Source organism: Euphorbia lathyris, chromosome 3 (assembly GCF_963576675.1).
Source record: "Euphorbia lathyris chromosome 3, ddEupLath1.1, whole genome shotgun sequence".
NCBI lineage: Eukaryota > Viridiplantae > Streptophyta > Magnoliopsida > Malpighiales > Euphorbiaceae > Euphorbia > Euphorbia lathyris.
This window is the reverse complement of record NC_088912.1, coordinates 98,525,215-98,669,393: the sequence shown is the minus strand read 5'-3', so window position 1 is coordinate 98,669,393 and position 144,179 is coordinate 98,525,215. Positions and strand designations below refer to the sequence as shown.

At 37.2% G+C, this 144,179-nt stretch overlaps 4 protein-coding genes, 3 long non-coding RNA genes and 1 pseudogene across 17 annotated transcripts; 3 read left to right on the top strand and 5 right to left on the bottom strand.

Moving 5' to 3' along the window:
* Positions 1 to 55,521: 55,521 nt before the first annotated feature.
* LOC136223856 (uncharacterized) lies at positions 55,522 to 59,078 on the top strand. 3 transcript variants are annotated; one of them, XR_010686168.1, is made up of 8 exons: positions 55,522 to 55,731; positions 55,860 to 55,940; positions 56,087 to 56,151; positions 56,282 to 56,318; positions 56,874 to 57,010; positions 57,443 to 57,501; positions 58,062 to 58,440; positions 58,771 to 59,078. It is a non-coding gene; the product is annotated as an uncharacterized lncRNA (long non-coding RNA). The 3 variants fall into 3 exon arrangements; XR_010686167.1 differs by having other exon boundaries at positions 56,874 to 57,046; XR_010686166.1 differs by lacking the exon at positions 56,874 to 57,010.
* Positions 59,079 to 62,401: 3,323 nt separating this feature from the next.
* LOC136223855 (pentatricopeptide repeat-containing protein At5g06540-like) lies at positions 62,402 to 66,842 on the bottom strand. 7 transcript variants are annotated; one of them, XM_066012029.1, is made up of 5 exons: positions 64,700 to 66,842; positions 64,357 to 64,437; positions 64,012 to 64,154; positions 63,302 to 63,411; positions 62,402 to 62,864 (listed from the first exon to the last, which is right to left on the bottom strand). In XM_066012029.1, the coding sequence occupies exons 1-2, from the start codon at positions 66,275 to 66,277 to the stop codon at positions 64,417 to 64,419; spliced, it is 1,599 nt and encodes a 532-aa protein (XP_065868101.1). In that variant the 5' UTR covers positions 66,278 to 66,842; the 3' UTR covers positions 62,402 to 62,864; positions 63,302 to 63,411; positions 64,012 to 64,154; positions 64,357 to 64,416. The 7 variants fall into 7 exon arrangements, with proteins under 7 accessions (XP_065868101.1, XP_065868100.1, XP_065868095.1 ...); XM_066012028.1 differs by having other exon boundaries at positions 64,357 to 66,029; positions 66,507 to 66,842; XM_066012023.1 differs by having other exon boundaries at positions 62,402 to 62,931; positions 64,357 to 66,842.
* A 3,851-nt stretch (positions 66,843 to 70,693) lies between these two features.
* Positions 70,694 to 73,083, bottom strand: LOC136224903 (serpin-Z3-like). Its single transcript, XM_066013332.1, has 2 exons — positions 72,669 to 73,083; positions 70,694 to 71,878 (listed from the first exon to the last, which is right to left on the bottom strand). The coding sequence occupies exons 1-2, from the start codon at positions 73,062 to 73,064 to the stop codon at positions 70,967 to 70,969; spliced, it is 1,308 nt and encodes a 435-aa protein (XP_065869404.1). The 5' UTR covers positions 73,065 to 73,083; the 3' UTR covers positions 70,694 to 70,966.
* Positions 73,084 to 85,659: 12,576 nt separating this feature from the next.
* LOC136223770 (uncharacterized) lies at positions 85,660 to 94,075 on the top strand. The gene is made up of 4 exons (XR_010686130.1): positions 85,660 to 85,914; positions 86,076 to 86,187; positions 86,365 to 86,455; positions 93,965 to 94,075. It is a non-coding gene; the product is annotated as an uncharacterized lncRNA (long non-coding RNA).
* Positions 94,076 to 94,097: 22 nt separating this feature from the next.
* Positions 94,098 to 96,029, bottom strand: LOC136223769 (serpin-ZXA-like). The gene is made up of 2 exons (XM_066011930.1): positions 95,576 to 96,029; positions 94,098 to 95,080 (listed from the first exon to the last, which is right to left on the bottom strand). Exons 1-2 carry the CDS (start codon positions 95,969 to 95,971, stop codon positions 94,208 to 94,210), a joined length of 1,269 nt encoding a protein of 422 aa, XP_065868002.1. The 5' UTR covers positions 95,972 to 96,029; the 3' UTR covers positions 94,098 to 94,207.
* A 3,750-nt stretch (positions 96,030 to 99,779) lies between these two features.
* LOC136223888 (uncharacterized) lies at positions 99,780 to 105,674 on the bottom strand. Of its 3 annotated transcripts, none has more exons than XR_010686182.1 (6): positions 105,312 to 105,674; positions 102,722 to 104,592; positions 102,486 to 102,623; positions 102,017 to 102,310; positions 101,797 to 101,910; positions 99,780 to 99,839 (listed from the first exon to the last, which is right to left on the bottom strand). It is a non-coding gene; the product is annotated as an uncharacterized lncRNA (long non-coding RNA). The 3 variants fall into 3 exon arrangements; XR_010686184.1 differs by having other exon boundaries at positions 102,722 to 103,656; XR_010686183.1 differs by lacking the exon at positions 99,780 to 99,839 and adding an exon at positions 101,499 to 101,616.
* A 571-nt stretch (positions 105,675 to 106,245) lies between these two features.
* Positions 106,246 to 108,362, bottom strand: LOC136221936 (serpin-ZXA-like). Its single transcript, XM_066009414.1, has 2 exons — positions 107,908 to 108,362; positions 106,246 to 107,338 (listed from the first exon to the last, which is right to left on the bottom strand). The coding sequence occupies exons 1-2, from the start codon at positions 108,268 to 108,270 to the stop codon at positions 106,493 to 106,495; spliced, it is 1,209 nt and encodes a 402-aa protein (XP_065865486.1). The 5' UTR covers positions 108,271 to 108,362; the 3' UTR covers positions 106,246 to 106,492.
* A 22,337-nt stretch (positions 108,363 to 130,699) lies between these two features.
* LOC136223837 (pentatricopeptide repeat-containing protein At5g06540-like) lies at positions 130,700 to 134,947 on the top strand (annotated as a pseudogene).
* The last annotated feature ends 9,232 nt before the right edge of the window (positions 134,948 to 144,179 follow it).

Below are 144,179 nucleotides of genomic sequence, written 5' to 3'. Positions count from 1 at the left end.
GTCTCCTGTGCCATAGCCAGGAATTTTCTTCCTTTGACACTAAGCATACATTTTTTGAAATTTTCTTTTCCAAATTCAGCATAAAGACATTATCAATACGAGGGGCAGTTAAAATCAATTCATTTGTTTTTCCCTCGAGTATTTTACATCCAGTGTCATCAAATATAACTTTTCTCCCGTTATCACATAGCTGAGCTACGCTGAGTAAGTTATATTTAAGTCCACTGACTATGGAGACTGACTCAATAGTAGGATTACCACTAACGGTTCCTGACCCTACTATCTTACCCTTTTTGTTGTCTCCGAAACTTACGCTTCCACCTCGTTTACGCACAAGTGTGATGAACTGAGTTTCATCACCAGTCATATGCCTCGAGCATGCGCTGTCAATGTACCATATCTTTGACTTCTCAGCACACCTCAGGCTTACCTGCAATATAGCTAGTTATCTTTAGGTACCCAAGTCTTTTTGGGTCCTTGTTTGTTAGGCTCAGCAGGTAAAGCATCATATTTAAGCTTATGACGACACACTTGGACAGTGTGTCCATTTTTCCCACAGAAGTCACAGCTGACCTTCCGTTTGGGATATCTCACTGACTGGTCAGCACCCTAGTGCTGAGCATGCCAGCACACCCTTGTGGTGTGTCCTTTCTTCCCACAAAAGTCACACTGGACATTCCGCTGAGGATTCCATCTCTGCTGACTAGTACTTCGGTACTGAGTGTTCAGAGGAATATTTCTTTTATTCGAAACTTTGAATTGGTTCTGAATAGATGTGATGTCCTTTCTCAGTTTCTTAGAATCTGATTGGACCTCAGAGACAAACCTGTGCATAGTTTCTATGTTACTATGCAAGGTTGAGTTGTCCTGGAGGAGATATCGAAGGTCACTGAGTTTGAGCTCTTCAATCTCGTCACATCGCCTACTGAGTGCTCTAACCTTCTTGTTACACTTTTTGATAAGTGTGTAGAGGTCACTCAGGGCATTTATCATTTCATTTCTGAGCAGGGGTAGTGATATTACCTCAGTTGAGTGTGCCTCATCGTCAGATGCAATGGAAGGGTCAGCATGCTCAGAAACAAAAGGCTCAGCAAGCTCATCTGCCATGAAGCAGATCTTTGCTGACTCAGTGGCATCAGCTCCTGATGATGATGACTCATCACTATCACTCCAGGTTACCACCATTGCCTTCTTGCTGTTCTTCTTTTCCTTCCTTAAGGTAGGATAGCTTGATTTGATATGGCCAGTTTGATGACATTCAAAGCATGTGATGGGCTTTGAGCTGTCCTTCTTGTACTTGTTGTCGCTAGACTCAGCTTTGTACTTGTCAAACTTCTTGTAAGGCTTCTTGGAATATTTATCATTCTTTATGAACAGCCTTTTCATTTTTCTAGTGAACATGGCCATTTCTTCATCGTCTGTTGAGCTCCCATCAGTGGAGTCAGCTTTCATGACAAGAGACTTTTGCTTCTTGTCCTCAGACTTCTCCTTCACCTCAAAATTCTTCATTGAGATCTCATGGGTCAGCAGAGATCCAATGAGTTCATCATACTTGTAGGTGGTCAAGTCTTGAGCTTCCTCAACAGCAGTTTTCTTAGCTTGCCAGCTTTTGGGAAGGCTCCTCAGTATCTTCTTGACTTGCTCTTCCTCAGTAAAGATCTTGCCAAGTCTTTTGAGCTCGTTGATTATGTTTGTGAATCTTGAGTTTATTTCAGAGATTCTTTCATCATCATTCATTTCAAACAGCTCGTACAACCTCATGTGCTGGTTCACCTTGGACTCCTTAACTTTGTTGGTTCCTTCATAGGTGACCTCCAGTTTTTTCCAAATTTCCTGCGCTGACTCACAACCTGAAATTTTGTTGTACTCTGTAGCATCTAACGCACAATGAAGCATGTTTATAGCCGAAGCATGATTTTGTAGCTTCTTGAGGTCATCTTTTGTCCACTTAACCTCAGCTTTGACAACCGTTTGGCCGTCAACAGTTTCAACAGGAATAAATAGGCCTTGGACTATATAAAGCCATGCACTCATATTTGTTGCCTGAATGAAATTTTTCATTCTGTTCTTCCAAAAGGTGTAGTTAGACCCGAAGAACAGAGGATGCCGAGTAATGGACAGTCCCTCAGGAAGAATCTGAGTTGTCTGATTTCCTGGGAGGAAACGAGTGCTGTTCTCAGCCATTGTGGGGATCAGCTCAAGATAGTTATATCTTGCTCAGTGAGCTTTTAAGCTCTGATACCACTTGTTGGTCCCGTATAACATGACAAGGTTAGTTCCAAGGGGGGGATATGAACTATTTAAAATTTTATCCGTTAAGGCTGACTTCTTTTCTTTGAGAAAAGGTTTACACAACGGCGCTAAGTAGTTTTAAGACACAAGCTTAGTCAACTGGTGACTAAGTCTGTTTCTTTCCTTGAGTCAGGAGATATCACTTAAGTCTATTCCTGAACTCAGCTTCTTAGTGCACTCAACTCAGCGTGAGTTCGTTACTTAGTCAGTTTTATAGCAAGCAATATATAAACGAGTTTAAAGGTTAGAAATATGTTACTCAGCAGACATATCCTGGTTCGGTCTCTCCGCCTACGTCCAGTCCCCGGAACTCGTTCCGAGCTTTTTGAATCCTCTACTGAGCTCTTTAAAGGTAGAGCACAAAACCTTTTACAACAGAAGCTAAGTATACAAGAGTACCTTCCTCTATTCCTCTACTCACTCCTATAACTACCGCTGAGTACTATAACCAAGTACTCAGCTTCTCCTTTCTATTCTTCTAGAAATGATAAGTGTTTGTCCTAAACAACAATTGCTAAGACACTTTAGATGAATAAAATCACTCTAGACTTTTACACAATGATTGGAATTGGTGTAAGATTTGCTTTGCTTTTCTCACAGAACTTCAAGTATAAATTTGGTCAGCGTTTCGACTTGATTGAAGATCTGCATCAAATGAAGCATTTGAAAGGCCTATTTATAATGACACTTCAAGCACAGGTGATTTCAGTTGAAACACCTTTCCACATGATTTTGATTTGACAAAATTATTTAAGTGATGATAAAAATATTCTAACACATTAAATTTAAATGCTTTGATTTATTACACTAATGTGTTTGTTCAATGTTGAGTTTAATTGTTTATAAGACATTGAGATTAAAAAGCCCAAAGGCCCATAAAGTGGAAGTCAAGCCCAAATCAACACTTCAAGACCATTCGGTTCAAGAGTTCAAAAGCCGTATCAAGTAAAACGATGACTCAGCAAGAGAAGGATCGAGAAGCCTTCAAGGCAAAAGCTTCAAGTGGAAGCTGCTGAGTTGGACGACAATGCAGTTTGGACAGCGGCAGACAATGTTCAACTTCTAGACAAAGTATTTCTACTTTGGGAAAAGTTCAGAAGGAGCAGGAAGCTGTCACGTGGACTTTTGCTTAAATGTCGAAACATTCTACCGAAGACTGATGAAGACAGAAGATGCAAGAATCCTATTGGCCAACGACGCTGAGCACGCCCAGAGTGATAACGACAGGAAGCCGTTTCCCTCCAATGGTTATTTCGAAATTCGAAATGACCAGGTGCCTCAAGTGTCACTATATAAAGGCCATCCATTTGCTTCAATCGATGCAGATCTTCAACTAGTCGAAACGCTGACCAAATTCATACTTGAAGTTTCTGTGAGAAAAGCAAAGCAAATATCTTACACCAATTTCCATATTATTGTGTAAAAGTCTAGAGTGATTTTCAATCATCTAAAGTGTCTTAGCAATTGTTGTTTAGGGCAAACACTTTATCATTTCTAGAAGAATAGAAAGGAGAGGCTGAGTACTCAGTTATAGTACTCAGCGTAGATATAGGAGTGAGTAGAGGTATAGAGGAAGGTACTCTTGTTATACTCAGCTTCTATCTGTAAAAGGTTTCGTGCTCTACCTTTAAAGAGCTCAGTAGAGAATTCAAAAAGCTCGGAACGAGTTCCGAGGACTGGACGTAGGCGGAGAGGCTGAACCAAGATAAGTCTGCTGAGTAATATCTTTCTAACCCTTAAACTCCTTTAATATATATTGCTTGCTGTAAAACTGACTAAGTAAAGAACTCACGATGAGTTAAGTTTACTCAGAAGCTGAGTTCAGGAATGACTCTAAGTGCTATTTCCTGACTCAAGTAAAGAAGCAGACTTAGTCACAAGTTGACTAAGCTTGTGTCTTGAATCTACTTAGTGACGCTGTGTAAACCTTTTCATAAGAAAAGAAGTCAGCCTCAACGGACAAATTTTTTAAAATAGTTCCTATCCCCCCCTTGGAACTAACTTGTCACGTTATAAGGGACCAACAATTTTGAATTTCGAAATAACCGTTGGAGGCTAACGGCTTCCTGTCGCTTTCACTCAGGACGTGCTCAGTGTCGTTGGCCAATGAGATTCTTGCATCTTCTGTCTACGGCAGTGCTCAGAAGCTTTTCGTCAGATGAACATAATGTTTCGACATTTATAGTAAAGACTTCCAAACAGCTTACTGCGTCTTCTGAGCTTTACCCAAAGTAGAAATACTTTGTCTCTAAGTTGGTTCTGTTCTGCCGCTGACCTGACTACCTTGTCGCTTAACTCAGCAGCTTCGTCTTGAAGCTATTTGGTCGAAGGCTTCTCGATCCTTCTTCATGCTGGGCTGGCGTTTTACTTGATACGACTGCGTTTTGTCTTCCTGGGCCGTGAGGTCTTGATCTGTTGACTTGGGCTTGACTTCCTCTTATGGGCCTTTAGGCTTTTTATCTTAATGTCTTATAAATCAATTAACTCATCATTGAACAAACACATTAGTGTGAATAAATCAAAGCATTTAAATTTAATGTGTTAGAATATTTTTATCATTCACATAAATAATTTTGTCAAATCAAAATCATGTGGAAAGGTGTTTCAACATCAAGGTCATGGTCAGCAGACAGTCCAAGGTTTTCCTTGAACTTTCTTCCTGAAATTGAAGGAGAAAAATCCGATCACAATATTCCTCTAGCTTCGAGTAATGGATTGTTATTATGCAGCAAAACATACAATCCTTGTCGGTGCTTTTACTATGTCTGCAATCCGTTAAAGAAGCAATGGTTTACCCTCCCTTCCCCACCCACCCACGACCAATTTGATATTTGGGGAATGGTTTGCTACCCAAACTGTGAATCTTCAAATGGTTCCACTCAAACTCAGTTTAAGGTGGTGAGAATTGTTAGCTGCGAGTCCATAATAGAATCAAACGTTTTGAACATGGAGATATTCGAGTCTACAACTATTGAATGGAGGGTATTAACGATAACACTTGATGCTACAATTATGTTTGATGAAACTACGCCTCATGCTGTTGAACATGGAGGAATTTTGTATTGGATAAGTGGATTAAGCCATTCCCTTATTGCATTTGATTCAAATAGTGATTTGTGCCTTAGGATTCCATTACCTAGTATCAAGGGTTTTCATAATGTGTATGGAGCAAGCAGAGATCGCCTCTACTATGTGACTATAGATTCTCTCTCTACTATTATTTGGAGACTTGACGAGTTTGAAGGAGACAGAAGTTGGAGTGTTCATCGCATATTAGATTTAGATTGGATAGATCAATATGGTTTTAAACCTATATCGTTGCAACATGGTATCAATTGTAGTGTATTAGCTATAGATCCCATAGATTGTGATGTTTTATATCTTTCAGATCATGTTTACTATTGCATTTACTCATTCAATGTCAGAAGAAAAGAGATGAGAGAGATTTGTTCCTTTCCGCTACAATTGGCTATTTCTATTCAGAGTCTTATGTTTGTGGAACCGATCTGGCCGATATCAGTTCTTATAGGCTGCACAACTCCACCTCCTTACTATATACAAGGCACAGATGGTGAATAAAGAAATATAATATTTTCATTTAATATAGAAGAATGATGGAATATGGTTCAATTCGTTACAAAAATGTAACAAAATATTTATATATTATTTATGCTCTGGAATACAAAGATAAAGATTAATTTAGCATTTACCCTCTCGTTGAAGTTCTCTCTTATAGTTTTGTACAACTCAATTTTTTATTCTATGGTTAAAATCCTATTCCAATTTTATCATTTTTCAAGATTTTTATTTTATTTTGTAAATATTTAAAAAAAATGTAAAATTAAAATAGATTTTCTATTATGAAAACAAAATTAAGCTAAATACTGTATAAGAGTAAAAATGAACTATTTTGTTCAATCTCGTCCCAATTTCTATCAAAAAAAAAAAGTATTTTGTTCAATAAAAGTAAAATTGTTGTCTCTCATTATCACGTGGCAAATTTAGTTTTTCTAATTAGTAATTATTGCATTGCCATTTTAGTTAAGTAATCCAACTAATCCAATATTAATTTTATAGATTACAAAGAAATCATGGGTATAAATTTATTTTTTCTAATACTATTTTATTTATACTAAAATATTCACGTAACATAAACAATCTAAATAAAAATCGCCCGCCCGCACATTCACCACGCCTTTCTTCTCTTCTATTGACTAAAATATTATCGACTATTGAATTAAACAAGGTTAATATGCAAAAATAAAATTACAAACTAATTTAAGTGTTTTAGTTAATTATTGCATCAAGAATGTTAATGATAATTGATAAAATGTGAAAGTGCACATGCCGTTTTTGGACATGAGCGGGAGAGGTCTCTGTTCATGGCCTATGTAAGGAGGAGTCCAAAAATAATATTTTTTTAAAATAATAATACAAAAATTGAATTTTAAAAGATATAAACATGTAAATGGGTCGGGATCTGACCGGGCTTAACGGACTTAGACTTACGCCTTGTTTGATAAAGCACTTAATTAGTTAAATTAAAATGTTAAGCACTTAGTTTAAATGCGTTTGATACTCCACCACTTAAATTAGTTAATTAAGTTAAAAATCACTTATTTTGATAAGTCAAAATATTTAACTTAACATTTTAAGTTAAACTTTGTCAATTAATATTTTTTATAAAAGTTAAATCATTAAATACTTTCAGTACTTATAATATTCAGCACTTAAAATTCAGTACTTATTTTTTCAGTACTTAATTTTCAGTTTTATCAAACAATACCTTGGACTTATAAATACTCAACCTTTGCTTAGCCCAGTCCGATATGAATTTATGCATGTTCGGGCTCATGCTCGAGTTTGGAAATGACATCCCATGACTAATCTACATAAGCCTACGTATAAAAATAAAATTATATTATTTAATAAAAAAAATATAAATAAATATCAAAAAACTATTCTATTGAACTGCTTATAAATTATAGGGAAAAATACAAAAAAAAAAAAAAAAAAAACTTATAGCTTAACCAATTTGCAAACAGAGGTTGAGGTTTAAAAGTTTGCGATTATTGTCTATTTCTTCATCTGTAATGGTATCGTTTCAATTTTCTATATTTTCCACCATTTTCCTCCATTTTTCTCCATTATTGTCGCATTTCGTCACAAATGCGACAACAGTTGTCGCATTTCGTCGCAAATGCGACAACCCTTGTCGCAGATGCGACAACTCTTGTCGCATTTGTGACGAATTCGTCACAAGTGCGACAAGAGTTGTCGCATTTGCGACGAAATGCGATAACTGTTGTCGCATTTGTGACGAAATGCGACAAATTTCGTCACAAATGCGACAACAATGGAGAAAATGGTGGAAAATTGAAACGATACCATTATAGATGAAGAAAGAGGCAAGACCAGCGAGAAAAGCAGACGTATAAGCTAAAAACATACAATTTTTACGGAAAATTGAACATAATACTTCAAAAATCTCAAAAATCGCTAACGATTGATATCAGAAATCAATCCATCGATTAATAGGACTAAGGGCAATTTTGTCCAAAGTGGATGAAATGGTCTAATTTGGTAAAATGAAAGCAAAGTTGGTTAGATATGTAAACGACCCCTCTTAGTTAGGCTAGATTTGTAATTAGTCCTTTGTTTTATTTACAAAACAAAATAATAAAATTATACAATTAAATTCTGATTACAACTACAAGTTTTTTTATCTTATAAAAGTCATTCTTACATTTCAAGAAAACACAACCCCTAAAGAACAACTCCTTAAATCGAAACAATAAATCATATGGTGGATATTTTATGTTTTTTTTACTAATTTGACAGTTTATGAACTAATTGACATTTAAGTTTATTTTACATGGTTGCGATTTGATTTCGGGATCTATGTTTTGTTAATATATAAAATTTAATTTCAAAAAAAAAAAAAAAAAAATACTCTTAATTGTTATCAGCACATAACAGTATAATTTCAAATACTTTGTTTTGTTGTGATTATTGGAACACATAATGGATTATATATCGTACTCTCCACAAACAGACAAGAAATGAAGGTAGACAATCCTACTCTCCACAAACAGACTCAGAACAGACAGCTTTAGCAAGAGCATGAGCTACCATGTTCGTTGAGCGTTTTATAAAAAAAAAATAGGGCAAGCTACTAAATCTTTTAAAAGTAATCTATATCCCGCAATTAACTCTGACCGATACAAGAAATCAGGCTCCGAAGATAAAATAGCCTGAACAGCCACCAAGCAATCCGTTTGAATGTATACCGTATGTAAATTTCTCTGTTTGAGCCAACTTAATGCCTCGCGAATTGCCATAATCTCAGATGCGAGAGCATCAAATAAACATTCTATGCCTCCTCACAAAACTTGAAAATAGTATCAACCTCCTTCTCAGGTATTTTGTAAATTTAGGGACATAAATATGAAATTTGGACTATAAAAATAAAAAAAACAGGAACATGAAGGAAACATGTAACATATAAAAAACAGTAATCTTTATATGTAATGGTACTAAACATATTAATCAAAAGTAAGTTTCATCAAATTAACTAATGATGCAAAAAAAAAAAAAAAGGCTAATTTCTTTCATCTTTCAATTATTCGGATTAAGAGCAGCTCCGACAAATAGGATAATTTCGGAAACCTCTTCTTTGATCATAAACAGGAATGGATGATCTGCTACGAAACTTGGTCGTGGATCATAAGCCGTCTCTGTCGATTGAACAAGACCAGGTATGGTTAAATTCATAGCAGTTGCAATTGTACTTCAATATAAGCTTTCTGAATTGCTCTCGATAAATAAACTTTCTTACTATTCGGTAGAGTTTCAACCCTTTCAGTAATCTCAGCTCTCTTTTCATCAAATGGCAAATCCAATCCCACTTCTTTCATGATATTATCAGCATTCAATACATATTCATACTTCAGTTTCGGCAACCACAATTCTTTAAGCTCGACTTTTGAGACCTCGCGATTATCCAGTAAAAATCTTGGATCAGAATGGAACTTTTGTACCAGTTTTTCATTCTCATGGGGAAGAAATATATACATAGCGTATCTTTTACTGTCGAATTCGCCTTTTTTTATATTCCATCTTGAGTAGCTTGAAACTCTCAAACGATCCATAAAATTGTCTACTACGATAGTTCTTCATGAACGGAACTCTTACTATTTGTCCATCGAGGAGATAGAAATATTCATCCTTAGTATATGAGGCACGAAATTTTTGAGCCCATGTTCCTTTGAAGTAGATTGCACTTGCGAGTAGAGCTATTATATCGTCTTTGATATAATCTTTAGTAAAGAAACCCGGGGGAAGAAGCGGATCAATGTGCCCTTTTGAGGTTTTTCTCGCCCAAGAATTAACTTCATTCCTAACCCGCTCCCCCTACGCAAAACAATTGATATGGATTGAATCCATTGTTCGTTATAATAAGTTTGATATGTGAAAAAGAGATTTAACCTATGTTGCACAGACACGGAAAAAGATACGAATATGGATACATAAACATGTTATTTTTAAAACATAACCAAAACTGACGCGGATACAGAACAAGAAAACCAACTCTTAGAAACACTACTAAAGAGAAGTGTATGTCCACAACATAGGATTTAGCCACGGGCAATTAGTACAGTAATAATAAGGGATAAGATATTAAAATAGACTTAATATTTAAAAAAGTATCAATTTGGACCTTGGTAACGGATTGGACACGTTATTCTTACTCCATTGAGTTCTAATCTCTCCCTCCACGGAATAATATTAATAACGTATCAAGACCTAAATTGTCATGGTTTACCTAAACGCTAAACCCTAAACCTGAGAAATCTAACCTGGTTCACAAAATCAAGAGATTCGGCTTTCGCCTTATAAACATGTTCCGCCAACTGTTTGAAAGAATGCTTCACTGGGAAACGATAATGCATCCAGATGCCATTAGCTAACGATATGATCGGTCCACTTCCGCCGCCACTGGTTGCGAGTTCCATAAAAAGGGAAGACTGAGCATTGAGATCAGCAATGCTTTCGGATTCGAAAAAGTGTAGAAACTGCTGTAAAGTGCGACCTGTTGAAGTAGAAGCCACCAAATTGAAAGAAATATGAAACAATAATGGAGATAATACCAAATTGTTTTGGTAGCCATTGTTGATTTCTCTGAGAATGCAATGCCTAGCAATTCGCATTCCGAATTCGGTCTTGTTCTTGTTTTCGGGTTCGTCAATTTCCATGTAATCCATGGTATTCAGGCACGAATTTGACAGTAATCTCACGGAAGAAAACAATGAGAAGAATAGGAATAAATCTGGACTAACTAAGAAAAATTAAGTACAGTAAAATACTAGGAAGGTTGCGTAATTTATAATCTTTAAAATAAATCTCAATCTAATCCAAATTAAAATAGGAAGATTGCGTAATTTATAATCTTTAGAATAAATCTCAATCTAATCCAAATTAAATAATTCAACATTATAAATCAAAATAGGGATAAAATACACAAACACTTTTATTGTTGGCATCAAGAAGTAATTTAACCTCTAAAGTGGTAAATATTGTAATTTTAATATCTAATGGTTATAAGCTAGGCTATAATTTCAAGTAAGGCTAAGTACGGTTCGGTATAATTCAAGAATTTGAAAATCTCTAGAATTGTATCTAATAAAATAAATGGTACAATTTCGTTCAGTCTTAATAAAAGTCAATGGTTCAATCTTGTTCTGATTTGTTTTTAGATATTTGGTCCGGTTATAAAATCTCTAACATATTTACTCAGTAATATTATGAAGTTGAAAATCTCCAAATTGTACCTAATAAGGTCAACAATACAATTCACTTTTATTTGTCCATGTCAACAGGCCGAATCGCCTTAACAATGCATGCCGCCTAAACTCGACAAAAAAGTTAAATAAAAGCCAAATCCATAACACAATCAATGATTAAGGGTTCAATGTGATCAGGGACTTGATCCTTAAAACAGGTAAAGTTCATGGACTTTGAAGTGATTTCATATAATTAAGCCCCTCGAACTTTGGCCGTTTTAAGGATCAAGCCTCTGATCAATTATTTTTCCGCATTGAGACCTTGATCATTGATTTTGTTATGAATCCGGTCCTTATTTAACTTTTATATCGAGTTTGGAAAAGGAAAAGATTGATTTAACAATTCTAATGCTGAAAATCGCAAAAAGGGAGAAAAGAAGATCGAGTTTGGAAGAGCCTACTCAAATTGATTTATATAATTTCTTTTTACTTTTTACTCTTTATCTATTCTAGTCAATAAACTCTTATTTTTTATTTGTCTATGTCAATATGTCAAATCGTCCTAACAATGCATGCAGCCCAAACTCGACAAAAAAGTTAAATAAGCGCTGAATCCATCACAGAAACAATGATCAAGAATTCAATGTGGAAAAATAATTGATTAGTGACTTGATCCTTAAAACAGGTAAAGATCAAAGGCTTAATTATCTATTTTTTTCCCAAAAAGAAATGGTAAAAGACGGTTGCTTTAAAAATCTAACAAACACTGTGGCTCTGTTTGACAAATAGTTGTTAGCTGATTTGACTAACTGACTGTGTAAACTTGTTTGGTAAAACTTAATTGATTGTTAATAGCTGTTTGTGTAAAATGACAAATAAGGACATGTTAAATCGTTATTTGGGGTTAGAGTGTAGTAAATATTGGTAAAAACGTTTTTCAAAAGATATGGAACAATAAGATAATTGAAAAAACTCCTAAAATTAGATTTTTCAAAATTAGCTTTTAGGACCCAATAAGCTCTTTCAAACCTCTCCCCACTAAACACCACTAAAAAGGCTCAAATCTCTAATTTTGCCAAAAAAAAAAAAAAAAAAAAAAACACTCTTAATGTTAAATGCACTCTTAATGTTAAATGCACTCTTAATTTTACCAAACAGAGCCTATATTTCATCCCGTTTAAAGTGAAATGCTAAATGCACTCTTAATGTTAAAGCACAAGCACATAAAGTAGTTTTTTTTTTTTTCTTTGTTCTGTTCTCATAATTCTGATAAATATTTCTCAGAATAATTGTGCTCTAATTTCGATTTGCTTAGAATTTAATCAGCCAAATTCAAAACGTAATTTATTAAGTGACTTGATTCTTAAAACATGCAAAGTTCAGAAGCTTAATTATCTTTTTTTTTTTTCCGAAAAGAAATGCTAAAGACAGTTGCTTTACAAATCTAACACAACGTTATATCTCATCCCATTTAAAGTGAAACGCTAAATGCCGAAACAAATAGGCTCTTAATGTTCAATAATAAGCACATAAAGTAGCTTTCTTTGTTCTGTTCTCACAATTCTTATACATATTTCTCAGAGCTCTAATTTGATTTGCTTATTAGAATATAATCAGCCAAATACAAAACGTACTTCAATCAAAACCAAGAATTTTAATTAATTATGAGAAAGACATGTAATATAATGGTAAACATCAAAATCAAAAGATGAATTCAAGAAATTAATTAACAACAATTATAAAAAAAAAGGTTAATTATTTGTTTCGGTGTTTAAGTTTTTTCTTCCCATCTGCTTTCCTTTTTCTCTTCTTCCCAGCTCCTTTTTCTGAACTCGGATTAAGAGCAGCTCCAACAAATAAGATAATGTCTGAAACATCTTCTTTGATCATAAACAGAAACGGATGATCTGCTATAAAACTTGGTCGCGGTGGAGGAGGGGTCATCGACATTCTACACCCGCGATTAAGTCCTAATGCACTGATAGCAGTTGCACTTGTACCTTGCTCGTCTATCTCAATATAAGATTTCTGAATTGCTTTTGATAAACAAACTACCTCTGGACTTTCAACCATCTCAGTAATCTCAGCTTTTATTTTATCAAAAGGCAAATCCAATCCTAGTTCTTTCATGGTCTCGTCAGCATTCAATTCATATCCATATTTCAGTTTCGGCAACCACACGTCATCAAGTTTGATATATCGAACCTCGCGATTCTCCAGTAAAGATCTCGGGTCGGAGTGGAACGTTTCTACTAGTTCTTGTAGTCCATCTTTCTCATGGGGGAGAAAGATATACATAGAGTATTTTATAGCGAGTGTTCTCCCATTTCTATAGTCCATCTTGAGTAGCTTGAAACGGTCAAACGATCCATAATAGTTTGTCGTACTAGACATCTTCATGAACGGAACTTTTACAATTTTTCCATTGAGGAGATGGAAATCTTCATCCTTTGTATTTTTAGCGTCAAATCTTAGAACCCACTTTGCATTGAAGTAGATCGCACTTGCAAGTATAGCTATTGCATCTTCTTTAAAGAAATTGACGGGTAGAAACCGATTGATGTGCCCTTTAGAGGCTGATCTTGCCCAAGAATTGATTTCGTCTCTAACTTGCTCCCCCTAAACAACACAATAGTTAGGAATTGAATCGGTTCTTGATTATAATAAAGTTGATATGTGAAACAAGCAACTAGATATGCAACGACGCTAACATAATTCATTAGCATTCGATAACTTACGCATCTTATTAGACCAATTACAACTAAAAACGCAAGCTCTAAAACTCTCACCGCAAAAGTAAACAACTATAGGACTCACTTAAAAGAGAGATAAGAATCAAATTCACCCTAACGTTTTTTAAGAAGTGAAGATTTAGTCTTGTACAAATTTAACTCTAACGTTTTCAAAGTCATAAGTATCAATCAGACATTCCAAATAATTTTAATTTATAAACTAAAACACGCTCGTATACTTTTTGTTGCTTATTTGTAACCATATTAGAAACATAGTAGACATATTAAATACTTTAACAAGATGCTTCTCTCTCTCAGATCTGTTGTCATGGTGAAATTTTTTTATGAAGATTGAGAGTTTTGAGATCTATCTCTTCTCTTTTATATCTTTCCCTCTCTTTTAGATCTATCTTCTCTTTTTCAGATCTGTCTTCTCTCTCTCAGATCTGTTGTCATGGTGAAGAATTTTTATGAAGATTGAGAGTTTTGAGGTCTATCTCTTCTCTTTTAGATCTTTCCCTCTCTTTTAGATCTATCTTCTCTTTTTCAGATCTGGCTTCTCTCTCTCAGATCTGTTGTCATGGTGAAGAATTTTTATGAAGATGGAGAATTTTGAGATCTATCTTCTCTCTCTCAGATCTATTTCTCTCTTTTAGATCTATCTCCTCTCTTTCAGATTTCTCTTCTCTCTCTAAAACACAGGATCAATTTTATAACTCAATTTTCTCTATCTCTCTCTCTCAATTAGTTATAACTAAATTAACTATAACTAATAGTAGAATTTAAGAAAAGTAAATCTCTCTCTCTCTCGGCGATGAGCAAGGCGATCGTGAAGGTTAAGGGGGATGGGTCGGTGAAGGCAGGCGGCTGGCCTGTGTCGGATCTGGTGGTAGCGGGGCGCGGGCGGGGCAATGACTCCGGGATCGATGAGGCGTGGACGGCGGTGGATGATGGGAGATCCGAGGGATCTCCTCGGGGGAGGAGGCGGAGCAGCGGGATTCGGAGGGATCGGTCGAGGGATAGGAGTAGATCGGAGTGGGTGGATGGTGGGGAGGCGGATCCGGCAGTTTCGATGGGGGGTGCTAGGGGTGCGTCGGTGCCGTTGGGGGCTTCTAGGTATGCGGCGGCCGATCGGGGGCTGGAAGGTGTTGGTGCCGCGGCCGCGGCCCTGGACTCGTTTTTCGCGGAGGGACGCGCGCATGATTCCGGAGTTAGAGGGCCACTTCCGGTGCTTGGGCCACAGGGAGTACCGGCCGTCTCTCCCCAGCAGGATGAGCATGCCGTACGACTTTCGTTGGTCGCGCAGGCCGCGCTGGCCGCGCAGGCCGTGCTAGCCGCGCAAGCCGCACAGACTGCGCAAGCCGCTCAAGCGGGAGTTTCCGTGGATTTGGGAGGCCCCTCCTGGAGGGATAAGTTGCTAGGGGTGTCAGAGGAGGATCCCATGATGGAGGTGGATGCTTTTGAGAATGATTCCGGGGATTTTCTCTCTGATTCCGATTCTGAGGATGGAGAGCCTGATAACCCGTTGTGTCCTAGGATCCGGCTGTCCTCAGATGACAAGTGGGTCATGAGATCGAAGTGGAAATTGGCGTTAATCGTCACTGTGTTGGGGAAAAGGATCAGTTTCAATTATTTTGCCCAGAGGATCCAGGCTCAATGGGCAAAGAAAGGAAAGGTTACTATCACAGACCTTGAAAATGACTATTATGTCATTAAATTCACAAGGGCTGAGGATTTCAATGCTGTTGTGAATGGTGGTCCGTATATTATCTCCAATCATGTGTTGGCTCTGAGACCTTGGGTCCCAAATTTTGATCCCCATGATTGCTCTGTTAACAGGATCCTTACTTGGGTTAGGTTCCCGGGCCTACCTCTTGAATACTACAGTGATAGGTTCCTGAACAAGATAGGTAGCCTTGTTGGGAAAGTCCACCATGTTGATAAGACTACCATTGGGGCAGTGAGAGGCAAGTTTGCCAGGGTCTGTATCGATATTGATCTCGCTAAGCCTCTTCTTTCTCAGTTCTTTACTCAAAACAAGGTCTATCATATTGAATATGAAGGTATACACAACATCTGCTATGAATGTGGTATGTTTGGCCATACCCTTGAGGTTTGTCCTAAGAGGAGGAAAGACGTGGAGGAGTTGGTGCAACCTATCATAGGCGAAGCTGAGAAGAGTCAAGGGGAAGTAAGGAGCTTTGGCCCATGGATGCTTGCCAAGAGGCCAGTGAGAAGGAAGCCACGGGCTAATGTTAATGCTAATCATTCACCAGATATTAGTACGAAGATGACTACTCTCCAGATTGCTCCTGAGATCAAGGTCAGACCCCCGGATATTAAGAAGGGGATTGAGACTGGAGTGGACTCAGCTTCGGGTTCCGGGTCAAGGTTCGGTGTTTTGTCTATGAAGGAAGACCAGGACTCGGATCCTTCTGATAAGCAGATTGATTTAAGCATGCCTGGTCTGGAGTCGGTAGAGCATGCCTCTAGTCTGGGTAATTCTATTAATCCTCTCTTTGTCTCTAATGCTTCTGCTAAAGGCAAAGAGATTCCCCAGTCCATCCTGTCAGCTGGGAAGGGTTTGAGTAGGGAGGCGAGTACTCTACATCCTCCTGTTGATGCTCCTATTGGTAAGACTATATGAGTGAGTAAGTTAAACATGAAGAATCCCAAAGGGAAACCTAAAAAGAACCTTCATGGTTTGAATTCTTTGGATAAAAGGGGTCCTTCTAGGACCGCCTCTAGGCTCTCCGGAGCCCCGAACAAATACCTGATCTAGGGTTTGGGCCTGCGTCTGTAGTCTCCCCCTCTGATGGACTTCTTCGTTTGGAATGTTAGAGGTGCGGCGAGCAAGGCTACACGCATTCATGTCAATGATCTCATTAAACAGTTTAACCCTTCCTGCTTTGTCCTTCTTGAGACCAAGGTTAGTGGAGCCAAAGCAGATGAGGTGGTTAGAAAGTTTAAGAATTGGAATTGCGTCAGGTCGGAGGCTACTGGCCGGGCAGGGGGGATTTGGCTCTTTTGGAAGCCAGGTCAAGTCAATATTGATATTGTTACTATGGACAGTCAATTCATCCATAGTAAGGTGTGTTACCCGGGTAATAAACCCTTCTTTATTACCTTCGTCTATGCTGATCCTGTTTCGACTAACCGAAGAAGGTTGTGGGAGATCCTTCATTCTTTTAGCTCTAACATGGTGGAGGCGTGGTTGGTTGCCGGGGATTTTAATGACATTGCCCTCTTGAGTGATCAGAGAGGAGGGGGTAATCATTATGTGAACCGGTGTCTTAATCATAAGCAAAGTATGGATATGTGCGGGCTTTCGGACCTGGGTGCTGCTGGCCACAAATTTACTTGGAAAAGGAATAGTGTGTTTGTTAGGTTGGATAAGGTGTACGCTAATGTTGCAGCGATTTATAGGTTTCCTGAGGTCAAGGTACTTAATCTCCCTTTCCGTCACTCAGACCATTGCCCTATCCTCATTAATTTGGTCAAAGGAAATCGGCTGAAAGGTAATAGACCTTTTAGGTATCTGGTGGCTTGGGAGTCTCACCCCGAGTTTAAGGATTTCGTTAAAAGCAATTGGCATCCCCACTCTGATGTTCTCCTCGCTACTGAGGAATTCAGGAGGAATGTGGCTGTTTGGAATAAAAATACTTTTGGTCATATTATCAGGAGGAAGAACAAACTCTTGAGGAGAATGGAAGGTGTTCAGCGTTGCTTGGAGGTTCGTTTTGATCATAGCCTGAATGGTCACCTAAGAGCTCTTCAGAACGAGTTGGAAGCTGTGCTTAGACAGGAAGAGCTTCTGTGGTTCCAAAAATCTAGGAAGGCTTGGATTCAAGACGGGGACCGGAATACCAGGTTTTTCCACCTCTCAACGATCATTAGGAGACAGTGAAATAGGATCGAGGCTATTAAAGACGCCAGTGGTGAGTGGATTTTTGAGGAGGAGGACATTCGGCGCCTTGCCCTTGATTTCTACAAGGACCTGTTCAGAGAGGAAGCTGTGGACCTAGAGAGTGCCCACTCTGGCATTTCCTTTCCTCGTTTGGGGGAGGATGCTATTAATAATGCTTTCCATCCCATTGAGCTTAAAGAGATTGATCTGGCCTTCTCCAGCATCGGTTCCACTAAGGCTCCTGGTATTGATGGTATCCCCGCTAGTTTCTATCATAAACACTGGGACACTGTTAAAGAGGGTATATACAGCTTTGTGTTAGGTGTCTTTGGTGGTTCGAACGATATCAGTTTGGTTAATAAAACCCTCCTTGTCTTGATTCCTAAGGTTGCCAAGCCTTCTTCCTTTCTCCAGATGAGACCCATCAGTCTTTGTAATGTCTTGTATAAAGCTATTACTAAGATTGTGGCTAATAGAATCCGGAAGATCCTTCCGGATATTATCAGCCAAAATCAAGGGAGCTTTGTTCCTGGAAGACAATTGATGGATAACGTTGTTATTGCCCAGGAGGTTGTCCATTCTATGAAGATTAAGAAAGGCAAGAAAGGGATCGTGGCTCTCAAGCTGGATCTGGAGAAAGCCTATGATAGGTTGAACAAGAGCTTTCTTCTGGATAGTTTAGCCAAAGCTGGTATCCCGGAGAACTGGAGGAATTTGATTGGAAAGTGTATCTCCTCTCCTGTTTTCCAGGTTATGATCAATGGGGATATGTCGGATGAGTTCTCTCCATCCAGGGGTATTCGTCAAGGGGATCCTATGAGCCCCTTCCTTTTTGTTATTGCCATGGAAAGATTGTCTCACCTGATCCAAGAGGCGGTGAGCAAAGGGACTCTCCACCCTGTTTCCATCAACAGACATTGCCCCCCTGTTACCCATTTACTCTTTGCTGATGATGTCATGCTTTTTGTGGAGGGTAATGAGGAACAAATTAAGGCTGTGATGGATATCCTCGACTGCTTTTGTGAGGCTTCTGGCCAGAAGATTAACATCCATAAATCTTGTATGCTTTGTTCCAAGAATATGGATAATAGCTTGTGTAGAAGACTGAGTGAGATGTCTGGCATTCCCCTGACTCAATCGTTTGGGAAATACCTTGGGGTCCCTCTTCATAGTGACAGGGTGTCCAAAGCCTCTTTTAAAGACATTTTGGACAAATCTAACGGTTTGTGTGCTAGCTGGAAAGCTAATTCTCTTTCCCTTGCAGGTCGCCTTACTTTAATCCAGTCTATCAACTGCGCTGCTGTAGACACCGAGTCGGAGGACCTGTGACAAAAACCTGAAACAAGACGGACGAAGCGATTGATTCCGGAAGTTTTGAAAAATATATAAAGAATAATAAGCGGAGGAAAATTAACGGCACGGCGCGGGCACGCAACGGCATCCCGCACGCGGACGACGATGGTCGAACGCCCGCTTGACGGCTCGAGACGTGCGCGCGGCGTCCGTCGGACGCACCGCGAGTGGCACGCTCTCGACGTCCGAGCAATGCCTGGGACCGCTGGCGGTGCACGCCCTCGTGGGCCGTTGAGCACACGTGCCGGGCAGCGCGAGGCGCGCGTTCGGCGGCCGCGACGTGCGAGCGTCTGGCTGCGCGGAACGCGCGCTCGGCGGCCACGGAGTGAACGCGTGCGACGGTGCGGGGCACGTCCCGAGGGTCGCCGGGTGGGCACCCAACCACGTCGGGCGGACACCCGACGAGGGTTGGGCGCTCGCCCAACGAAAGTTGGGTGATCGCCCAACTCATGTTGGGCGGCCGCCCAACAAGGTTGGGCGGTAGCCCAACGCCCAAATTTTTTTGGGCGTCGCCCATTGTTCCGGGATCCGTTTCCCTATATAAGGGCACGGATCCCAAGGTAAAAGGGGGGATTTTTGAGAGAGCTTTCTCACACTAGATATTTTTCTAGAGAGAGGAAGTGAATTTTTTGAGAAAAAACATTTTTTTTTCCTAAAAATTGAAAATCTCTAAATTTCCTAAGTTCAATTTTTACTAAATTTTCATTAAAAAACGGAAGCTCGCGGTTCGTGGAATCAATCGGCTTCGACTGTCAGATACCGAATTTAAAGGTATTATCCGAGGACTAGACTCTTTATTTTATTTAATTTATTTCTCTCCTTCTATTTATTTTTTATGCTATAGTTTTTATTCCTTTAGTCATTTATTTATTTTGTCACGTTTTATTTAGTTAGCGTATTTATTTAATTTTCGTTTCGTGTTAAATAAAATTCGGTTTTGTTTTAAAATAAAAACCTCGTTTTGATATCCCAATACGAACCGTGATCCGATAAAAAGGTAGTTCGGGTATCGAAAACGTTGTAATTATAAGTTTTTAATTTGAAAGATGTTTCCAAATAACGTTTTAAAATAAAAACATCGTTTTAGGAACTTCCGTTTTCGACTATGATCCATCTTTGGTAGTTCGGAGGTCCAAAACGATTGAATTAGATTTAATTTAAAGCTTTTGAACAAATCTGAAAAATATTGGGGTGCTGCTGTAATTTGCCAATTCTGTCACTAAAGGCTGTTTACCTACGGATTTTCCGTCTGTAAATCTGCCCAAATGTAAAAAATGCCATTTCCGTCCCTTTTTCTTAACTTTTAGACTTTTAATCCCTAGTATATATATATATAATTATGTAATACATGTTTTTCAAATTATTAAAGAATTTTAGTATATATATTTATTTTAGAATATTGGTATATCATTTTTATTTTATTTTACAATATATGTATAAATATATATATAAGTATTTCCTTTTTATTAAACTTAGGTTATGTTTAAATATTAGTTATTTGATATTTTGAGAAACAATGGATGGATATTAGTATATGTCATTTTTGGTATTTAAACTATATTAATTATGTATATATATGTATAGTTTTGGGAACATTTGGGTTATTTTGTTGATTATTATATGAAGTTATTTTGGATAAAGGTTATTTTCTTATTTAGGAGATTTATTTACTATTTTCACATCTTTAAAATATAAATGTATTTTATCTAGCATTTTCATATATGTATTATATAGTTTCCTTTTATTAACTCTTATTTTCTTATCTTCTCCTTTTCGATTTAAATGTATATATATATACATGCCTAAACTATTTTCTTTATTCTTTTGGCCCATTCACGGGTCCATGTTCCAAGAAGGCTTTATTTGAATGTGAATATTAGTTTAAATAAGTTTATTGTTGTAAGTATAACAATTAGAGAGTCCATTAAATAAGTGGGGAAAATAAATCACAAAAAAGAGAGTTTTCAATTGAACTGTTTAAACTAATGAGTTTTTTTAGATTTCTAATGTAAATAAATAGAATCATTCTTGTTAATATTTCAAATCATCTTCAAAACACCACGTTTTAAAACCTTAATCCGTTCCAAAGGCGGATTAAAGGATCATTGTAATTAAAACCGCTTTCGTTGTGAACAATAGAATTTTCGAATCACTTTCTTAAAGAATTTGTACAAAGTAAAATTGACTTGTATGTTTAACAATGTTTTCTCATTAAAAGGTTTTCATCTCAAATGTTTTCAAATACTCGAGTCGTTCCAACGGCGATTCGAGTAAACTTCATCAAACGGGGTTTTAAAACGCACATAAATCGTTCCAACGACGATTAAGGTGCGAACCATGTAAATAAATCCGTTTTGGGGAAGTAAGTTAGTGTAGAATAGACACACAACATAACCTTTAAATACGGTTGTAAATAAATCACTTCTTTCTCCCCCCTCTCTGTGTATGTATAAACATAAATGGGTGATTCTTTACTGATATGGCTTTTCAATATCATATGCTCAAAACGGTTTCCAAAAAGAGAAAGAAAAGGGTTTCAAATGAATTTTAAACTTAAAGAAGTATACGATTAGTCCGTTATCGCCTAACATGCTGAGTAGGAGGCCGGTGGTTCATAACCGGGCGATGTCGGGGTGCCTAGTAGCCTTTCTCCGGAAAGGAGCTAGCCTTCTCGGCTCGTACCTAAGTTTCCCGAACCCACACCGGTCTCCCGCAAGGGATCGGTGTTCATTTTCCCATTCGTGGGTGGCGACTCTTCCATATCTCCGAGCTCCGGTCCTACCGAGCAGCTTGATTCCACGATTGGTTGCTTTCGACGCCAATCACCGCTTACGTCGCCATGAGGTTGTCCACCCCCCGGTCCGCCCGGGAGATTAGGTCGTGGCACCTCGTCTAACAAGTGGCGACTCCGCTGGGGAAGCGAGAAATTTGATTCCGGAAGGCATACACTAAGCCCTTAACGGGGACGGATCGTTTTACTTCTTTTCGTATGCATTCACGAGCATTATTGCAAACCCTTTGGGTAATTTCCGCGAAACCTCTAGCGAGAGTCCATTCGTCGCTCGAAAGAGGCTAGCGTAAGTTCCCCCTTACAGTAAGGCGCCAGAGGGTCCCCATCCATTCGTTAGGGGCGAATCTGTGCGGTCCTGTGAGGTCCCGCGGTCAGCCGTGTCAGCATATAGTAGCCTTAGAAGTTTCCATAGGATTACCCGTTACTATTTTTGATGTGATAAATGAATCAGTTCGTGTTTTCAAACCGCCATGATACGTGTCTAATCGTAAATTATGTAAAGAAAATGAGACGATGCGTTAATATATACTCATGAATCGACATACTAATTACCCTAAAACATCGAAACGATTTGAACTAAAGACGACTTAGTCATCTCATATGAATGAACATGTGCGACCCGCCTTGTCCCTTTCGGTGTCCCGACGAAGGCACGTGTTCAGGAAATACGTTATGATGTAAGCACGTATTAGTATGAATCGGTTCGGTGTTAAGGATAGTTACATTTCGATACAAAAGACTATATTAACGGTAGCCGTTATTCACATTCTTTAAATAAGTTAGGATAAAACGAGATCATGACGAAACGAAAACGAAGAACATTTCTGTTTCGAACGACCCTGTCGTAACGTGAAAAGTTTCGCACAAGTAGCCCGTCCCTTCCAAATGAAAGACGAGCTTTTACGTTATGCCTCGTGTCGTTCTTAAGAGAAATGGATGTGTCCGTACAGATGACTAAGAAAATAAAGAAGAAAAAAATGAACTAAACGACCAAAATCATTCTGAATCTACGATATATGTTAATCCCGCGAGTAGTTGAAGAAAATAAACCAATATCGTTGAATACGTGCCTCGGACGAGAGTATACCCCGTTTAAAATCTCGAAGCCGAATTAAGCCAAACCATATAATTGCGTCATATGGACGAGACTGCGGGTTTTGACTAACGACCCGATCATTTCGACCGTTACCAAAACTGCAAGAAATATGGCCCGATATACGTGTTTGCTTAAATTCGCGCCTAAAGGAAGGAAAACGATGATATCCTCGCTTCGAATAAACATGCGATTCAACGAAACGTTGATTTTCTATAACCACACTGAGATGATATATCCTGTGGATTGGGAGGAACAAAGAGTTGTAATTAGCCGAAAGATTATCGTGCGCTCAAATAAGACTCGCCGTCTTTTCATGTAGCAAAATGAGCAAACGGAATCTCAACGCTAAAAACAAACACGTTACGCAATGAATCCGTTCCCTAAAATAAAATCCAAAAGTGATTCCCTCACTAAATAAACACGTGGTTACGTCTCTCGATAGATCCAAAAGATCCCGTTGTAATCCAAAAATCGAGACACGAACCCACGTGAACAAAAGGGAACGAGTCATTGACAATAACGAACGATTGGACTAGAAGAATAACTCGAACCACGTCTAAAAACTGAGATGCGCTCAAAGGGAGTCAAAACCCGAATTAATGCGTCTCGCAAAAGGACGAAAGACGAGTTATTCTGAAAGGACAATCCAACTTGGTCGATTTCTTAGTCACTGAACGTTGATACGTCAAAACGAACTGTGTTGTCTGATGAATGATTTAATTTCCTGCAATAATCGACGGCATCACGCGTCCCCTGGACCGCAATGTGAGCCCCAAACCAAAATCCTAGGAAAGAGACCTGGACCAACGAGTGTGTGGAGGAATAAGGGTGGAAGAGAGATGTTGTGATACATGTAAATAGAACTAACGTTTGTTCTTCTTATCTTATAATCGTAAATAAATAAACGCACACACCACGAATCATGCATATGAAATCATGCATACATACTAATGGATACCGTTCGCGCAGACGTCATCATTAAGCGGTTGTGGTTTCGCGAGAGTAATCGGCTTGTCAGACAGTTTGATCAGTTGCGAGTAGACAGTCCCGAATCAGTAGTTGTGGCTTCTGAATCATCTTCATTCGAGTATACTCAGTCTTCCGTCAGTATGTCTGCAACCGACGAGAAGGTGGCTGAATTGGAGAATTCTGTGAATAATATCAACGACCAGCTAGCCGCAATCTTGGCCCAGCTAGCTGAGTTAGCACTGAAGGACAATAAGAGTGGTAGTAAGCGTGCTGAGAATGAGGTGAACGATGGCCCTCGCTTTGGGAATGAGGAGGATTATCAGGATTATGTCCGAAAACAGTTAGAGAAGGAGAAAGCTAAGGAAGAGGAGTGGAGGCAACACATCACACAGGAAGTGCAGGACTTGCGCGGAGGAAGCTCCGGAAGTCAGGATTTCTATAACTTGAAGAATTGCTTGATAGCAACAGCTTTGCCTCTGAAATTCCGGCTCCTTGACATGAAAAAGTTCGATGGAACTGGAGATCCCACCGCTCATATGAATCAGTACGTTGCGGTAATGAAGCACACGATCCTGACCGAGGATCAAGTCTTGGGGCTGTTTAACACTTACCTGGAGGGGGCTGCCCTCACATGGTTCCATGTGTTACCAATGGTGACAAAGAAGGATTGGAAGGAGTTGGCGAAGTCATTCATCGCTCAGTATAGCTTTAACACCATACTGGAAGTCACTTTGAAAGAGTTAGAGAGCACTAAGCAGCAGGCTGGGGAATCCCTTTCAGATTTCGTGAAAAGATGGAGGGCTAAGGCCGCAGTGATGAAACAAAAGCCGCTTGAGCAAGATCAGATCCGAATGGTGATTGGCAATACGTTGCCGTATATTAAGAATGAGTTGAGATATATGCCGTTCACAGATTTCAATCAGATGTATAGTTGTGCCTTGACTGTCGAAGGCGATGGGGAGCCGAAGAAAGCTTATACCAAGTGGAGAAGTCTGGATATAGTGCCGGAGGGCCTAGCGCGAGTACGGAATCTGCGACAGTGAAAGTGGTTGATCTTAATGCTATCGAAAAGAGGCGGTTCGCCAAGTTTGATCAGACTTATGCAAAGGTTTTTGAACGTTTGCAGAAAAAGGGATTGTTGAAAGCCCTTACCCCTTATAATAAAGCTCCACCTACTCCGCAGATACAGGCTAGAGGATATTGTGAGTTCCACAGCAGTTATGGACATACGATTGAGAATTGCGAGAGGCTGAAACACGAAATCCAAGATTTGATTGAGGAGAAGAAGATAGCTGATCCTTCGTCAGCAAACCCTTCCGTTAGGCGCAATCCATTGCCTAATCATAGGGTGAGCATGATCGGAGCTGGTTTGACGGAAACTGTGGTGATGGAATCTTTTGAGGAAGATGTAGAGGAGTTGTTGGACTCCGTCGAAAGAAGCAATGTAGGAAATGGTCTGTATGTGTCCTTCTTGGGTGAGGAACAAGAGGATGAACCAATGGAGGAAGGATCAGATGGTGGAGCACCATATGACGAGGATAGTGCCGAAGAGACCGGTGAAGGGTCGTCTCGGACTATCGTGCCAAATTTGGGTTTGTTCAGTAGAGGAAGGGATCCCGAAGTGCACTTGCGTGAGTATATGCACGACATGTTCATTGAATCCTTCGGAGTAGATGAGACTGCTTAGTGGTTCCACCGTTCGCTGGTAGGTGAGCCTTTGGAATGGTTCCATTCATTACCCGACTCTTGCAAGCACGATTGGGATCAGTTGTCGGATTTGTTTCAAGAAAAGTATCAGAGAGCTGAAGATAAAACTGCGGAGCGCTTTGCGATGCAGATTGGACCCATCAAGCGTCCATTGCCAAGGGTGAGCAAGTATAACGGCAATAAGGACCCTATGGAGCACCTTCACTTCTATTTGTCGGCTATGACAACCTTGAGTTTCAAAGAGGAAGAGATCACTAGCTTGTTTTGTAATTCATTGATGGGTGAACCGCTGATGTGGTATATGTCGCTGCCAATGTATGTTAAGACCGATTGGGCAGCTATGACAAAGAGATTTATCAAGGAGTATACAGTATGGATGCTAGCAGAGCAAACCCCTGATTCCCCATCTTACCAAACACCCGATGCAGTGTTAGCGATGCCTAGGTATGGTGGATATCGGGATCCTGTGGAGCATGCAAGGATATTCCGCGATCATATGTATAACGCTGGATTTCCACAGTGCGAGTTGCATGAACATTTTCCGGAAACCTTGATGGGTGAAGCCTTATTGTGGCATCAGGGTCTGTCAGAGGAAGAGATGTGTCATTGGATACCGCTTCGAAATGCCTTTGTGGCGAGATATGAAATGTACATTCCATGGACGGGATCTCTGGATGATCTGGACAGGATTAGGCAATTCCCCGAGGAACACTTTGTGGATTATGCTAGAAGGTGGAGGCACCGTTATGAGCAGTGTAATGAGATAATGAGCGATAAGGTGCAGCTCATGTGCATACAACGAGGTGCTATTCCGTTGGCCGCGAGAAGGATGAGTAGAGTGTCCCTCCGTGACTATGATGAGTTGATAGGTTGGGCCTTGTATGGATCGGCGGATCCCTTTTTCCTGAATCCGAGTGTTCCTCACGTCATGGATTTGATGGTCGTGGACATTTGGGCAAGTTCCTCGGACGAGGAGGATGCCAATCGGAAGATCCCTATCAACATTTGGGACGAGTCGGATGATGAGCCGGAAATTGCGGTAATGACGAGATCAGGTCGTGTGGCCGAAGGAAAGGCACCGATGGTAGAAACTGAGATTGGAGAAGGGTCGGCTCCTAAGCCCGATGACCAAGTTCTTGAACAGTTGAAGAAAACGCAAGCTAAGTCTACGGTCTGGGAAGTTTTATGCCATTCTAGGTACCATCGGGAAAATCTGATGAAAGAATTGCAGAATTTGGTTATTTCCACCGATACCGAGCCGACAGCGCTAGTAGGGGCAATTATGGCTCGAAAGAGGACTGAGATCACATTTACCGACGAGGATCTCCCAGAAGAGGGGAAGGCTCACAACAAGCCATTGTATATCCGAGCGGAAATTAACGGGAAGAAGACTAGCTGTGTGATGGTCGATGATGGATCAGCCATTAATGTTTGTCCTTTGAAGCTCTTGTCCAAGTTGGGAGTGGAGAGAGGAGATTTGACAGCTTCTGAAACAGTGATTAGAGCATATGACGACAGCCGTAGGCACATTGAAGGAGTTTTCAAGGCCGAATTGAAAGTAGGGCCGCATGAGGAAGAGACTGAGTTCACAGTGTTGGACATCCCGGTAACTTTTGCTGTGTTGTTGGGATGCCCTTGGTTCCACAAGCTGGGAGGTGTGCCCTCCACGCTCCACCAAATGATCAAGTTCCCTTTCGGGGAGGAGATAGTTACAATTAGAGCTGAGAAATTAAGCTCGGTGGCAGCATTGGGAATTGAGCCTCAACTTTTCTCCGGATTCCAAGTCTCCGGGATTTACGAATCGATCATGACCACCGATGTGGTGAAGATGATGAAAGGAGGTTTCATCCCGGGAATGGGATTAGGAGCACACCATCAAGGGTTGTCGGAGTTTCCGGATTTTAAAAGTTAGAAAACCCGGAGGGGTTTGGGATATGAGCAGGGGAGTCCATCCAACATGAGTGCAGAAGGAAAAATAGGCTTGAGGAAGCATTTTGTAAGCGAGGGGCATGGAAAGCCATATTCGGGAACCTCCGAGTCGTGGACTAGCACGGAAGGAAAGATTCTGCCAGGGTTTGAAATCTTCAATGATGTCGCCGACTGGGGCAAAGGAAAGGCGAGCTGCTTTGTCGAGGAGATCATGATGCTGGATTCAAATGCCGAGGAGCAGGTCATTACCATTGAAGCGACTACAGGAGCTGAAATTGAGCCTAGTACCTCGAGAGTATATGAGAAGTCCGAAGATATTGAGGATGAAAATTGTATTACTGCTTTGTTTGAGTCTGATGATGTAATCACCCACGCTATCAATGAAATGAATTCTGATTTTGCTTACTTGCTTGATGTTGATCATGATCATTCCATGCATTCTCATTCATATAACATGCCTACATTTGAAATCAATACAATAGAAATGTCAACTTTCAATCTTGGTACGGATGAAAATCCTAAACTTATACAAATTGCTCAAGAGTTAACTATTGAAGAGAGAAAAGAATTTGAGAGAATAATTAAAAAATACGAAATTGTATTCGCTTGGACATACGAAGACATGCCTGGAATCGATCAATCAATCGTAACTCACCGTATTCCAACATATCCCGAGGCGAGGCCCGTAAAGCAGAAGCTCCGACGTATGAGACCCGAATGGGCAGATAAGATCAGAGAGGAGGTGAAGAAGCAGTTAGAAGCAGGATTCATCGAAGTGATCGACTATCCCCCTTGGGTCGCAAATGTAGTGCCCATCGCGAAAAAGGATGGCAAAGTGAGGATGTGCGTGGATTACAGAGATCTTAACAAGGCATGCCCCAAGGATGAGTTCGCATTGCCTCATATCGACGTATTGATCGACAGTGCAGCATCAAGCATCTTACACACAAATGTGGATGGTTTCATGGGCTACATGCAAGTTCAGATGGCCGAAAAGCACAAAGCGAAAACCTCGTTCACAACTGAGTGGGGAACATACTGCTACAGGGTAATGCCGTTTGGTTTGAAGAATGCCGGGGCAACTTACCAGCGAATGGCTACAGCACTATTCCATGATATGATACACAAGGAGGTAGAAGTCTACGTGGACGATATGATGGTCAAATCAGAGACAAGAGAAGGGCATTTTACCGCGCTCGAGAAGTTTTTGGCCCGAATTGCAGAATTCAAGCTGAGGTTAAACCCGAAGAAGTGCTTTTTCGGCGTTTCGTCGGGAAAAATCTTAGGCTATGTAATCGGAAATAAGGGAATCAAGGTAGATCCTGATAAAGTAAAGGCTATACAAGAGATGCCGGCGCCGAGAAATGAGAAGGAAGTGAGAGGGTTTCTGGGACAGGTTCAGTATATCAGTCGGTTCATATCAAGACTCACCACAATCTGCGAGCCAATCTTTAAGTTGTTAAGGAAAGACCAACCCGTCGTTTGGAATGATAAGTGTCAACAAGCGTTGGAGAGTGTCCGAAGTTACTTGTCTAATCCGCCAGTGTTGAGACCGCCTAAACTGGGAAAGCCACTTCTCCTCTATGTAGCAATTGAGGAGCGATCTATTGGAGCAATGTTGGCTCAAGAGGGAGACACCGGTGTGGAGCACGCGGTGTATTATTTGAGTAAGAAGTTCCTAGAGTATGAGCTCAAATACAACATGATCGAAAAGACATGTGTGGCAGTGGTGTGGTTGACGAAGAAACTGCGGCACTATTTCCAATCGTATAAAGTGATCATTATTTCTCGGATGGACCCCGTGAAGTATCTATACCGAACTCCATCCTTGACGGGAAAGTTAGCCAGATGGTTGTTGCTTCTATCCGAATTTGACATTGAATATGTGACGAAGAAGGTTATCAAAGGGAGAGCCGTGGCAGAATTTTTGGCTAATCAACCCCTGAATACAGAAGAAGAAGAGATAAGCTATGATTTCCCCGATGAACATTTGAATGCAATCGAAGTTATACCATGGAAAATGTTCTTCGACGGAGCGGTTAATTCGAGTGGAGCCGGAGTAGGAGTACTGCTTATCTCACCAGAAGGAGAAAGAATCCCGATGGCGAAGAAGTTATCCTTCCCTCTTACCAATAATATGGCCGAATACGAAGCGTGCATTTATGGTTTGGAGTCATTAGCAGCATTGGGAGCGTCATATGTCGAAATTTGGGGTGACTCCAAGTTGATCATCGAACAGGCACAAGGAAACTGGGAGGTAAGGGAGGAAAGGCTACGTCCGTATCTAGATCAGCTAGAAGGGTTGGCATTGAGATTCAAAGAATGTCGCTTCTATCACATTCCTCGAGCTCAGAATCAGGCCGCGGATGCCTTGGCCACTTTGGTGTCAGTTTGGGACAACCCCCAGAACCTTGCTTCAAAACCATTGGTATTGAGAAGATCTCACAAACCGTGCTACGAAGACGTAATGCTGTTAGGGGCCGATGAAAAACCGTGGTATTTCGATATCGTGAACTTCATGAAAGATGGAACATATCCGGCAGAGTCAGAACCTAGGGATCAAGCTGTGATTAGAAGGCTAGCCCGTCAGTTCGTCATCCACAACGACTTGCTTTATAAAAGGCACGTTGATGGATGACAACTCAGATGCTTGGATGCGGGGGAAGCCCACGAGGTGATGGAATCTGTACATTCGGGAATTTGTGGAGCCCATATGAGAGGAGCAGTACTAGCTAAGAAAATTATTAGGCAAGGCTTCTATTGGCTCACCATGGAAAGAGATTGTAACGAGTATGCGAAGAAATGTCACGATTGTCAAATCCACGACGATTGCAGTCATCTTCCGGCCATGGAACTACATGTGCTAGCACCTATTTGGCCATTCGCTGCCTGGGGCATTGACATCATCGGCAAAGTAAGGCCTAATGCTTTAAATGGACATAAGTTTATTGCAGTCGCCATCGATTATTTCACCAAATGGGTAGAAGCAGAGTCGTTTAGCAAACTGGGATCCAAGCAGATGAGAAAGTTCATTGAAAAACACTTGATCACCAGGTTCGGAGTGCCTCATCACATGATCACGGATAACGGAGTCCAATTTCAGGGGGAAGTAAGGAATCTTTTCCGAGAATATGGCATTGAACACCACAGGTCTTCTCCGTACCGTCCACAGGCTAATGGGGCAGTAGAAGCAGCTAATAAGAACCTTAAAAGGATCCTCGTAAAGACGGTGGAATCACATCGGAACTGGCATGAGCACCTCCCACTCGCGTTGTGGGCTTATCGCACGACAATCAGAACCTCGACTGGGGCAACGCCATTCTCCTTGGTATACGGAACGGAAGCAGTCCTGCCGATTGAGATCGAAAAGCGATCGTTGAGAATCGCAGTAGAGGCAGAAATTCCCGAGGCGGAATGGGCGAAAAAGCGATGTGAGCAGTTGGCTCTATTTGACGAAAAAAGGATGGAAGCGCTTTACCATGTACAGTTATATCAAAGAAGGATGGCTCGGGCTTTCAATAAAAAAGTCAAGACCAGTCCTATCAAAGAAGGAGATTTGGTGCTGAAACAGATTCGTGTGACGCACACCGACCCTAGGGGCAAGTTCAGGCCTAACTGGGAAGGACCATTCGTCGTAAAGAAGATACTAAGCAAAGGAGCGGTGAAGTTAACCACAATGGACGGCATGGAATTCTCCGAACCTACCAACCTGGATAGGCTTAAGAAATACTTTTCGTAAAAAAAAAAGGAAAATAAAGAAAAATTCCCGATAGGTTGAAAACCCACAAAGGGCGACCTATGCAACAATAAGGGAAATCCCAATGGGTGAAAACCCGAAAGGGCACTCATTTAAAAATTCCGGGATAGTAAAAGGAGAGGAGAAAAATCGCCGGGATCCGAAAACCGAAAGGCGGGTCCTGGTAACAATAGTTATGACTTGAGCAATTACAAAAACAATGTATAAGAGACTAAGTATTTCTGTTGGTTGTAAATAAATAAAGGCATGAATATATTTGACGAGAATGATTGGAATCATCATAATCTACTGAATGCATGGTAATATGAATCACGAGTTATACATTTCCTATCCTACTTTTCACAAAAAGCCTATCTACTATCCACCCCACTCCCTATACATCGGCTATACATTGGAGAAACCCTAATAAAAGCTACAAAGCAAAAATGAAAGCTACAAAGCAACAATGAAAGCTACGAGCCTAATACGGAGGGAAGTCCCAATAGTTCTCAAAATCTCTCAGGTGGGATGCCCGCTCCGCAGATAGTGCCTCCTCGGCAGCACGCGCTCTCTCATCAGAAACTCGCGCTCTCTCATCAGAAACCCGTGCTCTCTCATCAGCAGCTCGTGCTCTCTCCTCTGCAGCAAGGCGTCTGATCGACTCATCACGCGCCCTCTCCTCGACGGCAAGGCGACCCTCAGTCTCCCGTCGCATCATCCCCGACCAGTGGTCGTTCCTCTCTTGATACACATGACCAACTCGGGCATCAGCTTCCCGCACTAGCTCGCTCTGTCTCCGCTCATGGGCATGCAGATCACTCTACAGAAAAAGAAAAAGAAAAAAACAGATAAAAGGCAGCATAGGCAAAAACATAAATCATACATACATGCATACATTCCACTACACTAAAGTAAAGCAATGATGCATACCAGGTGATCGGTGCAGCGCAAGATGAGGCGATCTCGTAGGTAACCAGACAGCGACCAACATCGTCAAAACATCAATTCCAGACAACAGCTAATTTTTACAGAACAGTGACACCAGTCAAAATACAGACGACAGTAGATAGAAAAACAATCAGTAGTCTATTTCATTTCGGACTAAGACGTGTGCCCATCGAATCGTCGAGATGATAGCTCCAGTGAGAAAATACAGACAACAGTGTGGTAAGAAAATCCAGAAACAGCCCCCGCTTTTTAGCCATTTGACTCACGGTCGCAGACCGGAGATGCTTTTGAGCCATTTGACTCTCGGTCGCAGACCGAAGTTGCTTTTTAGCCATTTGACTCACGGTCGCAGACCGGAGTTGCTTTTGAGCCATTTGACTCTCGGTCGCAGACCGAAGTTGCTTTTTAGCCATTTGACTCACGGTCGCAGATCGGAGTTGCTTTTTAGCCATTTGACTCTCGGTCGCAGACCGGAGTTGCTTTTTAGCCATTTGACTCTTGGTCGCAGACCGGAGTTGCTTTTTAGCCATCTGGCTCGTGGTCGCTGACCGGAGTTGCTTTTTAGCCATCTTCACCACAGTCGCAAATCAGGGTAGCTATTTAGCCATTATCCCCGTGATCTTGAAATAGGGTAGCTGTTTAGCCATTATCCCCGCGATCTTGAAATAGGGTAGCTGTTTAGCCATTATCCCCGCGATCTTGAAATAGGGTAGCTATTTAGCCATTATCCCCGTGATCTTGAAATAGGGTAGCTGTTTAGCCATTATCCCCGCGATCTTGAAATAGGGTAACTGTTTAGCCATTATCCCCGCGATCTTGAAATAGGGTAGCTGTTTAGCCATTATCCCCACAATCTTGAAATAGGGTAGCTGTTTAGCCATTATCCCCACAATCTTGAAATAGGGTAGCTGTTTAGCCATTATCCCCACAGTCGTAAATCAGGGTAGCTGTTTAGCCATTATCCCCGCAATCTTGAAATAGGGTAGCTGTTTAGCCATTATCCCCACAGTCGTAAATCAGGGTAGCTGTTTAGCCATTATCCCCGCAATCTTGAAATAGGGTAGCTGTTTAGCCATTATCCCCGCAATCTTAAAATAGGGTAGCTGTTTAGCCATTATCCCCGCAATCTTGAAATGGGGTAGCTGTTTAGCCATTATCCCCGCAGTCGTAAACCAGGGTAGCTGTTTAGCCATCATCCCCGCAGTCGTAAACCAGGGTAGCTGCTTAGCCATCATCCCGGCAGTCGTAAACCAGGGTAGCTATTTAGCCATCATCGCCGCAATCTTAAAATAGGGTAGCTATTTAGCCATTATCCCCGCAGTCGTAAATCAGGGTAGCTATTTAGCCATTATCCCCGCAATCTTGAAATAGGGTAGCTGTTTAGCCATTATCCCCGCGGTCGTAAACTAGGATAGCTATTTAGCCATTATCCCCGCGGTCGTGAACTAGGGTGCAGCCCGAAGCAGAGTCTGATGCAGTCAGAGAGCAACGCCTGAGCGTGCAGCGCAAAGGTCAGGTATGTTTCCTCCTACTCGTTACGTGTCTTTTACTTTTATATGTTTTACATTGCATGTGTTACGTTAGCAAAAAACGTTTTCGAACCACACACATCACTGTCAAAATAGAAAAGTAGGGGCAACTGTAGACACCGAGTCGGAGGACCTGTGACGAAAACCTGAAACAAGACGGTCGAAGCGATTGATTCCGGAAGTTTTGAAAAATATATAAAGAATAATAAGCGGAGGAAAATTAACGACACGGTGCGGGCACGCAACGGCATCCCGCACGCGGACGACGATGGTCGAACGCCCGCTTGACGGCTCGAGAAGTGCGCGCAGCGTCCGTCGGACGCACCGCGAGTGGCACGCTCTCGACGTCCGAGCAATGCCTGGGACCACTAACGGTGCGCGCCCTCGTGGGCCGTTGAGCACACGTGCCTGGCAGCGCGAGGCGCGCGTTCGGCGGCCGCGACGTGCGAGCATCTGGCTGCGCGGAACGCGCGCTCGGCGGCCACGGAGTGGACGCGTCCGACGGCGCGGGGCACGCCCCGAGGGTCGCCGGGCGGGTACCCAACCACGTCGGGCGAATGCCCAACGCGTCGGGCGGACGCCCGACGAGGGTTGGGCGCGGGCGCCCAACCTCGCGTTGGGCGGTCGCCCAACGAAAGTTGGGCGATCGCCCAACTCATGTTGGGCGGCTGCCCAACAAGGTTGGGCGGTAGCCCAACACTAGGTTGGGCGGCCGCCCAACCACAATGGGCGACGTCCAAATTTTTTTGGGCGTCGCCCATTGTTCCGGGATCCGTTTCCCTATATAAGGGCACAGATCCCAAGGTAAAATGGGGGATTTTTGAGAGAGCTTTCTCACACTAGATATTTTTCTAGAGAGAGGAAGTGGATTTTTTGGGAAAAAACATTTTTTTTCCTAAAAATTGAATATCTCGAAATTTCCTAAGTTCAATTTTTACTAAATTTTCATTAAAAAACGGAAGCTCGCGGTTCGTGGAATCAATCGGCTTCGACTGTCAGATACCGAATTTAAAGGTATTATCCGAGGACTAGACTATTTATTTTATTTAATTTATTTCTCTCCTTCTATTTATTTTTTATGCTATAGTTTTTATTCGTTTAGTCATTTATTTATTTTGTCACGTTTTATTTAGTTAGCGTATTTATTTAATTTTCGTTTCGTGTTAGATAAAATTCGGTTTTGTTTTAAAATAAAAACCTCGTTTTGATATCCCAATACGAACCGTGATCCGATAAAAAGGTAGTTCGGGTATCGAAAACATTGTAATTATAAGTTTTTAATTTGAAAGATGTTTCCAAATAACGTTTTAAAATAAAAACATCGTTTTAGGAACTTCCGTTTTCGACTATGATCCATCTTTGGTAGTTCGGAGGTCCAAAACGATTGAATTAGATTTAATTTAAAGCTTTTGAACAAATCTGAAAAATATTGGGGTGCTGCTGTAATTTGCCAATTCTGTCACTAAAGGCTGTTTACCTACGGATTTTCCGTCTGTAAATCTGCCAAAATGTAAAAAATGCCATTTCCGTCCCTTTTTCTTAACTTTTAGACTTTTAATCCCTAGTATATATATATATATATAATTATGTAATACATGTTTTTCAAATTATTAAAGAATTTTAGTATATATATTTATTTTAGAATATTGGTATATCATTTTTATTTTATTTTACAATATAAGTATAAATATACAACAACAACAACAACAACAAAGCCTTAGTCCCGAAATGATTCGGGGTCGGCTAACATGAACCATCATATAAAACCGTGAAAATCAAGTCGTGTCAGCGACACAGATTCGCTCCCTCCACTCCGTCCTATCCACTACCATATTTTCCTCAATTCCCAATAAACTCATATCACTCTCGATCACCCTCCTCCAAGTTTGCTTAGGTCTTCCCCTACCCCTCACCACTACATCCCTTTGCCACTCTTCGGTTCTCCTAACCGGCGCATCAAGCGCTCTACGTCTCACATGGCCAAACCACCTTAGTCGGTTTTCTCTCATTTTATTCTCAATAGATGTGACCCCTACTTTTGTCCTAATTATTTCATTACGCACCCAGTCCTTTCTCGTGTGACCACACATCCATCTCAACATACGCATCTCCGCCACCGATATCTTATGGATGTGGCAGTGTTTCACTGCCCAACACTCCGTACCATATAACAATGCTGGTCTAATTGCCGTCCGGTAGAATTTTCCCTTCAATCTATTAGGCATGCCGGGATCACAAAGGAAACCCGTAGCACTCTTCCACTTCGACCAACCAGCTTTAATCCTATGAGCAACATCTCCATCTACTTCTCCATCCGTTTGGATAATAGATCCTAAATACCGGAAGCAATCCGAGGCCTGAACAACTCTCCCATCTAGGATGATTGTCCCTGCCTCCCTACTCCTACGGCCGCTAAACTTACACTCCAAATATTCTGTCTTACTTCGACTCAACTTAAAGCCTCTAGATTCTAGAGTTTTCCTCCATAGTTCCAACTTCATCTCCACTCCTTCTTTCATCTCCTCAACCAACACAATATCATCTGCAAACAGCATGCACCATGGTATACCATCTTGAAGTTAACTTGTTAGTTCATCCATAACGATGGCAAAAAGAAATGGGCTTAGTGCGGAACCTTGATGCACTCCAATCATAATAGGAAACTCTTCAGTCTTCCCAACACTAGTACGTACACTCGTGCATACTCCCTCATACATGTCCTTTATGATGTCAATATATTTCCGCGAAATGCCTTTCCTTATCAAGGCCCACCAAAGTACTTCCCTTGGTACCTTATCATATGCTTTCTCCAAGTCAATGAAAACCATATGCAAGTCTTTCTTCTTATTTTGATAGTGCTCCATTAATTGTCTCATTAGATGGATGGCTTCCATAGTTGATCTTTCCGGCATAAAGCCAAACTGGTTTTCCGAGATCTTCACCGTCCTCCTTAGCCTTTGTTCAATCACTCGCTCCCAAAGTTTCATAGTGTGACTCATTAATTTGATTCCCCGATAGTTGGCACAATCTTGGACATCGCCTTTGTTCTTATACAAAGGGATTAAGGTACTTTTCCTCCATTCTGATGGCATCTTATTGTTTCTCCAAATTTTGTTGAAGAACGTCGTCAACCATTCGATTCCTCTTTCTCCCAAACATCTCCAAATCTCAATAGGGATGCCATCAGGTCCTACTGCTTTCTTCAACTTCATCTTACTTAATGCCATTTTGACTTCACCCTTTTGAATTCTCCGCAGGCATTCATGATTTATCATATCGTGATGGATACTTATATCTCCAACATCTTGTTGGCGATCTCCATTAAATAAGTCATCAAAATAGGACCTCCATCGTTCCTTGATATCCTTATCTCCAACTAGGACTTTCTGGTCCACATCCTTCACACATTTAACTTTTCCGAGATCTCGCGTCTTCCTATCTCTCATCCGAGCAATTCTATATATGTCTCTTTCCCCTTCTTTCGTATCCAATCTTGTATACAGATCCCGATTCACCTTTGCTCTAGCATCTCGTATGACCTTCTTTACTTCCCTTTTAGCCTCTTTGTATTTTTCGTAGTTCTCATCACTCCTACATTTCCCCAATAGTTTATAGGATTCTCTCTTACTCTTTACTGCTTGTCGTACTTCTTCTGTCCACCAAGATGTGTCCTTACCCGGTGGCATGCTACCTTTAGATTCCCCTAGAACTTCCTTCGCTACTTCCCTTATACTATGCTCCATCTTATTCCATATCGAATCTATATCTGAATCCATATTGCAAGTCCAAATATCTTTTTTGGTCATCTCATCCACAAATTTTTGTTGATTCTCCCCTTGCAATTTCCACCACTTAATCTTAGTCTCTACTTGAGGTGTTTGTTTTCTTATACATTTCCTACTTCGAAAATCTAGCACCACTACTCTATGTTGGGTTGTCGTACTCTCACCAGGGATCACCTTACAATCAATATAACTCTTTCTCCAAGCACTCCTTACTAAGAAGAAGTCAATTTGGCTCGCATTACCGCCACTCCGATAAGTCACTAAGTGGGATGTTCTCTTCATAAACCATGTGTTCATGATACTCAAGTCATAGGCTGATGCGAATTCCAAAATATCATTTCCTGCTTCATTCTTATCTCCAAAACCATACCCTCCATGAACACTCTCAAACCCATCTCGCCTAGAACCCACGTGTCCATTGAGATCACCCCCTAGTACCATTTTTTCATCCCTAGGAACCTGTTGCACCACTTCCTCTAAGTCATCCCAAAAAGCTTGTCTTATAGACACATCTAATCCTATTTGTGGCGCATATGCACTAATGACATTCACAACCTCATCCCCTATCACTAGCTTAACACTCATAATTCTATCGCTCTTCCTAGACACCGCTACTACCTCATCAATATACTCCCTATCAATAAGAATACCTACTCCATTTCTACCCTTATCCTTTCCTGAGTACCAAAGCTTATAACCCCAAGGAGCTATCTCTCTAGCCTTAGCTCCAACCCACTTGGTTTCTTGTAGGCATAATATATTTATTCTCCTCCTCTTCATAACATCTACAATTTCAGCTAATCTTCCTGTCAAAGAACCTATGTTCCATGTCCCAAAGCGTAACCTACTACCCTTACCCCTACCCCTACCATTACCGTGGACTAGCTTATTTACCCGCAACCCTTGCATATTTGACACCACCCCCGGGTCCTGGGGTGGCGCGCCGCTTCGGGGCGACGACCTAGCAACCCTTGCACATTTATCACTACACCCGGGTCTAGGAAGTGCAACGTGTCGCTGAGTAGGGAACGCCCCAACGGTATTTATATTATGGTTCATGTCATAAGATGTGACTAAGTTTTACGCTGGCCGCCACAAACCTATCGCAACCCTCCTCCTTTGTCCGGGCTTGGGACCGGCTGTAAAGGCCACCAAGTGACCCTCACAGGCGGAGTTAATATAAGTATAAATATATATATATATATATAAGTATTTCCTTTTTATTAACTTAGGTTATGTTTAAATATTAGTTATTTGATATTTTGAGAAACAATGGATGGATATTAGTATATGTCATTTTTGGTATTTAAACTATATTAATTATGTATATATATGTATAGTTTTGGGAACATTTGGGTTATTTTGTTGATTATTATATGAAGTTATTTTGGATAAAGGTTATTTTCTTATTTAGGAGATTTATTTACTATTTTCACATCTTTAAAATATAAATGTATTTTATCTAGCATTTTCATATATGTATTATATAGTTTCCTTTTATTAACTCTTATTTTCTTATCTTCTCCTTTTCGATTTAAATGTATATATATATACGTGCCTAAACTATTTTCTTTATTCTTTTGGCCCATTCACGGGTCCATGTTCCAAGAAGGCTTTATTTGAATGTGAATATTAGTTTAAATAAGTTTATTGTTGTAAGTATAACAATTAGAGAGTCCATTAAATAAGTGGGGAAAATAAATCACAAAAAGAGAGTTTTCAATTGAACTGTTTAAACTAATGAGTTTTTTTAGATTTCTAATGTAAATAAATAGAATCATTCTTGTTAATATTTCAAATCATCTTCAAAACACCACGTTTTAAAACCTTAATCCGTTCCAAAGGCGGATTAAAGGATCATTGTAATTAAAACCGCTTTCGTTGTGAACAATAGAATTTTCGAATCACTTTCTTAAAGAATTTGTACAAAGTAAAATTGACTTGTATGTTTAACCATGTTTTCTCATTAAAAGGTTTTCATCTCAAACGTTTTCAAATACTCGAGTCGTTCCAACGGCGATTCGGGTAAACTTCATCAAACGGGGTTTTAAAACGCACCTAAATCGTTCCAACGACGATTAAGGTGCGAACCATGTAAATAAATCCGTTTTGGGGAAGTAAGTTAGTGTAGAATAGACACACAACATAACCTTTAAATACGGTTGTAAATAAATCACTTCTTTCTCCCCCCTCTCTGTGTATGTATAAACATAAATGGGTGATTCTTTACTGATATGGCTTTTCAATATCATATGCTCAAAACGGTTTCCAAAAAGAGAAAGAAAAGGGTTTCAAATGAATTTTAAACTTAAAGAAGTATACGATTAGTCCGTTATCGCCTAACATGCTGAGTAGGAGGCCGGTGGTTCATAACCGGGCGATGTAGGGGTGCCTAATAGCCTTTCTCCGGAAAGGAGCTAGCCTTCTCGGCTCGTACCTAAGTTTCCCGAACCCACACCGGTCTCCCGCAAGGGATCGGTGTTCATTTTTCCATTCGTGGGTGGCGACTCTTCCATATCTCCGAGCTCCGGTCCTGCCGAGCAGCTTGATTCCACGATTGGTTACTTTCGGCGCCAATCATCGCTTACGTCGCCATGAGGTTGTCCACCCCCCGGTCCGCCCGGGAGATTAGGCCGCGACACCTCGTCTAACAGCTGCTCCAAATCACATCATGCAAGCATGTAAGCTCCCTGAGCCGGTCCTCAACGACCTTGATAAAATTAATCGGCGTTTTCTATGGGGAGAGTCTGGGGATGGGAGGAAGATTCACCTGGTCCCTTGGAAGGAAGCCTGCCAGCCTAAGAGCAGGGGGTGTCTTGGTATAAGGCAAGCTAAGGACAATAATAAAGTCCTGTTAATGAAGCTTCTTTGGAGAATGTGGCAATCCCCCTCCTCCCTTTGGGTTCGTCTTCTGTTCGGAAAGTATAGGAAAGATAGAATCTTTGGTGGCCCGAAGGAGAGGGTTGTCAGCTGTTCCTTCCTCTGGAAAGGGCTTAGTGCTATTTTTGCTGAGTTCTGTACGGGGATTGGCTTGGAGGTGGGTAATGGGAGATCCATTAGTTTCTGGCATGACACCTGGATTGGTGACAAACCGTTGATTGAGGTGTGCATCGCCCCTCCACCGAATGATCTCCTCTCCTGGAGAATTGCTGATGTGGTGGACTCGGAGGGAGACTGGATCTGGTCTAAGTTCGACTCCTTTCTTAGCCTGGAGACCCTCCTTAATATTAGAGGTGTGAAGATTAGTAATCAGGAGGAGGATAAGGACAGACACTGTTGGGCCTTGACTAATAATGGTTCTTATTCTTGCAAATCGGCCTATGAAGCTTTTACCCCTAATAGGGCTGATCCTCCCTTGGAAATTTGGAAGTCCATTTGGGCCCTCAAAGTCCCCTACCGCATTAGGAGTTTCCTATGGCTGGGAGTCAAAGACAGGCTCCTCACGAATGCAGATAGACACAGAAGGCACTTGGCTGTATCTGGTGCCTGTAGCAGATGCAGTGGCCATGTGGAAACCTTGTGCCATGCTTTGAGGGATTGCCCGAATAGTAGAAAGGTTTGGGAAGGGGTCCTTCCTCACCACATCCTTCCTTCCTTTATGGGGTTCTCTGATATTGACTGCTTCTCTGAAGGCGTTAATGGAAATTTGATGGCCAGTATGGAGCACGGGGCTATTCTCTTCGCTATTATTTGTCACCAAATGTGGAAATGGAGGAATGAAGAGTTATTTGCTGAGAAGACTGTCTTTATTCATGACCTCCGGTTTTACTTCTCGAAAAAACTCTCTGTTATTACAAAGAGTTTTGAAGGAGAGCCCCTGGTTCACCCCTCCCCGGTTAAAGAGGTCCAGTTAGTTGGTTGGAGGAAGCCCATGGAAGGGGTTGTCAAGTTGAATACGGATGGCTCCTGCCTTAGTAATGGCAGAATTGTTGCTGGTGGAGTTCTTCGGGATGCTGGTAGCGCCTTGCTGGCTGGGTTTACCCATAACTTAGGTACGGGCTCCTCCTTTACTGCGGAGCTCTGGGGGATCTTGTCTGGCATTAAACTCGCCATTCGCATGGGTGTTAAAAGACTTTCGGTGGAGTCTGACAATTTGGAGGCTATCAACAGGATTTCGGATAGACAGGCTGTTTGTCTTAAGAGTCAGAATCTCATTAAAGCCATCTTGAGGCTTCGTCTTGCCTTCGATTCTCTTACCTTCTCCTATATTTATAGGGAGCAAAACCACGTGGCGGATCGCTTGGCAGCTGCTGGGCATGGGGGGATGTTAGGTGTTTCTACCCTTTCCGTTCCTCCTTTTCTGTTACCTTCTCTTCTTGAGGATAGGATTGGGGTCAGTCTTCCTAGACTGATCCCGGATTAGGTTTTTGTTTGTTTGTTTTTTTTCTTCCCTTATTACCAAAAAAAAAAAAAATACTTTAACAAGATGTGTCATACTTTTTCCTTATTAAATACTATCTTCATTTCATATTATATGTCTTTTTAGGAATTCTGTTTTGTTTAATAATACATGTCATTTTATATGATCAGTACACATTAAGTCATCTTTCTTACGGAAATTAATTAGAATGATGGACTTATTATAGAATAAATAAATATTAGAATCAATAAATAAATGACAACAATGTCTTTTTTTTTCTAACATTCTTAATTTCTGTATAACTCTCTAAAAAGATATATAATATGAAACTGTTTTTTTTGTAAAAATAAGTAATACATTATATAATATTAAATAGATAATGCTAAAATTGATTTTTCTTGAAAAAATTAGTATTAAATTTGGACTATTTTCTATGTTAGCTGAAATCACTCCGAACCAAAAAGTTAGTGTAAAATTTGGCTCTCGTCCCCTAAAAACCCTAAAACTCTTCTAATTCGGGAAAAAAAAAACGAAATAGAATTCTATAGTAACAGTAATACTTGGTTGAGAAAATCGAAAGATTGAGCTTTAGCCTTGTAAACATCTTCAGCCAACTGCTTGAAAGAAGGCTTCACAGGGAAACCATCATTCACCCAAATTCCATTAGCCAACGATACGATCGGACCTTGATAACTTGCTGGATCCGCTTTGTTATTCTTTGCCGGAGTTACCTGCAAAACAAAACCGGAGACAGGATCTCCGGGAAAACTCTCCGACGATCAAGTCAGTTTTTGTAAAAATGAGTCTATAATTTAGCAATAGCTTTGTGGGAAAAAATGTGAACGTACCTCCCCCCTTATTCTTAAGGCCTTTTATAGGTGTTTTTTGGGTAACCGCCGAGGGCGGTTACTCCTTAGTGAGCCACGTTCTAAGGGCGGTTACCCCTTTTTAGGCCATGTCCCTTTCGTGGCTTTCATGGCAACGAACGTGGTTCTGAGTGGGAGTCTTGACGCTCCGTTTAGGAATTCGGGGCGGTTTACTCGCTGCGCCCGCTTCCTTCATTCGGGTCCCGTCCAATCTTAGCCCATGGGGCTTTAATATGGGCTGGGCTTGCGAAATGAATATAACCCGTTTTGGGCTTCGCGGGTTATCACATGCCTCCCCCTTGGTCTAGCAAGAGCCCTTTTAGGGTCTTTTTATAGGGGACGCTTCGTCTTTGTCCGATTATTTCAAAGTTTTGAATTTGTGCATTTCCCCTCTTTCGTTTTCTCCAGCGTCGACCTTTTAATTCCGTTACTTCTTTTCCGGCGTTGACCTCTTAATCCCGTCACTTCACTGTGTTGTCTTTTTCATGTAAGTTTTTCTTTTCACATTTGTTCCTTGTTCGGCTTTTTGCTTCTGTTTTCCTTTTATCGATCATGTCAGACCTCGACTTCGCGCCGTTTGACGACGATTATGTCCGCGAGGTCTCTAACGAGGTCGAAGAGATGGTTGAGGAAGCTTCAACCAGCTCTCCTGGGTGTAATTCTCATCCCGCCGACTTCCTTCATCTGGCGAATACAACCGACGAGGGTTTAGGTTTTGACCCCAAAAAGTTGATTCCGCCACCTGTCCCAACCCCTCGTTTGTTACCAAAGAAGGACAGGTCGGGAAGTCTGGTTTGTCAAGAGACAATCGATGATTTGCGGGAGCATTATCCTTGGCTCCGAGGTCTCGAGACTATCATTCCTGGGGAGGATAGGGGACCGGGCGATTACCCAAAGGGGTACTTCACTATTTTCGTGGCCCAGATTATCTGCGGCTTCACTTATCCGCTGGCGGATGAGATTGCTTCCGTCCTAGGCGGTTACAGAATCGCGCTCGGGCAATTGCATCCTAACGGCTGGGCCGATTTGACTCTGGACAAATTCTTGGCGGATTGTTTGGAGGTTCTCTTTTCGCCCAAAATCTTCTCCAAGCTCCACCATTTCAAAAGCTCGGCGGGGTATTTCACTTTCATCCGCCAGAGCGGATACTATGGTTTTGACGAGAAGCTGAACAAGATCCGCGAGTGGGATCGATCTTACTTTTTTATCAAGTTTAATGAGGAAAACCTGAACTTCCTTCGTTGCTGGAGCCGACCCAACGTAAAGAGTTTGAACTTCGGGTATCCCAGCAAGGAAGAATCTGCCGTTATCAAGTTCTTGAAGAGCCTCCTCCTTTTGTATGGACATACGATCAGGCCTTTCATATGCTAAGGAGCCCAGTAGCGATTGCGTACCGCGAGGGGGATCGCGTTGTCTATATTCCTTATCGCGTTTTTGTGCAAGGTACTTTTTATTTCCAAGTTGATGGTTTCTTTTAACCCTTTGCAGGGGTGATCCTTTATCTCAAATCGCTGCAGATCGGGAGGCTAAAGCCCTGGCGAGAAGAAAGAAGCGGATGACGGAAACCGCTTCCGTTGTAGGGGCGGATCCTTCTGGAGGGACGATTCCTTCTATTGGGGCGGCTTCCCCGGTTAGGGCTTCCGCTTCACAAGGTCCCGCTTCTTCCTCCGAGGATCTTCCTTTAACCAGGAAGCGGAAGATAAGTGCGGATACAGAGTCTTCTCGTTCTAAAAAGAAGAACACTTCTGTGTCCCTTACTGTTGGCGGCGCACCTGTATCCGCCTCGTCTAAAGGAAAGAGCAGTACCCCCATTCACGAGGTATCTTGATCTGCTCCCTCTCGTATTGCTACTTTTTCCTCATGAGCTATCTGCCGTTCTCTTGATATTTTTCTTTATGCTTTTGCAGCCAATCCCCGATATTAGCGGATGGTGGACTAGGACTTTCGGCCTGGCCGTGAACTTCTCTTGCAAGGATATTGTATCTTCCATATGCAATGTCCTCGGGCGACTTCCCTCTGCCTCCCGTGTGCGCGAGCAAGTACCGCTCCCTACTGCTGTGGAAGGGATCGAGAAGCGTTCTGTAGAGGTATATTATTGCTTTGTCCTTCGCTTTCAAATATCTTGTGTTCATCGTAACCGCATATTTTTATTCGCCCATTTTTATTTGTGAGACGAGTTATATGCAGATTATCAATTTCGCTGAGGGCATTCTCCGAAGGGATGCAGAGCGAGCCAAGGAGTTGGAAAGTCTTGGTACGGAATTGGCGACTCAAAAGTCACTTTATGATGATGTCCAAGGGAAGGTGAAGGTCCTAGAGGGCACCTGTCAGAAGGCCGTGGGCAAGAAGGAGGAGGCCCTTAAATCCCTTCAGGCCAAGTCCGATGAACTGCAAAAAGCCCTCGACGACCTAGCTGCTTTCAAGGAGGCCCAAAAGAAGAGGGTTGAGGAGATTTTGGCTGAAGATGGCGCCCGCATCTACTGGTATGGGGAGCGGATTCATGCGGCTTATGAGCACGGGCATCAGGGTCTAGTACTTAACCGCCCCAAAGTTCCCATCCCTGAAAAGGATTTAACTGGGGAGTGGGATAAGCTGGAAGCCGAGGATGCTGATATGGATGAGGTACTCTTCTTAGATTGGAAGAGTCTTCAGGATCCTCTGATTAGCTGTGAGATCCCTATTCAGCCCGCGGAAGGAGAGGCACCCCAAGCCGTTTCTCAACCTGTGCAAGAGGTACCTCTCACCGAAGAGGTTACTGAAGCGGTTACCGATTCAAGGGTTGAGGATTCGCTTGAAGTAGATCCTCCTACCGGAGGAGATGAGGGAGTCGCCGCAGTCCAGGAGGGCATTAGGGGCGAAGGAGAGGAAGCTGTAGCATAGCTTAACTTATATTTGGACTTTTGTATGTAACAAACCGCTCTGATATATATATTTTCTTTCAGTTGTTGCTTTTCATATGTGTGTGATTGTCACTTTTTTGCCCTTTATATGTGCCCTTTGTCCTTTTGCCGACTCCATATTTGTGTTTCTTCATAGCTAGGGTGGCCAGACCCTTTTTGCAATTTTGAGTACTCGTTTATTCGCTTAATTTTATGCCTTAACTTATAATTCTTCTTTCGAAAATAATCATAAGTTTTGATCATAAGGTTTTGCGAGTGATGCGTAATCATGCATCCGCCTTTCTTTAACAGGCAACACATTTATGTGTTTTTGATTTTAACCCTAAGGTTTTTTGCGAGTGATACGTAATCAAGCATCCGCCTTTCTTTAACAGGCAACACATTTATGTGTTTTTGATTTTAACCCTAAGGTTTTTTACGAGTGATGCGTAATCATGCATCCGCCTTTCTTTAAGAGGCAACACATTTATGTGTTTTTGTAAAGAATCCGCATTTTGTTGTAACATACTGAGTGAATGTAATAACTTTTATTGATGACGAGAAAAAGTTTATTACATATGTACACCAATTGTGCGGGATCGAAGCCTCATTAAAACCTTTTATCAGAAAACCCAGTGGGAAAAACTCATAAAAGGAAAAAGAGTACTCGTCATTTCCTCGAACTTCTCGGCCTTTCTATATAGGCGTAGATTCTCTAGATTCCAGGTGCGCGGGAGCTTCTTTCCACTCATTTCTTCTATTTCGAAAGTGGCCGGTCCCATCTTCCTGGATACTTTGTATGGCCCGATCCAGTTGACGCCTAGCTTGCCTTTGCCATCTCTAGACTGTATTTTATCTGCTTTTTTCAAGACCAAGTCGTTTTCGTTGATCATTACTTTTCGCACTCTTCTGTCATGGTATTTCTTGATTCTATTGCGGTACATTGCCATTCGCATGTAAGCTTTTTCTCTTCGTTCCTCCACAGAATCCAAAGCATCTCTAATGTTGATAGGATTTTGTGTGTCGCAATAATAAATTGTCCGATCTGTGGGCGACTTGATTTCAACAGGTAGGACTGCTTCGGCTCCATAAACTAGCGAGAAAGGTGTTTCGCCTGTTGCTGCCTTTACAGAGGTTCTGTATGCCCACAACATATGGGGTATCTCATCCGCCCAACTTGTTTTTTTTGTCACCTAGCCGCTTCTTGATGCCTTGAACCATGGCCCTGTTGGTAACCTCCGTCATACCATTTGATTGGGGATGGTTTACAGAAGAAAAATGATTCTTGATTCCCATGCTTTCGCAGTATGTTTTGAACTTGGCACAGTTGAACTGGGTGCCATTGTCGGTTATAAGCTTCTGCGGGATCCCAAATCGCATGATAATGTTCTCTCGTAAGAACTCGATCATTCGCTCAGGTGTTTGTGCGGTTACTGCCTCCGCTTCTACCCATTTGCTGAAGTGGTCCACTGCGACTATCAAATACTTCCTTTTCTTTGTTGTTTCTGGGAATGGACCCACTATATCAATTCCCCATGTTGCGAATGGCGACGCCCTCATTATAGTGATTTGTTCAGCTCCGGGAACATGCTTTTCATTCGCATGTATTTGACAGTTGTGACATTCCGCAACCATCTTCTGGGAATCTTCCACCACCTTGGGCCAGTAGTATCCCATCAGTTTGACCTTTCTTGCCAATGCCGCCGAAGCTTCGTGCGCGCCACAAATTCCTTCGTGTAGTTCTCGCAGCACATAGTCTCCTTCATTGCGACTAACGCATTTCAACCATAGACATGTGTACGATTTCCGATACAAAGTTCCATCCCGCATTGAATATCGTGCCGACTTTCCAATTATTTTTCTGGCTAAGCTCTTATCAACCGGCAAATCTCCCTGCTCCAGATATTGACGGATTGGCATCCGCCAATCTTCATCGTCTTCCAGTTCCTCGATGATCATAATCTGATCAACCTCGAATGCTGGTGCCGATTTTATTTCCAAGCTGCATGCTTTTTGACTCCATGGTTCTCTACTTGCCGCTGCTTTTGCCAATTCGTCAGCTTTTGCATTTTGGCCTCGTGGAACATGCACCATCTCCCAAACGACTCCCTTGTGCGTTAACTCTTGTGTCAATCGGCTGACCACCTGATGGTATTTTACTAGCTCCTCCTGTTTCACCAGATAATTTTTTGTGATCTGGTTTATCATGAGTTTGGAATCGCTGTAGATTACCACTCTTTCTGGGGTGAGTTCATTGAGCAACCTCAATCCACATATCATAGCCTCGTATTCTGTGGCATTATTGGTAGTTTTGAAAGTTAATTTTGCTGCATAGTACAGGCGGATAACCTCCGGACCTTTGATGACGATTCCTAGCCCAGCTCCGTCTGCAGATAAGGCCCCATCTGTGTACATGCTCCACTCTTCTTTTTGTGCCTTTGGACATTCATCATCATCCCAGGTGAATTCGTTCACGAAGTCGGCGAGCACTTGGCTCTTTAGCGCTGGTCTTCCTTCATAGCGGATATCGTATTCGCCCAGGCGAATTGACCATTCCATCAACCGGCCGGATGCGTCAGGTTTCTGCAATACCTTTCGCATTGGGATGCCAGTTCTCACAATGACAGTATGCGCCTGAAAATATGGTTTCAATCTAGTCGCCGCGGTTATCACCGCGAGGGCCATTTTGTCCAACTTCGAATACCGGAGCTCTGTGTCCTTCAAGACTTTGCTCACGTAGTATACTGGATATTGTTGCCCTTCTTCTTCTCGCACCATCACAGTGCATATCGCCATGCTGGTGACGGATACATAAAGAAACAAATCTTCTCCGTCTTCCGGCCTGCTCATTAAGGGCGGATAACATAGTAATCGCTTTATCCCCTCAAATGCTTCTTGACAATCCAGCGTCCATTCAAAGGACTTGGATTTTTTGATGGCATTGTAGAAAGGTAGACATCGCCTAGCTGAGCATGATATGAATCGCCCTAATGCCACCAACCGCCCGTTCAGTCTCTGTACTTCCCTTATGTTCCTTGGCGTCTTCATCTCCATTACTGCTTTAACCTTCTCAGGATTCGCCTCAACCCCTTTGCCGCTAACAATGAAACCCAGGAACTTTCCCGCTCTTGCTCCGAATGTGCATTTCTCTGGGTTCAATTTGAGGCCATATTTGATCAACACTTCTAGGATTTCTTTGATATCCCGCGGGTGGTCTTGCATTTTTTTGCTTTTGATGATCATGTCATCAACATAGATCGAGAAGTTCTCGACGGATTTGTCTGAAAATATCTTGTTCATCATCCTCTGGTATGTTGCTCCCGCGTTTTTCAATCCAAAGGGCATCACCTTGAAGCAATAAGTCGCCTGGTGAGTTATGAATGACGTTTTGATTTCATCCGCCTTCTCCATGGGTATCTGATGGTAACTGGATTTCACGTCGGTGAATGATAAAGCTTCATATCCTGCAGTTCCATCTACCAATATATCAATGTTAGGAAGTGGATACATATCTTTCGGACATGCCTTGTTCAAGTCTTTGAAGTCGACGCACATTCTGTACGTTCCATTCGGCTTTTTGACTAGCACCACATTGGCTAGACATTCCGGATAGGTGACTTCTCGAATCGCATCCGACCTTAGCAAGTCCGCCACTGCTTTTTCAATCGCCTTTTGCCGCTCAGGAGCATGTCCCCTCTTCTTTTGCCGCACTGGGGTTGCCCCTTTGTCTACATTCAACCGATGGGTTGCTACGTCTGGGCTTATTCCTTTTAGCACTTCATTTGGGGCGGCAAATGCCGACTCACATTGGATCAATACCTCGGTAATGGCTTTCTTTGTTTCTTCTGAGAGTCCAGCCGCTATTCGCACGTTCTTGTCATTCGAGATGGCGAATAGTTCCGTTTCTCCCAATGCTTCCGCCGGCAGCTTCTCTTCGACTTTATCCTCCTCTTCCGGTTTTGGTTCAAGTGATAATGTATAGGCCTGTTGAGATACAAGTTGATCACCTTCAACTAGGACTCGCCCTTGGTGTGTTGGCAAATGTAACGTTAAATGCTTCATTGAGATGAGCGACTCCATCTCCGACAGGAATGGTCATCCCAGAATTATGTTGTAGGCCAGTGAGAGATCAACAATTGTGAATTCTAAATCACCTCGCCATTTTAGATTCTTATCGCCCATTTCTGCCTCCAACACCACCTGCCCACTTGTTTGGGAGGATTGACCCCCAAAACCAGTAACATCCATGAAGGTGTGTTCCACCCGCTCGTCGTTGATTCCCAACTTGTTGAATGCTGTCCGGGTAATGACGTTGCAAGAACTGCCTGTGTCGATAAGGACCCGCTTGACGTCCCATCCTTCAATGGCCATCGTGATCACCAGGGCATCCGCATGTGGCTCCGTGATTCTCGCAAATGAGTAATTGAGGGCATCCCCCCTATGTGTGTTGCTCTTTCGCCGTTCACGGCGAGTTCTTTTTGTTGGAGGCTCGTAGATTCCGCCTGCTATCACGTTTATCACCCCTTTCTTCTGCTTCTTTTCTGGCCGTGTTTCTCCCTCATGCGGGAGCGTTGTTTTCTCATCAGCTATTTCTTTTCTTACAAATTGACTCAGCTTGCCTCTCTCGATCAGTTTTTCTATTTCCTTCTTCAGTTCGTAGCAATCATCTGTGTCATGGCCATTCAACCTGTGGAACCTGCAATACTTACTGGGATAGCGCCCCAAACTGGTTCGGCCTTTCACCTCGGGGAACCGCACATCCTTCTTCAAAGGGCTCTTTTCGATCCAAAGTAACACCTCTTGGCGAGTCGTGTTTAGTGGCGTGTGATATCCTCCACCTTGAAAGGGACGATCGCCTCTTCGAACAAAATTACTTTTGGACTGGGTCTGACGCCGACTGTCCGAAGTGGTTCTAGCGGCCTCTCTTTCTCGCCGAGTTTGGGCCCTATGTTCCCTGTTGACATCATCCACTTCCATGAATTCCTTTGCTATCTTCATGAGCTCGGCTACAGTGCGTGGTTTGTTACGGATGATTTCTTCCCGCATGCTCCAATCTGTGGTTCCATCCGCCATGATGTTGCGAATACTCACGATATCTGGGTTCTGCAATCGCACCAGGATATCATTAAAGGCGACAACAAATTCCCTTAGGGAATTATAGTTTCTCTGTTTGATCTCCTTCAGCTGCCTATCTGTCACATCTGCCGCTTTACAGCCCACGAACTTCGCACAGAAATCCCGACTATATTGTTGCCAATTGTGAATAGATTCTGCCGGTAAAGATCGAAACCAATCAGATGCCGCACCGCCCAAAGTTGTCGAGAATAACCTGCAAATTATGCTTTCGCTTGCCCCTGCAACATCCATTAACTCTCTGTAGTTCCTGACATGAGCCTCAGGGTCAGAATTTGGATCCCCATAGTATTTTGGTATGGCAGGTGCTTTGATTCTGTGATCTGGAATGAATTCCCGCAACGAAGGGGCAAAAGGTGAATCGCTCTGGACCTCTGCTCTCGGCCGAGGTGAGTACCACATTCGCTCCATCATGCTCCGTATTTGATCTTCTAAGTCAATATCGGGTACCCGCCGGACCTCTTCCATCCGCTGCTGGTGAATTCTGGATGGCATCCACTCGCCCATCGGTGTTGAGACGGGTGCCTATTGGTGGACCAATCGTCGTCCCGTTATAGGATCAAAGTTCCATGTGTGCTCACGCCCAGACATAGTTGTGTTAGGCGTCATCAATTCCGAACGTTTGTGAGGAAAAGGGTCCAGTTGTTGTAGCGGAAGAGTGCCTTGCATTCCTGGCAACGGTTGGGATGGTTGCCAGGTTGGAGGTGTCGTCGTAATGAGATCTGGGTGCGAGTAGTTGCTCGGGTGACTGTGTGGATTCGTGCGACTATTCTGGCCCACTTAATTTGGCACCTGAGATGGCTGCGGAAGGACAGGTATGACAGGAATAGTCGGTGATTGTGTTGAGATAACCACAGGTTCCTGAGGGGCAGGCGCCATGGCGGTATCGCGTTCGGCGAGGGCGGTTAATAAATTAATCATTCGATCGCCAACCGCCTGGCTCATATTCGAAGCCAAGACCTGTCCTGCCATCTGCACGAAATCGCTATTGGACATCTCCATTTCATTTTGCACCTGCACTTCCAATAAGGGACCCAATTGTCCCGAGGGGCCTGACGAGCTAGGCACCACAGGCTGAGTACCTGCAGGCTGCGAATTTGCAATCCGTGAACCTCGTGAGTTCATGCTAGTGGATCTGGTCGTAACACCGGTCGTTCGTGATGGTTCTGACATGTTCTTCGTGTACCTTTAACCAAGTGTTGGTAAAAAAGGTCCACGATCACCGCACCAATGATAACTTGCTGGATCCGCTTTGATATTCTTTGCCGGAGTTACCTGCAAAACAAAACCGGAGACAGGATCTCCGGGAAAACTCTCCGACGATCAAGTCAGTTTTTGTAAAAATGAGTCTATAATTTAGCAATAGCTTTGTGGGAAAAAATGTGAACGTACCTCCCTCCTTATTCTTAAGGCCTTTTATAGGTGTTTTTTGGGTAACCGCCGAGGGCGGTTACTCCTTAGTGAGCCACGTTCTGAGGGCGATTACCCCTTTTTAGGCCGTGTCCCTTTCGTGGCTTTCATGGCAACGAACGTGGTTCTGAGTGGGAGTCTTGACGCTCCGTTTAGGAATTCGGGGCGGTTTACTCGCTGCGCCCGCTTCCTTCATTCGGGTCCCGTCCAATCTTAGCCCATGGGGCTTTAATATGGGCTGGGCTTACGAAATGAATATAACCCGTTTTGGGCTTCGCGGGTTATCAGACCTAAATTGGCTCCATCGGCTCCAACGTCGCTGGTTGCGAGTCCAGTTAAACAGGAAGATTGAGCAGTGAGATCAGCAATGCTTTCCAATTCGAGAAATCGCAGCAACTGCTTTAAAGTTCGGCCTGTTGCAGCTGAAGCTAACATATTCAAAGCAATATGCAATGATAATGGAGATATTACCAAATTGTTTTGGCAGCCATCGTTGATTTCTTTGAGAATGCAATTACTAGCTATTTTCGTCCCAAACACCGTCATGTTCTTTCTTTGGGGCTTGTCGGATTTGATATTGACCATGATCGGAAGAGCGTCGGAGACGGAGACGGAGACGAAAGAGGCGCTGTTTTTTTCTTTGATAGAAGCGGCGTTGTTTCTTATAGTAGTAGTAAGGAATCCTAGAAAAACTCTATTTCTTATAACTCCTAAAACGTATCTAAATAGGAATGTAAATACTAAAATATCTAATTTTAGGGGTAAATTACGCCCATGGCCATTTAATTTTACATATTTTAATATTATAGTCACTATTATTAATGGTATGGTTACTGAACTTTATATTTTTTTAACAATGGTGGTCACTCAATACCTCAAAATAAAAAATTTGAAGAGTTAATGATATTCTAAGGAACTTTAATTCTTAAAAGTTTTAATTTTGAGGTCATTTAGGTGCTTCGTGGTTAGTAGAGAGAGTGAATTTTTAGAGATCATGGTAAATGTCGTTCTAATTCTTGAATATTTTCATGATAAATGGCGATTTTAGAAAATAAAAATATTGTTCCATGGTAAATGTCGTTCTAATTCTTGAATATTTTCATTTTGAGGTCATTAACAGTTATTTGAAGGAGTTAGTTAAAATTGAGTTGCTACCAATATTAAAAACTGTAAAGTTCAACAACCATATTGGTAGAATTGAAATTCAATAGCGATAATGTTAAAATAGATAAAAGTTCTGTGACCATGGATGCAATTTACCCCTAATTTTAGACTAAATAGTTTTATATAAATTATAGGTAAATGAGAAATATTAAGTACAATAGAATACGAAACTTCAATGATTATAACTGGGAATTAATTTTGTAAAATTAATTTTATCGAAGTATACAAATTGAATGCGGTTAATAGAGAATTTAATAACGGAAATATTTTAGTGGTTGTAATAGTTTTAATTGTTATTAATGCGAATTAATTCTTTATTAAGCCCTTCTTTGGGAGGAGGTTAATGAGAGTAATTGAAGGTTAAATATTAAGTTAAGGTTAAATTATAAAACTAGGTCAAATGGGAGGCTCATTTACATATTTAACCTATTTATTCAACCTACTACATACAGGCCCGTAGATGGGCCTGTGCAAGCAGGTCTACAGCACAGGGACCCCTAATTTAGAGAGGGTCCAATTTTTTTTTTTTTACTTATTATATATAAGTTAGTAGTCCAGCCCAATTGCCCAAGTTAGTAACTATATATACCTTTTTTACTTAAAGAGTTAAAGTTAGAGAAGAAGATGAAGAGTTTTGTCGATTCATATATATTTGTTTGATCTTGTATCGAAATGTTATTGTCGATTCATATATAATACTTCGCATTTTTGGTTTATTATTACGTTTTGCACAGGGCCCCCAAAATGTCTAAGACGGGCCTGACTACATATCTAGACTGTTTTGTGTGACTTTCCCATAATACCCCAATCTTTCATCTTCCCCTTCCTCTTCCTCTTCCTTACAGTTTCCTCTTCACCCAAAATGGCTCCTCCTCCTTCCACATGAATCTAACATGCAAAATCCGTTATTGTTTGACGGCGTTCTCCAGCAACTCCTACTCTGGTGAGAGAAAAGGTAAGCGAACGTCGGTAGAGGAAGGACGAGAGGGCGGTTTTAGGGCGAACAGCGGTGAGAGAAGGTGAACGACGGTAGAAGAAGGTGAACGGTGAGAGAAAAGAAGAGGAAGAAGGCGAACAGATGGTAGAAAAAGGTGAACGTGAGAGAAAAGACGACGAAGAAGGCGAACAACATAGAAAAGGGAAGAAAGAGGGGGATTTTAGGGCGAACGACAACCTCGTTCCGTGAGGCGGAAGATTGGGAAACGCAGAGAAAATGCCTAATTCTATAAATCTCACTGAATGATTGTTGATGTATTCATTTATGTTCTGATTTTTTTGTTAAATAATTTTGATAATGTTATGATTTTAATGTTAGAATCCGTTGTTGTTTGCCATTTTTTGTTATATACCACTTAGCGAATTTTGTTAAAAACACATTCAGACTTCGCATATGCTAATTAAAATCATCAACTAAACCAAATATTCACTTCGTAGGCTTCGCATATGCTAATTAAAATCATCAACTAAACCAAACATTAGCTTCGCAGATTTCGCATATGCTAATTAAAATCATCAACTAAACCAAACATTAGCTTCGCAGGCTTTGCATATTAGCTTCGCAGGCTTCGCATATGCTAACTTCTGCGAAGTCAGACAGGAGGAAGACAACCACGTATAAATATTGAGGGTATTATGAGAAAGTCACATAAAAACAGTCTAGATATGTAGTAGGTTGAGTAAATGGGTTAAATATGTAAATGTGCCTCTCATTTGACCTAGTTTTGTAATTTACCCTTAAGTTAATCTTGTTTGGGAGTTATTTTTTGAGAGTAAATGGAGATTAATGCACTACAAGAAAATTGCGATTTACCAGCGGACTAATTTCCGCTGCTAATCACCGGCGGAATAACAGCGGATTGATTTCCGCTGTAGATTACTAGCGGAACAGCAGCAGAATTTAATTTCCATCGGTGATTTCTAATCTCACCAGCGTAACCGCTGGTAAAACTTTCCGCTGGTGAATTCGCCGGGGAAAAATTTATCATACCGACCGAATTCCATCGGTATGATAAATATTTTATTTTTGTGAAAAAGGAGGAAACAAATTTTAGGCCCGCTCTTTTTTTCTACTTTCATTTTTATTCTCCCGCCCATGTCTATGATATTGAAAAAGATTCAGCACTCTCAAGCCACTTTAGTTCGAATTCTTTCTCACACCTCTTCTCCTTGTCATCCCTCTCTCTCCTCTTTCTCTCTCAAACCAATTTCTCAGTACCAGCCACCCCTCTCATCTTTTTCTCTGAAACCCAAAGTCAACAAGTTGGTATGCTTTATATTGGTGAGTTCGATTTACTCAGAAGTTGTATTTGAACTTCTCTTTGCCATCAAGCGATGAGATTTTGTGAATTTGTCTTCATCTTAAGTGAGTTAACTTCTTAATTTTGATTGGGTTTGGTTTATTTTTGCTTTAATTTTGACTGGATTTAGAGATTTTGCCCTTAATCTGGGATTTAGGGTTTATTTTGATACTGCTTCAAACGGATTCTACAGTTCAATCTGATTCCAATATTCATTTGGCTAAGGTTTCCAGCGTCTCTGCTCTGGAACAACTCAAGACCTCCGCCGCTCACTGTAACTCTTTACCCTCTATTTGGATTTCAATTTTAATTTTCCTTTTTCTGGTTTATTTTCCCAGTATTAGTAGTGTTTGGTGTTACTTTCCTCTTACCCACATCAGACAATTCCATATGTCTCTTATCCACTATCCATTAATGCAGCATCCCCATCTCCATCCACTTCCAGCTTCAGATTCAGCTGACACTTTTCACTAGGTGCGTAAAAGGTGATATTCTTCTTACATATATGCTCTTACTTTATTTAGTTCTTGTGTTTTTCTCTTTTAATTCATTTGATCTTTTGTTGTGCCATATTATTGTGGTCATGTATTCTTACTTTTCGAGTTGAACTTGCAGCCTAATTTTTACAAGAAACTGATGCCTCTATCACATAGTAAGTTCAGATTATTTTCTTAATATTATCATTGTTGACGTGTTTAAAAAAGTTTAGGAATTAATGTCAGGAAATTTCTATGACTCAAAGCTTATATTTGATTCTGAAGGTAGAGAGAGCTGGGATTGATGTACTTATTATTGATGTGGACTCTTCAAATTCTAGGTTCATTTAATAAATTTTTCCTTATAATGTGTATAAATGCTAACAAGGTAGTCATTAATAGATTAATAGACTGATTGCAGAGTCTAGGTTCATTTTATGGTTTGAAATTGGGAGCATTGGTTGTAATTGTTTGGTTTTTCTGGTGTTGCGTGTTTGTGTTAGTTGTTTTATGTTGGCTGGAATTCATTTATATTTCAACTTCAACCTGGATTTTGTCGAAATGATGGATGTTGTGGTAAAAAGGATAATTGGTATAGAAACGGAGATCTAGGGTTGCTCTCGGACTTTATTATTGTACTTGGTCCAATTTCACTTATAATCCCTCTTTAACGCCATCTGATGCCAAATAATAAACTCACCAATTCATCTTTGTTTTTCCTTTCTGCTCAGTGATTGCAAATGCAGTTTCTTTCAATGGATAAGTCACTGGATGAATTAAAGTTAAAAGTACTAATAAATAAGAAGCCAAATACATGGAGAATATTCCTGATGCACACCTTGTCCGATGACTTGTGCTTAACTTAAAGGTGAAGCCTTAGTGCTAAGGAAGCTGCCTCATAGAGGTAACCTGTCTTTCATAAGCAGGGGAACCAATAGATTATAGTTTATATTCTTATAAAATTTATATTATGAAACAAACGCATGAAATGATTGTGATAGCAAACTCAATTTTTTTTTTCAAATTTTTACTCTGTTATTTGACAAGTCCTGTTGTTAGATGTTTATTAGATTAGTTGGGTTCAAGTTTGTGATGGTTACTGAATTTTTTTGAACTATTTGTGTAAATTACATTTCAGGGAGAGGTTAATTGTGTTAAATGGGATCCTGAGGTGACTTTGTCTTGCAATATTGCAGGCTTAATTGGATATGGAATGCATATGCACTTTTCTCATTTTATTTCCTTCTGTTTCGGTGAATTCACAATCTGAAAAGCTTTTATTTGTACGCATTTGTTGCAGGTTGAAGCTGCTTTCCAATACCCTGGTCGGCCTCCTATTCTATAGAAAGTTTCTTTAAGGTAATGGACATTACGGCCTGTATAATTTTTTGTTCAAACTTTTTGGAGGATTAGGTATTGCTGATGCAGATCATGCAGTGCTTGGCATTGCAAGAATTTTAGGTTCAAAGGTTTTAGGAGGATTTGATCCAACTTCTTGAAGGAGTTTGAGAATCTCGTGTTTCTTTTGATTTAGTTGTTGTATTTTGGTGTCCATCCTTTCAAGCTTAGCTTTTAATTTAGAATTTAGCAGGGCCTTTGTTATAGCAGCACTTTTTTATATATAATTAATTGAAGCTTCACATATAACTAATTAATACACAGCCCAAAAATAAATATAAATTAAATCTAGAAGAATAGGATAAGAAACACAAAAACAATTTTTTGAAACTCCTTTTACTTGCATCTTTATCTAATATATAATGCTATAAAACAATAAGGACAAAAGGAATATATATAGAGTTATTGAAGATGTGGAAATTGAGGTGCAGAAATGCATCTTTAGACCTTGATGACTTAATTTGTGATCAGGGGACATTTTACTGAATTTAGTTATTAATTTTGTTTTGGATGAACTGTAGATATCTAAAATGGGTGAGGTGAAAATTCATCAGAATTGTGGTCATTGGACATGTCGAGTCTGGCAAGTCTACCACTACTGGTCATTCAAGTATGCTTGACAAGCTTAAGGCTGAGCGTGAGTGCTGTATCACCATTGATATTGCATTGTGAAAGTTTGAGACAACTACGTACTACTGCACCATTATTGATCCTCCTGGACATCTTGAGTTTATCAAGAACATGATTACTGGAACATCTCAAGCTAACTGCACAGTTCTTATCATTGATTCCACCACTGGTGGTTTTGAAGCTGGTATTTCTAAGGATGGACAGACCTGCGAGCATGCTCTCCTTGCATTCACCCTTGGTGTCAAGAAAATGATACCTTGTTGCAACAAGGTAAACCCCTAATGTGTTACTGTTTTTTTTATTTTGCTGCTTATAATCTTGTGACTGAGTCTCAATAGATGTAATTCAATGGCCTTCTTAGCATTAATGGAATGTACAGTTCTACAATGGGTGTTTACTTTATAATTTGTTTTATATTTTAATAGGTGTGTTTATCGACATTTGATAGTCTTCAACTTTTCATTATATAGGCTTGTATTCTAAATCTTATTTAGATTCATGTAATTTTAGAGTATAAAATTGTTCGTTTAGACAATAGATATAAACAACAAAATTGAGATGAACCATTGGTTAAAACTAATTTGACTTTATGTTTGATAGTCACTGAAGGTTTTTGAAAGGTTAGTCAATAATCGGAGTTCAGTCAGCAATCAAAGGGTGCAAGGAGAGGGAAGAAAGCATGACAGTGAAGAGTTATAGAGGCGGATGCGGATTCAGTCCAAACTAAGATGGATATATATTATCACGCTCAGATTGAGGTACCCATACCCAACACATGTAGTTGTTTTAATTCATGGATTGAGGTAGACATTATCATGTTGGGATTATTAATTCCCAACTTATTTTTCTTATAATATGTACTTATTTGTTGAAAACTTTTGTGACATGAATTGTTTAGCTTCTCTCAATTTATGGCAATCATATCTATTTATAAGTTCTGAGCAGATTAATTAGGTGTAAGTCTAGCTTAGATTAGGTTGGTCAATTTATGAGTTGTAATTGTGTGAATCATAAGACTCAAATTTGTACATATATCATACACGAGTTCCCTTCAATCCAAATAAATTGACTAATTAAAAAAATTATTTTTTTTCAATTTTTAATATTAATCACCGACGGAAAATGGTCGGAAATATCTGCCGGAAACATTCACCGGCCAAATTCGGGTCGGTAATAGTTGGTCGGTGTTTGAAATTTACCAGCGGAATCTTCCGACCCAATTTTGGTCGGTATAGATCTCCGACGGAAAGAGATTTGTGGTCGGTATGCGGTACCAGCGAGCCTTTTACAGCGGAATACAATCGGTGACGTTGATTTCCGACGGAATTTGGCAGATCACCGACGGAATATTCCGCTGGTAAAACGCGTTTTTCTTGTAGTGATGGGGTTAAATGTTTACTCCCTCTAACCTCCAAACTTTAACCTCCAAATTGGGGGTTAATGGGAGTAACGTAAAGTTTTTTAAAATTTGTTGTCTCTCAAGAGTAAATTTAACCTTATTTCCCCTCCATATTTAAACTATCAAACGAAGTTAAACATTTAACCTCATTTACATCCTATAAACTTCCAAACAAAGTTAATTTTTAACTTTCCTTTCCACCACTTCCCTTCCCTTTCCATTACATCTTTTAACTCTCAACTTCATTAACCTCCAAACTCCCAAACAAAGGCTAAGCAAGTTAATTCTTGAATTAATTGAGAAAACTTCCAAACAGTCTCCCTTTTGGCTCATTCGAAGCAGCTTCATCTGGAAAAAAAAATCTCTTTGCTAAAATTTGTTTAGCTTCTAAAACTTCTGCTTCGATTTGTTTGTTCTATTTTGTGGATTTCTTGTGATAATTCGATAAATACGGTTAAAATTTGACTCCACGCGTCTGTTGTATACTAGGAGAAGATTGTCGATTGTGGCAAAATCTGTCGATTGTAGACTGAACTCATTAGGCCTCAGAATCTTCTTATTATGTTCATCTAGTTCATTCAATGGTGTATTATATAAGTTTATTGTAATTCTTTTATTTTATTTCTATTCAAAATTAAAAGTAATTTTACCAAAATATAAAAACTAAATGGTGGTTAATAGAGAATTAATATCATCAATGAAATTAAGTAGAATTAATATTTATTATTAATCTATAAAACGTTTGAGTGGTTATACTGGTTTTAATTATCACTAACGTGGATAATTCAATAAAATTAAAGTGAATTAATTGAAAAAATATATATCCAACAATTTATATATTTAAAATCTATATATATTTAAAAGTATAACCTATATAATCATTTTTAAAAGTGACACATCAGTATGGTGATGTGCCAAAAAAACAAAACAAACAAAAACTAAAATATTGTGTTTGGATTATATCAATTATCGAGGTATTGTCAAATGAGTCAACCTTAACTCAACCCATACAAAATTATGTGTCACAATCGTGTCAAAGCATGTAATCAGGTTTTGGATATAGTTATCATGAGACCGTTTTAGCTAAAAGCTCACGCTAATAGTTAAAAGCCCACTTCATATTAATAGCTAACACACCCCCACACGCGAAAGCACACTTGGGCTTGAAGCGTGACAACACAGACCCATATTACCATGTTCTGCAAATAACTCAACAAATGGGGCTGTCAGGAATTGAACCCTGAACCACTTGGTCACGCTGGCTCTGATACCATATCATGGAACCGTTTTAGCTAAAAGGTCAAGCTAATAGTTAAAGACTCACTTCATATTAATAGCTGACAATAGTAAGATATAATATTACTTATAAAGATCTTATGTCGGTTTTGGATTAGTTGGTTAATCATGACCATCCAAAAGTCCGTTAATACATCATGTTTAGTTCGTGTAATGCATTTACAAATTGTAAGTAAAAATGTAGAATGTTTGAGTCGTGTTTGCAATTGATAATTGTACTTTTATTACCTTTATTAATTAAGTGCGCATATTATATTGTTTCATTTTCGAGCTAGCAGCTCACCCCTGATCCAATCCAAAAATTTGGATCAATTTTATATCAACTCAAATTATCTACTAAAGTAAACTCAAACACTATAATTACATATCAATTGTATGTTGTATAATCGTTCCAGTGTAATTTTTTCATACACGGGCTGTTGTTGATAACAAATCGAGGAATGATAAATAGAATTAAGGTTTAAATATGAAGTTTTACTATATTTTTTGGCCTAATGCTCATCCAGTCTTCTTAACTTGTCCAAATTGGTTATTTCACCTCTCCAACTCATCGAATGTCGTATTTACTCCCTTAACTTTATAAAAATGGTATTTCTCACCCCCTTAACTTGTCCAAATTGGTCATTTTACCCTCCATAACTCATTGAATATTCTATTTACCCCTATTAACTCCATAAAAGTGGTATTTCTCATCCCTTATGATTCTATTTACCCCTTAACTAAAAAAAAAATTGTATTTCTTACCCTTTATAGTGAAAAATTAATAGGACTTATTTAAATGAGTTTGAAAATATATCTTTTTATTATCAACAGTTTATTTTGTTTTAATTTGATAATTATATTGATCCTTCATGTGTTTATTACAATAATATTACAATAATTAGGTAATCAAAATTTAACTAGCCAAAAAAGTTGAAAAGAGAAAGAATGAATAAAAGATACAAATAACGAACAGTAATATAAACAAGTTAAAAACATTATATATAGGGATAAGGTACCAAAATAGGCCTATAGTTTTTGGAGAAGTACCAATTTAGGTTCCACGTACAAAATAACACCGATATAGGTTTAAAAATGTATCAATTTAGACCTCGACAACAGATTGTAAGAGGTGAGAAATACCACTTTTATAGAGTTAAGCAGGGTAAATAGAACATTCTATGAGTTGGGGGTAAATGGACAAGTTGAAGGGGTGATAAATACCACTTTTATGGAGTTAAACGGGTAAATAAGATATTCAATGAGTTTGAGATGTAAAATGACCAATTTGGAGAAGTTAATGAGACTGGGGAACATGAGGCCTATTCTTTTTAAAGGATAAGGAGCAAAAATATCTCTAACATTGACAGTCAAGACAATGTTACCCTTAACATATAAAATTATGCAATTTTAGCCATAACGTTCATTCTTGTTTGAACGCTAAGTTTTAAAAATAAAACTTCCCGACATATGATTTTGTTTCTGTGCAAGATTGACAATAATTACTCGTAGCTGTTGCTCTAAATTTCTTGCAGAATGAAGCATCCGAATCTGGTATACAAAGAAATTAGAAATTTCACTTCAATGGCATTTTCCTAAAACAAAGCAAGAATCACATCAAGTTGTTATATGAGAAAGACATGTAATATAAAGTTAAACATCAATCAGATATAAGATTAAGAGCAGCTCCAACAAACAGGATAATGTCGGAAACCTCTTTGATCATAAACAGAAACGGATGATTTGCTATAAAGCTATGTTGTGGTGGAGGCGGAAATAGAGATCCAGTAGGTAATAACATAAAACTTTGATAGAATGAGAACTTGAAAGAACCAGCATTTGAATCTGCAGAAGGAAAGTTTCTTCTTCTTTTCAGATTCCTTTTCCTCTGTTCTCTTCACCAATCCAAATGATCAATGGTTCCAGGAAAGGTAGCCTCAATCAATAGCATTCTTAAATTTATTGTGCAAGTCTACACAAACGGTCTCGTGTTCCGGATACCAGCTCACTTGCATTTGGCCTGTTAAGAAATTCCAGAACATTCAACAAGTTAAGTTTCTCCTGCAGCAAATATGTTCTTCAGGCCCCTGGAAAAAGTTGGGATAAAACCATATGAACATAAGACAAGTATGCACATACTGTCATCTTTAAACTGTTCAAATCAGGCAGTGTAAACTTGATAACAATCCATGAAAATCATAAACTAAAACAAAAATATTTCCATGTGCCTCAATCTTAACTGGATCAGTTCTAGGATCAACTCCATGATTTCTATTGTTAGCTTGATATAAATGTAATAAATGACATATCACTGAAAGAAAAGTAAGTTGGATGTGATTGCAAACTATTCCATTCCATAATTCAAAACCAAAAGGCTTCACGGTTATTAAAAATGACCAGCAAGTGCTAAGTTCCTCCAAGAATTGTAATTTTAACAGGACAGATTGGGAAGCTGACCCAAAATAGTTGGTGTTGTCTCAAACAGCTGCTAGGTCTCGAGTTCAAATCCTTCCTTGTGCACACAACAATAGTTAATTAGACGGATGTGTAATCAAAGATTCACCCACCTAAAGAAAAAACATTTCATAAGATTGATGAATTCAATTAATAAGACCCTCAACAGCCTTCGGCTGCAGATGCCATTATTTAAAATGGACCACCTATCCCTAAAATCAACAACACAATCAAAAGGACTTCTATTTCCATGGAAGTACTGTTTTTGAGTTCTCAAAAGGAGTTTCTGCAATTCTCTTTTTAATGTTAGATACAAAATGCATCCCCAAGTTCATAAACAACCTTTTTTACTTGAAACATAAAGCATGCACAAACCAATATTAGCTTTCTATGCCACGTTTCCAAAGAATTTATAAACCAATAGCAGCATCCAATTCACTAGATAAGCATTCCTATGTCACAGTTTAGCTTGATGAATACAGGGCTTGCTTGCGCTGGCTTTCGAGCAAACAGTCGTAAATAATTTTATATAGGTTTTCATGTGAGTTATTTAAGTATGAGGGAGAGGCAGCAATCTTACACAAGACGTACATGTGATTCTAACAAACATAAGAATGTCAATAATTGGCAATTTTCCAATGGTTGTATGAAATTCGATCCTAAAGAGAACTTATGCAGAACTATCAATATTACAGACACATGAAAATGCATACCTGCTGACATAGTTTTGGGTGATGGCAACTGATTCTTCGAGGTTGATCACCAAATGCCACCATCCATTGGGCACAAAAACCACTTCCCCAGCCTTCCAGATGCACTCAACCGGCCTTCTCTTCGAGGTTGATTATAAGCGTTTCTAAATATAATTCATGGCAAATCAATAAAATTGAGATATTAATCCGATTGGTTGACACTTGAACTTTAATTAATAAATTATAACTCTTATTCAAAATACAAGGAACATATCTCGAATAAAATTCATAATAGGTTAAGATTATACATTAATTCCATTAAGTCACGTTTTGAACAAAAAGCAAAGTTTAAGAGCTAAATCTTACTAAATCAAGATTGAGAGCTGAGATACAAGTGTATCTTTTCCCGGATAAGTTGAAATTACTTCACCTCACTTCACCAGTAATCTGCACAAGAACATATTCCTCCTTTAAAATGATGGAACCTATTCCTGTCTCTCACAATCAACTCTCGTTCATAAACCTTCGAAATCAGTTTAGTTGCTGTATGGCAATCCTCACATACTCTCAAGTTCTTCACTATTCGAATACTCAAATGAGCTTTCGTCTTCATAATCCCATATGCTATAGCAAGTTTTTCACTGTGTCTATGCATGGCATTTTCTTTTTCCTCTTGGTCTATGTCAAAAAATGCATCAGCAGTACTTACTGTATATCCGGCCGGTTTTATCTTCCTAAGAATCTCTTCCCACATCCGTTCGATCTTCTCAATTTCCGGGTGAGTTTTGTCTCCAATGGTAAATCTATGAACTTTCCCATCTATCTCAATCAGCGTATATCCAGGATGTTTCTTTACTCCTCTTTGCTTCATCATATGTCTCATGCTTTCGATGTTTTCCCACTTGTTCGTGAGTGCATAAACATTCGAAAGCAGCACGTAGTAACCACTGTGTTCTGGCAGTAACTCTATTAAAATCTTTCCCACTCTTTCTGCTATTTCTGCATTTTTGTATGTTCGACAAGCTCCGAGTAACGCTCCCCAGATTGGTGCATTAGGCTTCACCGGCATTTCAAGGACAAACTTCTCTGCTTCTGCTAACTTCCCTGCACGGCCAAGCAGATCAACGATGCATCCATAATGTTCCAACCTAGGCTCAATTCCGTAATCTCGTTTCATGCTTTCGAATATCTCCATCCCTCTTTCCACCAATCCGCGGTGACTACATGCAGATAAAACAGCAGTAAACGTTATGTCTCTTGGGGTTACCCCTGAGTTCATCATCATTTCCGAGAAGTATTTCAGCGCTTGCTCCGCGTGACCATGCATTGCAAATCCAGCAATTAGAGCTGTCCAGCTTAGTGCATCTCTCTCCGGAAGCACCTTGAAAATCCGAAGAGCTTTATCGATACTTCCACATCTTGCATACATATCTACTAAAGCTGTACCAAGAATCAAATTAACAGTGATCTTATTCGTCCTAATATAATCATAAGCTTTTTCTCCCTCTTCAATGGCACCTAAATGAGCACATGAAGATATCACACTAACCATCACGGTCTCATTTGCTCGAATACCCTCCGATTGAAGAACATGATACAATTGTATCGCCTTTTCAAACAAATTATTCCTCGCATAACCGCTGATCATTATACTCCATGTGACCAAGTTCTTCTCAGGCATTTTATCGAACAGCTTGCGCGCAGAATCAACATCCCCTGATTTATTATAGCCAGCTACCATTGAAGTCCAGGAAACAACATCCAAACTTGACATTGATTTAAAGATAAAACTAGCAGCATCTATATCCCCAACAGTAGCATACATATGAACAAGTGAGTTTTGCACATAGACATCATCATCAAATCCATGCTTAATTACTTGGGCATGAGCTTGAATTCCAATATGCAAAGATTGTAATTGAGCACAGGCCTTGACTAGAAATGGATAAGTAAGATTATCAGGAAATATACCTAGCCCCCGTTGTGATTGTATGTAAAAATGAAAAGATTGCTCTGGGTTTTTGCTTCCAGAATAACCCCTGATAAATGCATTGAAAAGGAAGAGATTAGGGTTTGGAATTTGGTGAAAAACCTTTAAAGCATAATCTAGTAAGTTATTGTCAATGCTCAAGGTAATTAAACGACTAGCTACAAATACATCGAAGATTGTATGGGTTCTTATCATATGGGCATGGATGATTTTAAGGTCAGAAAAGGAGGAGCAATTCTGTAGAAGCAAGAGTTTTGGACTTTTTAGCTTTAGAGTTTGTGAAACCAAGCTGCTCATCTTCCCTTTCTAATGATATTATCTCTCTCAAGCCATTCCGGTTTCAATTCAAGATTAGGACAATGACATTCGATGAGCAGATGCCAGAAATATCAAATGAAGAGTAAAAAGCAGCAATGAAAGTGGATTTCCATGATCCATTGAACAAAAATCCATCACTTAGTTTATCCAATACAAGATTTCTCCACAGAGACTCATGGTTAGCAAAAACATAGAAAGATTTGCTTACAGTGGACAAAATCCCCAAATTGGTACCATCAAGAAGCCCTAAGATATCAAGAACTAGCTCGTCAGATAGGCTTTGAATATTACCGAAACCTGTGTTTCTGGAATTGATTAAACTTGTATTGAGGTACAGATTGCCCAGTGGCTGAACCCCATAAGTGCGAGATGGACCTGAATTTTTGAGGCGAAACGCTTCCTCGACTTCGATATCATCTTCAGTTCCTTGCTTTTCCTGGACTTTTTGGGTTTCTTCTTTTAGCTCCAGTTAAGAAATTACTGCAGCGTAGCATTGTACAGAGATATGGCGGCGCTCTCTTCTTGCATCAGCTAGACGAAGAGATTAGCATTTCATTGGGTTACATGCACTGTAGGGAAAATATTGTGTTCCGTAAAATTTTATGCGGTGAAAATATTTTCCAGCAAAATAAAATATTTTCTTGTATTTCACAATAATACTGGAAAATATTTTTCCGCGTTTGGCTACAACATTGGAAAATATTTTCCAACCACTAAATATAGATTTTATGTATTTTTTTATTTTCAATTGTATATATAAAACACAAAAAAGAAATTCACATGTATTTTTTGTACTTTTTCTCCATTTTTTCGTGTTTTCACGTTTAGTATTTCGGTTTTTCCTTTTTTTTACGTTTTATTATTTTTCGCATTTTGTTACTTTTTCGTGTTATTCCCGTTTTTTCATGTTTTTCGTATTTTTCGTATTTTTTACATTTTCATCTTTTTTTTTCATGTTTATCGCGTTTTCAGGTATTGTCACATTTTTATGTTTTAGCATTTTTCGCGTTTTCATGTTTTTCGTATTTTTTCACGTTTTTGTGTTTTTTGTATATTTCACGTTTTTGTATATTTCGTGTTTTGTCACTTTTTCGCATTGTTTATGTTTTGTGTTTTTTAAGTGTTTGCTTTTTTTTTGCGTTTTTTTGTTTTTCGTGTTTGTTCATATTTTCATATTTTTTGCGGGTTTTTTTTAATATTCTCGTGTTTTGTAACGTTTTTATGTTATTCATGTTTTTCGTGTTTCATAGTTTTCTTATTTTTACATTTTTTAACGTTTTCTCCATTATTCTCTAAACGCGTATGTTTTGGGAAAAATGTTTTACCCTTTTGAAAAGGGTAAAACATTTTCCCTTATTTCTTCCTTCATTTTCCATTGACTTACCACTTATTTTCCTTTGACTTATTTTCCTGTTCAAACAAACACCGAAAAATTGGGAAAATATTTTCCAGCAGAATATTTTCCCCCAAACAAACAGAGCCTAGGTCACTGAACTTATATAGTTGTCTCAAAATGGTTATTTATTTTCAATTTGTCTCAATAAAATCATTCAACTTTGAATTTTATCTTAATTAGGTCATGTTAGCAATTTCAGTAATTAAAAAGCACCAGAATGATAACATACATGATACGTTAGTATGAGTCAACTCAGAACAAAACGACATACGACATCCATAGAGTCACTTAGCTATCACGTATCGGTTATTTTTATAGAAAAAAAATAAATTTTATTTTTTTTTCATAAAAATAACCGAAACGTGGCTGTCATGTTTCATTTCGGTTAAAAATTTGAGTTGACTTATATTGACGTGTCACCATGTCATTATTTCGATGTATTTTAACCAATTAAATCGGCAGAGTGACCTAATTGAGACAAAACTTAAAATTTAATGATTTTATTGAAATAAATTGAAGTTAAGTGATAATTTTGAGACAACCACATAGCTTTAGTGACCGATAGTACATTTATAGGGAAAAAGCATCCCAATGCCCTTAATGCTTTCAATTTTTGTTGATTTGGCCGATATTATTTCATTTTTAACATATTAAGTCCTTTATCTAATAATATATATATATATAGTACAACATATTGCTCTTTTGTGGCGCTACAAAAAAAAATTCAGATTTTTGGGAATAAATAATTGATTATATAGTTACTAAATAATATTTTCAATGATTCAAAAAAAAATAATAACATTTTCAAATTCATAATAGAGACAAATCCCAATACTCTCTGGTGCCTTCTACGGTTACTTTGTTTTTGACAAAGGACCATTACTTTGTGTGTTTTCATCATTGAATGATGGAGTATAAAATTAATCCAATGGTTAAAACACACAAAGTAAAGCTTATTTTGTAAAAAACAAGCATAACCATTACCATACTCTCTATTATTAAAATAAAAGACGATTTTACGGGACAGTAAGTCTGTCACGCACATATCGACCATGTTAATTCGGCATTACAGGAATAGATATGGCCGGTCCAATAGGACGGGATGCAAGGAGTCAGATCAGTAAACTCCCCTTTCATGTTATCTCTTTGTTTTCTCCTTTCTCTTGTTTTTTTTTGTTAGATTTCTAAATAATCCTATTATTTAGGAAAATCCTATTAAGTTTACAATTAAACCTAATCAAGGGAATAGTAAAGAAATAATATATTTCCTAAACAGTAGGATTTTCCTAAATAGTAGGATTATTTACATATCTAACACTTTTATCTTCTCTTCAGTTTTTCGTTTTCTCTTTTGTATTACATGTTCATGCGGATAAAATTGGAAACCAAAGGCTAAAAATTCTGGCAACATATATGGCTTGAATCTACACATGTAACTAAGATCAAGGTATTAGTTTTTTACTTTCATTTTGGAGTTAGGGTTTTCATGATACATGGCAATTTTACTCAAAAAGTGTTGCATCCTCATTACATTTCACAGTCTCAGCTATCGGTTTCCTCCTACAGCTCTTCTTCCGTATCCCAAATAGGGCCGTAACCAAGCTGAGCCTGGTCAAGCTCTGCTCGTTATAAAATTAAAGAGCCCGAGCCAAACTTTGGTTTGTTCAAGCTCAACTCATTAGAAAATAAATGAGCTCGAGCCGAGGTTCGAGCTTGTTTCGAGCCCAAAATCCTATTTGAATTTGGTTTATTAAGAAAATTATGGTAAGTAAATGGTTAATTATATTTATGAAGTTTGGTCGCAAATAGCTCTTTAATTGTGTACATAAACAAAATCACAAGCAAAGTTCGACGCTTACAAATAGTTTGTCTACTACTCATTTATTATGTTTGTGAACGAACTCATCTAAATCAAATGAAAAATATTAAGTTTATATATTTGTGAACTACCACAAAACTATATAGTTTTATACAAAACTAAAATTTGTTAATAAATATTCTAATCGAGCCTGCTCGTGAGCTTTCGAACCGAGATTTGTGCTCACGAACGACTAGTTTATAAATTGAGCCGAGTCATACCGAGCTTTTATCGAGCCGACCACTGAGTCGTTCATAAGCGGCTCGGCTCATTTACAGCCCTACTCACGTTTGTGGTCATGGAATTTACAGCTGGCAAGCTGATGTCAGGACCCGTCATTTCCTCTCTAGCTTGGTTACGGGCATCAGTTAAGCCGAATCTTCGCACCAAGCATTCATTTCGCTCATCATTGACATAATTAGCTATAATGCCGCCCAAGGAATTCACACTTTGTGGCTGAGTCGAAATTGCAGCATTGTCTGCATATTTATCAGAAAAAGTATTATTACCATAACTACAAGGTCGCTTCCAGGCGCATAAACAGGGGGAACCACCTTGACCCCGGTTAGTTTCGGCCCCCTGTCTCAAAAAAAAAAAAAAATTTATCGAATATTAAATTAGCTCTCCAAAATAGCCCATTACATATTAGGCTTGTCCAAAATTCAAAATTTTAATATTTTAGACCTATTAAGTGTTCTCTAAATTCAAATTTCTAATTTTTTTTTGTCTGTTATGCCTCTCTAAATTCAAATTTTTAATTTTTTTGGCCTGTAACTGATAAATGACCATGTGAGAACATCAGATTATCACTTGATCAAGATCAAGACAGGAAGAGTCGAGATAGCAACTATGAAGGCTTAAAACAGATGATCCTGATTCTCAAAATAGAACCAATTATTATGTATTATTTTAGACGATAGAGATAAAATTTCGCTTGATTGTTAATGTTAGAGCTGTTTTTATATCTCAGCGACAATAATAACTTATATCTGTTGCTCTAAATTTCTCGCAATAACTTTCAGAATGAAGCAACCCAATCTGGTATACAAAGAAATTAGAAATTGCACTTCTTGAATAGCATTTTATTAAATTATTTTCAACCTAAAACAAATCAAGAATCACATCATGTTGTTATTTGAGAAAGACATGTAATATAAAGTTAAACATCAATAAGAAATAGGATTAAGAGCAGCTCCAACAAACACGATAATATCGGAAACCTCTTCTTTGATCATAAGCAGAAACGGATGATTTAAGATTAAAGCTATGTTGTGGTGGAGGCGGAAATAGATATCCTTTCAGGTACTGATTAGTAATTAAATTGTTATTAGAAAGACATGTAATATTAAACATCAACTTTGTTTTTTCTTTCCATCTTTCTGTTTTTTCAACCTAAAACAAAGCATTAATCAAATCAAGTTGTTATAGTTATCCTTTCGGGCCAGGGTACTAATTGTTTTTTCTTTCGATGTTTCTGTTCTTTCATCTTTTTTTTAGTTGCTTCCTTCTTTCTCTTCTTCCCGGTTACTCCTTCCGAAATAGGATTAAGAGCAGCTCCAACAAACACGATAATGCCAGAAACCTCTTCTTTGATCATAAACAGGAACGGATGATCTGCTACAAAACTATGTTGTGGTGGAGGCGGCATTGAGCACGGACTTGCACCAGCTGAAAGTAACGATATATTGACAGCAGTTGCGATTGTACCTTCCTCATCTACTTCAATATAAGATTTCTGAATTACTTTCGATAAATAAACTACCTCATGAGTTTCAACCATCTCTGTAATCTCAGCTTTCTTTTCGTCAAAAGGCAAATCTAACCCTACTTCTTCCATGGTCTTCTTAACATTCAATTCATATTCATACTTCATTTTTGGCAACTGTAATTCTTTAAGCAAGACTTTTGAAACCTTCTGATTCTCTAATAAAAATCTTGGATCAGAGCGGAACTTTTCTACCAGTTCTTGTAGTCCATCTTTTTCATGAGGAAGAAAGATGTACATGGCGTATTTTTTATTGTGTGACTCACCATTTTTATACGCCATCTTAAGTAACTTGAAACTCTCAAACGATCCATATAATTGTCTCGTATAAGACATCCTCATGAAGGGAACTTTTATAGTTTGTCCATTGCGGAGATGGAAATCTCCATCCTTTGTATCTGAGGCATCAAATTTTTGAACCCATGTTCCTTTGAAGTAGATCGCACTTGCAAGTAGAGCTATTGCATCTTCTGTAAAGAAACCACGGGGAAGAAGCGGATAGATATGTCCTTTCGAAGCTTCTCTCGCCCAAGAATTGATTTCATGCCGAACTTGCTCCCCCTACACAAAACCATTGTTAGAAACTAATTTTGTCCATATCTACTACAGGCTAAGAGTAACATTTAATTTATAAGTAATCAGTATAATAATAAAGAAAGCGGGCGAACAAAGCCAAGGTGCCAAAACACTAATCCCAGCTAGATTGAGACAAAACTGAACCCTCAAAACCGAAAAGGTAATCGATAATCAAACTACTTCATTTTTAAAATTGAATCGAAATAAACTACAATTTCAGTTCAGTTTCGGTTATCGGTCAATTTTATTCATTCCCATCCTACCCAAAGCCAAGAAACCATATATGTTAAATATAACATAGCCAGTGGGGAGTAAAGGATTGGTCGGTTGGAGACTGATTTTACACGAAATTGTCTAATTGCCCAAAAAAATTAGAATTTGAGATTTAGAAATGACCTAACAAGTAAATTAATTAGAATTTGAGATTTAGAAATGACCTAACAGATAAAATAATTAGAATTTTATATTTACAAACGGTATAACACGACCTGGACTAATCTTTGGGTGCTAATTCAGCACCTATCAGCCGGAACCACGGGAGCCTCAAATTTTGTTAAGACAAGAGGACCAAAATTACCCCTGATCATGGTGGTTCCAGTGGCCGGAGGAGCCTGACACCCCCTTTATCCGCCCCTAAACATAACAGGAAAACAATATTTTCCAATTGTACCCTAAATCTGCACTTTCCCGGAAAAAAATATGAAATTCCTAACAAACAAGAATAAAAATACTGAAAAACGACTAATTAGAAAGAAGAGAAAAACAACATAAATACCTGATTCACAAAATCAAAAGATTGAGATTTAGCCTTGTAAACATCTTCCACCAACTGTTTGTAAGAAGGCTTCAATGGGAAAGAATTATGCACCCAAATTCCATTCGCCAACGATATGATCGGTCCTTCTCCTCCGCCACTGGTTGCGAGTTCCGCAAAAATGGAAGACTGAGCATTGAGATCAGTAATGCTTTCGGATTCGAGAAATTGCAGCAACTGCTTTAAAGTTCGGCCTGTTGAAGCAGAAGCCAACATATTCAAAGCAATATGCAACAATAATGGAGATAATACCAAATTTGTTTGGCAGCCATTGTTGATTTCTTTGAGAATGGAATTACTAGCAATTTGCGTCTCAAACGCGGTCATGTTCTTTCTTTGGGGTTCGTCGGTTTTCATATTGACAAAGATGGGGAGAGTATCGGAGACGAAAGAGGGAGAGGAGGAGAAGGAAGTGGAGGGTTGTTTCTTTTATATATATATATATATATAAAAGTAATTCTAGAAACACTAGATTTCTTAAACACCTAAGCCTTGTTTTGAAGTTTCGACCTCGACCAAGGTGAAAGTAAAAATTAACTTTTACTTAACAGTAAAGTAAAACCTTCATAAATTAATACTCGATAAATTAATAACCTCTTTAAAATAATAATTTCTTTTGATCCCAATTTAAGCCAGTTCATTAACTCGATAAATTAATATATCTATAAATAAATAAAATTTCATGGTTCCAACATTATTAATTTATATAGAATGTAAATAAGGCTAAAAATTTAAGTTTGTTTAAGAGTTTAAATATGGAACAGAATGAAAGTTAAGTTTCCTCTACAGAATGTAAATAAGGGTAAAAATTTAAGTTCGTTCCGTTATTTCTATTAACCCTCAATTTGGAGGTTGAAAGAAGTAAACATTTAACTTACATTAACTCCAATTTGGAGGTTATAGTTTGAAGGTTAATGTCATATTTAACCTTCCAAAAACATTTTCCAAACAATGTTACTGTGATATTTACTCTCTAAATACAACTTCCAGATAAGATTAATGTCATATTTAAACTTTCATTACTCTCATTTAATTTAACCTCTATTAGACTACTCCCAAACAAGACTAAACCCCTAAATTACATCTAACTAGGAAAGATAATATTAAAATATCTATTTTTACACTAAATTGTATACATGAATCTTAAATAAGTTAGAAATATTTTTTTATGAGGTTCGGAGCGTCGTACACGATAGAAACACTATTTTTCTTAAAACCCCTAAAATACATCTTTGGCTTAATACATAAATAACCCCTGAACTTATTCAAATATTGCAACTATTTCCCTCAACTTTCAATTGTAACAATTTACCCCTTAAACTTATCCAATTGTAAAACATAACCCCAAATTGGGAATTTATTTACCCCGTACTTAAAGCAACCGTAAAAATGTTTCTCCGGATTCATATCACGCCAAATATCTGATTATTACACTTCACGAGCGTTGCAGATTTTGTATTTCACGTGTTCCTTCAATTGCAGTCCATATCAGCAATTTGAGATTATGTTTTACAATTAGACAAATTTGAAAGGTAAGTTGTTACAATTGAAAGTTGAAGGGGTGTTGCAACATTTAGACAAGTTCAGAGGTTATTTGTATATTAGGCCTACATCTTTTGATTATTCTCTCCTATTCAGATCAAACACGAGAGGTCCCGTTTACTTGTATCAAATGTTTTTATCAGGTTTAGGCTAAATTACATCCATCAACCACTAAATATTACAAATTTTCACGATACGTGTCCTAAACTTTTAAACGTAATATAAAACCAATTAACTTTATAATTTATAATATTATAGTTACTAAACTTCAATTAACGCCTTAAAACGAAACTACCGTTGACATTCAAATGAAAATATTCAAGAAAATCTTAAAAACAAAAGGAAAGAAAAACCCTAAAATCACTGAAAATACAAAGCACGAAAATTGAAGGCCTTAAAGGCTGAATTGAGATTTTGCTCGCGGGCCCTTTTCCATGTAAAATAGGGTTTAAAATCGCAAAAAACTACAACTCCTTAACTTGTTAGAACTTACCGAATTACCATCGAATCATACTTTTCCATGAACTTCACGGCTAGCTTGTCAACTGCATCGGTTTTTTCTTTCAATTGATCGTCGAAATTAGCTTTGAGCGGCACTTTTTGTGTTTCGTACCCGTTTCCAAAGGTGGAATCAAGGGGCTTATCCATAGCTAGAATCATGGTTATCCTGACTAACCCTCATAATTTGGTTCAAAATATATTTTTCGAGCCTGTATCCATCAGAGTGAGAGAGGAAGAGGGACTGTTGTAAATAATATCGTGTTTGTATCGTATCTATCAATTATCGGGGTAGTGTCAAATGAGTCAACCGTAACTCAACTCAAACAAAATTATGTGTCATAATCGTGCCAAAGCATGTAATCAGGTTACTGATTTCGTGTTGTGTTTTCGGGTCACATGTACTTTTATAATGTACCTATACGTTAATGGTAACATTTAAAAATATAGTAAGATACACTATTACTTATAAATATTTTATGTCGTTTTTGGATTAACAAGTTAACCATGATCATCCAAAAGTCTGCTAACATAGCATGTTTGGTTTGTGTAATGTGTTTACCAAGCGTAACAAAAATATGGAAGGTTTGAGTCGTGTTTACAATTGAGTGGCCACAGGTGTTAAAAAGTGTAAAATTCAGTGGTCATACCGTTAAGAATTGAAGTTTAGGCCCACAATGTTAAAATGAGTAAAGTTCAGTGGCCATTGGTGTAATTTACTCCACAATTGACGTTTGCAAAGTATGATGTAGTAATTAAATAATGAGTTAAATAACAATAAACCAGTCTATTTAATTTTTCTGTTAGCTAAGGGCAAAATTGATCATGCTTGACAACGTTAGGAGTAAATTTGCACCTTATCCTTCAAAAGAAATTAGAAATTGCATTTCAATGTCATTTTATTAAAATATTTTCAACCTAAAACAAAGCAATAATCAAATAAATTGTTATAATTATCCTTTCAGGTACTAATTAGAAAGACATTCAATATAATGTTAAACATCAATCAAAAGTTAACCAAGAACTACCACACAAAGAACAGCTTTTACTTTTTCTTTCTATCTTCCCTCTTTCTCTTCAATAGGATTAAGAGCAGCTCCAACAAACACGATAATGTCGGAAACCTCTTCTTTAATCATAAACAGGAACGGATGATCTGCTACAAAATTATGTTGTGGTGGAGGTGGCATTGGGGGCGGCATTGCACATCCAGGTAGACCTAACATTATATTGACAGAAGTTGCAATTGTACCTTCCTCGTCTACTTCAATATAAGATTTCTGAATTGCTTTCGATAAATAAATTATCTCACGAGTTTCAACCATCTCTGTAATCTCACCTTTCTTTTGGTCAAAAGGCAAATCCAATCCAACTTCTTCCATGACCATCTTAACATTTAATTCATATTTGTACTTCATTTTTGGCAATCGTAATTTTTTAAGCAAGACTTCTGAAACCTCGCGATTCTCTAATAAAAATCTTTGATCAGAGCGGAACTTTTTTACCAATTCTTGTAGTCCATCTTTTTGATGAGGAAGAAATATATACATGGCGTATTTTTTATTGTCTGATTGACCATTTTTATACACCATCTTGAGTAACTTGAAACTCTCAAATGATCCATATAATTGTCTCGTATAAGACATATTCATAAAGGGAACTATTATAGTTTGTCCATTGAGGAGATGGAAATCTCCATCCTTTGTATTTGAGGCATCAAATTTTTGAGCCCATGTTCCATTGAAGTAGATTGCACTCACAAGTAGAGCTATTGCATCTTTTGTAAAGAAACCACGGGGAAGAAGTGGATAGATGTGTCCTTTTGAGGCTTCTCTTGCCCAAGAATTGATTTCATGCAAAACTTGCTCCCCCTGTCCAAAACAATTGTTAGGATATAAGGTGCTGTTTGGTAAACCTGAAAATTAAGTGCTGAAAATATTGAGTGATATAATTAATATAAAAATATTAGTTGATAATATTTAACTTAAAATGTTAAGTTAAATATTTTGACTTACCAAAATAAGTGATTTTTAACTTAATTTATTAATTTAAGTGGTGGATAAATAATTGTTATCAAACGCACTTAAATTAAATAAGTGTTTAATATTTTAATTTAAGTCATTAAGTGGCTTATCAAACAAGACCTAATTTTGTCTATATCCACCGGATAAGAGGAGCATTTAATACACATGAGTCACTAATATCAAAATACACATGCATATCTCAAGAGTAAAAGTTCTAAAACTTTGATAATAAATAAATAGATAAAAACATATTTCTCGCTTATTTAAGTCTAAAAATTATTTTTTTCTAATATATATATATATATATATTCTCAGGAAAATATAGATTTAGTTGTTAGCATTTTAACCGAATTTTTTTTTTTGTAAATTTGTTAACCTAAATATATTAAACATAATTGTTGTTTGGAATGTCTGATATCCCAGTTACATAACAGTCAAACTAGTCTTTTCAAATTTTCGATAATGTAATGGTTAAAATGAGTTCACTTAGAAATTTTATGATTAAATTTATACAATTTCATATATTACAACTAAATCTGCACTTCTCATCAAACTTATCATCAAACTTAATTGAAGTTCAAAATCAAAAAGGTACATGCGCCTAACAAATAAGAACAAAAATATTCAGTCGTATGTATATCATTAACAACAAACAACACACAACATAAACCTCGATATCAGTTCCACAAGGAGTTGCTAAGAACTAAAACTCTAAATTTAGCAAGACAACCAGCAGTCGTATTAATTACCCTCTCTATAGATATGAGAAACACGAACAGTGATGTCCAAAATTATCAAACAGGATAGACAATTAACATATATTAAAAAGAATGTAACTGAAAACAAATTTCAGCCGCCCCATTACCCTCTTTATAAGTGTAGATTTGGCTGTAACGTAAGAAATTGTACAAATTTCATTTTAATGTTTCCAAGCAAAATCAAAATTTATCCATTTATAATGGAAATTTAAACAAGCTCGTTTGACAGTTTTCTTTATTAAAATATATATGGCAGAATTAATTGTTAACATCTTCATTAGAAAAGTTAAGTTAAATTTATACAATTTTCTATGTTATTGCCAAATTTCAAACAAACAAGAACAAATTTAATAGGCTTAATACATCATTTGCTCCCTATATCTGTTCAAAAAGCTTGATTGGCCCTCTAAACTTTAAAAGTGTCCCAATAGCTCCTTCAACTTGCATAGAATATTCAGTTAGCCCCTTGAATTTGCGTAAAATGTAATCAATGATCACTCAGTAGCAAAAAAATAGATTAAATTCAAAAGATGTATTCCACGCATCTTAGAATGTTAATACACAATTAAAATATAGATTAAAAAGGAATTTATTACTTGTTTCACTATAAAACTTGTCTTCGCTAATTTTAAAACCGTATACCTCCGATTTTGATCGTTTACCTTTTTTTTTTAAGATGCGTGCAGTACATATTTCGCATTTGACTTACTTTTTCGCACCAAGTGACCAATTGATTACATTTTGTGCAAGTTCATGGAGCTAACCGAACATTTTATGCAAGTTGAGAGGGCTATCGGGACACTTTGAAAGTTCAAGAGGTTAATCAAACTTTTTAAACAAGTTCAGGAGGTTAATCAAACTTTCGAATGATGTATTAAGCCAATTTAATATCATGAAACAAGTTCCACAAGATTATCGAACAGCATAGCCAATTATCATATACTCTAATCCTTTATCATCAAAACTGAAAAACAACTAAAAACAAAGAGAAAAGAAAAAACATGCATACCTGGTTCACAAAATCGAAAGATTGAGTTTTAGCCTTGTAAACATCTTCCACCAACTGTTTGAAAGAAGGCTTCACAGGGAAAGAATTATGCACCCAAATTCCATTAGCCAAAGATATGATCGGTCCTCCTCCGCCGCTACTGGTTGCGAGTTCCATGAAAAGTGAAGATTGAGCAGTGAGATCAGTAATGCTTTCGGATTCGAGAAATCGCAACAACTGCTGTAATGTTCGGCCTGTTGAAGCTGAAGCCACCATATTCAAAGCAATATGCAACAATAATGGAGATAACACCAAATTCTTTTGACAGCCATTGTTGATTTCTTTGAGAATGGAATTACTAGCAATTTGTGTCCCGAAAGCCGTCATGTTCTTTCTTTGGGGTTCGTCGGTTTTCATATTGATGAAGATGAGAAGAGTGTCGGAGAGGAAAGAGGAAGTGATGGAGAAGGAAGTGGAGCGTGGTTTCTTATATATATATACAAGTAATTCTAGAAACACTAGATTTCTTAAACCGCTAAGCCTTGTTTGGAAGTTTGGACGTCGTGGGTGGTGAGAGTTAAAAATTAACGTTAATTAAGAGTTTATAAAATGTAAATGAGATTAAAAGTTTAAGTTCATTTGGACGTTTAAATATAGAGATGGAATGGAAGTTAAATTTACTCTGCACAGATAAAAAAAAAATTTAATGATCTTTCCGTTACTTTATTAACCCTCAATTTAGATGTTAAAGAAAGTAAAAATTTAACTTACATTAATCCCAATTTGGAATTTACTTCCATTAACCTCTAATTCGGCAGTTAGAGTTTGGAGACTAAACGAAGTAAACATTTTCCATTAACTTCCAATTCATTTAATAATCTTTTAAATGAGTTGATAAAACAAATATGTGACATTAAGTTGAGTCCCAATTCATAAATCCTACCCGTTTCCATGTTCGTTTGAAAGCTATGTTTTCAAAATAAAACACCCTGATATATGATTTGGTTATATCTGTTTTCGAACAACACCCATGTAGTTTAAAAGTTTGCAAAATGGTACATTGAGATTTATTCCGTTAGCAAACACATACCAAATTGATTAACAGTGTTAAAAATCAAAGGGAAAAGAGTTAATTTGGACCTTATATTTATTTATTTTATAAATTAACCCCCTTTATTATCTAATTATCATAAACAAACCCCAAAATAAAAAAGTAAAAATCATATAACCCTCTTCTCCATCTCTTTATTTTTAATTTTTCTACTTATTTCTCTCTCTACTCTCTCTTCTCTTTATTAATTTCTCTTTCTAAAATCAATTAAATTGTTATTATAATATAATTGATTTCCAGTAATTCCTAAATTCGTATTATCAGAATTGTATAATAACTGCCGCCGGTCTAACTCATCCGCAATCGTGGGCATTGGTTTTCTCTCACCGGCAGAAGTACCAGAGCTGCAACATGAAAATTTCTTTTACACTTCCATTTTAATTCCAATTAAGCAAAGATTTAACCAGAAGCAATTAAGAAAACCTTGTGAGAAACTCGAAGATAGGATGAGAGGAGAAGATTTTAGAGCTATCGCCATTAGCGATGCGTTGAATATCGGGCTGGAGATCTTCGCAAGTGACAACAGGTAATTTAGACTTGAAGGTGTCCGGATCGGTGGCTCCGTCGAGGTTGAAGCGTTTGAGATACTCAACATTGGAGTTTCTATTGAGAATCTTAGGGAGGATTTTTTCTTTTAAACCACAATTAAAAATTAATAGAGAGTAGAGAGAGAAATAAGTAAAAAAAATAAAAATTAGAAAGAGATAGAGAAGATGTTGTATTTGATTTTTATTTTTTCTTTTGGAGTTTTATTTGTCATAATTAGATAATAAGGGAGATTAATTTATAAAATAAATAAATATAAGGACCAAATTAACTCTTTTCCTTTTGACTTTTAACACCGTTAGTCAATTTAGTATCTGTTTGCTAACGGAATAAACCTCAAGTTACCATTTTATAAACTTTTAAACCACATGGGTGTTGTTCGAAAACAGATGTAACCACAAAATTTATTTTTATACTTTTCCCATGATTTTTTCTACGTGGAACATACACAATAATTGCTTATATCCATTTCTCTAAATTTCTTGCAAACACTTTCAAGAAAAACTCGATTTTTTTGTCTCTCTCACAAAAATGTCATGTTTTTATGCGGATCTTCCTATAACCTACACAATTATTATTTTAATAAAATAGAGATCATTTTTTATGACAGGAACACACGAGGAGATAACAGATTTTCTTCGAGCACTTTCAAACAAAAGCAATAATCAAATATACATTGTTATACAAAGAAATTAGAAATTGCATTTCAATGTCATTTTATTAAAATATTTTCAACCTCAAACAAAGCATTAATCAAATCAAGTTGTTATAGTTATCATTTCAGGTACTAATTAGTAATTAAATTGCTATTAGAAAGACATCTATACTTACTATATATAATTACGGAAGCAGAGAGAAATGAGAAGAAGTGTTTTAGAGGTCTTTTTGATGAGTTGTCAACGTAGTAAAAAATCAAATTAAAAATATTTAATTAATTAAAAATAACAAATTTATATTTATAATATATTAAGTAATTTCCTACCAAAAAAAAATATTAAATAATTACTAGCCTATTAATTAAAATAATAAAAGAAAGCAAGAGTTACATGAAGATGAAAAAACACAAAGCAAAGGAAATTCAAAAGTCACAAATAAACTTCTATATAAAGAATGATAGATAGTATTCCACCATTATATTCATTGGTCACGATAGATAGTATTATATTTATGAAGGTAAATATTCAATTTTTTTCATATGTTGTAGTTATTTTGTTCTCAATTATATTGTTGTTTTATTTTTATTAAACAATAGTTGTTATAGTTTCATCTTTCAGATTCATTTCTGTTGTTACACAGGTTCTATACCTCTCGCTATCTTATCCATGTTTTCTTTTTTATTTGTCTTTTTTTTTCCAAACTGATAGCTTCAATTGAAGAAATCCGACAGAAATAGAAGATGCATGAACAACTAAAACCGGAAAACACAAAAGTGTCAAAAATTACAAGAAGATATCTTATGTTTCTCAAGGTAATTATTCGATTTTTTTCATATGTTGTAGTTATTTTTGTTCTCAATTGTGTTGTTGTTTTCTTTTTATTAAACAATAGTTGTTATAGTTTCATTTTTCAGAGATGAAATTTCATTTTCGTCGTTACCCAGGTTCCATACCTCTCACTACCTTATCCATGTTTTCTTTTTTATTTGTCTTTTTTTTTCAAAATGACTAAAATAAAGATTTTGTAAATTTGTATTTTTTTAGTATATGTTGTTATAGTTTCATCTTTCAGAGATGAAATTCCATTTCTGTCGTTATCCAGATTCCATACCTCTCGCTACCTTATCCATGTTTTCTTTTTTATTTATTTATTTTTCAAAATGACTAAAATAAAGATTTTGTATATTTGCATTCTTTTTTAGTATATGTTCCTAGGTGTTATCGTTTTGATTGTTAACTCTAGCTAAAATTTAGATTTTCGGCTTTTTATGAACTCAATTTTTAGTTTTAATTGAAGTTAGATTAATTTTTCTAATTCGGAACATGTTGAAATCCACTCATTTTTTTAGTTTGAGTTTAGCTAATTGATATGGATTGTATTTTTTATTTTTATGCATTTTGGTACAAATAGATATAAGTTTCACTCGATAGTTATTCATTGAAGTTTAAGACATATTAAATAAAATATTAAAGAGATATTTGAATATTATACCTACAATGAAGTTTATTTCAATATAAATTATGTTATATTATTATTATTATTATTATTATCAAGAAGTTATTTTTTCCCAATTTTCTAGACAAGGAGATTGTAAGCGTCTAATACGCTTGATAAGATGTTTATGCTTGAAGAATATGGATTATGCTAGATACGAATTCAAAATGAAGGTAAATAAAAATAAATTTTGATGCTCAAAATCCTAAAAATGTATATTAATTATGGATATTGAGATAATTGCTTTTGTGACATTGGCTTATATAATTTTTAACTATTATATTATGGTTCGTACAAAGTTGTTAGTATTTCAAGAGTTTTTAACAGATGAAAATGAAATATGATCATAGGACAAATTATTGAAAAATATTAATTAAGAAAATATTATTATTTGAATCTCTTCAAATTCTCAAATGTTGAGCATAATGATTCTAATTAATATAATTAATTTCACATATTAATTATAAAACGTTTGTTTTACACTGAGTGGTTACAATTGCGATTTAATTCTATTTAACTAAAATTAATTTATGGACTTAATGCTTCATTAAGAAAAAATAAAATGTTTAATTAATGGGTAAAAAATATTTTCACTCTCCTCTTTATACGCTTATGTCTCGACATTCTTTCTTATTTTCAAAAAAAAAAAAACGAGAGGAAGATGGTTCTCTCCTGATTATCTTTTTCGTCCCTTCATTTTTTTTTTCAATTCTTTTGTTTGTTTTTCTTACTTACAAAATCAAGAATATATAATTATTAGAAAATATTAATGAAGTCAAATAAGTGATATCTGCGAGCTCGTATGGCTGATATTCTATATAGTGAAAGAATGAATAACAAATTGATCGAATGTCTTGATGACATATTACGAGATGAAAATAGGAGAAATCATCATCTTAAACTGATTCAATTAGATATATTGGGTTATGTAGCAGAATGAATAATTGAATTCGAATACCTGGTGATCATGAAATTCCATCAACCAAAATAATTATCATCAAGATGAATTTGTGACTAATTCTTACGAATTTTATTTTTTTATATGTAACATATTGAATTGATAAAGTTTATTCATATGCAACATTAGAAAAGTATTGATTGTAATAGTTTATAGAATAATATATTGATGTTGCTTCCATTTTAACATAGATTGTAATTCTTTTGTATCGTAGATATAATATTTAATTTAAATTGTAGTTTAATTCAATTTTTGTTTAACCTATATTGTAATTCTTTTGTATCGTAAATATAATATTTAATTTTAATTATAGTTTAATTCAATTTTTGGTTTTTTTTATTATATTCTAATATATTTCTTAATTAATCTGCTATTTTATTATTATTATTTCACAGAATATTTGGAATATGAAAATGTATTAAAATTCCTAGAAAGTACAAATCATTGAATTTTGTAAAAATAAATAAATCATTCATCTTTAGTTAAAATTCTATAAAAAAAAAGTAGTCAATTATTTTTAAAATTAATTTAATTTGAATTATCATTAAAAAATATATATTAATTTCTAATATACATAATATAAATTTTTTTCATAGCATGATATAAAATTATTTAAAATTAAATATATCAATTTATTTATTTATCTAAATTATATAAAAGTTTCATACCCCGTGCATCGCACGGGTTTTCGACTAGTGTAATATAATGTTAAACATCAACTTTGTTTTTTCTTTCGACCTTTCTGTTTTTTCATCTTAGTCACTTTCCTCTTTCTCTTCTTCCCGTCTCCTCCTTCCGAAATAGAATTAAGAGCAGCTCCAACAAACACGATAATGCCAGAAATCTCTTCTTTGATCATAAATAGAAAGGGATGATCTGCTACAAAACTATGTTGTGGTGGAGGCGACTTTGGGCGCCACATCACTACAAGAAAATTGCTTTTTGGCAACAAGTTTTGGCAACAACAGAAAACGTTGTTGCAAAACATAAACTTTAGCAACGATTTTTTGTGTGTTGTTACCAAAGATTGTTGCCGTAAATTTCTTAGGTTTATGGAAAAAAAATATCAACTTTGGTAACAATTGACTTGTTGCTGTAAATGAAAGCTTTTATAGCAACCACCGTATGTTGTTGCTATAAATAAAGGCATTTACTTCAACGACTGCGTGTGGTTGCTGTAAATGGAAGCATTTACAACAACGACATGCAGTCGTTGTTGTAAATAAAGGAATTTACAACAACGACTATGTGTTGTTACTGTACATGAAAGCTTTTATAGCAACAACCACATGTTGTAGTTCTAAATAAAAGCATTTGCAACAACTGTATGTGGTTGTTGTACATGAAAGCATTTATAGCAACAACAAAAAGTTGTTGCAATAAAATAAAATATTTTCGCTACAAAAGAGTTGTTGCTAATTTTGTTTTATTAAACCAATTAAAAATAATAATATTTGTAACTACAAGTATAGTTGTTGCAAAATTAATTTCCAAAACAGACATTCAAATCGTAGCCAAAGAGTATCACAGTTAATATTGGCAACAATTGTTTTGTTACAGGAAATGGAACAATTTATAGCAACAAATGTTTGTTGTTGCCAAAATAAGAAACATTCAGCTACAACCTTTATTGTTGCACAAAATTATTATTATTCTAATAAAAATAATATATATATATATATATATATATATATATATATATAATAATTAGATAACACATTAATATATTATGCAACACTTTAATATCTAACTGTTATTTGATATTCTATTATGCATAATATAAATATAAATACATTATATTTTAATAAATATTATAGATTATTTTTTATTTTTTAATATTAATACATTTTAACTATTGCTTAAACTTTAAATATAAATAGAATACATTTTGAAACTTAGCATTTTAAAAATGAATTGCAAAATATATAACATATTATTTTATTTGTAAATATTAATAATAATTTTTATCAAAAAACAAATTAATAACAATGATTATTTTTTGAAAAAAATTAATAACGATTATTTAGTGAAAAAGTTATGTTTAATATTGTGAAATGATAATTTTGTGAAAAGTTATAAATTTTTGCAACAACATTTGTAATTGAAAAAATTCATTTCCCTCCAACTATTTGGAATCAAAACAATTCCCACCAAATACGAAACAATTCCCTCCAAATATACAATGATATAAATAATAAGAAAAATAACCATTAACTTAAAAAAGTTAAAACTTTTGAGCTGCTGAAATCTAAACCGTTGATAGATCCCAATCCTACGGTTGTGAATAAAAACCTAAAGATCAATATAAGTTACTATGATAGTTTCTCTTTCCTCTCAATTGCACTCTGCCGCTCTCTCTCTCTCTCTCTCTCTGAAGATAGATTCATTGCCCTCTCTCCGCTTCTCTCGCCGTCAATGGAGATCTGAACTCTCAACGACGCTAATTATCTTTTTTCATCAATCATCAACTTCTCTGTCGTCCCCTACAACTCTCCGGCAGAAGCAATGGCGTCTGTTTCTAAGCTCTTTCTCTCTTGTGGGTTTTGAGCTATCATGCTCTTTTGTCTATTGTCATTCTCATTTTCAAGAATAGCTACAGATTTGGAGGATGATAGACAGATGTCAATAAAGGTATAATTTTAGTGAAATTCTCTGTTTGTAGTTATCTTGATCGGTTATAAAAAAAAGGGTGATTTTCAGACCCTTAAGCTCCTATTTAGCTTCATGGTGTTGGGTTTAATTAAAAATCCTTCATTTTTACTTCTTATACATTGTTTCACACTTTGTTTCAGGTCCATAAAGATAAAATGTTTGTGTAGATGTGATAGCTTTGATGCAGTTAAAAATGCAGAGAAAGAGGAGAACAACAATGGAGATTAGAACTCTGTAAAAACAAGCATCTAGGTTATTATTTAATTTTCCATTAGTGGTTTGAAGTGTATTTAGCTTGGTCTTTTCTTGGTTCAGTTATACAACTTTTATAGCTTGCATAAGATTATTTATTTTATCTATTTAACATTCAGATTAGACTTGGATTTTGTTTAATCCTCTGATTTGCTTTATTTTATATGGTGATTACAGGTCGGAAGGTGTTCGGTCCAATGGATCTGTTTCTTTATTTCACATGAGCCACTAATATCCTCTGCACTTTGGGTGGTCCTGCTGTCACTGAGTAAGTCTTGATTTTTTTGCTCAAAAAATAAAATAAAATAAATAGTAACTAGTTTCCATAAGCATTAATTAAATTCTGATTGGCCTCTTCCATAGATATAATCAATGTTAATTTTATAGTTTAGTGGGTTACCGATTTCATAGTTTGCTTTATTTGTACCTTACTTTCTAGGGATAATGTCCAATTTTGGCCCTAAAGTTTTAAAAAAGTGCAAATTTACTTCTAACATATAAAATGATACAATTTTACCACTAACGTTGTTAAACAAAATCAATTTTAATCGTATCCATCTGAAAATTTGAACTGCTTAGTTATTCAGTTGTTACGTCAGATCTTCCAAACAAATTTGTCAATGAAATAAAATAGTTATCGGTAATTTGGTGGCTTGTTTATATATATTTTGATAACATTGTAAAAAATTTAGGCTATTTTTAGTGATTAACTTGTATCTATTAGACTTAAATATTGACATTTGGCTGATAAATATCAAAGATCTGATGTAATAATTAAATAACGTGTCAAGTAATAGTAAAATTATCTTTTTAAATTTTCTTTGAAGTAGGAGTAAAATTGAGCTTGTTCGTCAAATTTACAGGTTTAATTGCACCATTTCATACAATAAGGGCAAGAAAACCACTCCCTACAAAATGTTAGGAACAAATTTGCTACCTTATGCTATTTTCCACTATTGCTAGGTGTTACTAATTGCCAAACCTCTATAGTTGAATGTTTTACCATAACTTAATGTCAAGGGTCACCCAAGTAATGCCATATCTTAATGGAACCTTAAAAATATTTTGTGTATTAAAACTTAAAAAATTCATATAATGTTTACTATATTTAGGTTTTGGTTACGAAATTGTAGAAAATAAATTGATAAAAATGGTGTTACTATACATGCTGGCATGTTTAATATTTACAAATTACAGGTTGATTGACCTTTTAACCCAAAATACACTATTTCAAAAATTGACATGTTTTTCATAATATGAACTCTTGTATTATTTGTATTTCTATATATATATATATAGAGATCCCTTCAATTCAAATAAATTAATAAAAAAAATTATAATTTTTAAAATAATTGGAAAATAAAATATTTTATAAAATTTACTTTGGTAACATGAAAGTTGTTACTATTAATATCAAAATTTATAGCAACGACGGGTATTGTTGCGGAATGGGAAAATATATAGCAACGACGAGTGTTGTTGCGAAACGTCAAAATAAACAGCAACGTCAGATGTTGCAAAAATGTTATAATATATAGCAACGCTAATTCTTGTGGCAAAAGAAAACTTTCAATCTCTCACAAACGGTCAATATTTCGCAATCACAAAGCTTTCGCAACAAGCGGGTTGTTGCCAAATATATATTAGTGGCAACAATAGTAAGTCGTTGCATAAACCTTTAGTAACGGAATGTATCACAATGACCAAAAGTCGTTGCAATAGATGACATGTTGTTGCCAAAAATATTTTTTGCAATGACTTTTTCCGTTACCAAAAATCAATTTTCTTGTAGTGCATTGCTCCAAGTCCAAGTAAAAATATATTGATAGCAGTTGCAATTGTACATTCCTCATCTACTTCAATATAAGATTTCTGAATTGCTTTCGATAAATAAACTACCTCACGAGTTTCAACCATCTCTGTAATCTCAGCTTTCTTTTCATCAAAAAGCAAATTCAACCCTACTTCTTCCATGGTCTTTTTAATATTGAATTCATATTCATATTCATACTTCATTTTTGGCAACAACAATTCTTTAAGCAGGACTTCTGAAACCTCGCGATTCTCTAATAAAAATCATGGATCAGCGCGCAACTTTTCTACCAATTCTTGTAGTCCATCTTTTTTATGAGGAAGAAAGATGTACATGGCGTAATTTTTATTGTCTGATTGACCATTTTTATACTCCATCTTGAGTAACTTGAAACTCTCAAACGATCCATATAATTGTCTAGTATTAGACTTCTTCATGATGGAAACTTTAATAATTTGTCCATTGAGAGATGGAAATCTCCATCTTTTGTATTTGAGGCATCAAATTTTTGAGCCAATATTCCTTTGAAGTAGATCGCACTTGCAAGTAGAGCTATTGTATCTTTTGTAAAGAAACCATGGGGAAGAAGTCACTACAAAAATAATGGGCTTTGGCAGCCCTTTAGTTGCAGCGGTTTATAAAACCGTCCCTTGGGCTTTGTCTTAGAAGCCCACTACATAATTTGCCCAAGTTTAGTCCTCCTTCAAATATAAACCCTAAGCGAAATTATCTGGATCCAATTCTGGCCTTCCACAGAAGAAACCAACGGCCACAACAGAGCCCACTCTATTACCCCACAGCTAACCATGGAAACGAGTCGGAGGTGGATAGATGTGTCCATTTGAGGCTTCTTTCGCCCAAGGATTGATTTCACCCCTAACTTGCTCTCCCTGCACAAAAATAAAATTGTTAGGAGTTGGATCATGATTCGGCTAATTTTGTCTATATTGACAAGCCAATAGGAACATTTAAGTTATTAGTAATCAGCAATGTTCGTATAATCATAAGGAAAAATCTGTCCTTTACACGAGTCAGTAACTATCAAAATACATATATACACATCTATGTTGCATAAAACGAAAACGGATACGGAAACGATATTAGAAAACGTAATTTCTGAAAAACATAGGAAACAGAAACGTGGGGGAAACGTGTAAATATTAAAAATATAGTGGCATATTTATAAATATTAGAAATATAATAATACATTAAAACAAGAGGAAGAAAGTCCAAGCTCGAAAAGAAATATGGGTAAGTTCTTAAAAACGAAAGATATAAGGAAGGAATTATCTCTAAAATAGGAAGTCTCAATTTTCCTAATCTTACATAGAATAGGAATTGCATAATAGAAAGTTTGAATTTCTAGAATTTTAATCAAAATAGGTAGGAAAACGTGCCTGGAAACGTTTAGTATAAGTTTCAGCATGTTATGAAGAGTTTCCGTGCTTCATAGATACATATTAACGCAATGGAAATCACAAAAACAGGTTACAAATAGTTGATTCGGGTATGAATTGCTATCAATAATCTTCAAAATTTAGAGAACTTCAGAAAAATCGAAATAGTAAAAGCAAAACCCTAACTTCAAACCCTATAAATAGGAAAAGATTAAAAAGGAAAATTATAGAAATAAGGTCGAAAGACATTAAATTGCGAATTTGAAAGACTAAACAAAAAACTATCACAGCAAAATGGAGTTTGCTCGTTGACCCATTTTCATCCAAAATAGGATCCAAAATGCAAAAATCTCAAATTTCAAAATTTGTCAGAAACTGACACTACATAAAAATTTCTCAAAGAATTTGGAATTCAATTCTTCGACAGTATCATTTCAATATCATTTTATTGAAATATTTTCAACCTAAAACAAAGCAATAATCAAATAAGTTGTTATAATTATCCTTTCAGATACTAATTAGTAATTAAATTGCTGTTAAACATCAATTCAGAAGTTAATTAACCAAGAACTATCACGCCAAAAAACTTTACTTTTTCTTTCTATCTTCCCTCTTTCTCTTCTTCCCGGCTCCTCCTTCCGGAATAGGATTAAGAGCAGCTCCAACAAGCACTATAATGTCAGAAACTTCTTCTTTGATCATAAACAGGAACGGATGATCTGCTACAAAACTATGTTGTGGTGGAGGCGACATTAGGGGAGACATTGCACATTCATCATCATCAAAAGTTAATATATTGACAGAAGTTGCAATTGTACCTTCCTCGTCTATTTCAATATAAGATTTCTGAATTGCTTTTGATAAGTAAACTACCCCACTAGTTTCAACCATCTCAGTAATCTCAGCTTTCTTTTTGTCAAAAGGTAAACTCAATCCCACTTCTTCCATGGTATCCTTCACATTCAATTCATATTTATACTTCATTTTTGGCAACTCTAATTCTTTAAGAAGGACTTCTGAAACCTCGTGATTATCCAGTAAAAATCTTGGATCAGACTCGAACTTTTCTACCAGTTCTTGTAGTCCATCTTTTTGATGGGAAAGAAAGAAGTACATGGCGAATTTTTTATGGTCTGATTGGCCATTTTTATACTCCATCTTGAGTAACTTGAAACTCTCAAACGATCCATATAATTGTGTAGTATAAGACATCTTCATGAAACTATTATAGTATTTCCATCGATGAGATGGAAATCTTCATCCTTTGTATATGAGGCATCAAATTTTTGAACCCATGTTCCGTTGAAATAGATCGCACTTGCAATTAGAGCTACTGCATCTTTTGTAAAGAAACCACGGGGAAGAAACGGATAGATGTGACCTTTCGAGGCTTCTCTCGCCCAACAATTGATTTCATGCCAAACTTGCTCCTCTTGCACAAAACAATTGTTAGAAACTAATTTTGTCTATATCCACAGACTAAGAAGACTATTCAATTTATTAGTAATTAGTATGTTGGTATAATAAGGGTATTGCTATTTAGTGCCCCCAAATTACTTATCACCACCACATTTGAACAATTTTGCCATTTTCATAAAAAAAAATTCAAAACTGAATTTTTTTTTGAGAGAATCGGCCAAAATTTGGCCTAGGCGGATGTCGCACCCGCCCGGCCCATGACGGGAGCAAGATGCGGCATCCGCTCCAGCCATGGCAGGGGCAGGATGCGGCATCCACCTAGGACAAATTTTGACCGGTGCCGTAAAAATTTTAGTGACGAAAAATACTTAATCGTTCAATTTTTTGTGATGAAAAATACAAAATGTAAATTTTAATGTTTCCGATTCGTAATCTTCCATTTCCGAGATTCAGGTTGTCACAGGTCAATTATTTTTATAATTTCAATTATTGTTGTTCATATTTTAATTTTGGAGAGAGAATTTTTAGTTTTTATCAAAATTGTGAGAATGACAAAAAAGCCCAAATATAGGCGGTGATAAGTAATTTGGGGCGATATTTAGCAACCCACTATAATAAAAAAAGCACCCAAACAAAGCTAAAGTGCCAAAACACTAATCCTAACTACATTGACACTATAGGAGACCTATCCAAAACTGAACTGATAATCGATAATCAAATATTTCATTTTTAAAATCGAACAGAAACAAAGTAAAATTTCGGTTCACTTTTGGTTATTGGTTATCGGTCAATTTTGTTCACCCCTATCCTACCCAAAACCAAGAAACTAAATATATTAAAAAAAAAATTAAGGGATAAAGGCCAAATTTGACAGAAAGTGCAGATTTGGCGTAGGGGCGAAAGAGGAAGCGGTGGAGAAGGAAGTGGAGCTTTGAGAGTTTATAGAATGTAAACGAGACTAAAAGTTTAAGTTCGTTTGAACGTTTAAATATGGAGAGGTAATGAAAGTTAAATTTTATATTAACCCCAATTTGGAATTTACTTCCATTAACATCTAATTCCGAAGTTAGCCCTTGTTTGGGAGGAGGTTAATGGAAGTAAATGAGAGTAATGGAAGCTTAAATATTTTTTTTTTTTTGGTAAGAGTGGAAGCTTAAATATTAAGTTAACCTTGTTTGGAGTAAATGAAGGTTAATGAGGTTAAATGTTTACTTCCTCTAACCTCTAAATTTGGGACTAATAGGAGTAACGTAAAGTTTTTTAAAATTGTTTCTACAGAGTAAATTTAACTCTCATTTAAATTTTATATTTAAATTCTCAAACGAAGTTAAACATTTAATCTTATTTATATTCTATGAACTCTCAAACAAGCTTAATTTTTAACTTTCATTTCCATACCTTCCTTCCCTTTCCATTACCTCCTTTAACTCTCACCTCCGTAAACCTCCAAACTCCCAAACAAATGAGTTTGCAAAGGAAGTAAACATTTAACCTCCATTAACCTTCATTTACTCTCCAAAAACAACTTCCAAACAAGGTTAATGTGATATTTAACCTTCTATTACTCTTATTTACCTCTATTAACCTCTTCCCAAACAAGGGTTAAACCCCCTAAAATACACCTAAATAGGAAAGATAATATTGAAATATCTAATTTTAGATTAAATAGTATACATAAATTTTAAATAAATTAGAAATTTTTTTTTATTCCAAATGAGATATATTGCAATAAAATATGAAATTGTAATAATTTATAGTTTTTAGAACCGAATTAAATTATTGAATTTATAAAAAAAAATTGAAAATTATTAATGACAAAGTTGGCCTGATACATCTGTTACATTTGTAATTAGTATAAAACTTCAATTTAAAAATTCTAAATGATTGTTTATTTTTATCCAATTGTATTAATAACCTCATATTTTTCAATATAATTTGTTGGATGTAAAAAATTAGAAACACACTCCGCGATGTGTCAAAGTGATCACCATGTAAAAAAAAATGTCAAATAAATAAATAATTAGAAACTTTTAAAAATTCATTGGACAGTTTGAAGTTTTGGGATATGCAATTAGATAAGAATATGAAGTTATTAAATGTAATTGGACAAAAATATAAGATTATTGAATGAAGATGTATTAAGCCTAGAATTTTTTATTGGATAACGCCGTGTTTGTATCGTACTATCAATTATCGAGGTAGGAACTGGTTATGATAGAATATGTCGTCTTTATCTTGATGAAATGGGCAGAATGGCTCCCATAATGCCAAAACTATTCACGAGGTAGTGTCAAATGAGTCCATCTTAACTCAACTCAAACAAAATAATGTGTCATAATCGTGTCAAAGCATGTAGTCTAGTTTTTAATTGCGCGTTATGTTTTCAGGTCACATTTCATTTTATAATGTACTTATATGTTAACGGTGGCATTTAAAAATATAGTAAGATATAGTATTACTTATAAATATTTTATGTCGTTTTTGGATTAGCGAGTTAACTATGAGCATCCAAAAGTCCGCTAACATAGCTTGTTTGGTTCGTGTAATGTGTTTACTAGTCGTAGACAAAAATATGGAAGGTTTGAGTCGTGTTTGCAATTGACAATTGTAGTTTTATTAGCTTTATCAATTAAGTTTGCATATTATATTCGTGTCATTTTCAAGTTATCCAACCCAAAAATTTATGCCAATTTTATGTTAATCCAAAAATGAATCGTTATCTACTAACATTGACCATTACTGTATGAGGTATTTTTATATTTTGTGTCGTGTAAAGTTTTCATAGCAAAAATGACCCTAACATTGACCATTACTCTTAGAGGTATTTTTATATTTAATCCCTTTTTTAAATGAGTTGATAAAACAAATCTGTGACATTAAGTTGAGTCCCAACTCATAACTCTACCCGTTTCTATGTTCATTCTTGTTTGAATTAAAGCTATGTTTTCAAAATAAAACATCCCGATATATGATTTTTTTTACGTGCAACATACACAATAATTGCTTATATCCATTGCTCTAAATTTCTTGCAAACACTTTCGGGAAAAATTTTGTTGTCTTTCTCACAAAAATATCATGTTTTTACGTGGATCCTCCTAACCCACACAATTATTATTTTAATTAAGTAGACATCACTTTTTATGACAGGAACACAGGAGGAGATAAGGTATTCGTGACAACAGATTTTTTTCGACCACTTTTAAACAAAAGCAATAATCAAATATACAGTGGTATACAAAGAAATTAGAAATTGCATTTCAATGTCATTTTATTAAAATATTTTCAACCTAAAACAAAGCATTAATCAAATCAAGTTGTTATAGTTATCCTTTCAGGTACTAATCAGTAATTAAATTTCTATTTGAAAGACATGTAATATAATGTTAAACATCAACTTTGTTTTTTCTTTCCATCTTTCTGTTTTTTCATCTTAGTTGCTTTCCTCTTTCTCTTATTCCCGGCTCCTCCTTCCAAATTAGGATTAAGAGCAGCTCTAATAAACACTATAATGTCGGAAACTTCTTCTTTGATCATAAACAAGAACGGATGATCTGCTACAAAACTATGTTGTGGTGGAGGCGGCTTTGGGCGCGACCTTGGACATCCACATAGTGAGAATATATTGATAGCAGTTGCAATTGTACCTTCCTCATCTACTTCAATATAAGATTTCTGAATTGCTTTCGATAAATAAATTACCTCACAAGTTTCAACCATCTCTGTAATCTCAGCTTTCTTTTCGTCAAAAAGCAAATCCAACCCTACTTCTTCCATGGTCTTCTTAACATTCAATTCATATTCATACTTCATTTTTGGCAACTGTAATTCATTAAGCAGTACTTTTGAAACCTCGCGATTCTCTAATAAAAATCTTGGATCAGCGCGGAACTTTTCTACCAATTCTTGTAGTCCATCTTTTTTATGAGGAAGAAAGATGTACATGTCGTAGTTTTTATCGTCTGATTGGCCATTTTTGTACTCCATCTGAAGTAACTTGAAACTCTCAAAGGATCTATATAATTGTCTAGTATTAGACTTCTTCATGAAGGGAACTTTTATAGTTTGTCCATTGAGGAGATGGAAATCTTCATCCTTAGTATTTGAGGCATCAAATTTTTGAGTCCATATTCCTTTGAAGTAGATCGCACTTGCAAGTAGAGCTATTGCATCTTTTGTAAAGAAACCACGGGGAAGAAGTGGATAGATGTGTCCATTTGAGGCTTCTTTCGCCCAAGAATTGATTTCACCCCTAACTTGCTCTCCCTGCACAAAACAATTATTAGGAATTGGATCATGATTCGGCTAATTTTGTCTATATTGACAAGCCAACAGGAACATTTAAGGTATTAGTAATCGGCAATGTTCATATAATCATAAGGAAAAATCTGTCCTTTACACGAGTGAGTAACTATCAATACTATCAACATACACATTAATGCAATGGAAATCACAAACAGGTCACAAATAATTTATTTCCTTATGAATACCTATCAATAATCTTCAAAATTTAGAGAATTTCTGAGAAATCGAAATTTATCTATTGATTATCAAAAACTAAATAGTAAAACCCTAATTTCGAACCCTATAAATAGGAAAAGACTAAAAAGGAAAATTATACAAATAAGTCGAAAACATTAAATTGCCAATTTGAAAGCCTAAACCAAAAAAATCACAGCAATTAGGATTGAAAAACAACTAATTAAATCCTGTCGCTATCTTTATATTCAAAACTGAAAACGACTTAAATAACATACATACCTGGTTCACAAAATCAAAAGATTCGGATTTAGCCTTGTAAACATCTTCCACCAACTGTTTGAAAGAAGGCTTCAAAGGGAAACCATCATTCACCCAAATTCCATTCGCCAAGGATATAATCGGTCCTCCTCCGCCGCCACTGGTTGCGAGTTCCGCAAAAAGTGAAGACTGAGCATTGAGATCAGCTATGCTTTCCGATTCGAGAAATTGCAGCAACTGCTTTAAAGTTCGGCCTGTTGAAGCAGAAGCCAACATATTCAAAGCAATATGCAATAATAATGGAGATAATACCAAATTTTGTTGGCAGCCATTGTCGATTTCTTTGAGAATGGAATTACTAGCAATTTCCGTCCCCAACGCGGTCATGTTCTTCCTTTGGGGTTCGCTGGTTTTCATATTGATGAAGGTGAGAAGTGAAATAGATACGAAAGAGGAAGCGGCGGAGAAGGATTGGAGCGTTGTTTATATATATATATATATATATATATATATATATATATATAGCAGTAATTCTAGAAACACTAGAGTTCTTAAACCGCTAGGAGATAGTTAAGAATTAAATCGTTAATAGAGAGTTTATAGAACGTAAAGCGTAGTTTAAAGGCAAAAAGCATCCCCCTTTAATTTTTGGTTCTTTAATCTTTTATTTCGATATATTAAGTCATTGATTATTTCGATATATTAAGTCATTGATTATTGACTTCAAAAAAAAAAAAAAAGTTTGAGGGGTAAGTTGTTACAATTGAAAGTTGGAGGGGGCAGTTACAACATTTGGACAAGTTCAGGGGGTTATTTGTGTATTAAGCCAAAAAATAATTTTGAACATAAAATTCGGTTAACCGACTGGTATTCATTGCACGTTCGAAATTTGTACTTTTTCACTGTTTAGAAGCAGTTTTGGATGTGTAATTTGGTTGTAGGAAAACTGTTAAAACCTTAATTTATAATGTAAAAAAGATTTTTTTAATAATTTCAAATACAGATGAAGTTAATAAAGTATTTTTAACAGAATAAGATGTTTATAACTTACTAATTTGGTCATAAATGGCTTAATAAGACCAAAAATAAATGATCAGGGACTTAATTTATTCAAATAAAAAAGCAAGGGCTTAATGATATTTTTACCTAGTTTAAATATGAAGGTGAATGAAAGTTAAATTTACTTCTTATAAATAAAAAATTTAATGATTTTTTTTTTGTAACTTCCATTAACCCTTAGTTTGGAGTTAAGAGGAATTAAACATTTAACTTTTATTAACTTCAATTTGCAGTTTACTTAGGGAGTGTTTGTTTTAGCTTTTCGGATGAGCGTTTAGCGTTTCACTTCAAACCGCATGAAAAATAGCGTTTGGTTAAGTTTATATAACCGCAGCGTTTAACATTTTTTCTGAAATATGCAGCATTTTGGAGCTTTTCATAAACAGCTGTTTGTAGTTATTTATTATTGACAAAATTATCCTTTTTATTTCCACAAAATATGTTTATTCTTTAACATTATTTATATTTCTACAAAATAATTACTGGAAGAATATTTTTTTATTACGTCCAATAAATTTTTTATTTTTTGTATAGATTATTTTTATTAATTTGTATAACACATTTTTTATTTTATAATAGGATAAAGTGCAAAAATACTCCTAACATTTATAGCTAGGAGCAATTTTACCTTTTAACGTCTAAAATGGTGCAATTATACACCTAATGTTGGCAATCAAAATCAATTTCACCACTGACATTGATAAGTTGGGTCAATTTGAGAAATAATTTATCAAACTGTCTTCTTGGTCATGAATATTGTCATCTACACTTCGCATGTGTACCATTTTATCGTCGTTAGTAACAGATCACAAACATATGATTGGACATGAATTTTTTTTAAGAAAATAAAAAAATATTTGTACAAGTTGGACAAAAAAAATCCAAATATTTCACCAAATTTATAAATATTAATTTTCAATTTTATTATTAAATTACAAAAAATATGAAATCTCTTTTTTAAAACTACTGATATGTGCAATTGGTGTAGAATAAGAAATAAAATATCTATGTTTTCTAATAATATTTGAAATCAACCCAACTTGTTAATGTTATGGGTAAAATTGCATCATTTTAGACGTTAAGAGTAAAATTATTCCTAGTTGTAAGCATTATGGGTATTTTTTTCACATTTTTCCCTTTTATAATTTCATCGTTGATTAATTTAAAACATGTCCATTTTAGACATTTTAAATCCGAACAACAGCATTTCAATATAATTTTACCAAACACTAGTAATTAAACCGCTAACAGCTTACTGCAAACAGCTAACAGCTTACTGCAACTGCAAACAACTAACAGCAACCGCAACAGCTATTAGCTAACAGCTGAACCAAACAGGCCCTTAGATTTTGAAGGTTAAAGGAAGTAAAATTTAACTTTCATTAACCTTCATTTACTCTCCAAAAAACAACTTCCAAACATGTTAAACTTGTTGTGTTTGGATGGAATGTAAAATAAGTGATGATTTAATAACGTAATTTTATATATATATATATATATATATAATTACTTTTATATCTTATCATTTATATAAATAAAATAGGAGACAAATGGTAATAAGTTGAAGCGTTTGAGATACTCAACGTCGGAGTTTCTATTGAGAATCTCAGGGAGGATTTTTTCTTTTAAACCACAATTAAAATTAGCAGAGAGTAGAGAGAGAAATAAGTAGAAAACTTAAAAATTAAAAAGAGAGAGAATATGTTGTATTTGATTTTTATTTTTTCTTTTGGGGTTTTGTTTGTCATAATTAGATAATAAGGGAGATAAATTATAAAATAAATAACTATAAGGACCAAATTAATTCTTTTTCCTTTAACTTTTAACAACGTTAGTTAATTTGATATCTGTTTGCTAACGGAATGAACCTCAAAGTACCATTTTGCAAACTTTTAAACCACATGGGTGTTGTTCGAAAACAGGTGTAACCATAAGGTTTATTTTTGTATTTTTTTCATGATTTTTTTACGTGCAACATACACAATAATTGCTCATATCCATTTCTCTAAATTTCTTGCAAACACTTTCGAGAAAAACTCGAATTTCTTGTCTCTCTCACAAAAATGTCATGTTTTTATGCGGATCTTCCTAACCTACACAATTATTATTTTAATTAAATAGAGATCATTTTTTATAACAGGAACGTAGGAGGAGATAACAGATTTTCTTGGAGCACTTTCAAACAAAAGCAACAATCAAATATACATTGTTATACAAAGAAATTAGAAATTGTATTTCAATGTCATCTTATTAAAATATTTTCAACCTCAAACAAAGCATTAATCCAATCAAGTTGTTATAGTTATCCTTTCAGGTACTAATTAGTAATTAAATTGCTATTAGAAAGACATGTAATATAATGTTAAACATCAAATTTGTTTTTTCTTTCGATCTTTCTGTTTTTTAATCTTAGTCGCTTTCCTCTTTCTCTTTTTCCCGTCTCCTCCTTCCGAAATAGGATTAAGAGCAGCTCCAACAAACACGATAATGCCAGAAACCTCTTCTTTGATCATAAATAGGAACGGATGATCTGCTACAAAACTATGTTGGTGGAGGCGACTTTGGGCGCCGCATTGCTCCAACTCCAACTAAAAATATATTGATAGCAGTTGCAATTGTACCTTCCTCATCTACTTCAATATAAGATTTCTGAATTGCTTACCTCACTATTTTCAACCATCTCTGTAATCTCAGCTTTCTTTTTGTCAAAAAGCAAATCCAACCCTACTTCTTCCATGGTCTTCTTGACGTTCAATTCATATTCATACTTCATTTTTGGCAACAGTAATTCTTTAAGCACGACTTCTGAAACCTCGCGATTCTCTAATAAAAATCTTGGATCAGCGCGAAACTTTTCTACCAATTCTTGTAGTCCATCTCTTTGATGAGGAAGAAAGATGTACATGGCGAATTCTTTATTGTCTAATTGGTCATTTTTATACTCCATCTTGAGTAACTTGAAACTCTCAAACGATCCATATAATTGTCTAGTATTAGACTTCTTCATGAAGGGAACTTTTCTAATTTATCCATTGAGGAGATGGAAATCTTCATCCTTTGTATTTGAGGCATCAAATTTTTGAGCCCATATTCCTTTGAAGTAGATCGCACTTGCAAGTAGAGCTATTGCATCTTCTGTAAAGAAACCACGAGGAAGAAGCGGATAGATGTGTCCTTTCAATGCTGCTCTCGCCCAAGAATTGACTTCATCCCTAATTTGCTCTCCCTGCACAAAACAATTGTTAGGAATTGGATCATGATTCGACTAATTTTGTATATATCGACGGCAATGTTCATAAAATAATAAGGAAATATATGTCCTTTACATGAGTCACTAACTATGAAAATACATAACCCAGTGGAAATCACAAAAACAGGTTACAAATAGTTGATTTCCGCATGAATGCCTACCAATAATCTTCAAAATTCAGAGAACTTTAGAAAAATCGAAATTTATCCATTGATTATCAAAAAAGAAATATTACAACGGAAACTGGTCTTCAAATAGCAAAAGCAAAACCCTAACTTCGAACCCTATAAATAGGAGAGGATTAAAAAGGAAATTTATAGAAATAAGTCAAAAACATTAAATTACGAATTTGAAAGCCTAAACCAAAAAATATCACAGCAAAGCCTCCAAATAATAGTAAGATATACTATTACTTACAAATATTTTATATCGTTTTTTGATTAGAGAGTTAACCATGATCATCCAAAAGTCTGTTAACATAGCATATTTGGTTTGTGTAATGCATTTACCAGTGGTAAACAAAAATATGGAAGGTTTGAGTCGTGTTTACAATCGATAATTCTAGTTTTATTACTTTTATTATTTAACCATACATATTATATGCAGCAGTCACCCCTAATCCATTCCAAAAATGACTTGTTATCTACTAAACAAAACTGAAACACTATAATTACGTATCAATTTTGTGTCGGATAATTGGCCATGTAAAGTTTTCATGTTTGATCTGTTATCGATAAAACAAATCGAATGATAAACCGAATTAAAGTTTAAAGATGAAGTTTTAATATATTTTTTACAGGGATAAGAAGCAAAAATTACCCTAACAATGACCGATAACGTTAGAGGTATTTGTATATCTTACCTTATTTTATTTTAATTAAACGAAGACTATTTTTTTGAGAGAGGATCATAAAGGAGACAAAGGGTCCGAGACATCAAATTTCTTTCATCATTTTCAAACGGAAGCATCCCAATCATACACCATTAAAAGAAGTGATAAGGTCTAAATTTACCCTTAACATTTTTTTGGAAAGTGTAGATTTACCTCTAATGAATGAAATGATAGAATTTTAATCCTGACGTTGTCAAGCAAGTTCAATGGTTGTCAAGCAAGTTCAATTTTATCCCTACACAACAAAAAATTTGAACTAACTGGTTTGACAGTTATTCCACTACAAGAAAAAACGCTATCACCGACGGAAAATTCTGTCTTGATAAGCAAAAATGTGTCGGTGATCATCATCACAGACGGAAGACCGACAGAATCTGATGTGTCGGCGTTGACCTCCTAGGTAACCCGTTGCGACACATTTTTGGCTGGGTCGGGATATCACCGACACATTTGGTGTCGTGATATGTGTAGGTGTTCCCGACCCATTTTAGTTGGTGATTGTTGTCGGTCTTACCGACAGCATCACCGACCTATGTGCGTCGGTGATCTATTTTTCAGCATATTTATTTAAATAATTTCCGACAAATATTTGCATCGGAAAATGCGTCGGAATTGCCATTTTTGCAATCAATTTTATTGTGAATTATAATAAAAATCAATATATATTTTTCAGCAAATTTATTTGGATTGAAGGGAACTCATATACATATATAGTACAAGAATAGTCAAGAATTAATGGCACAACCAAAGCAAAGCAACTGATTAATTAAAAGCAACTGATTAATTAAGTCACTTGACAACACCCAACAACCCTTTATCAACTTCAGGAGGAAGTGTATCATCTAATAAAATGTTAGGCCCCTGCAAATATCATATTTGTCAAACACAAGTGTCATGGTTGGTGTTGCATTTGGGCATCATCATGTGCTTATGCATTTTAATCATGACGTAAACAGAACAGATTGCAAAGGATAATTTATTAATTTAGAAAAGGCAAAATCACAAAGCTCGATCACGAAATATTTAAAGCATATATAGTACCTGCTTATCAGGGCCAAATGCCCAAATGGATCATACAACAAGAAAATACCAGTCGTATTTTGTCTTGAAGAAGTCACCAAGAGATTTTCGATTCCAATCAATGCTTACAACTTCCTACAAATAAAAAAAATATCTAGTCATTGACAACATTGCAATCACGAATATTTTAAGCACCAAAGCTATTTAGAATGCTAAATGGGGAAAGGGTAAAAATACTTACAGATGCTAAAAAGGGTTCTGCTTTTCCTAATTGATACATAACCCCAATCACAGCATGTTTCCCATCTTTACACTCATGAACCAAGTGAAGCTCCAGGGCATACCTAAGTCAATTATTTTTCATTTTTTATTCAAAAATAAGATTTTCATAAAATGAGAATTACAGTAATAAATTAAATAAAATAAGATCACTGGTTTTCTTGGACAGTGTGCTCGCTTGGAGAATGCCAATGAGACTGTTTTAGTCAGTTCCATTAATTTCAAGAGTTCTTGCTCCACAACTATGCCATTGCAACTGTACTCAAATCAATATCCAAATTAAAATTAAAAAAAGTTATTCAGATTTGCAAATGTTAAAGTTTATGGATTAAACTGACAAATTATGCCAAGTAGAAGAGCCAAATTATACATTTTAACTAGCTAGAAAGATAAGACTTAATTTTGTATCAGTATAATAAAATTTATCTTACCATCATATCATGGCCTCTATTCTTTAAAGTAGAACCTGCAGGCTTGTAATTATGCTTAAGTGGCCCTAATATCATGGCCTCTATTCATATCATGGCCCGATTCATCCGGATGTTGGCAATCAAATTCTTTCTCGTGCTCTGAAAAATAAATGATACAAACATCATTTCATAAAATCAAGAACCAAAAATAGTATTAGTAATTTGTAAATAGAACTGCAATAGATATAATAACTTACCAGCTTCTTGGGTTGAAATTGAGATGATTTGGTGGGGAAGAGAAATAAAGAAAGTGAAACATAATAATTGGATTTGTAACTTCCCCATATCTTGTGAGGTTTTGTAGAATCAATCTCTAATAGATAAAAATAATAATAATAATTAAAAAAATGTAAGTAAAGAGTTTTTGCTGCATTACCGTCCCTTCACTAAGATCTTTATCAAGTGAACTAACTAGAACATGAATGCTTGTGTAGAAAATATTACGAGCCATCAAATTAACTGAATTAAGAACACTAGCGCCAGACGCACCTGAAATAAAAAAAAAAAAAACAAATATGCAATAACTTTATTATGAAGAAACGAATATCGTAATCAGAATCTGACCAAGGAAGTAGCTAGCAATCTTCAACCAGTGTCCATCGACGAGCCAGGTTTGCAACCACAGAGTTTCTGTTACCACAGGTGACATGTGCAAGTCCATCGACCAGCAAGGTTATGCCGCCATTCTCATCTACCATAGAAAATCAACAAACTAACACTAGATACCAATTAGACGCCAGAACAGAGAAAATATGCTCGCAATCTAAATCCAAAAATAACTAAAGTAAAATGGGATAAGGTACCAAAATAGGCTTATGGTTTTTGGAGAAGTATCAATTTAGGCTCCATGTACAAAATAGCACTAATATAGGCTTAACGTTTAAAAAATGGTATCAAGGCCTCGACCTTTTTTTAAAGTTAAGCTTATATTGGTGCTATTTTGTACGTGGAACCTAAATTGATACTTCCCTAAAAACCATAGGTCTATTTTGGTACCTTATCCCAAGTAAAATTATGTGAAAAGAGTATGAATTAGCTTAAGTAAAATTATATGACTAGCAACTAATAACTATGAGTCTCAGCAGCTTAAAGTCCAAATATCATCAATGAATCAGCAAAAGTGTACCATATCCTTCAATTGTGTCAAATTGGATTAAAAATAAAAGGATCATTTAGAACATGAAGCAAAATCAGAATAATATATAAGAGAAATAAAAGGAGCATTATAAAAAGAAATATATAAGAGAAATGGAGAAAACAAATTTATCAGTTATCTAAAAGTTTTAAGAAAAGAACTTCAACTATGATTTCATCAATTTGGCAAATCATAAGCAACTCTCACACAATGAGCTACAGACATTTTATGACAATACAGAACTTACAACTCAAAAACCAAGAGAAGTTGTTAAAACAATCAAGTATAGCCAAATGAGCTGCTCTTCTCTGAGCAGCCTCTGAGGTAAGCCGAACTCCCAAAGCTAAGTAGTCTTACGCTCAAGGAAGAAGCTGTTACAACCAAAACCAGAACTCTACTCTAGCTCCAATTTTCAGACCTGTACTGAGGCTCTGTAACCTTTTACACAGGTCAATACTGTATTATTTGGCTTAGACCTAAACCAGAACTATACCCTAGCACCTATACTATTTGGCTTACACCAAAACTGTAGTAACTTCTCAATTATGTCTTACTACAGAGCTTAGACCTAAACTAGAAGTAAATGCTCCAACCTTATAGAATATATAGAGAGTGGGTAAAGAATAGAGTACACACTAAGCTTGCTTACTTCACACTAACTCAATTAAAAGATATAGTACAGTCCACGCAGCTACCTTGCCTTAGCTAATAGAATCTGAAGATAGAGTCCAGGTAGCTACCTTTGTTACCTTGTAACTTCTACATTCTTGACTCACTTCGGCCAGACTAGATTACAGTCTTACTTTATTCGTTACTTCGTTCTGGCCCACTATCAAGCTTTCTCGTCTCTTATGATATTCTTTCTTCTCTTTTGATTTTTTTTCTTCTTTCAAGATGATGTCCTTGATATATTTGCACCCGGATAGTACAAACCTGGTAAAGGTTACATCATAGCATTTATTCCAAATTTAGCAAGTATGTGAGTCCCAAGTCAAGCGAGAAGGAAAATACAACTAATCTCCTATAATTTAGCAGGAAAAGAAAGCAACAGATATCACTAAGAGAGACCAAATTTAATAAAACTTGTTCCTTTTGTTTAACAGAGAATTACCTTATTCATTCAATTTCTCAAACCAAAGACAGAGAGAGCAGAACTAAGGGGCAGAAAGATTTGTTTAGATCAGAAGCTCCATTCCAAACAAACAATTAGTTGACAAAATAGGACTTCAATTTCACCAAAATATTGACCCAGAAAAATAAATAAAAATAACCCATTGTTGTCTTAAATGAGGTTTCATAGAATGAACATTCAATTTTCTATATTTTGTCAGGAAGCAAACATATCACGGTACAAGATGAAAGGCAAAGACAAGATAAAAAAGAGGAACTTGGATTTCTCAGAGAGCAAATCAACAACTCCAAAAATGAAAAAGATAACAAGCATTCTAGCATACCCAACTCATTCAAGTGAGAAAGATTTAGGGCTCCATTTTGATTTCACAAAACCCCAAACCAGAAACCCAGAAACCAAACAACACAATCAACAGAAAACAACAAAAACAAACAGACAACACCCCTGCAATAGCAATAGCAAAAACAACCATAACAAATAATAAATTAAATGCAAGCACTAAGGAGTACGAGATCTGTACCTGGAAAGGAGGTTGAGGGTAAAAGAGGATTTTGGAGGCAGCGAGGAGTCGAAGAAGCAAACCAGAAAAGAGGAAGAGAGAAGTCCGTATCAGACAGTAAGGTGGGAGAAGTGGAGGTACGAGCACAGTGCGGCGGCTGAATTGGTGAAAATTTGCGCCGGCATTGGTGAACGAAAGGAGGAGAGTGAGAAGAGGGTTCCAAAAGTTTTTACTCGACTGAGGCAGGAACTAGGGCGAGAGGAGGAGGACATCTTTATCTTTATATATTATTAATTTCTTTTTAATTTTTTTAATTGAAAATTTGATGACCAGTATTAATAGTAATTTTTATTTTTTAAAGTCATAATCACCGACACAAATCTGTCGGTCTACACACATTTTTTTTTGTCGGTGACATCTCCAACAATTTTCATTTCCTACAATATGTCTCGGTATTGGGAGCGGAAAAAATCCACCAATTATTTACCGACACATTCTAAAAATGTGAAGGGATATTTATCGGTGATGACCGAGGCAAACTTTGTGTCGGTTTTCCGTCGGTATCTCCGACAGATTATTTTCCGTCGGTGAGATCTGTCGGTGATCGAGCATTTTCTTGTAGTGTTCGACTACATCGAATTTTCCAACAAATTTGTAAGCAGTTATGTGTATTATGACGGGGTTTTTTTTATACCTTTTTAATAACACAATGCAGTTTTTTATGATTAACTTGTGTCTGACTGATTTAAATATTATCATTTTGGCAAGTTGTTTATATGGATATGTGAGTAACAAAATAAATATTTTAGACACAATTGATGCTTGCAAAGTCTCATGCGATAATTACATAACGAGTTGAATAACGATAAACTAGTCTATTTAAATTTTCTGTTAGTTAATGGCAAAATTGATCATGATTGACAACGTTAAAGGTAAAATTGCATCATTTCATACATTAGAAGTAAATTTGTACTTTTCCAAAAACGTTAAGAGGCAAATTTACACCATATCCCTTAAACGAAATTAGAAATTGCAACGTCATTTTGTTAAAATATTTTCAACCTAATACAAAGCAATAATCAAATAAGTTGTTATAATTATTTTTTCAGGTACTAATTAGTGATTAAATTGCTCTTAGAAAGACATTTAATATCATGTTAAACATCAATCAGAAGTTAACCAATAACTATCACGAAAAAACTTTACTTTTTCTTTCTATCTTCCCTCTTTCTCTTCTTCCCGGCTCCTCCGTCCGGAATAGGATTAAGAGCAGCTCCAACAAACACGATAATATCAGAAACCTCTTCTTTGATCATAAATAGGAACGGATGATCTGCTATAAAATTATGTTGTGGTGGAGGCGGCATTGGAGGCGGCATTGCACATCCACAATTATCTAACCATATATTGACAGAAGTTGCAATTGTACCTTCCTCATCTACTTCAATATAAGATTTCTGAATTGCTTTCGATAAATAAACTACCTCACGGGTTTCAACCATCTCTGTAATCTCAGCTTTCTTTTCGTCAAAAGGCAAATCCAATCCCAGTTCTTCCATGGTATCCTTCACATTCAATTCATATTTATACTTCATTTTTGGCAACAGTAATTTTCTAAGCAGGACTTCTGAAACCTCGCGATTCTCCAGTAAAAATTTTGGATCAGAGCCGAACTTTTCTACGAGTTCTTGCAATCCATCTTTTTGATGAGGAAGAAAGATGTACATGGCGTATTTTTTCATGTCTGATTGGCCATTTTTATACGCCATCTTGAGTAACTTGAAACTCTCAAACGATCCATATAATTGTCTCGTATAAGACATCTTCATGAAGGGAACTATTATAGTTTGTCCATTGAGGAGATGGAAATCTCCATCCTTTGTATTTGAGGCATCAAATTTTTGAGCCCATGTTCCGTTGAAGTAGATCGCACTTGCAAGTAGAGCTATTGCATCTTCTGTAAAGAAACCAGGGGGAAGAAGCGGATAGATGTGTCCTTTCGAGGCTTCTTTCGCCCAAGAATTGATTTCCTCCCTAATTTGTTCTCCCTGCACAAAACAATTGTTAGTAATTGGATCATGATTCGGCTAACTTTGTTTACATCGACAAGCCAATAGGAACATTTAAGTACATTCGTATAATAACAAAAAGTCCGTCCTTAATACGAGTCACTAACTATATACACATTGATGCAATGGAAATCACAAAAACATGTTACAAATAGTTGAAATCGGGCATGAATCCCTATCAATTACCTATCATTAATCTTCAAAATTTAGAGAACTTTAGAAAAATCGAAATTTGTGTAAATATTACAGCCGAAGTTGATCTTTAAATAGAAAAATCGAAATTTGTGTAAATATTACAGCCGAAGTTGATCTTTAAATAGCAAAAGTAAAACCCTAAATTAAAATCCTAAGATAGGATCCCAAACACAAAAATCTCAAACTTCAAAATTTCTCTATGAATTTGGAAGTCTATTCTTCGACTGCATCATTATACAAATTCAACCATTAGACCTTCAAATTCGCAATGGAATTTTTTGGATGATTTTGATAAATTTGTACCAAATCTCAATTAGGACTGAAAAACGACTAATTAAAAAGAAGATACATACCTGATTCGCAAAATCAAAAGATTCAGATTTAGCTTTGTAAACATCTTCCACCAACTGTTTGAAAGAAGACTTCACAGGGAAAGAATTATTCACCCAAATTCCATTCGCCAACGATATAATCGGTCCTCCACCGCTACTGTTTGCGAGTTCCGTGAAAAGTGAAGACTGAGTATTGAGATCGGCAATGCTTTCCGATTCGAGAAAGTGCAGCAACTGCTTTAAAGTTCGGCCTGTTGAAGCAGAAGCCAACATATTCAAAGCAATATGCAACAATAACGGAGATAATACCAAATTTTGTTGGCAGCCATTGTTGATTTCTTTGAGTATTGAATTGCTAGCAATTTGCGTCCCAAAGGCGGTCATGTTCTTTCTTTGGGGTTCGTCGGTTTTCAGATTGACAAAGATAGGAAGCGTATCGGAGACGAAAGAGCAAGCGGCGGAGAAGGAAGTGGAGCCTTATTTCTTTTTTATATATATATCTCTTAAACGGCTAAGGCTTGTTTGGAAGTTTCGACCTTGATGGGGGTGAAAGTAAAAATTAACGTCTAATTAAGAGTTTAGGGTTAAGGTGCAAAAATACCCTTAACGTTTTAGATTAGAAGTAATTTTATCTCTAACATTTAAAATGGTGCAATTTTACCCTTAACGTTGGAAGCTAAGAGCAATTTTACCTCTAATATTGATAAATTAAGTCAATTTCAGACACTATTATAAAACACATATATTTTTTTTCCTTATTCTGCTCCAATTTCTTAAAAATTCTCTCTAGAAAAAGGATTTCGTGTTTTTTATAGTTTAATAATAGAATTAGAGATTAATATTTATAAATTCGATGTATTTTTTTAATATTTTTGTCTAATTCGTACAAAAAGACAGTATATTTTTTTTTTATTTTTTTCACATTTCAAAATATGTTTGTGATCTGTTACTAATAAAATGATGCACGTGTGAAGTCTATATGACAAAATTCATGACCGAGAAGACAGTTTGATGAATTATTTCTCAAATTGGCCCAATTTATCAACGTTAGGGATAAAATTGCTTTTGGTTTCCAACGTTAGGGGTAAAATTGCACCATTTTAGACGTTAGGGGGTAAAATTGCTCCTGACCCAAAACATTTAACTTTCATTAATTCCAATTTTTTTACCTCGTACTTAAAGCAACCGTAAAAACGTTTCTCCAAATTCGTATCACGCCAAAGATCCGATTATCACACTTCACGAGCGTTGTAGATTTTGTATTTCACGTGTTTCTTCAATTGCACTCCATATCAGTAATTTGAGGTTATGTTTTACAATTGGACAAGTTTAAGGGGTTATGTTTTACAATTGGATAAATTTGAGAAATAAATTCTTACAATTGAAAGTTGGAGGGAGCAGTTGCAATATTTAGACAAGTTCATGAGTTATTTTTATATTAGGCCTAAATCTGTTGATTATTCTCTCCTGTTCAGATCAAACACGACAGGTCCCGTTTACTTGTATCAAATGTTTTTATCAGGTTTAGGCTAAATTACATCCATCAACCAATAAATATTACAAATTTTCACGATATGTGTCCTAAACTTTTAAACGTCATATAAAACCAATTAACTTTATAATTTCTAATATTATAGTCACAAAACTTCAATTAACGCCTCAAAAAGAAACGACGGTTGACATTCAAATGAAAATATTCAAGAACATCTTAAAAACAAAAGGAAAAATAGAAAAAAGGAAAGAAAAACCATAAAATCACTGAAAATACAAAGCAGGGAAATTGAAGGCCTTAAAGGCCGAATTTGGATTTTGTTCGCGGGCCCTTTTCCATGTAAAAGAGGGTTTAAAATAGTAAAAAACTACAACTCCTTAACTTGTTAGAACTTACCAAATTACTATCGAATCATACTTTTTCATGAACTTCACGGCTAGCTCGTAAACTGCATTGGTTTTTTCTTTCAATCGATCGTTGAAATTAGCTTTGAGCGGCATTTTTGTGTTTCGTACACGTTTCCAAAGGTGGAATCAAGGGGGTTATCCGGAGCTAGAGTCATGGTTATCCCGACTAACCCTCGGAATTTGGTTCAAAATATATTTTCCAGCCTATATTGATCAGAGTGTGAGAGAGGAAGTGGGACTGTTGTAGGAGTGTGAATTATTGGATAATATCGTGTTTGTATCGTATCTATCAATTATCGAGGTAGTGTCAAATGAGTCAACCTTAACTCAACTCAAACAAAATTATGTGTCATAATCATGCCAAAACATGTAATCGGGTTACTGATTTCGGTGTTGTATTTTCAGATCACATGTACTTTTATAATGTACCTATACGTTAATGGTGACATTTAAAAATATAGTAAGATACACTATTACTTACAAATATTTTATGTCGTTTTTGGATTAGCGAGTTAACCATGATCATCCAAAAGTCTGCTGACATAGCATGTTTGGTTTGTGTATGTGTTTACCAGTCGTAAACAAAAATATGGAAGGTTTGAGTCGTGTTTACAATTGATAATTTTAGTTTTATTACCTTTATTAATTAACCATACATATTATATGTAGCAGTCACCCCTAATCCAACAAAAAAATGACTCATTATCTACTAAACGAAACTGAAACACTATAATTACGTATCAATTTCGTGTCGTATAATCGGCCATGTAAAGTTTTCATGTTTGATCTGTTGTCGGTAAAAAAATCGAATGATAAACAGAACTAAAGTTTAAAGATGAAGTTTTAATATATTTTTTACTGATGAGCAAAAATAACCCTAACAATGACTGTTACGTTAGAGATATTTTTATATCTTATCTTTTTTAAATGAGTTGATAAAATTGTGACATTAAGTTGAGTCCCAACTCATCCGGAGTCCTGCCCGTTTCCATGTTCATTCTTGTTTTAACGTGCAACATACACAATAATTACTTATATCTATTGCTCTAAATTTCTTGCAAACACTTTCGACAGAAAATCTGTTGTTCCGAATTCTCTGTCCCTCTCACAAAAAAATATCATATTTTTTTGAGTGAGTCATCTTGACCCGCACAATTATTATTTTATTTTAATTAAATAAAGACCATTTTTTCTCTGAGAGGAACATAAAGGAGACAAAGGGTCCGGGACATCAGATTTCTTCCATCATTTTCAAACAGAAGCATTCCAATTAGATACAATAAACCAGTCTATTTAAATTTTCTGTTAGTTAATGGCAAAATTGATCATGTTTGACAACGTTAGGGGTAAATTTGCACCTTATCCCTCAAAAGAAATTAAAAATTGCATTTCAATGTCATTTTATTAACATATTTTCAACCTAAAACAAAGCAATAATCAAATAAGTTGTGGTACTAATTAGTAATTAAATTGCTATTAGAAAGACATTTAATATAATGTTAAACATCAATCAGAAGTTAACTAAGAACTATCACGCAAAAAAAAAAAAACTTTACTTTTTCTTTCTATCTTCCCTCTTTCTCTTCTTCCCGGCTCCTCCTTCCGGAATAGGATTAAGAGCAGCTCCAACAAACACGATAATATCGGAAACCTCTTCTTTGATCATAAAGAGGAACGGATGATCTGCTACAAAATTATGTTGTGGTGGAGGCGGCATTGGGGGCAGCATTGCACATCCAGGTACAGATAACATTATATTGACAGAAGTTGCAATTGTACCTTCCTCGTCTACTTCAATATAAGATTTCTGAATTGCTCTCGATAAATAAATTATCTCAGGAGTTTCAACCATCTCTGTAATCTCAGCTTTCTTTTCGTCAAAAGGCAAATCCAATCCTACTTCTTCCATGGTCTTCTTAACATTCAATTCATATTTATACTTCATTTTTGGCAACCGTAATTTTCTAAGCAGGACTTCTAAAACCTTGCGATTCTCTAATAAAAATCTTGGATTAGAGCGGAACTTTTCTACCAGTTCCTGTAGTCCATCTTTTTTATGAGGAAGAAAGATGTACATGGCGTATTTTTTATTGTCTGATTGGCTATTTTTATACGCCATCTTGAGTAACTTGAAACTCTCAAACGATCCATATAATTGTCTCGTATAAGACATCTTCATGAAGGGAACTATTATAGTTTGTCCATTGAGGAGATGGAAATCTCCATCCTTTGTATTTGAAGCATCAAATTTTTTAGCCCATGTTCCGTTGAAGTAGATCGCACTTGCAAGTAGAGCTATTGCATCTTTTGTAAAGAAACCACGGGGAAGAAGCGGATAGATGTGTCCTTTCGAGGCTTCTCTCGCCCAAGAATTGATTTCATGCCAAACTTGCTCCCCCTGCGCAAAACAATTGTTAGGATCTAATTTTGTCCATATCCACGGAATAAGAGGAGCATTTAATACACACGAGTTACTAAATATCAAAATACACGTATGCATATCTCAAGAGTAAAAATTCCAAAACTCTCGTCATAAATAAATATCAAAATACACAAATATGCATATGACAAGAGCAAAGAGCGCAAAACATTAACTCTAATATTATCATAAAAGTGCAAATTTGACCTTAATGAACGAAATGGTAAAAAATTAGCTCTAAAGTAATTAGAGGCAAGATCAAATTTACCTCTATATAATGAAAAAATTGAACAAACTGATATTACAGTTATTTGATTGTCATATTAGACCATCCAAAACATATAAAATGTAACTTTTTTAAAATACTTAACAACTAAGTTTGTCACAGGTCAATCAGCATTTATAATTTTTTGGTAACGTATTAAAGATATTACTTAGAAATGTTAAGTTTAAATTTATACCATTTATATCAAAGTTAAAGAAAAGGAAGTACAAAAGTTAGAAACCGAAGAGGAAAAAACACAGACACAAGGTACAAGCGCCTAACAAACAAGAACGAAAATGCTCAGTCCTATTAATATCGTGAAAAACAAACAACACACAACAGAAATCCCGAAATGAGTTCCACAAGGAGTCGATAAGAACCGAAACTCCAAACTTTGCAAGGAAATATGTAGCAGCATTACCCTCTCTATAAATATGTTATTGTCCAAAAATTGTCAAACATCATAGCCAATTTAAATATATCCGCATCCAGGAAGGGCAGAGAGAGGTGTGGGGCTGGAGCAATTTAAAAATATCCCTGATGTAATCAGAAGCAATTTTACTCCTAACGTCTAAATCATTGCAATTTTACTTCTAATGTGGGCAGTGAAGAGCAATTTTACTCCTGGTCAATTTCAGACATTATTGTAAAATACAGATATTTTATTCTATTATGCACAAATTGCACGTGCGTTGATTCTAAAAAAAAGATTTCATTTTTTTTATGATTTAATAATAGAATTGAAAATTAAGAATTTTTTAATTCAGTGAAATATTTGAATTTTTTTGTCCATATTGTACAAAATACAATATCTTTTTTTATTTATTTAATCATATGTTTGTGACATGTTACTAATTAGTGATAAAATGACGCACATATTAACTATAGATGACAAGATTCATGATCGAGAAAAACGATTTGATGAATTATTTCTCAAATTGACCTAACGTGTCAACGTTAGGGTAAATTTGCATATATATACCTGGTTCACAAAATCGAAAGATTGAGTTTTAGCCTTGTAAACATCTTCCACCAACTGTTTGAAAGAAGGCTTCAAAGGGAAACAGTTATGCACCCAAATTCCATTCGCCAACAATATAATCGGTCCTCCGCCGCCGCTACTGGTTGCAAGTTCCGCGAAAAGGGAAGATTGAGCAGTGAGATCAGCAATGCTTTCGGATTCGAGATATCGCAACAATTGCTGTAATGTTCGGCCTGTTGAAGCAGAAGCCACCATATTCAAAGCAATATGCAACAGTAATGGAGATAACACCAAATTCTTTTCGCAGCCATTGTCGATTTCTTTGAGAATGGAATTACTGGCAATTTGCGTCCCAAACGCGGTCATGTTCTTTCTTTGGGGTTCGTCGGTTTTCATATTGATGAAGATGAGAAGAGTGTCGGAGATGAAAGAGGAAGTGGTGAAGAAAGAGGTAGAGTGTTGTTTCTTATATATAGAAACACTAGATTTCTTAAACCGCTAACCCTTGTTTGGTGAGAGTTAAAAATTGACGTTAATTAAGAGTTTATAGAATGTAAACTGTTTAAAGATCGCTTGAGAGTTTAAATATAGGAGAATGAAAGTTAAATTTATTCTACAAAGATAAAAAAAAAATAATGATTTTTCTGTTACTTTCATTAACTCTCAATTTGAAAGTTAAAGAAAGTAAAAATTTGACTTACATTAACTCCAATTTGGAGTTTACTTTCCTTAATCCGGAGTTTGGAGGTTAAAGAAAAGAAACATTTAACTTACAGTAACTTTCATTTACTTTCCAAAAACAACTTCTAAACAAGATTAATGTGATATTTAACCTTCAATTACTCTCATTTACCTTTATTAACTTTTTCCCAAACACTGGCTAAACCCCTAAAATACACCTAAATAGGAAAGATAATATTAAAATATCTAATTTTAGACTCAATAGTATACATAAATCTTAAATAAATTAGAAACATTTTTTTTATCCAAATGAGATATATTGCAATAAAATATGAAATTTCAATAATTTATAGTTTTTAGAACCGAATTAAATTATTGAATTTATTAAAAGAGTTGAAAATTATTACTAATAACAAAGTTGGTCTGATACATTTGTTGCACTTGTAATTTTTTTTTGGTAAGAAGTGGAAGGCGATCAGCCCAGCAAAAGAAGAACAGAAGAGCAGAAAAGAAGAAAAAAAACCAGATAAAAAAAACTACAGCACAGGTCTAAACTCAGAGGCTAGCACTCGTCTCGGTGTGGCGCGTCCACTGATATCAGCGAAGAGGATTCCCTGGAGGCCTGCAGGAGGCCTACCACACTCGTGATGACCCAAATTAAGATCGCCTGCGTAATTCGCCAGCCAGTCCGCTGCTTGATTCCCTTCCCTATACGTGTGAACAAACTGAACTTCCCATGCTTTGTTTCTCAGCTCCAAGCATTTGTAAATAAGCCAGGCAAGTGGATGATGGCTTCCTTGCTGTTTATTTATGAATAATAGAACCAAGGCTGAGTCTAATTCGAAAATCACTCTCCGATGACCTTTCTCCCAAGCCAAGCTTAACCCGAAGTACAGTCCCCACAGTTCTGCCAGCACAGTTGTACAAATGCCAATGTTGACTGCAAACCCTCCCAACCAGACACCATTGTGATCCCGGATTAAACCTCCCGCCGCGGCATGCCCCGGTTTCCCTTTGCTTGCCCCATCTGTATTCACTTTTACCCATCCCACCTCCAGAGGTCTCCAGGTGATCCATTTCTCAACCCGGGACAGAGGATTTAAGGCATTATCCCTCTCGACAGCATTCGACACCTCATGGGCTCGTGAAATTACTCTATCTACTGCCGATCCGCTTGCTTCCTTCCTTTCAAAAGTCCACAAGTTCCTCCAACTCCAAATTAACCACAGCCCCATCGCAAACACAACATTCCAGTCAATTCCTTCTATTTTAGCATTGCAGCAGATGTTCTTCTCAAACCAAGGTTTGAAACTCTCATTGAAGAACTCGTTATGGAAGCGCCTCGGTACTAGACGCTGCCAGACCCTCTTTGCACGAGTACAATCCCGAAGAACGTGGATCTGAGTTTCCTCTCTCGAACAGATTAGGCAGGTACTGCTGGTGGCTATATGTCTGCGAACTCGGTTAGAATTGCACAACAGACCCTCTTGACGCACTAGCCAGAGGAAGCATCACACCCTTTCCGGAACTCTCATCTTCCATATGTTTCCCCAAACGCCATCCGTCATTCCCCCATTTTGATTCACAACGCTTGCTTGGTACCCAGATTTTACCGTGTAATCTCCCATGTTAGAGAGCCTCCAAGTCCAAGTATCCCGCCGGTCATCCTCCGGGAATAAAATCACCGAAGCTAGATTGTAGAGGGTTGAGGCGGGGAGCAAATGTTGGAGGCGGTCCCATTTCCAGCCCCGATCGGGCTCCCAAAGCTCAGAAACTGTAGTGTTTGAGATCATCTCCCCATTTCCACTCATCCCGCAACTGCGTAGCGAGCAGTTCCCGCACCATACGTCGTCCCAGAACGCCGTATCTCGACCGTTCCGAACAAGTCTGCTCAAACCACTCTTTAGTAATGAAAAACCACCCACTATACTCTTCCAAGTCAGCGATTGGCGATGCTTGTTACGGAACATCTCTTCTCCTTCCAGCCCTCTACAATACTTGGCCCTTAGGAACTGAACCCAAGGCAAGTCCGGATTAGTTAGCATCTTCCATGTAAGTTTTTTCGTGAGGGCTAGGTTGAAGCTCTTGCTTGTGCGGATCCCAAGCCCTCCTTCACTCCGTGGCCGACAGACCTTTGCCCAGCTGATTAGGTGGATTTTTCGACGGGTTGGTTGGGAACCCCACAGGAACTGTCTGTTCAAAGCATCCAGTTTTGTACAAACCCCTGCAGGTAAAGCTGTTATTTGCATTGGATAAGAGGGGATAGCTGAGCTAACAGATCTTATGAGCGTCAACCTACCCGCGAACGAGAGGCAATGAGACTTCCAACCTGAGAGACGGTTCTGGAACCTCTGAATGACAAAAGCGAAACTCTCCTTCTTAACTCTTCCATGTTGTAGGGGCATCCCGAGGTAAACTCCTAAATCCATTGTCCTCTCGATACCAAGCACATCACAAATCCCACGACTCACCGTGCCAGAAATATTAGGAGAGCAGAACATTTTAGATTTGGCTAGGTTAATCCGTTGCCTAGAGCACTCACAGAAGTAATCTAGAACTTGTCTTATATTCATTGCTTGATCTATGCTTGCTTCCGCTAATAGGACGATGTCGTCAGCAAAGAAAACATGAGATAGTAGCGGCCCACCGCGCGACAGTCGGACAGGCTTCCATCTTTTCTCCATTACAGCGTCATTAATTAAGTGACTCAGTCTTTCCAAACAAAGGACGAAGAGGTAGGGGGAGAGGGGGTCCCCTTGTCTAAGTCCCCTTGTTGGAGAGAAGCTTGGTAACTACTCCCCGTTCCAGAGCACACGCATGGAAGAAACCGACACACAGTTCATAATTAGATCAACCCAATGTGAGTCAAGACCAAACAGCTGAAGGGTATCTCGGAGAAATTGCCAACTGACCCTATCATAAGCCTTTTCAAGATCCAATTTCAGGATCATATCTCCTTTTCTGCCTTTCTTGTATTGAAGGGAATGAACTGCTTCCTGAACGAGGATCACATTATCAGAAATCTATCTACCCGGGATGAAGCTGCTCTGATTGGGGCTAATTACTGAACTCAAGAAAGGTTTCAGACGATTGACGATGCACTTGGTTACAATCTTATACAGGACGTTGCACAAGCTAATAGGCCTGAATTGGGTTAAATACTCCGGAGATTGAACCTTTGGAATGACAGTGATGAAAGTGTCATTCAAACCTTGCTCCACATTCCCAAAACTCAACATGTTGAGAGCAGCACTGCAAATTTAATTCTGGAGCTGTGGCCAAAGCTTTTGATAAAAGATAGGTTGATAGCCGTCAGGGCCCGGAGCTTTATACGGACCCATATCGAACAGAGCCCGGTACACCTCCGATTTAACGAAGGGCTGAGAGAGGCTACTGACAGTCTGATCGGAGAGCCTGGGGAAGACGTGGAAGGAAGCAAGTTTACTCCTAATAGAGATTTCCTCCGTGTAAAGCTGTTTGAAGAAGTCAAAAACCCATTGCTTCACTGTCGAACAATCCCAGCTCCAAACCCCATTCGAGTCCCGTAACCCCTCTATTTTATTACGTCTTCTTCTAATGATCGTTGAGAGATGAAAAAATCTGGAATTCCGATCTCTAAAGCAAAGCCATTTAACCCTTTGGATTTTTGGAACCAGAAAATTTCCTCTTGCCTCAGTATCTCATCCATTTCAGCCAAGAGCTGCCTCTCAAGGCGCAGTAGTCCATTCGTGACTCTAACTGCGAGATCCCTTTGAACCCCCGCCAGTCTGCGAGTCGCCCGACTTTTCCTGTACCTCAGATTTCCGAAAACCAGCAAGTTCCCCTCGTGCAGTTGGGACGTGAGGAGCTGGAGACCTTACTGAATCGGGATATCACTCCTCCAGTTCTCTGCAAAGAAAGAGGAAAAATTCTCATGGCTAAGCCAAGCCGCTTGACAATGGAAAGGACGCAGACCCGAGGACGGAAGATGCCCTGAGAGGTTGAGCAGAAGAGGGACATGATCAGACTTATTCCTTGGTAAGTGACGAACAAAGGCTTCCGGGAATATCGTCCGCCAACCCGGGCTACAAAGGGCTCGATCTAATCTGCAAGCTACGCGGGTACGGGGAGTGAGGCCCCTATACCAAGTAAAGATTGGGCCTTGGAAGCCAAGATCAACCACCCCCATACTATCAGTCCAGTTAGCGAAAGGAGTGCATCGGTTCAAAATCTGCGAAGAGCCCCCCTGTTTTTCCTCAGCTGATCTGATACAATTGAAGTCCCCAATTGCAATCCATGGATTAACCAATTGGCTACTCATGTCACTCAACTGCTCCATGAACTTCCTTTTGAACCTTAACTGCGGTCTGATGTACACGAAAAAGATGTCGAAGCTTCTACCTGCAAGATTGCCATTAATGAAAGTAATTTTAGCAAAAATAAATTGCGGGTCTCTCAGCTTTACTTCCAGGGAAATTTGCTCGTTCATCCAGAAAACCCAAATACCGCCGCTAAACCCTTCAGCCTCGACGATTTCAACAGCATGGAACCTAAGGCGCCTGCAAAGATCCCTAGCACGGTTACCATCTGACTTTGGTTCAAGTAAAATTAGAATATCCGGAGATTGCAACGTGACCATATGCCGTAGAACACGGTAAAACCCGGGCAAGAGCACAGAGGCACTTAAGAGGTCGAGGTGCTTGCGCCTTGCTTCCCGGATTTGCTGGTTACATCATTAAGATTAACCCTTGACTCAAGCTTATCATTCGCTGTCATAGTAGTTGCCACAAAATTAGGATGCTCATTCTCCTTCATTAATTCGCCTCTACTTCTTTTGGCTCGTAACATGGATATCAAGCTTGCCTCCATGTCCTTACTCGAATCAGAAACATCAGTTTGTAAGAGAGTAAACTTATTCTGCCCCGTGATATCCTTCAAAGGTGGTCTATTGGGTCCTACAGTGATGCCCTTACCTTTGCGCTGTGTTGAACGGAACAAGATAGTCCCCGTTGGTGGGTTCAGAGCAGACAGTCGAGGGCCTATCGGATTGTCGTTCGGTCCCCGTCCAGGGCTTGAAAACACAGGTGGGCAATCATCAACACTTGATGAGGGCCGTGCTTCCTTTGGCTTGTCTTTTTGCACATATTTGCGTCGTGGGACCATGCGCCAGGGACCATAATCCAGAGCCTCGGTGTTAGTATTAACAGGAGCAACAGGACTCGGTTGGGCTGTAACAGTAGACTCATCTAGTTGGGTTGTAACAGTAGACTCATCTAGTTGAGGTTCGTTCGGTGTTGCCGCTCGAGCTGAACCGTCAGGTTCTGCTGTAAGGATGCTCGGTTGAGTACATAAGGTTTTGTCGTGCCCATACTTTCCACACCGGGTACACGCCACGTGGAGCCCCTCATACTCAATTCGATAAGTGCACTGGTTAACTTGAAACTCGGCGATCAAAGGTTTTGACAAATCCACCTCAATACAGACACGTGCAAAGCGGCCTCTTGATGCCTTAAGAGTATTTCTGTCTACTTTCACACCCTTTCCGATACTATTAGCCACTGTTAATAGAAAATCCGGATCATACATTTGGACTGGAAGGTCGGGGAAGCGTACCCAGACGAGTGTCGACGCAATTGTAGCAGTAGCAGGTACAAAATCCGCCGACCAGGTTCTCACTGTAAGATAATGTCCCTGCACAGTCCAAGGTCCTTCACTAATTACCCTTTCCCTGTCTTGTAAATCCCCAAACCGGACTAGGTGGAAGCCGTGCCCAACATCCATGATATCCACACTCCCTTTCGGTTTCCAGAGCTCCATGGCTCTTCGCTGGAGTGCAATGTATCCGAGGTTCCTGCCTAATAGTTTAACGATTAGCGCATCTTTCCACTTTAAGGCCCAATTGTTCATTAAATCTGGAGTCACAGTAAAGCTCGGTTTGAGCGGGTTATTAAGCGAAACGGTTACCGAGCCGTCGGCTGTCAGGTCTTTATATGCCGGCATGGAGACAGAGACATCTTTGCTTTGAACAGTATCCCGATACGATCTAGGCTCACTCGTATCCATATCCTGAGGGGCGCCACCACCTCCCGGTGGTGGCGGAGCGGCATTCATGGGTTGAAACGATGGGATCGATGAAGCTAGGGTTCAGTCATGTTGCTCTTGTAATGAGTACTGTAAAACCTCAATTTTTCTGCTGAATTTTAATCACCCTTTATTTTTAAGGAAAATTATAAAATTGGGTCAAATAGGAGACCCATTTATATATTTAACGTATTTATTCAACCTATTGTATATCTATTCTGGAAAAATAATTTTTTTATTAAGTGTAAAATGTAACCCGATCAGCCCGGTTAACCCATTAGGTTAAACGGTTCTAACCGGTTTTGAAGTACTAAAAAACCAAACATCTCCAGAATGGAATTATGACTGGTTCCGGTCAAATCGGATTGAACCGGTCGGGCTGGTTTGGTTCTTAAAACCATGTATTTTAGTCTTGTTTGGGAGGATCTTAATGAAGGTAAATGAGAGTAATGGAAGGTTAAATATCACATTTACCTTGTTTGGAAATTGTTTTTGGAGAGTAATGGAAATTGTTAAATATCACGTTAATCATACTTCCTTTAACCTCCAAACTCTAACATCCAAATTTGGGATTAATAGAAATAAACTCTAAATTGGGGTTAATGTAAGTTAAATTTTTTACTTTCTTTAACTTTCACATTGGGGGTTAATGGATGTAACAGACAGATTATTAAATTTTTCTTTTATCTCTACAGAGTAAATTTAACTTGCATTCATCTCCATATTTAAACCTTCAAATGAACTTAAACTTTTAACCTCATTTATATTGTATAAGCTCTCAATTAACGCTAATTTTATAACTCTCACCTCTGTCAACGTCCAAACTTCCAAACAAGGCTTAGCTGTTTAAGAAATGACTAAATTACATCATTTGCTTCTGAACTTGTCTAAAAAGATTGATTGGTCTCCTGAACTTTCAAAGTGTCCTGATAGCCCCCTGAACTTTCATAAAATGTCCAGTTAGCCACCTGAACTTGCGTAAAATTTAATCGATTGATCACTCGATTGCAAAAAAAAAAAACAAAATAAGTTAAATGCGGAAAATGTATTGCACGCGTCTTAAAAAAAAGTAAAATAATCAAGATCGAGGTATTACGTACGGTTGTAGTATTAGAGAATACAAAGTTTATAGTTGAACAAGTAATAATTTCATTTTTACTCTATTTTTGAATTATGTAATAAAATTCTGAGACACGTACATCTTCCGTACTTAACTTACTTTTTTGCAACCCAATGATTAATTGATTACATTTTATATAAGTTCAGGGGCTAATTAAATTTTATACAAATTCAGAAGGCTATCGAGACACTTTGAAAGTTCATCAGTCAATCCAATTTTTTGTACAAGTTATTAAGCGTTAAGAAATCTAGTGTGTCTAGAATTACTTGTATATATGTATAAGAAATAAGGCCTCCACTAGCTTCACCGCCGCTTCCTCGTTCGTCTCCTATACTCTTCTCATCTTCGTCAATATGAAAAGCGACGAACCCCAAAGAAAGAACATGACCGCGTTTGGGACGCAGATTGCTAGTAATTCCATTCTCGAAGAAATCAACAATGGCTGCCAACAAAATTTGGTATTATCTCCATTATTGTTGCATATTGCTTTGAATATGTTGGCTTCTGCTTCCACAGGCCGAACTTTAAAGCAGTTGCTGCAATTTCTCGAATCGGAAAGCATTGCCGATCTCAATGCTCAGTCTTCACTTTTCATGGAACTCGCAAGCAGCAGCGGTGGAGGACCGATTATATCGTTGGCGAATGGAATTTGGGTGCATGATTCTTTCCCTCTGAAGCATTCTTTCAAACAGTTGGTGGAAGATGTTTACAAGGCTAAATCTCAATCTTTTGATTTTGAGAATCAGGTACGTATGCTATTTTTCTCTTCTTTTTAATTAGTTGTTTTTCAGACCTAATTGAGATTTGGCCCTAACATACATGGTGCAAATTTATCAAAATAAGCCGAAAACATTGAATTAAATTGTGAATTTGAAGGGCTAAATGGTGGAATTAGTATAATTGATGCGGTTAGAGTTTTGCTTTTGCTGTTTAAAGACCAGTTTCGGTTGTAAGATATAGTTTTTGATAATCAATACAACGATTTAGGGCTAAATCTGTATCTTCTTTTTAATTAGTCGTTTTTTAGTGTAAATTGAGATTTGGCCCTAACATACACTGTACAAATTTATCAAAATAATCCAAAAAATTCAATTGCGAATTTGAAGGTCTGATGGCTGAATTTGTATAATGATGCGGTCCAAGAATAGACTTCCAAATTCATAGAGAAATTTTGAAGTTTGAGATTTTTGCGTTTTAGGATTCGAATTTAGGGTTTTACTATTGCTATTTAAAGATCAACTTCGGCTGAAATATTTAGACAAATTTCGATTTTTCCAAAGTTCTCTAAATTTTGAAGATTATTGATAGGCATTCATATGAGAATCAAGTGTTTTTGTGATTTCCATTGCGTTAATGTGTATTTTGGTAGATAGTTACTATTCCTATTGGCTTGTGGGTGTAGAGATTAGCTGAATCATGATCCAATTCCTAACAATTGTTTTGTGCAGGGAGAGCAAGTTAGGAATGAAATCAATTCTTGGGTGAGAGAAGCCTCGAAAGGACATATCTATCCGCTTCTTCCCTTTTGGTTTCTTTACAAAAGATGCAATAGCTCTACTTGTAAATGCGATCTACTTCAAAGGAACATGGGCTAAAAAATTTGATGCCTCAAATACAAAGGATGGAGATTTCCATCTCCTCAATGGACAAACTATAAAAGTTCCCTTCATGAAGAAGTCTTATACTAGACAATTATATGGATCGTTTGAGAATTTTAAGTTACTCAAGATGGAGTATAAAAATGGCGAATCAGGCAATAAAAAATACGCCATGTACATCTTTCTTCCTCATCAAAAAGATGGACTACAAGGACTGGTAGAAAAGTTCGGCTCTAATCCAAGATTTTTACTGGAGAATCGCGAGGTTTCAGAAGTTTTGCTTAAAGAATTACTGTTGCCAAAAATGAAGTATGAATATGAATTGGATGTTAAGAAGACCATGGAAGAAGTAGGATTGAATTTGCCTTTTGATGAAAAGAAAGCTGAGATTACAGAGATGGTTGAAACTCGTGAGGTAGTTTATTTATCGAAAGCAATTCAGAAATCTTATATTGAAGTGGATGAGGAAGGTACAATTGCAACTGCTATCAATATATTTTCACAATGTGGATGTGGAAGGCAGTGCCCAAAGCCGCCTCCACCACAACATAGTTTTGTAGCAGATTATCCGTTCTTGTTTATGATTAAAGAAGAGGTTTCTGGCATTATCGTGTTTGTTGGAGCTGCTCTTAATCCTATTCCGGAAGAAGGAGACGGGAAGAAGAGAAAGAGGAAAGCGACTAAGATGAAAAAACGGAAAGATCGAAAGAAAAAACATTTAGTACCCTGGCCCGAAAGGATAACTATAACATCTTGATTTGATTAATGCTTTGTTTTAGGTTGAAAAAACAGAAAGATGGAAACAAAAAACGAAGTTGATGTTTAACATTATATTACATTACATGTCTTTCTTATAGCAATTTAATTACTAATTAGTACCTGAAAGGATCTCTATTTCCGCCTCCACCACAACATAGCTTTATAGCAAATCATCGGTTTCTGTTTATGATCAAAGAAGAGGTTTACGACATTATCGTGTTTGTTGGAGCTGCTCTTCATCCTATTTCTGATTGATGTTTAACACTATGTTACATGTCTTTCTCATTTGATTCTTGCTTTGTTTTAGGTTGAAAATAATTTTATAAAATGCAATTTCTAATTTCTTTGTATATATACCAATTGGGATGCTTCATTTTGAAAGTTATTGCATGAAATTTAGAGCAACAGATATAAGTAATTATGGTCTATCTTGGACGGAAACAAAATCATATGTCGGGAAGTTTTATTTTTAAAACATAGCGTTCAAACAAGAATGAAAATCGAAATGGGTAGGACTCCGGACGAGTTGAGGCTCAACTGTATGATACAAGTTGTTTTATCAACTCATTTAAAAAGGAATAAGATATAAAAATACCTCTAACGTTAATAGTTAAAAGCAATTTTATCTATAACATGTAAAATGATGCAATTTTATCCATTACGTTAACAATCAAGAGCGATTTTACCAGTAACAGTGACAAGTTGAGTTAATTTCAAACATTATTAAAAAAAACACAGATATTTTATTCGTGTAATCTATATTAGTTGTATATTAATTGGTTCTATTTTTTTTTTACGTTTTTCGTAATTTCATAATAGAATTAAAGATTAATATTTTTAAATTCGATGAAATATCTGTTTTTTTAGTCCACCTCGTACATAACCCAATATAGTTTTTTACGTGTATAGATACGTTTGTGATATGTTACTGATGATTGAAAAATGACGTACATATGTAGTGGATATACCATTTGAATTTCATCTTGATAAATGAATGAGAAGACATAGTTTGATGAATTATTTCTCAACTTGACCAATTTACCAATGTTATGGGTAAAATTGCACTATTTTAGACGTTAGGAGTAAAATTGCATCATTTTAAACGTTAGGGTAAAATTGCTCTTGATTGTCATCGTTAGGGGCATTTTTGCTTCTTATCTTTTAAAAAATATATTAAAACTTCATATTTAAACCTTAATTCTATTTATCATTGCTCGATTTTTTACCGACAATAGCCCAATGATAAAAAAAAAATTACACACGACCGATTATACAAGATGAAATTGATACGTAATTATAGTGTTTGAATTTAGTTTAGTAGTTAATGAGTCATTTTTTAGTTGACATAAAATGGACAGAAATTTTTGGGTTGGATCCAACTCGAAAATGACACGAATACAATAACCACACTTAATTAATAAAGGTAATAAAACTATAATTCTCAATTGCAAACACGACTCAAACTTCCATATTTTTGCTTGCCACTTATAAACGCATTACACGAACCAAACATGATATATTAGCGGGTTTTTTTTATGGTCATCATTTACCAGATAATCCAAAATCGACATAAAATATTTATAAGCAATATCTTACTCTATTTTTAAATGTCACCATTAATATATAGATACATAATAAAATTACATATGACCTAAAAACATAACACGAAATCAATCAGTAACCTGATCACATGCTTTGGCACGATTATGACAATTTTGTTTGAGTTGAGTTAAAGTTGACTCATTTGATAATACCTCGATAATTGATACGATACAAATACAATATTAAAAATTCACAGTCTTACAAGTTACATAGTTAAATTTGATATGACACAAACACAGTATTAATTAATACGATGCAAACACAATATTAATAATTCACAAACACAATATTACAGCAGGAATGTCCTAACAAGTTACAGAGTTGTGGTTTTTTGCGATTTCGGACCTTATATTGCATGGAAACGGGCCCGTGAGCAAAATCCAAATTCCGCCTTTAAGGCCTTCAATTTTCCTGTTTTGTACTTCCGCCGATTTAGCGTTTTTCTTTCCTTTTTTTTTTTTTTGTCTTTAGGATTTCTTTTTCCGTTTCTAATTAGGATTGATGTTCTTTAGGGTTTTATTTCGCCTATTTTAAGGTTTATTATCTTTGTAAGGAGACAACTTATTGATTAATGAAATTGTTTTCGTATTACCAAAGTTCTTAAGAATTTTAAAAGTTAGGTATCATGTGTTGTTGAATCAATTATTAGCAACAAACTATTTTTATTCGTTGTGTCAAAAACAAAATCACGGTGTTGATTGATTAAAGTACGATTTTGTAAAAAGTGGCTCATCAAAATTCCAAGAAAAACAAAATTAGAACACAATTATTTTTAGGTTAAATAATTTATTAGTCCCCTCCTTTTTATCTAATACACTGTTTAGTCCTATATTTTGCAAAACACATTATAAGATCTCTATCTTTTATCAATATTAACAATTTGATCATTTTGTCTATTCTTCTTTCGATTTTTAACCATTATATTTGGCATAAACAGACAGACAGAAAATAACAGAGTAACATAACCATTTTGTATCTACTATGCATGTCCTGAAAGCTAAGATATGTTTTGTTAAAAATCTAAAAAAAAAACTAGACAGGATGACCAAATGGTTAATATTAACAAAAATTAGAGACCTTATAATGTGTTTTTCGAAATAGAAGGACTAAACAGTGTGTTAGGTAAAAAGACGGAGACTAATAAATTATTTACCCTTATTTTTAATAAGTATTCTGAAAAACAAAACAATAAGAAAAAAAGAAAAAAAAGGCTTAATACCTTTCCAAGTTGTCTCAATACTGCAACTGACCCCCGGAACTCAGATTTGTGACAACTAAACCCTCCAACTTGCTTATTTGGAACAAATAACCCCTCAAACATGTTATTTCAGGAGTTTTTTTTTTACCATTTAGTTAATGTATCAAACGATATTTTCAAATATATTTTTTTATGTAATATTATGTTGAATGCTTTTTTGGATTTTTGGGTTATTTGCTCCAAATAAGCAACTTGATGAGTTATTTGTTCCAATTGAGCAATTTGAGGGGTTATTTGTTCTAAATAAGTAAGTTGAGGGGGTTAGTTGTCACATGTCTAAATTCGGGGGATCAGTTGCAGTATTGGGACAACTTGAGGGGCTGAGAATGTATTAGGCCAAAAAAAAAAAAACTATCACATGTGCTTGAATATTATAGCTGTAAAAAAATAGGATCGTATCCAGTGGCGGATCCACGATTTGGGTTGGGGGGGGGCAAAACTCTACGTAAAAACATTTTAGACAAAAAATGCAAAATTGTTTAGTTTTTTGTGACGAAAAATGCAAAATCGTTCAATTGTCATGCATTATTTTTATAATTTTTTTGATAAAAACCGTAAATTTTAATGTTTCCCACTCGTAATCATGCATTTCCGGGATTCTCGGGTTGTTACGCAACAAATACCCCTAACATCTAAAATGGTGCAATTTTACCCCTAATGTTTGTAGCCAAGAGCAATTTTACCCCTAACGTTGATAAATTGGATCAATTTCAGACACTATTATAAAATACAATCATTTTTTTTCTTATTTTGCACCAATTGTATATCAATTTGTTCCCCTAACATCTAAAATGGTACAATTTTACCCCTAATATTTGTAGCCAAGAGCAATTTTACCCCTAACGTTGATAAATTGGATCAATTTCAGACACTATTATAAAATACAATCATTTTTTTCTTATTTTGCACCAATTGCATATCAATTTGTTCTAAAAAAATGATATAATGTTTTTTGTAATTTAATAATAAAATTGGAGATTAATATTTATAAATTCGGTGAATTTTTTGAATTTTTTTTGTCTAATTTGTACAAAAGACAGTATATTTGTAATATTTTTTTCTTATTTTTTTCACATCCCAACATATGTTTGTGATTTGTTACTGATAAAATAACGCATGTGTGAAGTGTAGATGACAAGATTCATGACCGAGAAGACAGTTTGATGAAGTATTTCTCAAATTGACCCAATTTATCAACGTTAGGGGTAAAACTGCTCTTGGCTTCCAACATTAGAGATAAAATTGTATAATTTTAGACGTTATGAGTAAAATTACTCCTGACCAAAAACATTAGGGGTATTTTTGCACCTTAACCCTTCTTTTTGGACTAAAAAAAAAATTGCCCTCAGAGGCCAGCTCGCCGAGCTGGGAAAAAGCCCCCTTTGACCCCCCTACATCCGCCCCTGCTCGTATCTTGTGGCCTCTACATGATTGGTCCGTTGAAGCAAATTTTATACGTGTGTGAGCGTAAAACAACTTATTTTTGTTAAATCGAACTCGCTTAATTTTTCCCCCATATATATTCATGTTATTATTTGAGTTGTACAGAAGTAATTTTTTCATACCACTGTAAAACTTCTCGAAACTAATCTTGGATTACAAAAATAGAATTGAGTTGTTTTGAACAAATTAGAGAAACTTATCCTCCTATCATATATTAATCAAGTTGGATGTTTATTATTAGATACAAACTGAATAAGCTACAAAATCATTCCAACCTTAATTTATGAGAAATAGAAGGACGGAACCACCAATAATAAGGATGTTTCTAGGGGCTAAAAGGCTAAAACTATTCATAATAAGGATGTTTATAAGACGAAAGCCGAATCTATTGATTTTGTGAACTAGGTATAAATATTATATTTTTCTCCTGAAATCTCCAATTAGAGCATTTTGATTTGATTTTTCCCAAATTTTCTTGAAGAAGAACGGATATGCGAAAGAGAGGCAGAATGGGAAGGAAAAAGCAATATACGTCCTCTATATATTTCATTAATTGAAATTAGTTATATATTATATAAATGCATATTAATAGAAATTGTCCTTTATTTTAGTAGATTGCTAAATACCGCTTCCAAATTGCTAGTTACCGCCTTCATTTGGACTTTTTTACCCCTCCCATAATTTTGATAAAAAAAACTGAAAATTCTTTCTCCAAAATCACAAACTCGAACAACAATAATTGAAATTATGAAAATAATTGATATGTGACAACCCGAATCCCGAAATGGATGATTACGAGTCCGAAACATTAAAAATTACATTTTTTTACCAAAAAAATCATGAACATAATGTATATTTTCAGTGTCGATTAGTATTTCTCGTCACAAAAAATTAGAGAATTTTATATTTTTCATCGTAAAAATTGAACGATTTAGCATTTTCCGTCAATAAAAAATCTACAATTGTGCCTTGAACAAATTTTGGTCTAGGTGGATCAAGCACCCGTCCAACCATTAGCTGGACGGGTCCAACATCCGCCCCGCCAATGGTTGGGGGGATATAGCATCCACCCAGCCAATGGTTGGGCGGATATAGCATCCGCTCAAGCCATTGGCTGGGCGGGTGCTGGATCTTCCGAGCCAATGGTTGGACGGATCCGGCACCCGTCTAGATCAAAATTCAAATTTATGAAAAATATAAAATTATCCAAATGGAGACGGTAATAAATAATTTAGCTGTATTATGAATTTTAAAATATTATTTAGGAACTATATAATCAGCTATTTATACCCGAAAATCTGAATTTTTTTGTAATGGCACAAAATAGCAATATGTTGTACTATATTATTAGATAGAGGATTTAGGGTATTGCTATATACCGCATCCAAAATTGCTATCACCGTCCCCATTGGACAATTTTGCCCTTGCCATAAAAATTTTGTCAAAATTGAGAAAAAATTTTTTTGAGAGAATTTAAAATTTAGCCTAAACGGATGCGGCATACCACCCGACCCATGGTCGGAACGGATGCGGCATCCGTTCTCGCCATGAGTTGGGCGGTATGCCGCATCCGTTCCCGCCATGGGTCGGACGGTATGCGGCATCCGTTCCCGCCATGGTGGGAACGGATGCGGCATCCGTTCCGCCATGGGTCGGGTGGTACGCCTCATCCGTTCCCGTCATGGGACGGGTGGTATGACGCATCCGTTTAGGCCAAATTTTGAAATATACAAAATCGTAAAATTTTTAGTGACGAAAAATACTAAATCATTCAATTTTTTGTGACGAAAAATTAAAACTTCTCCTAATTTTTGTGACGAAAAATGCAAAATCATCATGAAAAATATGTATTATTTTCATGAGTTCTTTGATAAAAAAAATATAAATCTTAATGTTTCCGACTCGTAATCATCCATTTTCAAGGTTCGGATTGTCACATATCAATTATATTCATAATTTTAATTATTGTTGTTCGGGTTTATGATTTTGGAGAGAAAACCCAAAGAAGGTAGGGAGGATTTGAGAAAATTCCATTTTCTTGTTTCAAAAAGTGGGGAGGGCAAATATGTCACAAATGGACGGTGGACCGGAATTTAGGTGCGGTATATAGCAGCTCACGAGGATTTAATATGTTAAAAATGAAATAATACCGGACAAATCAACAAAAATTGAAAAAATTAAGGGCATTGGGATGTTTTTTCCCTTTAAATACACTATTAGTCACTGAAATTATGTAGTTATCCTAAAATGGTTACTTAACTTTAATTTATCTCAATAAAATCATTAATTTTGAGTTTTGTCTTAATTAGGCCATTCTGCCGATTTAAGTGGTTAAAATATATCGAAATAATGACATGGTGACATGTCAACATAAGTCAACTCAGATTTCTGACCGAAATAAAACGTGACGGCTACGTGTCGGTTATTTTTATAAAAAAAAACTAAATTTTATTTTTTTTTTCTATAAAAATAACCGATACGTGATAGCTAGATGATTCATACATGTATGTCATATGTTTCGTTCTGAGTTGACTCATACTAACGTGTCATGTATCTTATTATTCGGGTGCTTTTTAATCACTGAAATCATCAGAATGACCTAATTGAGACAAATTAAAAGTTGAGTGATTTTATTAAGATAAATTGAAATTAAGTGACCATTTTGAGATAACCATGTAAGTTCGACCAATGATGCATTTAACCCTGATGAAATCCTAATCTCTTCTCGTCTACCTGATGGAAGAAGAGAGCGCCGCCATATCTCTGTACAGTAAGTGCTTAACTGGAGCTACAAGGAAGAAACCCAAAAAGTCCAGGAAAAGCAAGGAACTGAAGATGATATCGAAGACGAGGAAGGGTTTCGCCTCAAAAATTCAGGTCCATCTCGCACTTATGGGGTACAGCCACTGGGCAATCTGTACCTCAATCCAAGTTTAATCAATTCCAGAAACACAGGTTTAGGTAATATTCAAAGCCTATTTGACGAGCTAGTTCTTGATATCTTAGGGCTTCTTGATGGTACCAATTTGGGGATTTTGTCCACTGTAAGCAAATCTTTCTATGTTTTTGCTAACCATGAGTCTCTGTGGAGAAATCTTGTATTGGATAAACTAAGTGATGGATTTTTGTTCAATGGATCATGGAAATCCACTTACATTGCTGCTTTTTACTCTTCATTTGATATTCCTGGCATCTGCTCATCGAATTTCATTGTTAGAGACTTTTACTCGGATTATCTTTTCCAAAGTTGGTTATGTGCTAATCTTGAATTGAAACCGGAATGGCTTGAGTTGAGAGAGATAATTTCATCAATTCTTCTGTAACATTTGGAATCAAGTCTGAGAAGATGAGCAGCTTGGTTTCACAAACTCTAAAGCTAAAAAGTCCAAAACTATTGTTTCTACAGAATTGCTCCTCCTTTTCTGACCTTAAAATCATCCATGCCCATATGATAAGAACCCATACAATCTTCGATGTATTTGTAGCTAGTCGTTTAATTACCTTGAGCATTGACAATAACTTACTAGATTATGCTTTACAGGTTTTTCACCAAATTCCAAACCCTAATCTCTTCCTTTTCAATGCATTTATCAGGGGTTATTCTGGAAGCAAATACCCAGATCAATCTTTTCATTTTTACATACAATCACAACGGCGGCTAGGTATATTTCCTGATAATCTTACTTACCCATTTGTACTCAAGGCGTGTGCTCAATTACAATCTTTGCATATGGGAATTCAAGCTCATGCTCAAGTAATTAAGCATGGATTTGATGATGATGTCTATGTGCAAAACTCACTTGTTCATATGTATGCTACTGTTGGGGATATAGATGCTGCTAGTTTTATCTTTAAATCGATGTCAAGTTTGGATGTTGTTTCCTGGACTTCAATGGTAGCTGGCTATAATAAATCAGGGGATGTTGATTCTGCACGCAAGCTGTTCGATAAAATGCCTGAGAAGAACTTGGTCACATGGAGTATAATGATCAGCGGTTATGCGAGGAATAATTTGTTCGAAAAGAAGATACAATTGTATCATGTTCTTCGATCGGAGGGTATTCGAGCAAATGAGACAGTGATGGTTAGTGTGATATCTTCATGTGCTCATTTAGGTGCCATTGAAGAGGGAGAAAAAGCATATGATTATATTAGGAGGAATAAGATCACTGTTAATTTGATACTTGGTACAGCTTTAGTAGATATGTATGCAAGATGTGGAAATATCGATAAAGCTCTTCGGATTTTCAAGGTGCTTCCGGAGAGAGATGCACTAAGCTGGACAGCTCTTATTGCTGGATTTGCAATGCACGGTCACGCGGAGCAAGCGCTGAAATACTTCTCGGAAATGATGATGAACTCAGGGGTAACCCCAAGAGACATAACGTTTACTGCTGTTTTATCTGCGTGTAGTCACCTTCGAAAGCATGAAACGAAATTACAGAATTGAGCCTAGGTTGGAACATTATGGATGCATCGTTGATCTGCTTGGACGTGCAGGGAAGTTAGCAGAAGCAGAGAAGTTTGTCCTTGAAATGCCGGTGAAGCCTAATGCACCAATCTGGGGAGCGTTACTCGGAGCTTGTCGAACGTACAAAAATGCAGAAATAGCAGAAAGAGTGGGGAAGATTTTAATAGAGTTACTGCCAGAACACAGTGGCTACTACGTGCTGCTTTCGAATGTTTATGCACTCACGAACAAGTGGGAAAACGTCGAAAGCATGAGACATGATGAAGCAAAGAGGAGTAAAGAAACATCCTGGATATACGCTTATTGAGATAGATGGGAAAGTTCATAGATTTACCATAGGAGACAAAACTCACCCGGAAATTGAGAAGATCGAACAGATGTGGGAAGAGATTCTTAGGAAGATAAAACCGGCCGGATATACAGTAAGTACTGCTGATGCATTGTTTGACATAGACCAAGAGGAAAAAGAAAATGCCATGCATAGACACAGTGAAAAACTTGCTATAGCATATGGGATTATGAAGACGAAAGCTCATTTGAGTATTCGAATAGTGAAGAACTTGAGAGTATGTGAGGATTGCCATACAGCAACTAAACTGATTTCGAATGTTTATGAACGAGAGTTGATTGTGAGAGACAGGAATAGGTTCCATCATTTTAAAGGAGGAATATGTTCTTGTGCAGATTACTGGTGAAGTGAGGTGAAGTAATTTCAACTTATCCAGGAAAAGATAGATACACTCACTCGTATGTATAAAGCATTTTGACTCAGCTCTCAATCTTGATTTAGTAAGATTTAGCTCTTAAACTTTGCTTTTTGTTCAAAACGTGACTTAATAGAATTAATGTATAGTTTTAACCTATTATAAATTTTATTTGAGATATGTTCAATGGATGGTGGCATTTGGTGATCAGGCTCGAAGAATCAGTTGGCATCACCCAAAACTATGTCAGCAGGTATGCATTTTCATGTGTCTGTACTATTGATAGTTCTGCATAAGTTCTCTTTACGATCGAATTTCATACAACCATTGGAAACTTGCCAATTATTGACATTCTTATGTTTGTTAGAATCACATGTACGTCTTGTGTAAGATTGCTCTCCCTCATACTTAAATAACTCACATGAAAACCTAAATAAAATTATTTACGACTGTTTGCTCGAAAGCCAGCCAACGCAAGAGCTGCATTCATCAAGCTAAACTGTGACATATATAGGAATGCTTATCTAGTGAATTGGATCATGTGTATGATAAGCTGCTTGCTATTGGTTTATAAATTCGTTGGAAACGTTGCATAGAAAGCTTATATTGGTTTGTGAATGGTTTATGTTTCAAGTAAAAAAGGTCGTTTATGAACTTCGAATTGTAGTACGTACGGATGCATTTTGTATCTAACATTAAAAAGAGAATTGCAGAAACTCCTTTTGAGAACTCATCTGTAGCCGAAGGGTCTTATTAATTGAATTCATCAATCTTATGAAATGGTAAAAGAACTATCCAAGGACCAAGATATATATAGGTGAACCTAGGTTTTTTTTTTCTTTAGGTAGGTGAATCTTTGATTACACATCCGTCTAATTAACTATTGTTGTGTGCACAAGGAAGGATTTGAACTCGAGACCTAGCATAAGCGATGAAAGGCCTTTCCTAAGGGCTGCCTAAACCCTTCAAAACAGGCAGCTGTGGTTGTGTCAATATGCAAAGAGAAGCATACCAATGATATGGATGTTTAGATAAGTCATTTATTACATTTATATCAAGCTAACAATAGAAATCATGGAGTTCATCCTAGAACTGATCCAGTTACGATCGAGGCACATAGAAATATTTTTGTTTTAGTTTATGATTTTCATGGATTGTTATCAAGTTCACATTGCCTGATTTGAACAGTTTAGAGCCGAGATAAAGATGACAGTATGTGCATACTTGTCTTAGGTTCATATGGTTTTATCCCAACATTCTCCAGGGGCCGGAACGTATTTGCGTTTTTTGCTGCAGGAGAAACTTAACTTGTTGAATGTTCTGGAATTTCTTAACAGGCCAAATGCAATCTGAGCTGGTATCTGGAACACGAGACCGTTTCTGTAAACTTGAACGATAAATTTAAGAATGCTATTGAGGCTACCTTACCAGGCTGGAACCATTGATCATTTAGTGAAGAGAACAGAGGAAAAGGAATCCGAAAAGCAGAAGAAACTTTCCTTCTGCAGATTCAAATGCTGGTGCTTTCAACTTCTCATTCTAACAAAGTTTTATGTTATTACCTACTGGATCTCTATTTCCGCCTCCACCACAACATAACTTTATAGCAAATCATCCGTTTCTGTTTATGATAAAAAAAAGAGGTTTCCGACATTATCCTGTTTGTTGGAGCTGCTCTTAATCTTATATCTGATTGATGTTTAACTTTATATTACATGTCTTTCTCATATAACAACTTGATGAGATTCTTGCTTTGTTTTAGGAAAATGTCATTGAAGTGAAATTTCTAATTTCTTTGTATACCAGATTCGGATGCTTCATTCTGAAAGTTATTGCAAGAAATTTAGAGCAACAGCTACGAGTAATTATTGTCAATCTTGTACAGAAACAAAATCATATGTCGGGAAGTTTTATTTTTAAAACATAGCATTCAAACAAGAATGAAAATCGAAATGGGTAGGACTCCGGACTAGTTGAGGCTCAACTGTATGATACAAGTTGTTTTATCAATTCATTTGAAAGGGAATAAGATAAAAGTACCCTAACTTTACCCAACAAGAGTAATTTTACCATTTGGCAATCAAGAGCAATTTTTACAGGTAACATTGACAATTTTACAGGTTGACCATCTTATGAAAGAGTTTATAATCACATGAGGAGAAAATCAAATTCTAAACTTGACATTTAATCCATCTCTAAATTCTTCTGCCTTCATAAACGGTATAGAAATTGTTTCTATCCCTGACGATTTATACACGCAGTAACATTCCATTGAAATTGGTTGGGAGCAATTATCTTTTCTATTTGTATAACATTTATGCTTTTGAAACTGTTTATCGGATAAACATTGGTGGAGTATCTATTGATACAGTGGCGGAACTAGGACCCCAGATGACCCAGGGTTCAAACATATGAGCAAAAAAAAAATTCGGAATTAAATAAATATTATTACAAAGTCCAGTTTGTTAGGGCTGTGCAAAATGTTTTTAGCCTCCAATGCGTTAAAACTGTAAAAATATTATCATTTTTTAGAAACTAACATTGAACTAATGGAAAATTAAACATGTTTACTTTTTTTTTAATGATAAAGACATAATAAAAATGAGCATCTTTAATCATCTCATCTACCTTTAAACATTGAAATAATACTATATAGAGTTAATATAATTCTCTCCAAAATATTATCGAACATCTCCGGCGGTCTGCCGGGGCTCGAGCCCACCCCAACCCCCTAGTTCCGCCCCTGTACAGGACATTGGTTCAAGATTCAGATTATATCTATAAAGTATTGGTGTCTAAAAGTTCTCATAATGTTTCAATAAAGTATATAAGCAGTACACCTGCTCTCGTGTTATGGAGAGAAATATGAGGGTTTTAGTTTTTTAGTATGCGAAGCGAAATCGCTGATTTCATATTCGATGGATAAGATGGTATAATTGATTTTTATTTATCTTTATTTTAGAGTTTGTTTGTGATAATTAGATAATAAGAGGGGTTAATTTATAAAATAAATAAATATACGGACAAACTTAACTATTTTCCCTTTGATTGACTTTTTTTAATACCGTTAGTCAATTTGATACAGTATGTGTTTGCTAACGGAATGAACCTCAAGGTACCTGTTTGTAAATTTTTAAACCACAATGGTGCCGATCGAAAACAGACGTAACCACAAGGTTTATTTTTGTACTTTTCCCTTCTATTTATCATTCTTCGATTTTTTACCAATAACAACCCAGAGATGAAAAAATGACACAACCGATCATACGATACGTAATTGATATATCATTATAGTGTTTGAGTTTAATTTAGTAGATAATGAGTCATTTTTTAGTTTAATTATATATTTCTCTTGTGTCGTGACAGCCAATTGTTTGATGATCGATTGAAAGAAAAATTAACGCGGTTGACAAGCTAACCATGAAGTTTATGAAAAAGCATGGTACGATGGCAATTCGGTAAGTTCTAACAAGTTGCGGAGCTGTGGTTTTTTTTTTTTTTTTTTTTGGTCATTCCGGACCCTATTTTGCATGGAAATGGGTCCGCATGCAAAACTAAAACTCGGCCTTTAAGGTGTTCATTGTATTTTCAGTAATTTTATGGTTTTTCTTTCCTTTTTACAATTTTCCTTTTGTTTTTAGGATTTCCTTTTCCGTTTCTAATTAGAATTGATGTTCTTTAAGGTTTTATTTCACCTATTTAACGGCTTGTTATCTTTGTAAGAAGGCACTTTATTGATTAATGAAATTGTGATTTTTTGCATCACAAAAATTCTTAAGAATTTTAAAAGTTACTAATTAAGGTATTCCTGCGTCGCGACCTTAATTAGTAATTTTTTATTCACTGAAGTATTTACACAAAACACATGTTTCACTCAAGTATTTACAACTAAGAAAGATTTGAAACAAAATTATTAAAATGTCAAAAATATAAAAATAAAAAGTGAAAAACTCACAAACCGTCATATCTGTTTGTTTTTATTAATTGTGATAACTTGCTGGATCCGCTTTGATATTCTTTGCCGGAGTTACCTGCAAAACAAAACCGGAGACAGGATCTCCGGGAAAACTCTCCGACGATCAAGTCAGTTTTTGTAGAAATGAGTCTATAATTTAGCAATAGCTTTTTGGGAAGAAATGTGAACGTACCTCCCCCCTTATTCTTAAGGCCTTTTATAGGTGTTTTTTGGGTAACCGTCGAGGGCGGTTACTCCTTAGTGGGTCACGTTCTGAGGGCGGTTACCCCTTTTTAGGCCATGTCCCTTTCGTGGCTTTCATGGCAACGAACGTGGTTCTGAGTGGGAGTCTTGACGCTCCGTTTGGGAATTCGGGGCGGTTTACTCGCTGCGCCCGCTTCCTTCATTCGGGTCCCGTCCAATCTTAGCCCATGGGGCTTTAATATGGGCTGGGCTTGCGAAATGAATATAACCCGTTTTGGACTTCGCGGGTTATCACATGCCTCCCCCTTGGTCTAGCAAGAGCCCTTTTAGGGTCTTTTTATAGGGGACGCTTCGTCTTTGTCCGATTATTTCAAAGTTTTGAATTTGTGCATTTTCCTTTTTTCGTTTTCTCCGGCGTCGACCTTTTAATTCCGTTACTTCTTTTCCGGCGTTGACCTCTTAATCCCGTCACTTCACTGTGTTGTCTTTTTCATGTAAGTTTTTCTTTTCACATTTGTTCCTTGTTCGGCTTTTTGCTTCTGTTTTCCTTTTATCGATCATGTCAGACCTCGACTTCGCGCCGTTTGACGACGATTATGTCCGCGAGGTCTCTAACGAGGTCGAAGAGATGGTTGAGGAAGCTTCAACCAGCTCTCCTGGGTGTAATTCTCATCCCGCCGACTTCCTTCATCTGGCGAATACAACCGACGAGGGTTTAGGTTTTGATCCCAAAAAGTTGATTCCGCCACCTGTCCCAACCCCTCGTTTGTTACCAAAGAAGGATAGGTCGGGAAGTCTGGTTTGTCAAGAGACAATCGATGATTTGCGGGAGCATTATCCCTGGCTCCGAGGTCTCGAGACTATCATTCCTGGGGAGGATAGGGGACCGGGCGATTACCCAAAGGGGTACTTCACTATTTTCGTGGCCCAGATTATCTGCGGCTTCACTTATCCGCTGGCGGATGAGATTGCTTCCGTCCTAGGCGGTTACGGAATCGCGCCCGGGCAATTGCATCCTAACGGCTGGGCCGATTTGACTCTGGATAAATTCTTGGCGGATTTTTTGGAGGTTCCCTTTTCGCCCAAAATCTTCTCCAAGCTCCACCATTTCAAAAGCTCGGCGGGGTATTTCACTTTCATCCGCCAGAGCGGATACTATGGTTTTGACGAGAAGCTGAACAAGATCCGCGAGTGGGATCGATCTTACTTTTTTATCAAGTTTAATGAGGAAAACCTGAACTTCCTTCGTTGCTGGAGCCGACCCATCGTAAAGAGTTTGAACTTCGGGTATCCCAGCAAGGAAGAATCCGCCGTTATCAAGTTCTTGAAGAGCACTCCTCCTTTTGTATGGACATACGATCAGGCCTTTCATATGCTAAGGAGCCGAGTAGCGATTGCGTACCGCGAGGGGGATCGCGTTGTCTATATTCCTTATCGCGTTTTTGTGCAAGGTACTTTTTATTTCCAAGTTGATGGTTTCTTTTAACCCTTTGCAGGGGTGATCCTTTATCTCAAATCGCTGCAGATCGGGAGGCTAAAGCCCTGGCGAGAAGAAAGAAGCGGATGATGGAAACCGCTTCCGTTGTAGGGGCGGATACTTCTGGAGGGACGATTCCTTCTATTGGGGCGGCTTCCCCGGTTAGGGCTTCCGCTTCACAAGGTCCCGCTTCTGCCTCCGAGGATCTTCCTTTAACCAGGAAGCGGAAGATAAGTGCGGATACAAAGTCTTCTCGTTCTAAAAAGAAGAACACTTCTGTGTCCCTTACTGTTGGCGGCGCACCTGTATCCGCCTCGTCTAAAGGAAAGAGCAGTACCCCCATTCACGAGGTATCTTGATCTACTCCCTCTCGTATTGCTGCTTTTTCCTCATGAGCTATCTGCCGTTCTCTTGATATTTTTCTTTATGCTTCTGCAGCCAATCCCCGATATTAGCGGATGGTGGACTAGGACTTTCGGCCTGGCCGTGAACTTCTCTTGCAAGGATATTGTATCTTCCATATGCAATGTCCTCGGGCGACTTCCCTCTCCCTCCCGTGTGCGCGAGAAAGTACCGCTCCCTACTGCTGTGGAAGGGATCGAGAAGCATTCTGTAGAGGTATATTATTGCTTTGTCCTTCGCTTTCAAATATCTTGTGTTCATTGTAACCGCATATTTCTATTCGCCCATTTTTATTTGTGAGACGTGTTATATGCAGATTATCAATTTCGCTGAGGGCATTCTCCGAAGGGATGCAGAGCGAGCCAAGGAGTTGGAAAGTCTTGGTACGGAATTGGCGACTCAGAAGTCGCTTTATGATGATGTCCAAGGGAAGGTGAAGGTCCTAGAGGGCACCTGTCAGAAGGCCATGGGCGAGAAGGAGGAGGCCCTTAAATCCCTTCAGGCCAAGTCCGATGAACTGCAAAAGGCCCTCGACGACCTAGCTGCTTTCAAGGAGGCCCAAAAGAAGAGGGTTGAGGAGATTTTGGCTGAAGATGGCACCCGCATTTACTGGTATGGGGAGCGGATTCATGCCGCTTATGAGCACGGGCATCAGGGTCTAGTACTTAACCGCCCCAAAGTTCCCATCCCTGAAAAGGATTTAACTGCGGAGTGGGATAAGCTGGAAGCCGAGGATGCTGATATGGATGAAGTACTCTTCTTAGATTAGAAGAGTCTTCAGGATCCTCCGATTAGCTGCGAGATCCCTATTCAGCCCGTGGAAGGAGAGGCACCCCAAGCCGTTTCTCAACCTGTGCAAGAGGTACCTCTCGCCGAAGAGGTTACTGAAGCGGTTACCGATTCGAGGGTTGAGGATTCGCTTGAAGTAGATCCTCCTACCAGAGGAGATGAGGGAGTCGCCGCAGTCCAGGAGGGCATTAGGGGCGAAGGAGAGGAAGCTGTGGCATAGCTTATATTTGAACTTTTGTATGTAAAAACCATGTAACAAACCGCTCTGATATATATATTTTCTTTCGGTTGTTGCTTTTCATATGTGTGTGATTGTCACTTTTTGCCCTTTATATGTGCCCTTTGTCCTTTTGCCGACTCCATATTTGTGTTTCTTCATAGCTAGGGTGGCCAGACCCTTTTTGCAATTTTGAGTACTCGTTTATTCGCTTAATTTTATGCCTTAACTTATAATTCTTCTTTCGAAAATAATCATAAGTTTTGATCATAAGGTTTTGCGAGTGATGCGTAATCATGCATCCGCCTTTCTTTAACAGGCAACACATTTATGTGTTTTTGATTTTAACCCTAAGGTTTTTTGCGAGTGATGCGTAATCAAGCATCCGCCTTTCTTTAACAGGCAACACATTTATGTGTTTTTGATTTTAACCCTAAGGTTTTTTGCGAGTGATGCGTAATCATGCATCCGTCTTTCTTTAAGAGGCAACACATTTATGTGTTTTTGTAAAGAATCCGCATTTTGTTGTAACATACTGAGTGAATGTAATAACTTTTATTGATGACGAGAAAAAGTTTATTACATATGTACACCAATTGTGCGGGATCGAAGCCTCATTAAAACCTTTTATCAGAAAACCCAGTGGGAAAAACTCATAAAAGGAAAAAGAGTACTCGTCATTTCCTCGAACTACTCGGCCTTTCTATATAGGCGTAGATTCTCTAGATTCCAGGTGCGCGGGAGCTTCTTTCCACTCATTTCTTCTATTTCGAAAGTGGCCGGTCCCATCTTCTTGGATACTTTGTATGGCCCGATCCAGTTGACGCCTAGCTTGCCTTTGCCATCTCTAGACTGTATTTTATCTGCTTTTTTCAAGACCAAGTCGTTTTCATTGATCATTACTTTTCGCACTCTTCTGTCATGGTATTTCTTGATTCTGTTGCGGTACATTGCCATTCGCATGTAAGCTTTTTCTCTTCGTTCCTCCACAGAATCCAAAGCATCTCTGATGTTGATAGGATTTTGTGTGTCGCAATAATAAATTGTCCGATCTGTGGGCGACTTGATTTCAACAGGTAGAACTGCTTCGGCTCCATAAACTAGCGAGAAAGGTGTTTCGCATGTTGCTGCCTTTACAGAGGTTCTGTATGCCCACAACATATGGGGTATCTCATCCGCCCAACCTGTTTTTTTGTCACCTAGCCGCTTCTTGATGCCTTGAACCATGGCCCTGTTGGTAACCTCCGTCATACCATTTGATTGGGGATGGTTTACAGAAGAAAAATGATTCTTGATTCCCATGTTTTCGCAGTATGTTTTGAACTTGGCACAGTTGAACTGGGTGCCATTGTCGGTTATAAGCTTCTGCGGGATCCCAAATCGCATGATAATGTTCTCTCGTAAGAACTCGATCATTCGCTCAGGTGTTTGTGCGGTTACTGCCTCCGCTTCTACCCATTTGCTGAAGTGGTCCACTGCGACTATCAAATACTTCCTTTTCTTTGTTGTTTCTGGGAATGGACCCACTATATCAATTCTCCATGTTGTGAATGGCCACGCCGTCATTATAGTGATTTGTTCAGCTCCGGGAACATGCTTTTCATTCGCATGGATTTGACAGTTGTGACATTCCGCAACCATCTTCTGGGAATCTTCCACCACCTTGGGCCAGTAGTATCCCATCAGTTTGACCTTTCTTGCCAATGCCGCCGAAGCTTCATGCGCGCCACAAATTCCTTCGTGTAGTTCTCGCAGCACATAGTCTCCTTCATTGCGACTAACGCATTTCAACCATGGACATGTGTACGATTTCCGATATAAAGTTCCATCCCGCATTGAGTATCGTGCCGACTGCCCAATTATTTTTCTGGCTAAGCTCTTATCAATCGGCAAATCTCCCTGCTCCAGATATTGACGGATTGGCATCCGCCAATCTTCATCGTCTTCCAGTTCCTCGATGATCATAATCTGATCAACCTCGAATGCTGGTGCCGATTTTATTTCCAAGCTGCATGCTTTTTGACTCCATGGTTCTCTACTTGCCGCTGCTTTTGCCAATTCGTCAGCTTTTGCATTTTGGCCTCGTGGAACATGCACCATCTCCCAAACGACTCCCTTGTGCGTTAACTCTTGTGTCAATCGGCTGACCACCTGATGGTATTTTACTAGCTCCTCCTGTTTCACCAGATAATTTTTTATGATCTGGTTTATCATGAGTTTGGAATCGCTATAGATTACCACTCTTTCTGGGGTGAGTTCGTTGAGCAACCTCAATCCACATATCATAGCCTCGTATTCTGCGGCATTATTGGTAGTTTTGAAAGTTAATTTTGCTGCATAGTACAGGCGGATAACCTTCGGACCTTTGATGACGATTCCTAGCCCAGCTCCGTCTGCAGATAAGGCCCCATCTGTGTACATGCTCCACTCTTCTTTTTGTGCCTTTGGACATTCATCATCATCCCAGGTGAATTCGTTCACGAAGTCGGCGAGCACTTGGCTCTTTAGCGCTGGTCTTCCTTCATAGCGGATATCGAATTCGCCCAGGCGAATTGACCATTCCATCAACCGGCCGGATGCGTCAGGTTTCTGCAGTACCTTTCGCATTGGGATGCCAGTTCTCACAATGATAGTATGCGCCTGAAAGTATGGTTTCAATCTAGCCGCCGTGGTTATCACTGCGAAGGCCATTTTGTCCAACTTCGAATACCGGAGTTCTGCATCCTTCAGGACTTTGCTCACGTAGTACACTGGATATTGTTGCCCTTCTTCTTCTCGCACCATCACAGTGCAAATCGCCATATTGGTGACGGATACGTAGAGAAATAAATCTTCTCCATCCTCCGGCCTACTCATTAAGGGCGGATAACACAGTAATCGCTTTATCCCCTCGAATGCTTCTTGACAATCCGACGTCCATTCAAAGGACTTGGATTTTTTGATGGCATTGTAGAAAGGTAGACATCTCCTAGCTGAGCATGATATGAATCGCCCTAATGCCACCAACCGCCCATTTAGTCTCTGTACTTCTCTTATGCTCCTCGGCGTTTTTATCTCCATTACTGCTTTAACCTTCTCGGGATTCGCCTCAACTCCCTTTCCGCTAACAATGAAACCCAGGAACTTTCCCGCTCTTGCTCCGAATGTGCATTTCTCTGGGTTCAATTTGAGGCTATATTTGATAAGCACTTCTAGGATTTCTTTGATATCCCGCGGGTGGTCTTGCATTTTCTTGCTCTTGATGATCATGTCATCAACATAGATCGAGAAGTTCTCACCGGATTTGTCTGAAAATATCTTGTTCATCATCCTCTGGTATGTTGCTCCCGCGTTTTTCAATCCAAAGGGCATCACCTTGAAGCAATAAGTCGCCTGGTGAGTTATGAATGATGTTTTGATTTCATCCGCCTTCTCCATGGGTATCTGATGGTAACTGGATTTCACGTCGGTGAATGATAAAGCTTCATATCCTACAGTTCCATCTACCAATATATCAATGTTAGGAAGTGGATACATATCTTTCGGACATGCTTTGTTCAAGTCTTTGAAGTCGACGCATATTCTGTACGTTCCATTCGGCTTTTTGACTAGCACCACATTGGCTAGCCATTCCGGATAGGTGACTTCTCGAATCGCATCCGACCTTAGCAAGTCCGCCACTGCTTTTTCAATCGCCTTTTGCCGCTCAGGAGCATGTCCCCTCTTCTTTTTCCGCACTGGGGTTGCCCCTTTGTCTACATTCAACCGATGGGTTGCTACGTCTAGGCTTATTCCTTTTAGCACTTCATTTGGGGTGGCGAATGCCGACTCACATTGGATCAATACCTCGGTAATGGCTTTCTTTGTTTCTTCTAAGAGTCCAGTCGCTATTCGCACGTTCTTGTCATTCGAGATGGCGATAGTTTCGTTTCTCCTAATGCTTCCGCCGGCAGCTTCTCTTCGACTTTATCCTCCTCTTCCGGTTTTGGTTCAAGTGATAATGTATAGG

What these genes read in the sequence shown, in the direction of transcription:
- LOC136224903 (XM_066013332.1), bottom strand. Translation starts at nt 73,064, where the DNA reads ATGAAAACCGACGAACCCCAAAGAAAGAACATGACCGCGTTTGAGACG. An exon ending in CTTTTGATTTTGTGAATCAG is followed by an intron (nt 71,879 to 72,668) that starts GTATTTATGTTG and finishes GGTTTTGTGTAG; the next exon opens with GGGGAGCAAGTTCGGCATGA.
- LOC136223855 (XM_066012023.1), bottom strand. Translation starts at nt 66,277, where the DNA reads ATGAGCAGCTTGGTTTCACAAACTCTAAAGCTAAAAAGTCCAAAACTC.
- LOC136223769 (XM_066011930.1), bottom strand. Translation starts at nt 95,971, where the DNA reads ATGAAAACCAGCGAACCCCAAAGGAAGAACATGACCGCGTTGGGGACG. An exon ending in CTTTTGATTTTGTGAACCAG is followed by an intron (nt 95,081 to 95,575) that starts GTATGTATGTTA and finishes TGTTTTGTGCAG; the next exon opens with GGAGAGCAAGTTAGGGGTGA.
- LOC136221936 (XM_066009414.1), bottom strand. Translation starts at nt 108,270, where the DNA reads ATGACCGCCTTTGGGACGCAAATTGCTAGCAATTCAATACTCAAAGAA. An exon ending in CTTTTGATTTTGCGAATCAG is followed by an intron (nt 107,339 to 107,907) that starts GTATGTATCTTC and finishes TGTTTTGTGCAG; the next exon opens with GGAGAACAAATTAGGGAGGA.